Source organism: Carassius carassius, chromosome 30, assembly GCF_963082965.1.
Source record: "Carassius carassius chromosome 30, fCarCar2.1, whole genome shotgun sequence".
Classification (NCBI taxonomy): domain Eukaryota; kingdom Metazoa; phylum Chordata; class Actinopteri; order Cypriniformes; family Cyprinidae; genus Carassius; species Carassius carassius.
In genome coordinates this window covers 16,893,420-17,037,598 of record NC_081784.1, presented here as the reverse complement: position 1 = coordinate 17,037,598, position 144,179 = coordinate 16,893,420, and the positions used below count along the sequence as shown (strand labels likewise).

The 144,179-nt window shown below is 38.2% G+C and overlaps 2 protein-coding genes across 2 annotated transcripts; both read right to left on the bottom strand.

Moving 5' to 3' along the window:
- Positions 1 to 26,278: 26,278 nt before the first annotated feature.
- Positions 26,279 to 27,417, bottom strand: LOC132111168 (jeltraxin-like). Its single transcript, XM_059518328.1, has 2 exons — positions 27,263 to 27,417; positions 26,279 to 27,016 (listed from the first exon to the last, which is right to left on the bottom strand). Exons 1-2 carry the CDS (start codon positions 27,318 to 27,320, stop codon positions 26,343 to 26,345), a joined length of 732 nt encoding a protein of 243 aa, XP_059374311.1. The 5' UTR covers positions 27,321 to 27,417; the 3' UTR covers positions 26,279 to 26,342.
- Positions 27,418 to 28,070: 653 nt separating this feature from the next.
- LOC132110771 (GDNF family receptor alpha-1-like) lies at positions 28,071 to 109,105 on the bottom strand. Its single transcript, XM_059517704.1, has 9 exons — positions 108,642 to 109,105; positions 107,800 to 108,102; positions 107,167 to 107,250; positions 47,216 to 47,567; positions 44,203 to 44,312; positions 43,254 to 43,388; positions 34,828 to 35,033; positions 31,072 to 31,116; positions 28,071 to 30,223 (listed from the first exon to the last, which is right to left on the bottom strand). Exons 1-9 carry the CDS (start codon positions 108,679 to 108,681, stop codon positions 30,080 to 30,082), a joined length of 1,419 nt encoding a protein of 472 aa, XP_059373687.1. The 5' UTR covers positions 108,682 to 109,105; the 3' UTR covers positions 28,071 to 30,079.
- Positions 109,106 to 144,179: the final 35,074 nt, after the last annotated feature.

Genomic DNA, 144,179 nt, shown 5'->3' with positions numbered 1-144,179 from the left:
AGGCTTCATCAGGCCTCCCTGATGGTGAGCTCCCACATACTGTGGTTGCCAGGTAGTAGGCCTCACCAGGCCTCCCTGGAGATTTAGCTCCCACATACTGTGCGTTTCCTAAAAAGCGAGCTCCCGCAATTTGTGGTTGTCAGGTAGTAGGCCTCACCAGGCCTCCCTGGAGTCGAGTTCCATATTGCTTTCAGTTTCCACTGAGGTGGTTATCTGGTAACAGATAGTAGGCCTCTCTAGGCCTCTCTGTAGGTGAACTCCCACATTTTGTGGTTATCAGGTAGCAGGCTTCACAGGCCTCTCTGAATGTGAGCTCCCACATACTGTGGTTGTCAGGTAACCTTTCAGTACACACGCTTGCCTGTGTACTTTCTCAAATCCACATGGTGGTCAGTGTGCACGTTAACGCTTTGCGCACTGTCTGAAATCCACGTAAAGTGGTAAGTGTGCACGCAAGACTCTGCGCACTTTCTGAAATCCACGTAAAGTGGTAAGTGTGCACGCAAGACTCTGCGCACTTTCTAAAATCCTGTATGGTAAGGGTTACGCGCTCCGCTTCGTTCCCTTTCTCGGGATGATTCGCCCCGGTGTTCCTTGGGCTTCATCCAACCGGTGTGTACTTATTGTACACCCCAAGCCCCCTCAACTTGGGGGGGCTGTGTGGGCAATTCTCGGGTAGTTCAGCAGCGCTCCCCTTTTCTGAAAGGGTCACCTATGAGCATGCTGCTCGGAGCTCGGAGTCTTCCTCTCTTGGGAGACTGATTCCCGGTTCTTCAGAGCGCTCCAGTACCACATACTGTTTGAGACGCTCTGTGAGAGCAGGCATCCTGCTGAGGCAGGGGCTGAGGCCTCCAATTGCTCTGCTCCCGGGCCATTCTTCTACGAGCTGCTCTGACAGAGTCCCACGAGAACCCCTCCTTAGAACAGTATTTTAAATCCATGTTATGGTAAGTGTGCACGGGAGTCTTTGCGCACTTTCTAAAATCCACATTGTGGTAAGTTCGCACGCTAGTCTCTGCGTTCTTTCTAAAATCCCTAGATGGTAAGGGCTTCGCGCTGCTGCTTCGTGCCCTTTCTTGAGTTGGTTTAAGCCCCATTCATCTTGGGCACCACTCCACCTAGGTATCCTCGGATACCTATCTAGAACAGGGCGCCGCTACTAGAGTGCTGTGGGGACAGCCCTTTCGGCAGGTTTTTGCGAAAGCTAGCAGTAGCCCCTGTGTGACAGGCAAAGACTTGGTAGAGGAAAGTGCCAGGCTCTTAGCCGTATCCCTTTAAAGGAATCTCTGTGATTCCAAGCCTTTAGCTCTACCCCGGGCCAGGGCCCTACAGGATAAGTTGGGTATGTAGCTTAGGCCTTTGGCCGTAAGGGATAATGTCATAAGGCAGCCGTCAGACCGTCCCAGGGGCGACTCCCGGTGAAGAGAAAAGCGGTAGAGTTGGTACTTAGTGTTTGCCATGATTCTGGTCGGCACTCCCCTCAGCATGGCGGCGTGGGCATACTGTTCCCCATAGTGTCCCCTCAGAGGACGCAGTTCGAAGTTCCCTTGAAAGGGAACGTCTCAGGTTACGAATGTAACCATGGTTCCCTGAGAGGAAACGAGACACTGCGTCCTCTAGCTCCCTGCCATGCTTCGGACGCAAGCTTCACGAAGAAGATAGTGACGGGTCCTACGGGCGCATATTTATAGTCGCGCTGGTAGTGACGTCAGAGGCTGTCGCCGGCCAACGCGTTGGCGTTTTTCAAAGTATGCTTCAGACACGGGTCACGACGAGGTGTTCCCCATAGTGTCCCCTCAGAGGACGCAGTGTCTCGTTCCCTCTCAGGGAACCATGGTTACATTCGTAACCTGAGACGTTTTTCATAGCATGCATTTAAAAGTAATTTTAAAAAGTGTGTTATTTTCTTTATATATATATATATACAGTACAGACCAAAAGTTTGGAAACATTATTTTTAATGTTTTTGAAAGAAGTTTCTTCTGCTCATCAAGCCTGCATTTATTTGATCAAAAATACAGAAAAAAAATTTAATATTTGGATATATTATTACAATTTAAAATAATTGTTTTTAAATTTATTATACTTTAAATTATCATTTATTTTTGTGATGCAAAGCTGAATTTTTAGGATCATTATCACATGATCCTTTAGAAACCATTCTAATATGTTGATTCATTATCAAAGTTGGAAACAGTTCTGCTGCTTAATTATTTTTTCAGAACATGTGATACTTTTTTAGGATACTTTGATGAACAAAAAAAAAGAAGCTACGTTTTTAAAATATAAATATTTTGTAATAACAATATGAACTACTGGTCAGTAATTTTTTTTTCTTTCTTTTAAATAAAATCAATACCTTTATTCAGCAAGGATGTGTTAAATTGATAAAAAGTGATAGTAAAGAAAATATATTATTAGAATATATATTATTAGAAATTGTTTTTTATTTTGAATAAATGCAGTTCTTTTTAACCTTTTATTCATCAAATATATTAGACAGCAGAACTGTTTCCAACACACATAATAAATCAGAATATTAGAATGATTTCTAAATGATCATGTGATAGACTGGAAGTTACATGTGACACTGAAGGCTGGAGTAATGATGCTGAAAATTCAGCTTTGCATCACAGGAATAAATTATTTTTTTAAAGTATATTCAAATAGAAAACTATTATTTTAAGTTGTAATAATATTTCACAATATTACATTTTTTCTGTATTTTTGATCAAATAAATGCAGGCTTGATGAGCAGCCAGTTATAAGCAAGTATTCATCAGTGCCACAGTATAAACGCATCAAAATAATTTTGCAGGACTAACCAAAATAAAAGACAATCTATTTTCCACCTTTTTTTCTATGCAGAATCTTTCTGAGAAAAGTTATAAACCCAAGTGTTCCGCTGCCGCAGTAAACATGTTATTAGCAATGATGTATTGTAATTAGTGTCATGACAGGTGTTCAGCTGTGTACTCAAAAAATTGCTTTCAAGGTTACAGTGCATGCAAGTACACAGTCCCATTTTCTCTCTTGCTTTTTTCCAGCATGTTTTTTTATGAGATGTAAAGTAGCTAATTGTGCAGCTTGTTAGCAAGGGCATGCAGGCGCAGACCTGTCTAATCTATTTGTTGGTTGGTTGTGTTCTGTATTTTCTCTCTCTCTCTCTCTCTCTCTCTCTCTCTCTCTCTCTCTCTCTCTCTCTCTCTCTCTCTCTCTCTCTCTCTCTCTCTCTCTCTCTCTCTCTCTCTCTCTCTCTCTCTCTCTCTCTCTCTCTCTCTCTCTCTCTGTCTTTCTCTCTTCACTCAAGCTTTTGTGTTGGGAAGAACACATTTGACCTTATCAGGTAACTCAGCGGTGGTCATTGTGGCCATTCTGTGACCGACAGTGATAGCAGCACAAAGTGGAGGGTGGGCATTTTTGACCTTGAGGAGGGCAGTGGCACTCAAATGTTTGCGTTCATGCACAGGGCTGAATTAGCTCTGCAAAACCAATAGTCCGAATAAGGCTTTTTTCACACCGTTTTATTGATGGCCACTGTCCTTTTTAGGGGATGATACAGTGCAGATCAGTTCTAGGGGAAACTACTTTGAAATTACTTTGACATGCTAGAAGCTACTAATCATTTAAAAGTTAAACTACAGTAAATAATTTTTAATTAATTATTTAAGGCTGGGATACACTGCACATTGGCTTTTTCTCAAACCTGCAGTCTGGACAAGTAGACTCCAGATGCAGAAAGTCAGATCCAGTGTGCAGATTTTGTATAATATATATATATCAATAAATATATAATATATCTATAAATATATCAAAACTTAATTTTTGATTAGTAATATTCATTGCTAAGAGCTTCATTTGAGATCCGCTAGTGAGTGACGCCTCGTGGTACCATCACAGAGAGGCTCAAAATCACTTTCCAGTACATTCTCGTTCACCATTGCTGGCTGGTGGAATGATCTTCCCACCTCTATCCAGAATTTGGAATCCCTGACAATTTTCTAGCGACTGCTGAAAATTAATCTCCTTAAAGCTATTTGACTTCATCCTAAAAAAAACTCTCTTTATTTATTCCTTCTTTTTCTAGCTTGTACTTGTTTGAACAATGTCTAAAACTTGGTATTACAAGCACTTTGTGTCTGTTTGCCTCTTTCAGAAGAATCGCTTTATGTATCCCCCAATTGTAAGTCACTTTTGATAAAGGTTTCTGCAAAATTACTAAATGTAATGTAATTTAATATTCATTTGGACAGCTTTAAAGGTGATTTTTTTTCAATATTTAGTTTTATTTGCATCCTCAGATTCCAGATTTTCTCGGCCAGATATTGTCCTATCATAACAAACCACACATCAATGGAAAGCTTATTTATTCAGCTTTAATAAAAATGTACCCTTATGACTGGTTTTGTGGTCCAAATATTGTGCAAAAATTGTCCACTGGAAAATGTTTGGTATAAGATTTACTTAAAAAAATGCATGTGAAATTTCACAAATAATTACAAAGAAACAGCAAGAAACTAATTTAATAAATCATGAAATTTAGAAGTAGAATGACTTAAAGAGTATTTTAGAGTAAAAGTTACTCAAATAATATTTTTCTTCAGTCTTTTTTTTCTCCCTTTTAGGAGCTTGACAGCTCTTGATCACTATGATCTATCATACGGAAATAGATATTTACATAGCTACAAACAAAAAGGTTTGAAAAAAAAAAACATAAGGGTGAATAGATAATGGCATAACTGTCATTTTGGAGTGAACTATCCATTTCATTGCTGTGGGCCTCAGAGCAGATGGTTCGAAACCTCTGGTCTGCAGAAAACTGAAAGTCGAGATCTGAAGGTCTGCTAATGTGGAAAGTGATATCAGCTCTTTGCAAGTCTTATCATAGAAATGAGCAGTGAATATAATTATAAAATATGCCACATATAGCTCAATCATTTCAGCTAACGAAAAAAGATCAACTTTATCTCTTTCCTTGAATTCTTTTTTCTTTTTTCTAGAACTTCTAATTATCATCTGTTACTGCGCTGATGTTTGCATGCTAGGACTGTTATATGCTTTAACCTATGCTGTCAGGTCTGTGTAAGTGAGCTTATTATTGTAAGCTTAATCACACGAGTAAGATTGAAGTTAAATGATGTTGTTGAACCCCCCCAACCAGATCTCACTTTCCACCAATGGCTTGTGAAAGACAGGTGAAGTCATTTTGACTCAAGGAAATAGAAAGTCAGGTTGAGAGTGTGTTCCCTCCCAGAGTAACCTTGGCATCACACTGAGGCTGGAGTGTGGCTGATTGCTTGCGGAAAACACTCATCAGTTGAAAGAGTGACCTTGGTGTGGCATAATGACACTTTGTGAAGAGGCAGGTGGTGCGAAGAGGACTCGCTGCAGACAGCTGCTCATTCGGCTCCCGCAGAGACATTCTTCCGATTATCTCTGGAACTTGTCTCATGCGCATTGCTGAAAGAAAATGTGGGCCGGGGCGAGAAGGTATTTATGCTTCACATGGATGAGACATCGGGCGTTTCCAATAATGGAAGAGCTGTAAAGTGTTGGTTTACAGTGATGCATGCTTCAGGTCAACAAAGTCTTTCTGATTACCTTTAATGGAGTTCTCGGATTCGCACATCCTGTCTCAAAGTGCAGGATTCATCAGGGTTAATCATGCGAGCAGCTCACCTGCCAAAGATCACAATAATGAGTTTGATTTTACATTAGCCAAGAGGACTTTAGCCTTCTCCTCATGCGCACCTGATTTGATTCAGCCTTGCAATTAATTCACTTGTGATGGACAGCTCTCCTCAGCAGAAATCTCCTCAGATTTGTATCCCCGAACAATCGGGGGGTGTGGCCCGATTTGAAGCTTGTCACAAACAATTTTTTTGTTCAAAAAAATCCTCTATTGTGTGGTGTCATTATGATTATTTAACTGCTCCTGATCAAGATGCAGCATCCCCAAATACAAATTGACATGTTTGATTTGGTATTTACGACTCTTGATCGGACTGCCTCTGATGTGATACCTGCGAACAAGCACTACCTACTGGATGTTGTATGCTTCTATAGCTGTAACCCGGCAGCCACAAACATGCCATGAAAAATATTATGTTTTATATGGCTGAAACAGAACGCATGCCGGTAGAGTCAGCTGACAATGTTGATTGTCCTCTTTTTGTTTTACTTCTCTATGCACGTGAGATCTCGCGAGTGTCCGTGAGATCACGTTTCACTATAAAAACATTCCTCGTGGTCTGGTCGAATAATCTAGTGTGTGTTCAGAGGATTATAAAGCTAAAAATAAGTTGAACGGTTTTCAGGTCTGTGTTCTCCCATGGTTTTAAAATAGTTTAAGATTTTGAAATTGTCTAGTGTGGGGCCAGCCTTAGATGATGTTGTCTTTTTTTTCCTGCAGTGTGTGCTGTAAATAAATGCGGTTAATTCAAATACAGGGTTTGGTGAATTTGAACTTTGATATTTTGAAAAGGTAATTGAAAGAAATTGCACCCAACAAGCATGCTTTGGTGGAATAGGACTTTCATTGTTGTGTCAAAAACATTAGGTCCATCCATGCGAAGTTGTATATTTATATTATTTTGCTGTTTGATTTTTGTTTGTATTATTCCATTCATTCTTTTTTTTCCAGCCAGTCAGTCTACTGTTTATTTATTCCTAATATACGATACATATTTTATTACTTATTAATTATTATTATTTATTTTTTTCTCATCTCTAGCAAGCTTTATTCAGACACAACTCTAATTCTTACCACAGCTCTCATATATGCTCTGAGAATGCGTTCCATTCAGGAATAAAGATTTAAACTCATCAGGGTGGCCAGTATTCAATAATAGATTTGTGAGCATTTGTGATTATCTGATCGTGCTCCTCCCGAACTTTGTAAATAAAACCCCACAAAATGTAATTTTCTTCACTGTTATTTCCACCACATAACGAATAGAAATGAAAAGAGCCTGTTTTCAAAAACTTATCAAGGCCAAAAGTGCCTACAATTGTAAAATATGAACAAATAGTGATTTAAAATCTGCACTGCTGTCTATAAGATGAGCTTAAACTGCTGTGATATTGACAGACACTGGGGTTTTATTGTGGATGAGGTTTGTTTGGTAACTTTCGGTGTGCTCCTATCAGGATGCTGCGCCTCACCTGCTGCACTTCTGAGTCCTCGTCTTTGAAGCTCACTTCCTTCCCTTTCTCTCGTCTCTTCCTTCTCCCCACAGGCATTACCATAGCCAGTGCTCTTATTGATACATCTCAGCAGAGGGCCGGCGACTTCAAAGACAAGGGCTTGAGTCTAAATAGTCGTAAACAGCAGCACACGGTGCACCAGGGAACCTGTGTTTGAACCAGCCGACTGGCCTCACTGGAGACACTGATTCTCATCTTTTATATCTCCTTCTCTCTCTCTCTCGTTCTCTACCGCTAGAAGGAGATGGTGTTGATGAGCAGGGAGCTCTTGAAGTGTAAATGACAAAGGAGGGTTGAGACATCAGTAGTCCGTGTGTGGCTCCTCCTGAACTGCATGCTCCATGGTGGAGCTTGTATTCGTTCAGTATTACTTGAACCTCTGTGGAGGACATCTGCATTTTGATTGTGCCCACTGGGTTTCTGTTTTCAACAGCTGTTTCTCAAAAAGGGAGGGAGTGTGTAGATGAAACTCACTTGGACCCAAAATAGGAACAGGTTTGAGCCAGAGTTTAAACCTAACTCTACTTTCAGGGTTTTGTCTTGTTATTTAGTGATGTTGATGACTCTTTAACAGACTAATTATTAGCCGAGGTGATGAGTTTATGGTATATGTGGTGTTTTGTAATGGTCTGGATCTGTGGAAAGTTTATTTTCAAAGATGAGAGTAGATTTAAAATTGTATGCTATACTGAAAAGATTTGATGTTGGATTTTTCTTTTTAAAATAATTTTCACTCAGAAAATTTGTTTAGGTAAAAAGGCTGGAATAGTATTTTCTTGTCAAATATACTCCAATAATTTATGTTTTAATGTTAAAATAATTTTTTTTTGTATATGCTGGCTAAAATTCACTTTTTTAGCAGACATTTAGCAGTCAGTAAATTATTATTATTTTTATATATAAGAAATAGATTTACATACATTTACAAATACATTTTTCCTTTTCTTTCTCACTTTCTATTCATCTATCATGAAAATATATCATGGTTTCTACTAAAATATTAAACAGTATAGCTGTTTTAATTACATTTCATAATATATTCAAATCTTAGTGAGCATAACAAACTTTTCATTCCCATAATTGTTTTTTTTATTTTTTGTCAAAAACAAAATATTCCTCATTCTCAAATACAGGGTGTTTTGATAGCGCTACAGAGAGAGTGTTTACAGTTAAAGCCTTACTACGAACGGCTTACTTGTAATCGTGTGCAGAACATAAAATAACATATATTAATCTTCAAATGCACAGGGTTTTTCAGCATCATCTTCTTTATGGAACTGTACTTTAGTTAGCGGCCATAAACTAGTGCTGCAGTTATCAGAGATACAGTGGTTGTACTGAAACATTTTATTAGGGTTCTTTGGGCAAAATCATTGGTTTTTATTTTGCATTTCTGTTTATAGAGTCATCAGACTAAACTTGCCATTAGTACATACAGTATGTCTCTTAAGTGTTGTTCAAAGCCAAGAAACATTTGCCTGTATTTATATTGTGTATTGTTGTAATGTTTTGGTTTGTTCGTTTGTTTCATTATAATTCTACAAATTATAATTCTGTAATCATTTACTGTCATGCTAAACCTGTATGACTTTCTTTCTTCTTTGGAAAATAAATAATAATAATAATTATGATGATATATTATTGTTATTATTATTATTATTATTATTATTATTATTATTATTATTATTATTATCATTATTATTATTATTAAACATTCTCTTTTTTTCTCTTTTTTTGTTTTGTATTGCAATGTTGAATCAAAATTTTCTGTATCTCCCGTTTATAAATGACACCTTCTGAACTCAAATCTAACAAATGCTCATTTGCTCTACGTTCATTGTGTTGTTGGCTCATTTGCACTGTTACACAAGCCGTACAGATGTAATGCCACTGCATGTCTCAAAGGCACTTGTTTTTGTTTATTTATCCTCATTTTCATACTTGATTCATAACCTTTATAAATTGTATAAATGTTGATGAGTTTTCCGGTTTTACAGTGTTATGTAATAATTTACATTATACAAAATCAACTTTTAACAAATGAAGAGCAGCCAAAGAAAGTTTGTTCATATGCAGAAATAAAGATTTTCATTAAATCTGTTGTATGCTTTATTTTTCTTTTTGAAATTGCTCTCTGAAGAAGTCAAAAAAATGCTTAATGCACCATCAAAAGTGAAGGTCTATATCACAAGATGCAGTGACTGGGTCTTATAGGACAAATCATGTGGGATGAATGGCATTTTCCAAGAATAAGGAACAAAGGCCTGAAAAAAGGTACATTCATGCTCAGTTTTTCTACTGATGAATCATGTATTAAATCTGTCCATACCATCTATTTATGTGAAAACACTATTGCCGCTGCTTACTATAATGGCTGGCGTGCCGTATGGTTGTAAGCCCAAGTAGACGAGAACGCGCATGACGTCACATTTTGTGAATTTTCGCGCCAATTCGGGCCCGACTCCTCCACACACAATTGAGCCTACAGGCTGATAGAGGCAACCGTGGTGGACAGTCGAGATGTCATTCTTTTTTTTACATCATGGTTGGCTCATACATGTACAAATGAAAACTCTATCTTAAAGATTTTTTTTAAGTAAAAACCTCCACATAGCTCCTTTAAGTCTCAAACCCAAAGAGATAATCTAGATAAAAGTTGTTACTCATCCACACCTTCCTAAAACGGCTCATTAAAACACGCCCCCATGTGACTACGTCATGATGTGGGGAGATTTGCATAATGCCGCCCAAATGTTAATGCAAAGAAAGAATTCGCAACTTTTATTCTTGCTGTTGCTGCTAGTGCCATGTTATGGAGACGCTGTTTCATTGTGAAAGCGAAAATACTTTCTTTGGCCTTCCAAAAGAGGACACAACTACAAATCAGTGGTTAAGTTGTATTCACAACACTGTTCCAGAACAGTTCAAACCAAATATTTAGATGTGTGCAAGCATTTTATGAAGGACTGTTTCCTGATCCTGGGAGAGAAGACCACAATGACTGCACTTCTGACTCACAGTCTAAGTACGTTTACATATGTAAAGTATTTACCACTGATGATTCAAATGCAAGTTTTGAGCAATGTAGAGAGTAGCGCTTATTGTTTGTCATTTCTCCGATTACAAATGCAGACATGGTTTTATGTTTATGCGGTGCGATGCAATGTATAAAAACCCAGTATAAGTCATTATAATCAGTATGTCCCCACTGGATGCATCAAATTGCTAATTTGTAAAGGGGGCGTAACATTTCAGTAACACACATGAGGCATTCGGCCAATCACAATGCACTGGATAGCTGGATATATACACATTGGTGACCAAAATTATATTTTACTGTAGTGTGTCAGTAGGAAATATCAGTTTACATTTACAAACAGTAATTTTGCCATTAAGTGTAATAATTCAGTAACATTTTTGTTTCCACAAGGAGTCTGACAACAGTCAGTGCTCCACACAGAGATCTTATCTCATCATCATCATTATCATCAGTCTGTCTGGAATAACATGAAGAAACAGAACAAACTGAGAATAAACTAAATCCAGAAGAACAGTGGCAATGTCTCCAAAATGCTTCAAGAAACCTACCTGCAAAGATAATGATATTTTCTACTGACACACTACAGCCAAATATTTCATTTTATTCTATTGAAATGTGCATATTGCAAGGAGATGATGAATACACAAGGTTAAAATAAAAGAAAAATTAATGACCAAAAAAAAAAATATATATATATATATATATTATTTTATATAGGGGCACCCAGTGGGTAGGGCTCGAGCCGATGCTCAACGGGAGCTCACAGCGTTGGAACAGTGAGCCCTACCGATCGATGAGGAGGAGCAGTGTGGTTGTCTAGCCCGCTTTGGAAGGCCCGAGTTGCCTCGACTGGAATAGGTCATGGTGTCAGCGTACGGGCCCTACTGACTGATAAGCCCCTGCTATTCAGTGGCCAAAGAGCAATGGCTGACTGAGAGGGCCCATGATGCCTCCGACTGAAGATAAAGACTTAGGACGATGGACGTCTGGGTCCTCTCAGTTTGGCAGATAAAAAGGTTTTTGGGCTGACCGACAAGGAGACTCTTGCAACATCCAACGGGAGGTCGATACTCATGGCATCGGATGGATGAGACTTGCTTGCGGGCAGCAAGTATGGAACCCGACTGGGAGAACTCTCGCCGACGTCTGACGGGAGCACACGCATCAGACGGGTAAGGCTCGCTGGACGAGGAGAGGAAAATAAGAACCGTGCTGGGAGGCTCTCGCTGCATCTGATGGGGTATCAACTCAGAACATTGAACGGGTAAGCCACGCCAGGCGGGGGGGAAAGATGTGAGGATAGCGTAGAGAGTTTAGACAGTATTTGACGGGAGGTCGAGACTCATGGCGTCAGACAGTCGAATGGAAAGGTAAAGTTATATGGCCAGGAAACTTTCACCAACCTCCAATGGGAGCACACACGATCGGACGGGTAAGTCTCGCCAACTATAGATTGGAAAAGTAAGATTGTCTGACAAGGATGCTCTCACCGACGTCCGACGGGAGCACACACGATCGAACGGGTAAGCCTCTCTGAACATAGAAAAGGAAAAGGTAAGTTTGTCTAGCCGGGAGGCTCTCGCTGACGTCCGACAGGAGCTTGTACTCATAGCATCGAATGGGTAAGCCTCTCCAGATGTAAGACGAAAAGGTAATGTTGTGTGGCCAGGAGGCTTTCACCAGCATCCAACAGGAACTTCACGCTCGCTGTATCGGCTGGGTCAGCTTCGCAGGCCGTAGGATGGAAGAGATAGGTCAGCTTGGCTGCTGTAAAAAGGAAAGGAAAGGTTATCTGGCCTTAATGTTCGCGCCGGCATCCAATGGGAGCACATGCATCGAATGGGTAAGCTTCGCTAGCCAAAGGATGGAAAAGGTAAGTTTGTCTAGCTTGGAGGTTCTCGCCGACATCCGATGGGAGCTTCCTACTCATGGCATCAAATGGGTAAACCTCTCCGGGCATAGAAGGAAGGGTAAAGTTGTGTGTCATTTTCATTTTTCTCGTCGGCATTCGATGGGAACACACAAGTCTCGCCGGCCGTAGGAAGGAAAAGGTAAGGTTATCAAGCCTGGAGGCTCTTGCCAATGTCTGATGGGAGCACACGGCATCAAACAGGTAAGCTTTCTGGCCATAAAATATGATGGTAAAGATTTCTAGCTGGGAGGCTCTCGCCGGGATCTGGTGGGAGCTCAATACTCGCGGCACCAGATGGGTAAGTCTCAATGACCGTACAAGGGGAGGTTAATGTTGTAGCTGGGAGGCTCTCGTCGACGTACGATGGGAGCACACGGGATCGAACGAGAAAGCCTTGCTGGCCGTAAAATAGAAGATGTAAGGTTGTCTAACCGGGAGGCTCTCGCCGGCATCTGGTGGGAGCTAAATACTCGTGACACCAGATGAGTAAGTCTTGACGACCGTAAAGGGGACTTTAAGGTTGTTTAGCTGGGAGGCTCTTGTCAATGTACGATGGAAGCATGCGGCATCGAACGGGTAAGCCTATGCTGGTCGTAAAATAGAAAAGGCAAAGTTGTCTAGCCGGGAGGCTCCTGCCGGCATTCGATGGGAGCTCAATGCTTGCGGCACTTAATGGGTACACCCGTAGTTGTACGGAAAGGCCAAGAATGCTAGACCGGGAGGGCTCTAGCAGCCTTTGACAAATGTTCAATATTTGCGCACGGACAGGTAAGCGACGCTGTTAATCTGTCTGAACAGATTATTTCAGTGAATAGCTGAAACGTAATGAAAAAATGGATAGGAAGGATGGTTAGGGTGTGGCGGAACATAGAGAGGTAAAGGGGAGCATGAGAGGAGGAGGTAGCTGCTTGAGCCGCCTGCGGAGCTTGCTTCGACTGCCGTAGTTGTTGGCGGCAGGAAAAGTAGATGGGTTAGTAACATTTGATGGGGCAAGCTAAAAATGCCTGGGTAGTCTGCTGTGTTGCCAGCTTAGCAATTGGTTGCCTGATTTGACAATTCCTCAAGCTTTTTACGCATTAGTACGTTCATGTTGGAAAAGCATCTTTTCCTCTTGTTTTGGCCTTCCGGCCTTTTTAAACAGCCTCCAGAGAGGATAAATTTGGACTGGTGTTTTCACGTTGTAGTATGGACTGTGGAAACAGAGGCTTTTGAAAATGATGAAGCATGTTTAGTCTTGTAAAACATTGTACCAATAGACATGATTATAACAGTAATGTTAATTGCAGTTATGTGCTATTCACTTTCAAGTGGTTTCTAAAGATATTTACTTTGCATGCTTTTCATATTACAGTCCTAAAAAGACAACAGAAATTTTACTCACACTTGCTGTCCTGCGGCAAAACACGAGGGTAGTTGTGTTTTAGATAAAATCTGAGTGATCATGCCAGTAAATGGTGAAATATGTCCCTAAATAAATTGGTCCTGCCAGAATAATTGCTTCATGGTTAAAAATGGCATCATCATCCGACAGAATTACATCATGTCGTTTAACAAACTTTAGCCGCGGAACCTGCATTTAGCGTCTAACCCTGAAAATGTATTGATTTACAACACACAGTATGTGCCATTAGTGGAGACAGCCTCAAACTGCGCCATGGCCGGAAAAGCTGCGGTGAAAGGCTAAGCCACGGTGGGAAGCCAGAGAGGCTTGCAGCAGTGAGAACTGGGGTGTGGCCCAGGCTGGATGAATGCCTGCTGCTGCTGCGATCCAGCACTTGAGGAGAGCAGGGTCTTGAGCGAGATGGTCGCGGCTTTGCACATGGGTGCCCTTTGATCATGGGTCTGGCAAAAAGTGGCAGATCTGAAAAATCCAAGGTATAGATCTCCTCGTTGGATGGAAAATTGGGTCTGTGATAAGATGACAGACAGAGCGAACTGAATGTTGAAAAACCGTCAATGGTAGGGGTAAGTTGGCGGTATTTATACTATGGTATTGATTACTTGATTGTGGTCCACCGGTGTTGATTAAGCTAAGTATCTGACGCCCTCCTCCCGAACCTTGTTACTAAAACCTGAGGTCTTAATATATATATATATATATATATATATATATATATATATATACTAAAACCTCAGATATATATATATATTAAAACCGAAAAATAAAGTTGCTCAATTTGTAAAATTTCCCACTGTGAGTCTTGCTTGGTTTAATCTCACATGATTGTGGCATCATGTATGGAGATAGACGAGTCTCAACAAAGATAAATGCACACACTACATTCACATACGCACACACAGGATTCATAAATACACACACAGGATACACAAATGCGCACAAAATTCACAAATGCACACACAAAATGTAAAAAGCACAGAAGATTCACAAATGCATACAAAATTCATAAATGGACACAAAATTCATAAATACACACACAATTCAGAAATGCAAACAACATTTACAAATGCACTCAATATTTAGAAATGCACAGGACAAGATTCAGAAATGTATTTCTGATGCACACACAAATATACCTTGATTTACAAATTGCTTGCGGTCTGTGAACTTCACTGCATTTGTGAGTGAATTTTGAGACTCCCCTGACTTGGCTCGACACACAAATGCATTTTTTTTTAAACTGGGAATGATCAGCAACCAATCAGATATCTCCCTTGTTTTAGCCAATCACAAGAACGCACCCCACGCGGGGGATTGTTTACTTCTAAGCCAATCACATGAACGCGTTCAAACAGCGCGATATGCCTGTGTCGCGAGCGCGAGCTAGCGCGGTGGAGTTCTGTCTGTCTGTTGGTTGAGACCTCAACATGGCTTCTGGCAACGACAGGGGAGCGGTATAATTTAAAGTGTTTAGCTAGTTATCTCCTTGTTGTGAGATGTTGTTTAATTGTTAATGTTAACCGGTTTAATTGTGCAACTATCAACATAAGCTAGCTAGCTGGCTAGGGTCAGGCTAGTATCTTTCCATAAAGTTGACATTCTTGTGAATTAAGTGACTGTTTTACAGGGTCTGTCGCCCCAATCCGAGGTAGCAGCTCGGGCTTTTGTGCAGTTATTGGCCCTAATTTTGTGTTGTAATGTTAACTTATGTGAAACAGGTGTTTCTAATTCTTACTCCCCTCGCGTGCACGCGCATGGCGTCATACAATGGCGCCAGTTGCGAAAACAGACAGTCGTAAGTAATACATTGTAATTTGTGTATCGGTGTTTGATCGTGTATTTAACTAAACGTATCTGATTTACAGCTTGGACTGTCTAGCTGTGCTTTTGTTGTTTGTGTGTTTTACTGCAGTAAAACAAAAAAAACTGATCGTTTTCTCTATTGCAATATTCCTTTTCATGAAACAAAATGTGTTTGTTAGAGAGCAGAACAATTTCAGGAGATTTGTTAAATCTGCTTTAATTACTCTGCCCTTATGTTGATAACATTGAAAAGCTGTGAAGACCTTGTGCCTATACATCGAGCGTATCAATAGAATGTCATATGAATTTAGCGAATTCATACTTCCCTTTATTAAATGCTTATTATTGAATCTAAACACTTTTTTGCAGATATTCTACAGGATGAGACGTGTCTCCAGAATGAGTTTATTTGGCCCGACCCAGTAAACTTGATGCTTTTTTATTTATTTTATAGTTTTATTTGAAAATAGTATGTTTGCTTATTGTAATTTCTATTTGATTGTAAAACTGTGTAAACTGCACTTTAAAAAATGTACTGTAGAATTTACAGGATTTTACTGGCAAAACTATAAAATATGTATATAAATGCATTATCATTAGCTCTATCTTAATACATTTACAAATTAATAAAGTCAATGATGTTGCAAATAAGTATTTATTAAAACTGACAGAAAGACATTGCAAGGTTTTACTGGTAAAATAAAAATGTCAGTCTTTCAACAGTTAAAATCTTATCATAAAAATAACATAGCATCACAAATAACTACAAATACACGTTAAAAAAATAAGCCATACTCAGAGTAGAACATTAACTTTCTATAAAAATGAAGGTCAATCAACAGAATTTGTATAATTTTTGTAAAAAAAAAATGTTTTAAAGAAAATGATTAAAATAAAATGCTGGAATCAACATTAATTCACAAATTATGTTGTTTGAGCTTATGTTCTATTAAATAAGAATATTCCTGCAAAAGACAATTTAATAAATACATAATGAAAGTCCATCAACTTTCTGAGATGAGCACACACATGAGGGTTGTCCCTCTTCTCTGAGACTTTTCCACTTGTTTTGCCTCTATGTGTCCGTCTTGTATCCAGTGAGGGTTGTGATTCCAAGAAAACATCTGCACATAATAACAAGCAAAAACATCAGGATAAAGTTATGTATCAAATGAAACTAGCTCAATAAAATAAATATCAAAATGCCACTTATACAATACAATCAGCATTTACCAGTACTTAAAAGGTTACTCCACCCCAAAATGAAAATCTTGCCTTTAATCACTTACCTCCATGTCGTTCCAAACCCGTAAAAGCTTTGTTCGTCTTCGGAACACAATTTAAGATAATCTGGATGAAACCCAGGAGTTTATGTGTGCCGTTAAGCTTGTTTTGATGTTGAATGAAACGTTAATATAATCAGAATCAGTCTCACGTTTTGATGCTTCCTCAGTCTTTTTTTTTTTCTTTTTTTTAATCAGGCTAACTTGTCCAGTCGGGGATATAAAGATGTCTTTCACTTATTATAGTAAGGCATCACGTCAATATGGGACAGTTGAACACATATAAACAAATGAACACATATAAACAAATGAAATTTCACACATTTTGCTGTTCGTCAGTTATTTCGACAGATAGTAGTTACTATGACAATCGTTCGCATTGGGCTTTATGATAAAAGTTAGGTAAACACTACTTCAAATCCTCTCAATAAGAAAATGTAACTTCCAAAAATTTAACACTCTGAGTGTGGACACATATAAACACTGAAGCAGAGTTGAAGTTAATGAGATAATTAAGAAGTTAATTGAGTTATGATTGACCATTATTGAAGACACCTGATGTTAACAATCATAATCACCAACCGAGAAAATCACAATTTGTGTATCACCATTATAGTGGTCAGTGTTTGCTTTAGTTGGTATCTTGACCCTTCAGTTATTAACTTTAGATTTTGTGTGGCTGTGGTAACTGACTTGTAACATACAGACAGACCAGAGCCAAGGCAATCTTATGGACTTGATTGTGGTTTGGATTAATTGTCATGGAGTTACCTGAATGGCTGAGTTCGGGTTTCTTTACTGTGTACATAAATTAGGTGGATAAAAAAAGTGATCCAGCATTTCTGGCATAATATGACATGTTTTTAAAAGTTAGTTCTACATAAAGAAAGAGTTCTTTAGTTTAGACACACAGACATCAAGAATCAGCGTGAGCATCACAAAAACGGTGACCATCAAAAAAGCATGTTGTAGCCAATAAAAACTCATCCATGGCTCCCATCATGCATTGCGGCATGAATAAATTATGAGCTTTTTTAGTATCTAGTTTTGTGATGTTCAGAGTAGATGTGTTTATCTGAATATGCTGTTTGTCACCGTTGTTGAGATTCATATGCTGATTTTTGTTATCTGTGTGTGCCTAAAATTAAACCTCTTCAATAAAAAGAAAAAAAATCTAAATCACAGTAGATTTAGATGTCTCACAAGAGACACTTACAAAATGTATAGAAAATACAGACTATTTTGTTGTGAAATCAAAGCTGTTACAATCAATAATGAGCGATAATAAGAGAAGAGCCTGTAAATGAGTTCAGTGATTAAGGTCAAGCAACAATTACATTAAAACATAATTATCACCACCCGATGATTTTTGCTCTTGGCTTGACACACAAAAATCTGAAAATTAAAAAGTTACAAGCCAAGATCCCAACTAAAGCAAACACTGACCACTATAATGGTGATACACAAATTGTGATTTTCTCGTTCGGTGATTCTGCTTGTTAACATCAGGTGTCTTCAATAATGGTCAATCATAACTCAATTAACTTCTTAATTATCTCATTAACTTCAACTCGGCTTCAGTGTTACTTTTAACACTGCTTCAGTGTTTATATGTGTCCACACTCTGAGTGTTAAATTAACACTGGGGATTTTGCTGTGTAATTATGCTATGATAGCAATTCCCAGTTTACTGCACAGAAGTTACCAAGGCCACTTGTCTAAATGTCAGGATAGGAGGCTATTGTGACATGATATCACTTATACATTATAAGTATATACTCATATAAATATAAAAAGGATATATTTCTGAAGTATAATTAAGTGAACTTCCCAGGAATTATGAATAAAGCCTCTAATCTTCAATCATTCTCACGCTGCTCCAGTCGGCTGGATTTCAGATTTGAATGATGCGCGCGCAATCCCATAATGCCACACTACAGTAAGTTATTGTAAAAAGCAGGAACTACAGTGACAACACCTGCTTCTTGTAAATGAATTACAGTTGACAGTGGAAATATACTGTTAACAACTGTAAAACCTTATTTGACCCATAATGCATTGCGAATTACAGCTGCATCTTGTAAAATGTTTATACAGTAAAATTCTGTAAAAATTTGCTGTAGAAACGACAGCAATTATTTACAGTCTGTAAATAAAAACACTTAATGATTTTCCCATCTCATGTTATTCACAACAGAACTGTGAAATCATAATAAAAATATGATGAAAAAGTGGTAATAAAAGTACATTTATTAGGATAACTGCCAACAGAAGAGTAACATAACATGAATCGGGGTTGTGTAAATGGTTCTGTGATGGACAGTATCAGTGTTAGTAGCAAATAAAACAGCTTTTGCCTGAAAACTATTCTAAATAGTTAAATATTTTTAAAGGGTCATCAGGACACTACAGTCTATAGTCAGAGGTAGCAGAAAGACCTTTATTGCCAAATATGTTTGTAAAGATAATTAAATAATTTCTTGTAACAGAAAGCTCTTTCAAGTACACAGATACAACAACAGTACACTGAACCAATAACAGTACAGTAAAAAAAAATACACAGATATTATGTACATGGTTGTATGCACGTGTGCTTCCTACAGCATAACAATATAATTTACATGAAATACATTATTTGACATTTGTCAACTGCCAAATTCATAAATAAACTCATTCTTGAGACACATCTCATCCTCAACACCATCAAACACCAATACACAAATTGCAATGTATTACTTACGACTGTCTGTTTTCGCAACTGGCGCCATTGTATGACGTCATGTGCGTGCACGTGAGGGGAGTCAGAATTAGAAACACCTGTTTCACATAAGTTAAAGTTACAACACAAAATTAGGGCCAATTACTGCACAAAAGCCCGAGCTGCTACCTCGGATTGGGGCGGCAGACCCTGTCAAACAGTCACTTAATTCACAAGAATGTCAACTTTATGGAAAGATACTAGCCTGACCCTAGCCAGCTCGCTAGCTTATGTTGATAGTTGCACAATTAAATCGGTTAACATTAACAATTAAACAACAGCTCACAACAAGGAGATAACTAGCTAAACACTTTAAATTATACCGCTCCCCTGTCGTTGCCAGAAGCCATGTTGATGTCTCAACCAACAGACAGACAGAACTCCACCGCGCTAGCTCACGCTCGCGACACAGGCATGTCGCGCTGTGTGAACGCGTTCATGTTCATGAAGTAAACAATCCCCCGTGTGGGGTGCGTTCTTGTGATTGGCTAAAACAAGGGAGATATCTGATTGGTTGCTGATCATTCCCCGTTTAAAAAAATGCATTTGTGTGTCGAGCCAAGTCAGGGGAGCCTCAAAATTCACACACAAATGCATAAAGTTCACAGACCGCAAGCAGTTTGTAAATCAAGGTATATTTGTGTGTGCATCAGAAATAAATTTCTGAATCTTGTCCTGTGCATTTCTAAATCTTGAGTGCATTTGTAAATGTTGTTTGCATTTCTGAATTGTGTGTGTATTTATGAATTTTGTGTGCATTTATGAATTTTGTATGCATTTGTGAATCTTCTGTGCTTTTTACATTTTGTGTGTGCATTTGTGAATTTTGTGCGCATTTGTGTATCCTGTGTGTGTATTTATGAATCATGTGTGTGCATGTATGAATCTTGTGTGTGCATATGTGAATGTAGTGTGTGCATTTATCTTTTTTGAGACTCGTCTAGCTCCATATCATGAACTTGTCATTATCATCCCTTCTCTGCCTGTTTGAATAGCATCTCATCTGGAGACTGATATCTAGGCTGCACCTTAATCTTTACACCATTATGCTCCACTTTGTCTGGTAATTGTTGTCGTCTGAGGGTGAATGAGCAATCACAGTGCAGTTGGACTACAAAGCCGGTAGTTGTTTAAGGGTCACATGTACCCACATTGTGAGAAGAATGACTCTCCTGTTGGGCGGTCCGTTCACAGCAGCCCACATTAGTGCTAACAAAGACACCACTCTCTGTTCACCAGGCCACAATTACAATGTGCAATTTCGGTAAATTGATTATTGTGTCAGGGATGAAGCCACATCATTCAGAGCAATCAGGTTGCTAATGTGAGTCATGATGATCTATTTGATGTTAAGTGTTGTGATAGTTATACAGAGTGAGTAAATGAATGACAAAACTACTCAGGATAATTATCACGCATCCTCTCTGCAAATAAAGTCGGAAAAGCAAACTACTTTCCCATAACTGTTCTGCCATTAAGTTAATTATTCTTTATGGTTGTGTGTATATACTGCCCACAACTGCTCTGAGCAAGAAAAGGGTTTTGAAAATAATACTTTGCAGTCAACTCACTTCCAGATGTGTATCAGTGAGTAAAATGTAATGTAAAAAATTTTAGCTCCCATGAATGGCTTTTTTATTTGAACATAGCAGGTGGTGATAATGTTTGTGTTGTCATTCAAACTAGGCAAAGAGAAGACACACAGCTGCAGGGGTGGACGTAAAGGTGCTGTAAATGGTTTCTTTATGGAATGGTATGCAGAAAATGATCCTACTTCTTGAAATATATAGCTGGAAAAGCTGTTCTGAGATATCCTGCAATCTCCATGACAGCCATACTGTCTGTAAGCAGTAAAATGAACAGTGGCCATGAAACTGGATCAGATTCTTTGTTTAGCCAATCAGAACACTTTTGGGGCAAATTCTGTCTGTCAGTTATTTTTCTCATTCACAAAAAGCAATCCATATATGGAAAACCAGAAGTCATACGCATAGTGCATTAGTGTTTGTCCATTTTTCCTATTTCCTATATCAAAATATATATAAAAAATGGACAAAAAGACAAAGGTGCAAAGTAGTTTGGTTTGTAAGTTATCGTAAAAAAAAAAAAAAATCAATCAATTCCTTTAAGGAGAAAATAAATGGGATTTTTATTCCAGAACCGACAGTTTCACCAAAGACTTTATATACACAGGTGCACTCTATTACTTATGAATCTACTCTTTTCATTTCATCTCAACTGCTATTAATGAGCACTATTTATTCAAATAAAACATTTGAGCTAATCACTTAAAAACTTAAGAGTCTGAACTACGGTCTCCATGCTTATGGCATCCCAGACATAAATATTTCAATTTATAAAATATAAATCACTGTCTGGACATCTAAGATTTCAGTATGGAGATAAAGGTAAGAAATGTAATGTTTCAGTAGTATCACATCACATTGTATATACAATTATTGCCGTTTGTTGTTTTATTTTGGCATCTAATAGAGTGCTTATACCCGGAATACTTAAAAACTGGACCGAAACAGTCAGTGTCTTGAGACATGTGCTTTAGACTACACACGTCCATTGTTTGGTCTAGCTTGAAAATAAGCTTAATGTTATTTGATCATGAGAAACAAAATTTATGAGATAATTGGTAAGAGATTTCATTGGAGATTTTGAATATGAAATTTTGGAGATTTTGAATATGAAATTTTATCATAAGCTTACTGAACGCTTTAGAGAATTTGATGTCTCCCCTTTCAATGAAATAGGAGTCTACTTGCATGACTAAAATAGCTGCCCAAGAGGCATTTCATAGATGGCCATCAAATGGAATGACTTGCCTTAAAGGGACATCGGTTGCACTCTATGAACTTAAAGTGGTTTACATGTGTTCTAAATAAAATAGGAAGACAGAAGGACATGAAGAGGCCAAAAGTGACATGAAATAGAGGATGTCTGAACATCGGTAAAGCCTTTTTTTTTTTTTTACCGGAGGAAGCAGAGCACTTCTTAGAGGTTGAAAACTGGTGATAAGCTTTTGATTGATGGGTAAAATACCATGCTAAGCCAAAGCGGCAGAGTTGTTGAAAAATGGTTTAAGCTGGCGCAAATTCTAGAATGACTTCCATCTTTTAAAGTGAATGTTTACATATCAAAAGATTCACTTTATTATTTTAGGATCTTCAGCAAAGTATTTCCAAACTCTTCTGGTTGATTGCTAACACCTGCACACCTAAATACACAATCAACAATGTCAGTTCACTTTAAACAAACAACACACCGCATATCAAAGAAATGCACCAATCTTCTGCATACATATTGTCCTTCGCATTTCGAGACACAAACTTTGCCTCAAGACACTGATCAGACTTGCATGAGGTGGTGTGTTCATTATTGGACTGTTCTGGATGCGGTTTTGGGGGCTGCCAATGTTAGAGATATCTATTCTCCCCTACCGATGTGTTAGGACTCCGCATCCCTGAGGCTCCTGAGCCTGGCCCCTGACACCGCACAGCATGAGCCAATATGAGCCATGCTGTCAGCTCTCTGAATGCTAATGTAATAGTATTATTCTATAATTATTACAGGCCCTAAAGCTGTGTACACAGAAGGTCTTTGTAAATATCTGTTTTGTGCACGTCTGTAAGGGGTCACATTCATTCATTAGATGGATATTTCAGGAGCATAATTTTAAATCATCCGATACAATGGAAAAATCAGCTGATATTTATTTTAAGATTCAGGATGAAACCTCTTGGAGAAAGGATCTCAATGAAAAAATTGTAAAAATCATGTGTAAGTAAAGGTTGATAATGCTTTCTGCTGAATTTGACACAAATATTGTTCAGATGAGTAAAATAAATTTTACAACAATATTTATATATGCTGTTATACAGTCTTTGTGTTTAGTTAAAGTAGCAGTTTGATTATTACACGGAATTATGTAGTGTGAATTATGATGGCTAATGCACTTATTAATAGTAGCCTAATCTGCAGTCATTTACATCATATTCCACAATTGTTTTTTTTTTATTGTTTTTTTTTTATTTAAGAATAAATAGAATACATTCTAGAAAGTAATTTTACAGATAATTAAGAGCACAATTGCGCACGGTGCAGATCACACCATTCACTGTCTTATAAATAATACTGTGGCTCTGTGGTAGAGCATTGCGTTAGCAGTGCAAAAAGTTGTGGGTTCAATTCCCAGGGAACATCCATACTGACAAAAAAAAAAAAAAGGTTTAGCCTGAATGTACTGTAAGTCGCTTTGGATAAAAGCGTCTGCTAAATGCATACATGTTAACTTTACATTGACATCATGTTTCACTAAATGTCATTGAGGAGCCAAGTGCTCATTGGGTGAGGCCTCTGTAGTTTTGTTTGGTTATGAGAAGAGCGAAAATTAGATAGTGGAATGCGCTTATTATTATTGGTAACATATTCAACGTAAAGTATTATTACCTTCTACTTACACATGGAGAAGTGAGAATCATTATCTGTACAACCAAAAAAGCAGTAAAGGTATGAAGTCAGAAGACAGGAAACGAAGATAAAAAGGGGAGCGTAAAGATCGGCACACAAAAGGTGAAAAGATTTAAAGGTACAGGTTGTAGGACCTGTCACTAGAGGGCGCACTATCAAAACAATAACAATCACATGGTTTGATGACGCTAAGAAGGAGCGTGGAATGATGGGATTTGTTGTCTTCTATCCAACCGCTGATGGCCATCAAATCAAACGGAAACATAAATCATGGATTTAACACGAGTTCAACGATTTGCACGATTAGATTACATACAAAGTCAATGCAAAGACGCGTCCTAGCGTGGGTCTAGAGAAGCGATGCCCCACGTTTGGCGTGTATGCCCCATAATACTAATCTTGTTGATCATTATAATAGCATATGTTTTCTTTAAAGATACAAATCAAAACAACTCACATGTCGAGTAATACACATGTGAGATCAGCATCTCTTTCTAGTTACTTCCGCATTTGTCCACGACACTGTTGTCATTTGTTTTCTATGTCAGTAAAGGTGGTAACAAAGGGTAACTAACATCATTAGATTCATAGCCATGCTACATACTCCGATACAGTAGGTGGCGGTATGCACCTGATAAGCCATGGTTGCAATCTGCCATAAAACTAAGAAGAAGAACTAACGTCATTGACAGGGGACTGCACTGCCCCGTGTCACTGTTTAGAATGGGAATTTTCTCATGATTTACAAGTAGTTGAAAACATTAGAGATATTGTTAGTAATCAGCTTGACAAAATATATAACACTAGCCTAGTGGTTTTTGGATATTTTACTGCAAATATCTTACAAATTGTGCCTTTAACGCACAACAATAAAAACCCAGAGCAGTGAAGGTGCTTCTTTTTTTTTCTTGAAAAGGTAAGGGAAACAGTTAATTGTTATTAATAAAATATTATTGTGTAAAGCGCTCTCTAAAAACGCACTAGTATTAGTGTTGTTTACATAAACCTAAAAGACGGCACGCAGATCCAAGGCAAAAGATGGCACTGCAGCGTCTTAACAGTGATACAAACCCTAGCTAAAGAACACCCGAATAACCAAAATGACATTATTTTCTAGAATATGTCAGCTTTATTTCAATTACTGAACACATTGATTGATTGATTGATTGATTGATTGATTGATTGTAATAAATCTGGTTAACAATAACAACCATGGTGTCAAGAAGACCGTCTCTAAAGTTACATAAACATTGGTATAGGCCTAATACATGATTCTGACTTCAAAAGCATTTGAAGAGAATGACTTTTAATCATAAAACCAGCTGTAAAGCATTCATCTTGGTCTCAGATATAATGCACACCTTTTATATTTTTGATATTAAAATAAACTCTCAAATCATCTGTAAAATTTGTATTTTTCTTTACTGTAAATGGGCTCATTCTCAAAATATGCCATAAATTAATGCTCAATAACATTTGAAGAGAACAATTTACAGTTATAAAACCAACTGTAAAGTGTCCATCTAGGTGTCAGCTTTAACACACACATTTAGGATTCTTGATATTTGTTAAGATAAATTGTTAAATCATCTGTAAAATGATTACAAATTAATTTGAAAAGATTGTTATTTTTCAGATTGAATCTCACTGCTGCAAGAGGTGGTTCCATGTGGCATACATTTCAATGTCTAACAAACAGTTCAAGAGGCCTCAGAAGGATGCCCGTAAATGTTATGTAAATAATTTATTTTATTCCCACTCACAATCTGTCTTTATACAAATAAATAACTGTACATAGTTCCCCACATAGTATATTGTTTACCAAATTTGTCAAGGCACAGTTGTCTGGTGGCCATCTGACAGGAAATAAATAAACCTATTAGATATGTTAAAATGTATGTTTTAATTATTTCATAAAGGACATCATTTTTTTTTTGTTTTTTTCTTTTTTAATTCATGCAGGGATTTGGGAGTTTATTTTGATAAATATTAAAAATAGAAAAGGTGTGCCTTATAGCTGACACCTAGATGAGCACATTATAGTTGGTTTTGTGACTGTAAGTCATTCTTTTCAAATGCTATTAAAGTTAGAAACATGTATACCAATCTTTATTTAACTTTAAAGATAAAGGTACCTAAACTTGTGAATATCAATCTGTTATGCTGGATCAATGTTAGTGGTAAATGCTGTTACTCTATTGGTTATATATTACTTGCCTGATCAGGCTGTTTGGTCATTATATGGGTATTGAGCAAGTGTATGGGTGGGAATACATGCAAACCTGAGGCCACTGTGTCAAATTTACTCAAGCTATCATTAAACTACACCAAACTTTGACTCTAATTCAAGTCAGTAAGGCTTCTCTTGTTTGGTCAATACTAAAAACTCAGCACAAAGTTCACTGTCAAGATGTTTATTAATTTCTTGTGACATTACATCAATATTTCAGTACAACAGAGCACTATTGCTGCTCGTCTTTGGTATAGAAGGTTACTTGACTCTTTTCTTCCACTTGTGCAGACCCAGCAATGGTGTACATCAGATTGTGCCAGTTAATGTAATCACCAAGTTTGTATTTGCTCTTTGCCTCCATGTAGGTCTTAATCTGACGGGGGGTCAGGACTTGTCCATGCACATGCACATCTGCTATGAAACCTGTGTAGATAGAGGGTTGGAGGAACGCTCCATCATATTGGGTCTGATACTGGCCAAGTGTGATAACAGGCATTCCTTTGAAAGATACTTTAGTGCCCACCACCTTCTTAATGCTAGCTACTTCATTCACAAACATCTGAGCAAGACCACTTTTGGCATCCCAGGTCGCACACACTGAGTTCCACTGATTCATGTTGAACGTCAACCCCTTGAATGCAACCTGGGTGTTGTGAATAAACATCTGGTAATGTTTGCTGTCACCTGACCAACGTAAAGAAAAGTCTTGAGGGTGGGACGGTGTAGCCAGAGAAAAAAGACATGGGCTGGGAGTCGCTTGTTCAGTGTAAAATCGCAAACACACGGTGACTGCAGACAGACCCATGGATTCATTCGGATGGAGCTTCACCCAGTTGCTGGTGGTCAGCTCTGGGAATGTGATGACCTTCTCCCTCAAACATTTTCTGTCTTTCTTTGGCTCCACTGATGATATAATAAGTTTTCAACACTTAAGGCATTAAAGACTCTTTAATGTAAAGTGACACTGGTTGAACTTAATACTGCTGTATAAGCTGCTTAATGAACAAATGCATAGACACAAACAAAATGAAATGATGAAAGCGGTATAAATTATTATCTTATCAGTCTAAAACCTTTTCCAGTGCTATTAATTAGGTGGCTTCTGTAATTTAAAGACTATATTGTTAATATTACATTGCTGGTACTTACGGGACAATGCCAAACCAGAAAGGGCAATAAAGAAAACGTAAAAAGCAACTCTCTTCATGGTCCTCTTGGGTCGAGTCAGGCAGGAAAGAGCTACCTGAGAATTTCACCCTGCTCTTTTTATATTGCACAACTTTAGTGAGGACACCGCAGGTTAGTGATGATTCACCAGTTCAGACACATGCATAGATAAGGAGCAGGGCTGCACTATTTACCCCAAAAGTTATTTTGCAATAGCGATTTCAACTGGGAAATGATAAGCATTTAATCTCATATGAAAAAGTATGATATAACTGCTATTAAGAAATTCATGCAAAAATAATGATCTGCAGCTGCCAATGGAATAGTGTTCCATGTTCCCTGTGTGTTCTGTCCCTGTCAACATCAACAATATTGTTTTATTATTAGCTTGTTCTTGTTCTTGTTGTTATTTTCATTGTTATTATTATTAATAATAAGATAGAAAAACAGTAATAGAATTGTAAAAAAAAAAAGTGAAAATAAAGTGAATCTAGCACATTATGTGTGTTTTCAAATGTATTACAATCGACCCAGACTCAGACATGGAGCTATTCTGAAACTGGATCATGAGCTGAACGTGTGCACGTCAGAATACATATATATTTACTTAAATCACTGTATGATTGGGTAATAACAATAAGCCACTTTATTTCGATTAATTGTTCAGCCCACGAAGGAGCTATCACTGACCTATTGCTATCTCCTTCTTTAAACAAAAGTATTGCTAAAACTTTTTAGGCTAAATTCTTCTTATATATCCTCCATGTTAATCAAAACACAACAAAAGTGAATGAGTCAACATTTTTAATTGTTTTCATAGAATACTTTTTACATTTTCACAAGCTAAGAAGAAATGTGACATTGTGGAAGAGTCTTTTGTTTCATTTGTAAATTCTCTGGAGCAATAAGATGTGGATGTAGAGAAATATAGTTTTTATAATGTGGGGATCTTACTGTCCAGCTCTTATCTAAAGCACATTCACAGCAACTCCATGTTGCAACCAAAGCCAAATGCAGCAGACCACCACAGAATGCCTGTGTAAACTTCATAACACACCGCATCCATTAGCCATTATTGCATTTCCATCACTCATGCATGTTTTTTTTTTCCTTTCCTCAAGTTCCTGTACTGCTTACCAGTAGAAAAGACAATATGACAATAAATAAACTCCTAATGCGAAAAGATATAAAAATAAGATATTTTTTCTTGCTTATTGGCTTACAATAAAACAATAACATGGTGTTATAGTAAATAAATGACTGTTGTACATTTCCTTCATTTGGGATGTAGGACATGACAGATGCAAGTCTTCAATGTGTACTGTAATCTCTAAACAAAAATATATGCTGTATATAAAGTTACTGAGAAAAGCCATACATCATCATCCAATATGATCATATATCATATAACCAGATCCCTATTCAAATATAGTAGGCTCTACAAATATAGTTCATGTAGAAGTACATATATGTTTGTGTGTTTTCTTATGTAGCATTTAAAATGTCATATGAATAATGTGGAATACAACAATACATCATTTTTGTTCAAAATGCCACATGAACCAAAGCAGCATGTCATAGACTCTTTTAACTTGTTATACTGAGGTGACATAACTGCACATGCCTCATACTGCATATATAAGACCTCTGGGTATGTTTTTTTGAAAGAATTCTCACTGATTTTTAAATAATTGTGATGAAGGATCAGCTCTACTGACTCTTTCAGTAACTTTTGTATAGACATACAGAACAAAAAACTGGCTACAGTTTATAACACACATGACTAGTTTGCATGATTCGTTTGGGTTGAAGTATGGAAATCCCTGTCAAAGCAATATCAAAAAAGGCATTATAATTTGTTAGTTATGCAGATTTCTGTTGGTTTAGTCTGGTGAGTAGTGATGTGCAATTTACAGATCCGTATATATATGTAATTGTAGCATAGAACCTTGAGACTTTGTCTGATTACACAAGAATCAATGCTGCTGACTGGCCTCAGTCCATGTTTTCTCCTGTAAACTGTTGACACAGGAGTTACGAAACCCCAGTTCTACTGACATATCCATCCAGCCAAACCATGAACTCAATAACATTCAAACAAACAGATGTACAACATTACGTATGTACAACAACATTACGTATTCACATATGTAGCCACACGCAAACAAACCATGACAAACAAGAGTAAAATTGTCAAATAAGATCTGTCGTGTATTTTCAGACAAGCGGTCCTGTTGGTCATCCAAAAACTCTCGATCTCCAAACACTCTCACTTTCTACAACTAGATGTTTTGTAAATGTCTTTCGATATGTTTGATTGTTTGACCTACAGATGGGCCAGTGGCACATCTCAGGAATTATGTTCTATAGTGTTTCGGTCTCAATTTTGCTGCATCTTTGTGTACCAGTGAGCAATGGATAGTGCACATATGCACAGATAAGATTCTATGCTCTCTACGCTGTGACAGGAGTCCTTATGATTTCTGGCCCTCCAGACTTTAGACAGCACAACATCACATGACAATGCTGCAATGATTCCGAGGTTCTCTCGCATTTCTTTCACGTTTCATCTTCCGATGCAAAATCAGGAGTGAAGAGACAGAAACTTGAGTACACCAAGACCACTTTGTTTTGTTGCATTAACAACACCAACAAAAGCTCTTAAAAACAGAACAGCAAGAGAGAGGAAGGGAGGGACTAAGAAAGAGAAAGAGAGAGTACCAAATACAACAGATTGACCAGGAACAGTGATCGACTTTGTACAAATTGTGACTGTCCATGTTTTATGTTGTTAGGTGGCTACAGCATTTCTGCTGTGAGGATGCAGTACAAGGAGGTAGCCAGCAGGAGCAGCAGAGAGCTTAGGCCTGATAGAGACATCTCCCGAATGGACGAATTCCCGGAGATGGCATTGGAGGAGCTGGGGTCATTGATCTGTGGGTCCTTGGAAAAACATAACAGTGAACAGGCAAGAAAGAGGATGAGCATTTATTCTTTTCCACCAAAAGGTAGTTAGAAATGTCAGAGATTTCAGCTATTTGATTTTGAATTTTTTTCAATTATGATGTTTTACCATTTACCTTTTCTAAAAGGTAAGCATATGTGCTTAGCTTTTCAAGGCTTTTAGTACATCATAACGTGTAAAAAAATAAATAAATAAAAAACCTGGACTCATCTTCCAAACAAGTGTTAATGTCCCAAAACACTCTAAAGGTGTCAAACAAAGCAGAACACACACACACACACACACACACACACACACACACACACACACACACACACACACACACACACAGTTCATTCATTCCAAAAAAAAAAAAAATGCCATTCTGTCTGAGTTTCACCTAATGTGGGTTCAGATTTTCAGATAGATTAGAAAAGCACTTTGATTCAGAAATATATATTTGTTTTCTTTGCTGAAAAGAGGTCTTCATTTTAGGGCTGTTTGGACCTGCCGTGGCAACACTAAATGTCATTCTAGCATATAATGTTGCTTTTATTATGTACAATGACATTTAGTGAACTTTAAAAGGCAGAAGATAAGCAATGTTCACATTTTGCCATCGCCCAATGCAAAGATCATGTGCACACTGGGCAGGAAAGGCCTTCTAGTGCCAGGTCAGAGTTCCAAAAGGTGCCAGCGTGACATGAGATAATTATTGCTTTGTCTCTATTTACTTTCATTATGATTCATCCTTCATCAGTAGCACTTGACATATATCCGAGATATGACTGATTTGGGATGTGCTACCAGTTTTATTCTGACATGTAACGTATGTTAGCATACTTACCACACATAACACATCTATTGTGTTGTTTGTCTTCAGCATCTGAGCCTAAAAAGGAAAGAGAAAGATCCATTAAATCAACTGGATAGATACTGGCAAGTTTTGATTTTCTTTTCAGATAGTGTCAATATGACTAGAGAATTAAATGTGCATGCAAGCTGAAATTAAAATTAATTATGTTTATCATAGTTTGAGGTCACCTTATATTTTTCACAATCAATGTTAAAATTTTAGCATTTCAAATGCAACTCTAGTAGCATACAATTTAGTATGGATTTCACCTCCTTATGTGTGTGTACTTGTTGTATAGGTTTATGTAAGAAAATGAGAAGCAGTGGTGATATAGGAGACCTGGAGACAACATAATGAATGGATTCCTGTGTGTTGGCAGTTCGGTATCCTCTTGAAACTAGCCGACTTGAATCTAAGCCAGAGCCCAGCATGATAAAGCAATGCCTTGGCCAGCATGAAACATTATAAACAACCACATCTACAGACCAGCAAAATGAGGATTTTAGGTTTAATATCAATGATTAATTTCTCCCAGAGCGGTCCTAGCACCCTTTAATTAAACATTTTCAAGATTCAAGAAATAAACAAAATTGTAAAAAGTATAATGTTCAGGCAAAAACAACAACAACAAAAAACGGTTGGATAATTGTTCTCTGTACACATCAAGTAGTGTTTTAATTACACTGAAGCAAAAATGCTCCCAAAGTGCAATATATGGCACTTTAATAGTGAAAAAGAGAACAAACATCATGAAATTAGCCCTTAATCTCACTGCATCATTTGACAGCATACTAATCAGGGAGTTTCTTACATTTATTATATATTTAGAAAATGAGTTCACATTGAACTCAGAGATCTCTCTCATATGGCCATAAGGCCTAAGGCTGAGCGTTCAATAATTTTCAAATATGCCCAATACTTGACATGCTAAGATGAGGTATTACCATATATCTCTTTGTTTTGAGGGCAGGAATGCACATCTGGCTCTGTCATTTTACTCACACAAAAACCTACTTAGTCAAAAACCCTTTCTACTACGTAACTAAAGGGGGATGCAAACAACATGGTTGGCAGTAAATATCTCAGTTCAAAGCAAGAGTGAGAGAAAAGCAGTATGATATGCAACAGAGAATACATTAAAATTGCGTTTGTATGCAGGAGTCATCTCGCTAGTTTTCCTGGAGGTCAGTTGCGTATGCTGCGATCATTTGTAACCGATGAAGAAAGACTGACAGACATATCCAATGAGTCTGCACTCCCGGTCTCTGTTCTTCTCCTCATTTTCACATTGACAGCTGCTCCCCCTCAGAGGACTACATTTAGTGAGCCTAATACAAAAACATGTAAACTCGTTAACTTTTCTCTGAAAGCCAATTTTTCCTGCAGCTGTGCTGCTCTATGTTGGAGTGTGTAGGCGTGGATGTATGTGAAAAAGAGCAAGTCTCCCTCCACCCATCCTCACCACATTCTATAAGGGAACCATTGACAGTGTGCTGACCAGCTGCATCCCTGCCTGGTATGCAGTTGCCTCCCACTCCAAAAGAATTCTCGCGATAGGCTTGTTTTTAGTAAATTTCTAACTGCATCTAGCAGTGGTGGATCCAGGCATGTGCAGCCGCCTAGGGCCGCCTTCTTTTCCTCTTTATACTTAATTTTAGGCAGTTTCTATCATGTGATTTATGACAAATATTGAGCGAGCATAATGTTATGTGATCCATGTAATGCGCAAAAACGAATCTCTCCACTCACAAGCGGATTTCCTTCACTCACACAAAACTGGATTTGTGCTTTTAAATATACATTGTTCTTTTATGAATTGTGTCATGTGTCACTGCTGCTACGAGAGTTAATCCCGCATAAATATGCAGACATCATTCCCGAAACTTTGCAACGTGTGTGTGGCCGATATTTTTTTAAATGGATTATGAGTGTAGAGAGCTGTGAGTTTAAATTATAGACTAGAAAGATTGCTAAGAGCTGATTCCAAAAAGCTGTCACTCTTTTTTTAGTGAGTGTATATACAATGTATTATAACATGCATCGTACATCAAACCAAATAAACTTTATTTGTTTTTTGCAATTTTAAGTGTGCTACACTAAGGTCAGTGGGCCTGTACAAACCACCTGTAGTAACTTAGTTGTAGTTGATTTGACTTGATGTTTATGTGTTCGCATGCCCCAATGTCTGTGATTATATATTAGCCTTGTTTTTAAATTAAAAGACATGCTTTATATGGCCAACTCTTACAGTCATTGTAAATTGTATGTGAAGGGGTATGTGGGGCTTGTCAGATTGAGACACAAGGGCAGTATCTCAGTACATTTACATTGATGCATTTAGCAGACACTCATATCCAAAGTGAGCATTGCATTCAGTGTATACATTTTATCAGTTCATGAATTTCCTGGGAATTGAATCCATAACCGTGGTATAGCTAATGCCATGCTCTACTGTTTCAGCTACAGAAATGCTGTACCGTATTTTCCGCATTATAAGGCGCACTTAAAAGCCTTTAATTTTCTCAAAAAACAATGAAAAAATGAATAACGCAAACCCAGTCAAACGTTTGACTGCAGTATCTTCTATTCTATGCGCCTTATAATCAGGTGCACCCTATATATGAAAACAGTTCTAAAATAGGCCATTCATTGAAGGTGTGCTTTATAATCCGGTGTGCCTTATAGTGCGGAAAATACGATACTTATAAGTTATTCTGTCAAAAGTCTGTTACGCAATTAAGTTCATTTATGCCAGAGAAGAACTGTCTCTCCCCAAATGAGCTTGGTTTCTCCCAAGGTTTTTTTTTTCTCTCTCACTGAACTGACTATAGCTGCATAGCCACAGTATTGTCTTCTGTGAATTTCATAATTGATAAACTATAATAAACTAAAACATTGAACTGACTCGAACTGAATAAAGACGTTATTGTCCTTTTTTTTTTAGCTGTTTTGCAGCAGAATTTTAACTTGTTTCATATGTGAAGAAGTTTGTATCATTGATTCTGTTATTTTCCTGATTGTACTGTGAAGCTGCTTTGATATATAATCTATATTGTATAAAGTGCTATAGAAATAAAGGTGACTTAACAAATGATGCTCGAAACCATCTTAAATGAGGACAATTTTTGTGATTATTATGTGGCTTGTAAATATGATATTTATATTATAGAGGTTACAGATAAGATTCAGCTAGCGTATTAATGGTAAATATTAATTTACCCTAAATAGTAAGATAGTTCTGTAATTCCAATTTGTGTTTCCCATTTTCTGTAATTTCCTTACATTTTTTACTGTTTTACATGGCAAATGATCTTTGTGACAACTTAGATCAGCATTCCTAAACAGTGTGAAAACATACCCCAAAAGGTAATTGAAAACTGTACTGTGATTGATTGGGGGGACAATTACACCTTTTATGTTTTTTTTTTTTTTCGAAGCAAGACTTTAACGTTTGTGCCTTTACATAAATTGACTTTACTGCCCACGAAACCTACCATGCCTTGGTCTCCCCTATAATGTAGTATAGTTCTCTTATGTAAATTAAGCATATGCAACTGAACTATTTCCTTTCTTAAAAACATTATTTTCAAGATCACCAGAGGTATTTATTAACTCCTTAAACAAGAGGACCACAAACACATTGTCCGTTTTAAAACCCTGCATTGCCTGAGGCACATACACAAACAGTACACCAAACCCTCAATGCGTAAATGAATGAAGATCTATGTATGCAGTAGTTCCAATTACCTGGAGACTTCCGCAGAACTGGTAGAGGGAGTTATCAACCGGGTTGAGATGGTTAATGTTTGTGGCCGGCTCTATGGCGTTGGGTGATCTGTCTCGATCCCTGTTCCTCTGGGACGGTGTTGTAATAGAGGTGGTTGTTTGCACTGGGTGCATCGGCTGCCACATGCTCACATCTGTCCCATTTCCAAAAGCCTGGATTGCATTACCTATGTGCAAAGAGCAAATATGGTTTCCTACCTCATATTAAAAGAGAGATACAATAAGTATTTAAGAATTAATTTGAGGTCCAATACAGCACAGATAAACACTGTAGACAGGTTTTGCCTCCTGTCTGTTGTCATAATGTAAACGTATCCAGAGATGTATGACTGTTTATATTAGTGTTTCAAATATGTGTTTGTCTGTAAATCAAGGCCTACTCCTGGATTTAATGTGCATACTGTGTGTGAATGTGGCTCAAAATTCCCTAAATATATATATATATATATATATATATATCAAATTCAAACTAATTTATATATTTGCTGAACTGATGGCATGCAAAACTGTAAATTGCAGGTGGTTTCAATTTTTTTGAATACCCGAGGTCAAACCTTCATCCTACAGCTACATAATCACCAACAGATTAAGCTCTCTTTCTCTGAGATTTATAATCATTGATTTAACTGAAAGACCAGCAGTGTGTACCATACTGTATATGACCGAGTAATTGCAAGGACATTTATCACTAACTTATTAAACCTGACCTTTTAACATAGTCAATAGATAATGTGCTGTTTGCTTTAACTGCCTGTGTGATAGACTGGAAATTATGTGTATTTGCGTATTCTGTGACAATTTATTTACATTATGTTATAGATTTTTTTTTTATGTTGTATACATTATGGGATTTTAATTTAAAAAACAATAAGGTTCTATCTACACAGCTGAATGGAATGCAAAAACTTTGAAGCTCAATATCTCAAAAATACTCGGAATGCAGATAGAACCTTATAATTCCAAGGGGACGACATGTAAAATACTGGAAATGACTTCTGTTTGCCCAAATGCTCTGTCAGGTCCTCCCCCGACCCAGCTTTTTTTAGAAGTAGGATCTACTGCCTAATTATATGGACCGCTGCCATCTCCACTGAAACAGTACAGACACATGTAGTCTGTCTGTGAAGACACGGTTTTTAAGAAAAATCCAAGAAAGTGGGGTACAGTATTCGTGTAGTTGTTTTATATTGAGAAATATTTTAATCAGAAAAATCTGCCCTCTCTCATAGTGCTTAGGTCTGTCTGTTGCTACGCTACGTCTTAATGTTTCTTTTTCGTCTCCTTCTCTAATTTTATCATACTCACATGTAAATTGTTTGAACAAACACATGATGAATGTGTTGTTTGCTATTTTAATAAACTTCCTCTCCATCTCTCTAGGAAATACTGGAAAAGACCCGCAGGCTCTGAACAATTTGATCGTTGTTTTGAGTCTATGAGCCCTGACACACTTTCTTCAGCAGATGAATTGTGTAGTTTCCTCTCATGTGCATGTCATGTTCTCTGAATCCACTATACACTCCACCAGCTGATGTCTGGAGACCTTCATATCCACATGGTTTTATGTTTCAAAAAAAGAAACAAAAAATTTACTGCACTATCAGGCTACTGTTTGCTTTTTGTTTTTTATGATGAAATACAGAGCAGCTTAAAATAAGCAGGCTTTTCTGATGCAAATTACATTTGCATTTGTTTTTTCAGCAACACACATTTATATGAAGGTAAAACAGTAGCAAAACTTGAGAGCTTGTTTATCTGAATGTGAGAACTTGTCAAATTAAAATTTGTAATTGTAAGTTGAAATTTTTACTCACAGCTCTAATGTGAAAAGCTGAATCTTTCAATTTGGACACTCTGACAATGATCAAATTGGAAGTTGCAGATTAATAGCTACAAATGTGTAGAATGGCATTCACATAAAGAAAATGACACACAAATGTTTACAACGTACAACCCGAATTCCGGAAAAGTTGGGACGTTTTTTAAATTTTAATAAAATGAAAACTAAAGGAATTTCAAATCACATGAGCCAATATTTTATTCACAATAGAACATAGATAACGTAGCAAATGTTTAAACTGAGACATTTTACACTTTTATCCACTTAATTAGCTCATTTAAAATTTAATGCCTGCTACAGGTCTCAAAAAAGTTGGCACGGGGGCAACAAATGGCTAAAAAAGCAAGCAGTTTTGAAAAGATTCAGCTGGGAGAACATCTAGTGATTAATTAAGTTAATTGATATCAGGTCTGTAACATGATTAGCTATAAAAGCTTTGTCTTAGAGAAGCAGAGTCTCTCAGAAGTAAAGATGGGCAGAGGCTCTCCAATCTGTGAAAGACTGCGTAAAAAAATTGTGGAAAACTTTAAAAACAATGTTCCTCAACGTCAAATTGCAAAGGCTTTGCAAATCTCATCATCTACAGTGCATAACATCATCAAAAGATTCAGAGAAACTGGAGAAATCTCTGTGCGTAAGGGACAAGGCCGGAGACCTTTATTGGATGCCCGTGGTCTTCGGGCTCTCAGACGACACTGCATCACTCATCGGCATGATTGTGTCAATGACATTACTAAATGGGCCCAGGAATACTTTCAGAAACCACTGTCGGTAAACACAATCCGCCGTGCCATCAGCAGATGCCAACTAAAGCTCTATCATGCAAAAAGGAAGCCATATGTGAACATGGTCCAGAAGCGCCGTCGTGTCCTGTGGGCCAAGGCTCATTTAAAATGGACTATTTCAAAGTGGAATAGTGTTTTATGGTCAGACAAGTCCAAATTTGACATTCTTGTTGGAAATCACGGACGCCGTGTCCTCCGGGCTAAAGAGGAGGGAGACCTTCCAGCATGTTATCAGCGTTCAGTTCAAAAGCCAGCATCTCTGATGGTATGGGGGTGCATAAGTGCATACGGTATGGGCAGCTTGCATGTTTTGGAAGGCTCTGTGAATGCTGAAAGGTTTATAAAGGTTTTAGAGCAACATATGCTTCCCTTCAAACAACGTCTATTTCAGGGAAGGCCTTGTTTATTTCAGCAGGACAATGCAAAACCACATACTGCAGCTATAACAACAGCATGGCTTCGTCGTAGAAGAGTCCGGGTGCTAACCTGGCCTGCCTGCAGTCCAGATCTTTCACCTATAGAGAACATTTGGCGCATCATTAAACGAAAAATACGTCAAAGACGACCACAAACTCTTCAGCAGCTGGAAATCTATATAAGGCAAGAATGGGACCAAATTCCAACAGCAAAACTCCAGCAACTCATAGCCTCAATGCCCAGACGTCTTCAAATTGTTTTGAAAAGAAAAGGAGATGCTACACCATGGTAAACATGCCCCGTCCCAACTATTTTGAGACCTGTAACAGAAATCAAAATTGAAATGAGCTCATTTTGTGCATAAAATTGTAAACTTTCTCAGTTTAAACATTTGCTATGTTATCTACAACCCGAATTCCGGAAAAGTTGGGACGTTTTTTAAATTTTAATAAAATGAAAACTAAAAGACTTTCAAATCACATGAGCCAATATTTTATTCACAATAGAACATAGATAACATAGCAAATGTTTAAACTGAGAAAGTTTACAATTTTATGCACAAAATGAGCTCATTTCAATTTTGATTTCTGCTACAGGTCTCAAAATAGTTGGGACGGGGCATGTTTACCATGGTGTAGCATCTCTTTTTCTTTTCAAAACAGTTTGAAGACGTCTGGGCATTGAGGCTATGAGTTGCTGGAGTTTTGCTGTTGGAATGTGGTCCCATTCTTGCCTTATATAGATTTCCAGCTGCTGAAGAGTTCGTGGTCGTCTTTGACGTATTTTTCGTTTAATGATGCGCCAAATGTTCTCTATAGGTGAAAGATCTGGACTGCAGGCAGGCCAGGTTAGCACCCGGACTCTTCTACGACGAAGCCATGCTGTTGTTATAGCTGCAGCATGTGGTTTTGCATTGTCCTGCTGAAATAAACAAGGCCTTCCCTGAAATAGACGTTGTTTGGAGGGAAGCATATGTTGCTCTAAAACCTTTATATACCTTTCAGCATTCACAGAGCCTTCCAAAACATGCAAGCTGCCCATACCGTATGCACTTATGCACCCCCATACCATCAGAGATGCTGGCTTTTGAACTGAACGCTGATAACATGCTGGAAGGTCTCCCTCCTTTTTAGCCCGGAGGACACGGCGTCCGTGATTTCCAACAAGAATGTCAAATTTGGACTCGTCTGACCATAAAACACTACTCCACTTTGAATTAGTCCATTTTAAATGAGCCTTGGCCCACAGGACACGACGGCGCTTCTGGACCATGTTCACATATGGCTTCCTTTTTGCATGATAGAGCTTTAGTTGGCATCTGCTGATGGCACGGCGGATTGTGTTTACCGACAGTGGTTTCTGAAAGTATTCCTGGGCCCATTTAGTAATGTCATTGACACAATCATGCCGATGAGTGATGCAGTGTCGTCTGAGAGCCCGAAGACCACGGGCATCCAATAAAGGTCTCCGGCCTTGTCCCTTACGCACAGAGATTTCTCCAGTTTCTCTGAATCTTTTGATGATGTTATGCACTGTAGATGATGAGATTTGCAAAGCCTTTGCAATTTGACGTTGAGGAACATTGTTTTTAAAGTTTTCCACAATTTTTTTACGCAGTCTTTCACAGATTGGAGAGCCTCTGCCCATCTTTACTTCTGAGAGACTCTGCTTCTCTAAGACAAAGCTTTTATGGCTAACCATGTTACAGACCTGATATCAATTAACTTAATTAATCACTAGATGTTCTCCCAGCTGAATCTTTTCAAAACTGCTTGCTTTTTTAGCCATTTGTTGCCCCACTTTTTTGAGACCTGTAGCAGGCATTACATTTTAAATGAGCTAATTAAGTGGATAAAAGTGTAAAATTTCTCAGTTTAAACATTTGCTACGTTATCTATGTTCTATTGTGAATAAAATATTGGCTCATGTGATTTGAAATTCCTTTAGTTTTCATTTGATTAAAATTCAAAAAACGTCCCAACTTTTCCGCAATTCGGGTTGTATGTTCTATTGTGAATAAAATATTGGCTCATGTGATTTGAAAGTCTTTTAGTTTTCATTTTATTAAAAGTTAAAAAACGTCCCAACTTTTCCGGAATTCGGGTTGTATTTACTTTTGCACTTTAATTGCATTTACTTTTGCACTTTAACACGGGTGTTTTGATTATTGTCTGTGTATGCAAATTGAAAGATTCAGCTTTTCACATCCGAGTTGTGAGAGTAAATTTCAACTTACAAATACAAATATTAATATGAAAAGTTCTCACATTCAGATAAACAAGCTTTTTTTGGGAAATCTCCTATTACTGTACAATTCTGTACGGCAGCTTGAGTGTTGCCACCAAACTCAAGAATGCAAAGGTGTAAAGCTGATGTTAAGTATTTGGGGTCGGGTGGGGGTATTCTCAACTTAATATTTCAGTAACGTTTTCACTATTTCAATCTCACTATTTTACTTTATGCCATCTGTTTTGCTGAAGCTCAGCTTTGCTCTACACTAGCCTGTGTTGAGGACGCAGTGTTTCAAGGGCAGACAGACATAATACCCAGGGGCTAGTGTAGGGTGTGAGGCCAAAGCGCTTCGTCATAGCCTCCTAAACACCCAGATACTGACGGCGCTGGGAACGAACCCCCAGAACTGTCAGGATGCCTTAACACTGAATTCCCATAATGAGACACGAGAGAATGAGGTAATGAGAAGGAGAGAGAGAAAGTGAGAGGGAGAAAGAAAGAAAGATAGAACGATAAAGAAGTTTAACCCAGTTTAACCTCCTGAAGAGTCTCCTTCAACATCCCCTCAAAGCCCTCGGCACTAAAAGAAACAAATCAAATTAAGCTCAGACTGTTCACAGATATACTCATCCTACAGTGAATCCACCCTGCCCTTTCTTTTGAAGATCTGAACATTCAAATCTATTTCTTTTACTGCAGTAATTTAGAGAAAGATTATTGACAGGGCATTATTCGCTTACATTTATCTTTTTAATTTTATTTTTAAATCAAATTTTTGCCTTCACTATTTCACTGTAAATGTTCTTGACGTTAAAGTTTGTTGTCTGAATAAAAGTCCAAATATTCCATGTAGAAGTTTAAGGTGGAAAATTAACAGCCACAGTGTCTGATTGCAAAATTTTACCAGCCACTCACAATTTTAAACAGCCATTTTTAAGTAACAAGTAACAACTGCAGCACATATACAGTAGGAAATATGAAAATTTAGTTTAAGATGATATTTAGATTTTTGTTGTTGTTGTTGCAGCTTAGTGCGATTATCAAATCACAAAAGCTGTGATTTATTTAAATACGTTATGCGTGAAGGTTTCTCAGTTTTTTCTTAATTTTTATATTTCCATTTAATAATTATTCTCTTTTTCTTTTTCTTCATCATCATAGCCATATTGATATATAAGCAGCCCTTACAAACAAGCACAATTTCAAAATGCAGTTTTTCTTAAAATAAATATAATCATATTTTTTCTCCAAATTGTGCATTCCTACTGTTAGCAGGTCTGACTGTTAGCAGTGAACTGAGGACTGGACTGTTACAAATGAGGCATGATGATCGACATGACCTTCTTCTTCTGTGAACTATATCACCGCAAGAAACTTAATTCAAGTGCTGTGTATTGAGGTTTGAGTAGTGGCATTCATCTTGATCCTGCTTTCTAAACTGCCTCCTGCATGGATCTCTGTCAGTACTATACTTTTCTTTTCTTTCTGTAGCACTCCTAGACCTTTCACAAGCTTTCCTGAAAGCTCACTTTTTGCTTTTTCCACTTAGTCTGCTTTCATGCCATTCTACGAGTACACAGGTACAAAACGTAACACTTGGTGCAGTCAAGGAAGTGTAGCAAGCAAATGATATACAGGGAAAAGGGTAAGAGAAAGAAGTGTACATAAAAGGAAGATGGAAGAGGCTGAGGTAAAAACAGGCTGACAGTTGGACAGCTAAAAGCCTCAGAAAACAACTTGCTGGAGTCTGAAGAGATGGACAGAGCAAACCAGATTATAGGGAGAATGAGAGAAAATGGACAGGGAAATGGGACGGATGGAGGCACAGAGTTTAAAGAAAGAGAAAACAACAGAAAAAAAAGGTAACAACGTGTGTTTGATTGACATATTATGTAATTTACTAGTGGGTGAAATGAAGCTGGTTCTTTTTAAATTGCCATGATTTTCCCAAAGAGTTTTCATAAGACTACAGCTCTCAACTAGGAAACCATTAAATCAGCAAAATTAGAAAAACATCAGTTGGAAAATGCCATTAGAGCTGGGAAGTTTGATTCATTTTTGTGAAACACTTCAGATGGTACATTTTAATGAATTGATTCCAGGCTTAAAAATTTGACATCATCATGTTCACAAAGTACTCCGATATTGGCATTTTACATGCTTTAAAATGTAAAAAAAATTGTATGTGAATTTTATTGTTTATAACGATATATTATTATGAATAAATTCATAAATATAAATATAATGTACATACATGTAGGGCTGGGTATCGAGTTTGATACTTTTTAGGCACCGAATTTTTAGGATTCTGCCCAGAGACGTGGCTCACATGTGAGGCTGTAGTGTATAAGCATCCGAGCCCATATTTGCAAGGCTAAGCTTACACTAGTGCGTTTGCATTTTAAAAATGAAATGTTGTTTATGTTATAATGTTGCTGACATATGCTATTTGTAGCCTTACATTTCAAGCCTTTTTGCAACACCTGCTTAGCATTTCTCATGTAAACCATGTATTGTAAAAAAAAAAAAAACCCGGCAGAATCTCATAAAATCACATACAAATTATATCATATAATAATCGCTTGTTTATTACCTTTATGCTTCATCAGTGGAAATGTTTTCCTGGGTTTCTTTTGTACGGAATTTAAGTGTAATTGACGTTCATCATCAGAGACAGGGCGGGGGTTATAAACATGTAATATGAGTGATATATGAGCAAAGAATGAGCTTCCTCTGGGTCTGAACATCATGGAAGAGAAAACACAGGCATACAGTGCTGGAAGCAGCTAATGCTCATCAGTAAATAGTAGAAATTGAATAGAAATGATGATTCAGTCTAAGCTACGTATATGTTTTAAAACAAAAATACACTAATGTAAATGTAGCATAAAAGATGTTGAAGATTAAAAGATTAAAAACAAGCTGGGAAAAAAAAGGAATTTTTTTTTGAGGTAATGTAATCTTGTTAAAATAGATTTCATATAATTTGTAGCGAAAAAAAAAATTATCATTCAGGAACCGGTATCGAAGTCAAGGTATCGGTTTCGATATAGAAAAAACTAAATCAGCAAGTCTGTCTCTAGTGAACGAGTCAGGCCAGAACAGTAACTCACGCAGGCAGGCGTTGTCAGTGAAGAACTCTGTGAATCTGTCACATTCCTCTTTGCTGTTGCCACTGCTGCTGCAGTCACAGAATGGTGACACGCTGATCTTGGGTGAACGCAGATAATTTGGGGTCATCACCGTGCCTGGGAAAAAAAAAAATCATGGTTTGACATGCTCCTACACTCTAATAAAAAATAAAGTACCGATTTCATATTTAAAAGGAATTTGACTAAATTTGTGTGTTTAAAACCCTGATTGTGATCACACATCATCTTCAGATATCTTGCTCTCACTGAGCTCTCTGAAAAATACTAATTTTGGTGCAATGTGCCTCATAAAAGCTGTACTGTGGAGATGTGACAGTGTTAGCCCACAGAGAAACAGTCTCCCACTGGTAGAACAACAACAAGAGCTAATCACAGATTAATAGCTCCGCTGCTGTATTCATGTGTGTCCAGCTGCTTTTTCCGTGTGTGCACACACGAGCAAAACGCAAAGAAAGAACTAGAGAACAAACATGTTTTCCCAAAGGCTTTCTCTCTCTCTCTCTCTCTCTCTCTCTCTCTCTCTCTCTCTCTCTCTCTCTCTCTCTCTCTCTCTATATATATATATATATATATATATATATATATATATATATATATATATAAAAGTGGACTGTATAGAGAGTAGTAGCAGTCACTCAGTGCTAGTTAATGAAACACTAAACTCTATCAGTGTATCCAGATTGAACAGATCAGCTCACATCACCAGTACAGAACTGGTTGATGTTGATATATATATATCATCTTTCGCCATCACTAGTTATTTTAAATGGTTGTGACAAATTATATTGTAGTGCATATATATTAATAAATAAATAGTTTTTAAAAGTGCAACGATCTCTAATTAATATAAAATTGACCATATTAATAATAATAATAATAAAAAATAATATATGTTACAGTGTAGCCTCACCAATGAGGCCAGAGTACGACAGCAAGCAGTCAGCGTAGTTCTCCTTCAGACAGCCAGAGAGAGAGCGGTGCTCAGGTTGACAGTTAGTGAAGAAATCAGCCAGACGAGACCTAAAACACCACACACACACACACGCACACACACTTTATTACATAATTCTCACCTCTTCATGACATCACTTTACAATTAAATAGATTTCATTATAAATGAAAGAAGACATATGTTGCCAAATCTGTGTTTGTGAAGCAAACTTCATACGCAGTTTTTGGCTGTTAAAAGTGTTGGACATTTCTCCACAGCAGTCTGTCACAGTGTTAAGGATGAAGAAGAAACATTGTAATGTATGTGTTGTGCCGTGTCTCCTAAGACACATGGTGTGGGACTAGTCTGGGGTTTCTGCACAACTACACCAAAACCTTGCTACAGCTAGGGGCTACACCTGGCTTCAAAATGATTATGGGTACAAGAGCAGGATGGATACAGAAAGAAGGACAAATAATAAGGGAAAAATGGCTGGAATGGAGCATATGAACTGTACAGACCTGGAGCGTAAGTGCAAATATATTTCATTTATTTATATGAGTGTCTAAGTTTGCCCCCAGAATGCTGAGCGGCAGCTCTTCTGACTGAGCAGGGTCATTAGCTGTCGCTCTCTCTGTGCCCAAAGACGTTTACTTGGCAAAACTACATTCATGTTGTGCTAATGAATCCTTAACCAGCCACTTAACGGACTCTGTTGTTGCCTCCTTCCTGCACAAACCAGATTTAAGGCTGCAGTTTTTATTGCTAGACTTCAATAATCACCACAATTGTCCTCACAATGTGTTCTCCTGCCTCACCTTAATAAACGCTTTATTTCCCAGTAGATGCAGCTTAGCTGCTTATGGCCATGTCTGTCCCTATTGGTAAACACATGTTATAACAGATGGCATGTTGTGATCTTGCCTCTCAGATTCAGTGAGGCATTTTTTTTTTTCGTCATTAATCACTTACCCCCATGTCGTTCCAAACCCGTAAAAAGCTTCGTTCCTCTTCGGAAAACAATTTAAAATATTTTGAATGAAAACTGGGAGGCTTGTGACTCTCCCACTGACTGCCAAGTATATTAGACTGTCAAGGTCCAGAGAAGTATGAACTACATCATCAGAATAGTCAATCTGCCATCAGTGATTCAGCTGTAACAAAGAGAGGGGAATGCTTTTTGTATACGAAGAAAACCGAAATAACGATTTTATCCAACAATTTGTCTCCTCTGTGTCTCTCCGCTTCACCGTTGGGCCCTTTTGGAGAATGTCCACTGGACGCAAACAGTGTACGCTCTTCTGCGTCAGCCGTGTCGCACGGATGTGTTTTTCGTTCAAATCAAAGCACAAATACATGTAGAAAATGTATCCTTGTGTCGCAGCTGACACAGAATAGTGTACACAGTTTGTCTTCAGTGGATATTCTACAAAATGTCACTAAGGTGATGCAGGGAGACACAGAGACAATTTGTTGAATAAAGTTAATTTTGTTTTCTTCTCATATAAAAACTATTCTTGTCACTTCATAATGTTACAGTGGAGTATCCCTTTAACACCTCTAAATAGCTCATTTTTCACTGCCATGTGTTAATGCACACAAGATAAGTGTTGCCATGAAGTGTGGGTGTATTTGCATGTGTGTATATGAGGGAGAGAGAAGCACAGCCAACTTTTCTTAACTTTGTGCATGCACTTTATTTACTTGCTTTACTACTATATAATGGAGTGTAAATGTGTCAATAGAATGTTTATTATTATTAGATCATTAGAAATAATAATAATGAAAATAATAATAATTTTAAATTGTCTCTTTAAAACCGGTTCTTAATTATATTAGTTTATATTAATATTATGTGTTATAATATTTATAATATAATATTAAAATAATTTTTATTGTTTATTATTTTATAAAATTTTAAGTATACTTTGAATCTAAATATATGAAAAAGTATTTTAAAATATATTTATAATAAGGTTTATTTATTATTATTTAGGGTCAATTAATTAATTTATTATATTTATATAGATTTTTTGTTGACAACTTTACAGTAGGGTCCCATTAGTTAATGCTAATTGATTCATTAACAATAAGCAATACATTTCTCACTGATTTTATTAAGTTAGCTTGAGAAAGCCAACTTACTGAAGTGCTATTCTTCTTCTGAGACTAAAATGTGTGACTCCTCCTGCAGCTTTAACTCTACAACCACCGAACTCCCAGATCTTCAGACCGTTCTGACTTGTAATTGGAATACACTAAACAACTTTTAATATCTGAACAGGTTTTAAAATGCTGGACATCATACACTCACTGACTTTGTAAACAGTCACAAAGGAAAAACTGGCCATCATACACTAAACGACTGAGGATCATACACTGACAGACTTTAAGTCATTCAGATAACAACATACTCACACAGAGAGGTGCTCCCAGAGCTGCCAGATCAGATAACGATTTCTAAGCTCACCAAAACCTACCAAATCCAGCATAAAACTGCCCCAAACTAGTAACTGTCATAATGGGTCGCTGTCTATCACATAACACCCTCCCAGAACAATCTGTTAACATTAGTTAATAAAAATATAAATGTTCACTCTGTTAGTTCATGTTAGCTTGGGTTCATTAAATAATACGAACTGATACGCCTTTTGTTTTTAATAATGTTATAATTAATAAATGTTGAAATTAACCAAGATTAATAAATGCTTTAGAGCTTTCCTGGACGACCGGATTCTTTGTTCCAACCCTGCTCCACCACACATACCATGTAGTTTTCAAATAAGCCTGAAGAACTTGATTAGTTGAATCAGGTGTGTTTAATTAAGGTTAAATCTAAACTCTGCAGGGCTCTGGACTTCCAGGAATTGACTTTGAGACCCCTTCAATAGAGGTATTTTTTATTTGTTAGCTCATGCTAAATAATGTAATAATAATAGTAAAAATAACATTTTAAGATGCCTGTTTTAAACAAGTTTTTTGTGGTTCAGACCTGCAGATGTAGTTGGTCTTGCAGGACGCTTGCAGCGTCAGGCAGTTGGGCTTCTCCTTGTCCTCATATGAACAGGCCGGTACGATGGTCTGGCGTCTGCGCTCAGAACAGGCCATCTGATCCCCCAGAGGACAGGAGCAGAAGAGCATGCCGTAGCTGTGTTTGGGCGGTACTTTGTCGAAGAACTGCCGCAGGGCCTTGTGGCACTTCCGTTTGTTGCAGACTTCAGCTGTTGATACTCGGCTCGTGCAGGGACTTATGTAAGCCGAACGGTATTTCTTACAGGTGTCGTTTAGGTTACAAGCCTTTGCTGCATTCAGGCAGTTGTTCTCCTTTGCAAGTGCTGGCTCACCTGCAAAGACAAAGATGCATGGTATAAAAGACAATATAACTAATATGAACATAGCTACTCTGTCTGTCAATTATTTTTTTTTTGTTTTGGTTTTTTTGGAGAGAGGGTGTTTGGTTGAAATTAAACGTGCAGCTAAAACCAGATAAAATTGCTTTAAATCTTAAGGAAAAAATGAATACATTGATAATAATAAAAAAAAAATTAACAAAAAGTTAAAAACCAGATAAAATTTTTTTTTTTTTAAAACAAAGGTAAAAAAAGACACAAAGACAGGAAAACAACGAGTCTGATACTATGCACAGCTCTGAAACCCTTGCTCCATGAAAAAAAAAAATTGAATACCCTACAGCACTGTGACAGTCATGTCAATTAATCATCCCTGTTTCTGCAGGTCTGCCAAAACACAAAGGCTGTTTATAAGAAACCTGTTCTTTGTTTTAGGCTGTTTTTTATGTTAAATGAAACAGTGCTTATCCCTTTGGATCCCTGCAGCCTTAACAAACAGTCATCTTGGCCGAACAGGGGAGTCATCAAAACGGCCGGCACGGCTCTGCTCTCGCCTGTCAGCTGCGGCTAATTGCTGGCTTTCTAACACATTCAACAATTAACTAACATATCTGGAGACTTGCTGAGCTACAGCAGCAGTTTGGCTTTTAATGAGAGCCAATTAAAAACAAGAGATGGGTTGTATTAGAGTGAGGGTGGAGCATACATGTGCATGTGGTTTTCTGTGTGCGTTTGTGTATGTGTGTTTAAGGACAGTGCTAATAAGATGGTTGTTTTCAACGAAGCCTGAGAGGAGACTGTATTCTCAGAGCCTCTAGTTGTGGGAAATAATGTAATTTGTGTATGTAAGTCGAGTTAAATCAGACTGAGGCTACAACAGGTATATGAAACACCTTGAGCCGCCTTTCCACTATCCCTGACATTTGCGTAAGATTGTTGCATTTTGCTGGCTAGTGAGGAGTTATTATTCATAACAACCCACTTTACTGGAATAATAATTGGAATACTGGAATAATAATTAATAATTCCCTGTGTTCATAGTTTTTATTAGAAAAAATCACATTGGGTCGTAAAGTTGCATACAATCTAGCTGCAAAAATTCTAATATTCTGCACCCAAATTTAAATTGATTCCGAAACTTCTGCATTCCCATATGACTGGAACTCCTGTAGTGCTCTCTATTAGAAATGAATGACTTCCGGACTGTCGTTGCTCATACAGTGAAAAGGAGAAGTCATCATGAAATCAACCCTATTTACTTCCATAATGTGTTTTTGCTCAATTCAAAGCAAAATGTCTTTTAACTAAATGTATAAAAACTTCAGTTTAAGAAGTGCCACAGCTATTATCACAAATCCATATAACTTTTTTAATCCTTCTTCTTCAACCACCTTGTTGTGGTACAGTACATAGCTTTTCAATGCAGTAATGATAATGCTGCATAATGATATGTAGGAAAACTGAATTCAGTGCTCAGTGATAACCGTATCTCTACCAAGTAAAAGTCAGGTTGTGCTGAAGACTGTAGCAGATACACTACCATTAGCTACCATTAACACTAGCAGATACACTTACATTATTTTTGCGAGCCGGTCCAAAACTGTGGAATGACCTCCCTCATACTATTAGATCCATTAACTCACTACTGGTTTTCAAAGCTCATGTTAAAAGCACATCTTTTAAAGACTAATGAGGGGTTGTTGTGATGTTGTTTTAAATGGTGCCTATGTTGTTACTGTATGTGATGTGTGTTGTTATTTGTGACTATGTTTGTTTTTATGTTATTTTATTGTGTCATTCAAAGGTTTGGGGTCAGTAACATTTTATTAGAATAAAAATTAATACATTTTACATTAATAAAAAATTCTGACGACAAAAAACTTTTTCAACATTGATAGTAAGAAATATTTATTGTGCACAAAATCGGCTTATAAGAATAATTCCGCTTTTCCATCACAGCAATAAGTATATACTGTATTTTTGATCAAATAAATGCAGCCTTGGTGAGCATATGAAATAACAACCCCAAACCTTTTGAACAGCAGAGATGCACTATGACCCCTTGACCTTTTATACAACAATGTAAAACAACACCTCTCCACTCCATCTGTTAGCTGTCTCGACGGTAGTTCAACACACACACACACACACACACAAACACACACACACAAGCATGTACACACATTGAGAGTCCATCTGCTCAGACAACATCTGCCCATTCAAGCTCTCTGGCACAGAAAAGTCTCAGACTCTCTCTCTCTCTGACTGAGAGTGGGTGCTTATCTATGTGTGGAAGAAAAAGTGGAATTTTGCCTATTCATAAACAGTATGATGTTCTCAGTCAGAGCATCAGACGTGTACACACACATACACACACACACACACACACATACACATTCACACAGGCACTCAAAGCAAGAAAAAAAGACATCTCTGCTGAGTTCCACTACTGTCAGATGACATCATCAAAAAACATTGTTTGTGTGTGAGTGTGTGCAATGTGCTCTTCTGATCTGATGCCCTGAGGCTGACAATAATACAATACCTATTCTGTGGCCTGGCACAAAGGGCTTCAGGTTGAAACGATCCTCTACAGCTGTCCAAGTCCTTCACCTTTCATATACCCTTAGTACCAGATGTCACACCGAAGACACTGACCATGACACATGAACACACACAGACACACAATCCACATAACAAGTATCTTACTTAACACTCATCGCGCACTAGATACAAGTAAAAAGATGTTTTCTGGTAGCATCTGCTGTTCTTTTCTTGAGCTAGTATGATCCAACTGTGGGTAAGTAAAGACTTGGCTTATATTTTAAAGGAAGGTTTAATGATTATAAATAAACTATTATAATGCAGCAGATAATATCTATAAAAAAAAACAGTTCTGCCTTGATTTATTTTATTTTTTTAGATGGAAAAATAAATAAATAAAATATACAAACAGTTAAGTTAGGGTCATGATGCAGTTTTCAAAATGTGTTTTCTTAAAGGGGTCCTATGACATTGCTAAAAGGAACATTTTTTTGTGTATTTGGTATAATGCAATGTGTTTTTATAAAGAATATCTCTTTGGATTTGAGACTTTAGTCTTTTCAACTTTACAGATCTTCTTCATGTACCAAGAGCTTGTAACACTCCAAATAGAAAGGAAAAATTTAAATTGCATCATATGACCCCTTTAACAAGTTGGAGCTCACATAATAACATGGGTTTGTTTTCCTGTAGTAGATCATCCTGCAAAGTACATGTAAGGTGCTAACAACACCATAGTCATGATGACTCATGAGTTTGATTCTCAGGCATATTCGGATACAATTTTCAAATCCTCCCTTTTTCCCCATACTGTTCTATCTAACAAAAAGGCAAAAAAAAAAAAAAAAAAAAAAAAACCCTACAAAGTAAAATTTTAACAATTAACTTTTAGTATCAGCTTTTAGAAATGCAAAGAATATAGATGTTCCCATTCAATAAAACGAAAGCAAATTCCCCATAGTCTCACTTTTAATTTTCTCTCTCATCTGTGCTGTTTTTGCATACTTTCTCTCCAGGATCAGACAACTGAGGCCTGATTAAATCCTAATAAAAGTCTCACCTGAGGGTTAATGGGAAATGTGCAGTGAAACGAGGAAGGGAGGCCAGCACACATACTTTATCTGGAACTGTAATGCCACCAGCGATTAGCAGAGAGGTCGAGGATTTGATTAAAACACCACCATGATTAGAACCTCATGTCATCTTGCATCTCTCTCTCTCTCTCTCTCTCTCTCTCTCTCTCTAACTATCTATCTGTCGTTCAGGTGATTGTTTTCAGTCACTGGACTGCAGAGAAAGTAAACGAAGAGACAATTGTAGCAAAAAGATTGTAATAAGACTAAAAGGATGGGAAGCATTAACAAATACTTTGACAGAGACTGTTGTGTCCAGGTTTATCTCTCCCTGCAGTCACACAGATGTAGTGTTTGATAATATAAGGTAAGGATTGTGTTTGATAATGAGCTGTAATTAGCCCACTCTAAAGGGGTTTTGACAAAAAAAAAGCCTCTTGCCCCTTGCCCTGTGCAGTCCTTATGCACACTGTAACTGCCTGTTTATTTGATGTAATATAAATACACAAGCATATAATTACATAAATACAACTGAAGCACCATGTACTAAGAGTGACAAATAACAGGACATTTTATTGATGGCTTGGTTTCTATTCATAGTGTTGTTTAGTAGCCCCGCCCACAGTGAAAAAATCTAATCTGTCCAAAATATTTAAACATAAAAATAAACATAAATAATCATCTGACACAATTTCATGTTGAATGACAGATTATGAAATGAACATGAATGTCTAGGTTTAGACTAAGGCTGGCTGATCAAAATCGTTTCTGAACAATATCCATCCTCCATCCTCTGACCCGGAAACCGATCGACGCACAAAATACAAACACACATAAATTTGAGTATTAAGCATGACGTTATTGTAAATGTGGGTTATGTTTTGATAGTGACTGTAATTTTGATGTATAACGTGTACTTTTCAGCACAGTCGTAATTATATTTATTTACGTCTCTTGATTTTAATGGCTTATTGCTTTTAATTTTTAAAATGAATGCATCTTATATTGGTTAATACAGATGCCTGCAGGGGTTAATATGCAACACATTAACATTTCGAACTGCTTCGCTGTGTTAAGTAATTAATTGTTAATAACAACTGGTAATAATAACTGGTAATAATAATAATAATAATAATAAATACAAAAATACAGACAAATGTGGTATTTTGTGAAGCTTGAAACTGTTGCAATATAAATATTTATCTCTAATGTTCAAGAATCCTGACTTGTAAGCTCAATCCAGTGGTGTAGAGTCATCACTAATTGATGACACTTTGAGTGAGAATATATCATTTTACTTGATTCAGTTCCTCCATACTCGCCTCTTTTCCTTGCGTCCTTCCCCTTGCATTTTGAAGGGGTGGAGCTAAGACGTGAGGAAAGGAAATGAGGATGCACAAATAAGAATTGAGAAGCCCCCAAAGCCATTTGAGTTTCAGCTGTGGTCATAAATAAATAAATTGGATAAAGATGTGGACCGTCAGAAAACAGTTACAAATATTTATTTCTTTTATCAATGCTTAGAAGCACAGTGAAGTGTATTAAGAAGTGGAAGATATTTGGTAAATAACAGACCCTCTCTGGATCAGGACGTCACTCCAAACTGGATGAAAGAGTCAGAAGGAAACTGGTCAGAGAGGCGACCAAGAGGCCTACAGCAACTCTGAAGAAGTTGCAGAAATGTATGACAAAGTGTGTACATTGTGTGTACGTATATTAGAGTCTGACATTTTTGGGGGGAATCCCGCAGCAATCCCACAGGATTGGATACAAAATCACTATTAATCATGTAATTAGAATGGGAGTCATGGGACAGGTAAAAATGTCAGCTGGAGTGGCTGGGACCGGGAATCGTAATATCACTTTATACACAACTTTATACACAAATATACCTTTTAAATAAATAAACTAGAAACTGTATATTTTAATACAGTCATTATTTTAATATTTTACCTCAATTCTAGTTGCCCTGTCTCTGTGTGTTCTCTTCCTGTTTGCTTGCAGCTGGTTAAGTGAATGACGTATGCAGTCTGTGATGGTCTTATCGTTAACAGCTGGGATATGTGGTAGATTGGGCAGGACATCCAAAAGCCCACCTATCATTCATCGACCTCAAATATAGATTTTCATCTGAAAGATATGTAGTAAAAACTTTACATCGTGGCTCAATCTTATGTTAACCTACAGAAATATGCTCTAATGAAGTTTGTGTGGAAGCTGAACAGCAGCGCTCACAGCAGGACAGATGAAGGCATCGGTGCGCTCACTTACTCTTAAAATGCGCTGTAATTATTGGTCATACAGATACAAGTAATACATCTTTCGAATCTGTAAAAACTCAACGTTTATTTGTGTTCACTCAGAATGACAACTAAATGTTAAGCTTCTGTAAAATAATTCAGGCAAACAGGATGCACTTTCTGTCATCTCAGTCATGTGAACTTGAGCAAGAAACTGTGTATGAAAAATTTTATTTATTTATTGATTTATTTTTTGCGGGGGTGGGACAGGAAAGGTTTGAAGATCCACTCCCGTGTCACCCTCTAGTGCACATGACAGCATCACAAATTCTCCACAAATGTGGCTTGTATAGGAGGGTTGCAAGAAAAAAGCCACTCCTCAAGAAATCTCAAATGCATTCACAATGAAGATTCTTATGCTTATGAGAATAAAACTGAATATATCTGGCAGAAATAAGTCTAGATGTTAGTAGAGCAAAGCTAGTAGAGACATATTCCAATAGACTAAAGGCAGTAATTAAACCAAAAGGTAGTTCAACAATATACTGACACAAGGGAGTGATCCTTTTTCCAACTCAGATTCTGTTTTTTCTTTTCTTTTTCTTTTTCTTTTTTTGACATGTAATGTCATAACTTTCACAAAAATGTTATACGTTCAACTGAATAAATATATGCACCTGGATAAAACAAAAACTGTGTCCATCTTCATTTTAGGCAGATTATTTTGATAATTTTAAAGGGGGGGGGGGCGATTCTTTTCTATACTTACTGTACACTATGTACAGTATAGGTATATTACCTCTATTTTTGCGGACCATAACACTCCATGTGTACAGGTGGAATCATAGAGAGCCATCTTTCCTTGGTGACCATGAGTGAACCAGAAAAGCCAAATGTTTGGAAAGAAGTCCCTGCTCTTAATAAACTCTCTCTTTCCGCAAACAATCCTCCAGTGTAATAACGACAAATGAAACTATAACTCAAGACCTCTGTAATTAATCCCTGAAGCTCTCTGGCTGTCTCTCGTCACTCATTTGATCAAGGTGGCATGCTCTCGGAAAGGACATTCCTCTAATTTCATAAGAATGCATTGGGTTTCAGAAGTGACTGTTTAAATCCTGGGGTAATGGAGAGTTTGGAAAGGAAGCTGGTGTTTACAAGGAGATGTTGGCTCAGAAAATATGCTACTTTGAATAATTCCGAGTAAACTAGCATTTAATGCCTTGGCTATGTGATTAGCCTGCAGAACTTATAAGCCGTGACTATTTTATTTTGGCTATGTCAGATACCTCCTCTCCTACCAAAATGGGAGGTTGCTTGAGAAGTTAACATCACTCACACACATACACGCTCCCTCCAGCATTAGTATCCCCATCCTGCTAGAACCCTCGACTGATGAGGATTCATGGCCCAGACTGCCTGTTTGATCCTGGCCCTGTACACAAACATTATCTGTGAGGCATTAATATGCACAACCCCCCTCCCTAGGCTGTCAGAGAGATATACCGTCCTAGCCTCAGAGTACCAGCACAATGAGAGACATCGGTTTCAGAGAAGTTATACTAGGGAGAATCATTACACCTGCTGCTGTATTGCATGAATGCAGGGGAAAAGATAGCTGTGATCTTTTTCCCATGATTGGATGTGATGAAATAGAGCATGTAAACAAAATGTTGCTGAATCATTGTTAAAACAAGTAGCTCTTTACCATGTACACATAAGAAATTGAAAGAATATAGAGAATCAAATATTTTTTAATCATTGTTTAAAGAGTAAAGTGTTTAGAATGTGTGGTCAATGTAAGACCACACTGGTAAAGTCCAAAGATATGCCATTGGAAATTATTTTTTTTATAAAAATGGAAACACTGTGAAATATTTGTACAATTTAAAATAACTGTTTTCTATTTTAATATGTTTAAACATTTTATTTTATTCCAGAGATGGCAAAGCTGAATTTTCAACAGTCATTACTCCGGTTTTCAAGATTCTTCAGAAACTATTTTAATATGCTGATTTGGTGCTCAAGAAACATTTTGTATTATTAATGATGAAAACAGATGTACTGCATTATATATATATATATATATATATATATATATATATATATATATATATATACACAGTACAGACCAAAAGTTTAGACACACAGAGTTTTCTTTATTTTCATCAGAGGTGGAAAGAGTACAAAAATATTCTACTCAAGTAAAAGTACCATTACATTAATGAAATTTTACTTAAGTACAAGTAAAAGTACCAGTCTAAAAAATCCACTCAAGTAAAAGTAAAAAGTAGCTCATTTAAAATTTACTCAGAGTAAAAATTACTTAGTTACATTTTAACAGTGGGAGGGAGTCAAAAATGGGACAGACCAAGGGTGTCAAACTCAGTTCCTGGAGGGCCACAGTCCTGCACAGTTTAGATATAACCCTAATTAAACACACCTGATCCAGCTAATCTAATCATTTAGGTTTATTTGAAAACTACATGATATATGTGCTGGAGCAGGGTTAGAACTAAACTCTGCAGGGCTACGGCCCTCCAGGAACTGAGTCTGACACCCCTGGGATAGGTCTATTAATCTCAAACTAGTTGTTTTTAATTAAAGGAATCAGTTATTTAGAATAATAAAACATTTGGGCTGTTACCAGGCAAATCAGTGTCAACAAACTCATCTTTTAATGCAGAGGAAATGCAGAAGATTCATTGGAAGTGGCATTTAGATGTATTACACTGTTTAGTGCAGGACAAGAATGCATTTAACCTGCAGTTACAAATGCATGAATAATGTTTTGATATGCCAGACATAAAATGTTGAATACTCATTTGAAATTATAAAAACTTAATTATATAAAAAAAAAAAATCAAAAGATACTTTAAATGTGAAATTAAAATGGCCAGTATGTGTCAGCAAGTCACTGTTAATAAGTGAGTCATTGCGATTGAACCGAATCATTTAAACAGTTGATTCATTCAGAAACGAAACACTGTCATGTTGCTCAGAGATGCAAAATTTTGCTTTGGTGGCTGTGTTTGGAATTATTTTCTGTTGTAGAAATAGAGCAAAAACAATGGCAATATGGTGTCTAAAACGCAAGTCTCTTAGTTTACTGTCCTGTTGTAAAAAAAAAAAAAAAAAAAAATAATATATATATATATATCAGTGGCGGCTGCTGGTCTTTCAAAGAGGGGAAGCTCATTTTCGGCCTACATTATAACCCTCTGATGGTCTTCATTTGTAGTGACACTCGGGGTCTTTTTGACCCCAGACAATAACATTTCATTTTGTAATAGTAAAATATTTAAATTTTTTACAAATATAATTTTACTCTGTTCATTTATGTTTTTACTAAACTTTGTACTGTTTTTGGAGGATTTAAATCTTTTACATTTCTATAAATAAATAAATATTTATTTAAATAGGCTTTTTTTTTTTACAAAAAAAGAAAAAAGCATTTCAGGTAAAATTCACTTCATAAAAGACCCAGATTTCTAACTTTCATACATGGGGATACCATGGATAATTTTATAAGGTTTAATGTAAGATTTTTGCCCATTTTTGGGGAAATTCAGTTTAAAAATTGTAATAAATCACTTTAACCACTAGATGGCTATAGTGTGTGTGTGTGTGCGCGCGCACATTTTCAATCTGTCTTAGTTACCAATTTAATTTTGTGGTGGTTCTGCATTTTACAAATATCAAGAAATATTGCCGCAGTTTGTCTTTCGAATACAACTGAGAAATCCGCGATCATGGGACTGAGCGTGAAACAGCCTTGCCGACTTCTTATGGTGCAGACCGCTGTCAGTCAAAAGGAGATCGACAGATCCTCCAATCATCACGCGGAAGCCCAGTCCTCATTCACCTCCAGAGACGCTGAGCGTCCGTGGGCGGGACATAATCGCAGCATTTATCCAATGACCGCCTAGCTTCGGAGCACTGAAAAAAACTGTTCAAAGCAGCCCCATCGAAGTCAATGGACGCTCGGCTTCAACAGGGAAATGCACTGTGACGCTACGGGAATGTATGAGAAGAAAATCGAGTCAGCCGACATGTAGCTGATTAACACAATACATAATACACAATAGTACATATTTGACCGTTGGGTTTTTTTTACATTAGAGGGGAAGCTGAGCTTCCCTTGCAGTCTTAAAGAAATCCCCACTGATCTATATATATATATATATATATATATATATATATATATATATATATGTGTGTGTGTGTGTGTGTGTGTGATTATGATTTTTAGAGGAAAAGACAGCATTCTTTGTGTGATTTTGATTCTAAATGATTTTGATTGATTTCATTCTAAATGCATTTCAACAGACTGAATCACACAGTGAAAGAACACTCTAAATGCGCGCGTACATCATTAAAACAACAATTATGATATTATCGCAGACAATATATATCGCACACTCCGCACCAGTCTTTTTGGCTAATTTGTGCAAAACCTCTTGCTAAAATGTCAAAGCATCATTTTAACCACCAATGCAATGACGCAATTATTTAGCTCACCTCTATATGCTTACGTGGGGTTGATGTCTTGTCGAGATTTTATAAACTGCTAGTTTGGTCTCCCTAGGCAAGCACAGCATACACAGCATAATAGAGCATACATATGGCCAGGGGTTCACTTAATTTCCTTCGAGTTAAACTTCAGAATATGACGGGGTTTCGTTTTCAGCGGTGTCTGCACCACTAACGCCTGTTTTGTCCGTCTGCATCTTTCTTGTGATTTTTGCGCCAGTTTGCCATACCTTCCAGGGAGCGATTTTTTTTTTTTACTCAGTAATTAATGTGTTTTAAAATGTAGCGAAGTACAATACTTCAAACTAAATATACTTAAGTAAAAGTAAAATAACAGATTAAAAAAAATACTTAAAAAAGTAGAAGTACACAAAAAAGCTACTCAATTACAGTAACGCGAGTAAATGTAATTCGTTACTTTCCACCTCTGATTTTCATGACTATGAAAATTGTAGAGTCACACTGAAGGCATCGAGGGCTATTTGACCAAGAAGGAGAGTGATGGGGTGCTGCGCCAGATGACCTGGCCTCCACAGTCACCGGACCTGAACCCAATCGAGATGGTTTAGGGGTGAGCTGGACCGCAGACTGAAGGCAAAAGGGCCAACAAGTGCTAAGCAACTCTCGGGGAACTCCTTCAAGACTGTTGGAAGACCATTTCAGGTGACTACCTCTTGAAGCTCATCAAGAGAATGCCAAGAGTGTGCAAAGCAGTAATCAAAGCAAAAGGTGGCTACTTTGAAGAACCTAGAATATGACATTTTCAGTTATTTCACACTTTTTTGTTATGTATATAATTCCATATATAATTCCACATGTGTTAATTCATAGTTTTGATGCCTTCAGTGTGAATCTACAATTTTAGTAGTCATGAAAATAAAGAAAACTCTTTAAATGAGAAGGTGTGTCCAAACCTTTGGTCTTTACTGTATATATAGGATTCTTTGATGAATTGAAAGTTCAAAAGGAAAGTATTTAAATGAATTGGAAATCTTTTGTAACAAAAGTATTTTCTGTCACTTTTGATAAATTTAATGCATGCATGAAGACTGAAAGTATTAATATCTTTATTCATGACCCCAAACTTTTGAATGCTAATGTTAACTTATTTACTTTAAAACAATTTTTAAAGTTTAAAAATGCAAAAAAGTTTAATAAAATATACATATATTAATATGAATAATACATGAATGAATAATTTTATAAATTAAATGTAAAAACACATATTATATATTTCAATAATATTGTAATATTTTCTGTCAATTTGAATGACCTCAACTTAAAAAGGTCACACAGTGTCAACAGACAGAGACTATGGACCATCTACAGCTCAACCAATCAGGAGATGCATCAAGACTGGCAGCAGAGATAGAGGCCATCTGCTTTGGAGCTCAGAGGATGGCATGGCTTACCATGCACCCTTAAAATGACAGCTAAAACTACTATTGAGACATGTGAGGCATAGGAAAGCACCAGTCATATGACATTTGTCATTCATCACAGCCATCACTGCCGTCTTTATCACACCGCATACTGAGTCAGAGGTCACACTCCGTCAGGTAGTGCTACTCGTGTGTGAATTTTCTAAGAGAGTGCGAACAATGTGGGAGGGAAAATACTTTAACGGCAGTCATGTTCAAAAGGCGCCCACTGACTGAACTGCTCATGAAAGACCGGAAGAGTAAGAGATCGTTCTGAGCTAATGTGGAAACCCAGTGGGAGTTGAATATCAGTGCGGCTATCTAAACTGGCATTCAGCTGTGTCTGCTGCACTTCTAAATCATACAAGTACTGTGATATTTCTCTCTGCTTGCATTCACTAACAAAAATACAGAAATTAGATCCAAGGGCTTTGCAATGAGAAAGCAAAATGTGGCTGTGAGATGCAACAAATGGTATGTTTTAAAGGGTTTAAGGGTTTAAACCCTTTAACATGCTTTCTCACTTCATCTCACACATACTAACACCTCTTAACATGTCTTATTGCAGTATGAATACAAATCAGATGAATTTTTTTTTAAGAAATCTGCTTAATAGTGATTGAACAGGATGGCTGATCTACCAACTGAATAATTTGACTAGTTGCTGCATTAGAGTCAGTGTTTTTAATGTCAACTTCTTAGCATGCTATGAGACGACCAACTGTGAGAGACTTGGCGATTGCAATGTGTCTCATTGCATTGTTTTTTTTTTTTTTTTTTATAATTTTTTTATAAAAAAATTTTAACACTATGAATTTTGTGTCAAGTTGCTGTGTGACGTTAAAAATAGCTGCAATTAACATAAATAGTGACAGATATTCCAGAGTGTGATTGATCCAGAGTACATTTGAGTGAGACAGATGCAAATGCATTTAAAAAATAGTTAGGGTTGACTTTATTTATATAATTATGTCGACTTTAAAAGCACATCTCTGGACCTCAAGAATTTGGTTACATTTGAATGTGGACCATCTAACTGTTCATTAACACATGAATTTGCTGTGTGGAGGACCCTAAATCATCCCAATTATCCAGGGCTAAAACAGTCTAGTCAACTACCCGTTCAGACAACCCACTGACTAGTTTATTATAAAAAAAAATATGCAGTTCTACGCATCCCTACTTTCTTTGCCAAAATCTTTTATTTGCAAATGAAACAAAATAAATAAGAAATTGTCTCTTGTTTTATATGTGATGATAATTATACATACTATATATAAATCAGTGTCCCACCACTTTAAATAACTATATAAAACACAAGTAGTTGCTTGCGCTGTGTGTTCAGCAGTGCAAAAGTCATCAGAGAGTATAATCTTGCTTGTTTTGCTGAAACCTACCACTTTTAGTTATTTAAGAGGTTACGACAGGGATTTATACATCTAAAGGTATTTTCAGACACCTGAAATAAAGAACTCTCAAAGTGGGAATTGTTTTGATATATAAACTCACAAGAGATGGCTGCATATAACTTAAAAAAATAAAATAATAAAATGATACCTAGAATGTTAATGAGAAAGATAAGAATAGTATTTCAGCTGAATTGTCACAGAAAACAGGTAAATGACAGCTGAAGGACTACACACATCTACACAAACTTATTAAGTGATTTACATAATGTGATTTAATAGCAGACGTTTAATCTACACAGTTCCTGGTTATAGTTTAAAAGTTTTCATTTTGCTGAAAAACAAGCATTGTCTCCAGTGTATCTACCTTCATAATTGGGCTGTAGTGATACTGAATTCACAGAGCATTGCAGACTCTCAGTCTTGATTGATGATGCTTATTTTCTAAGCACTGTCTTCAACACTTAAAGTGCATATGACCCAGTTCTCTAAGCTATATGTTTTTAATTTAACATCCACTGTGCCAAAGTATGCCCAGAAGATGGATGACTACTGCTCTCCCATTTCTGGCAGGGAAAGTTGAAGATCACGCAGCAAAAACAGTGGGGCTTGGCAGAGACAAGGAGACAAATATACAGAGAATAATGGAGAAACTGGTAGAGAAATAACAAACAGAACATTTGTTATTAATTACTGTAATAATGATTGTCATTATTACAGTAGTCCATAAGTTCAATACAATCCCTATAGAAAAAGAAAGAAAGAAGAAAAGGAGCGCTTTTCCTATCTAATTGATGGAGATGTGGGGTCTCTGGAGAATCTGTCTCTCTGCTCTCAAAGAAACAGAACTGCTGCAAAGATATTTTTTCACCAAACCAAACACACCAGTAAGTTCCTCTCTCCTGCATTTTGTTGCTTCTTTGAATGCTAAAACTACTGGTGTTTCATTCAATGTCACAGTTACAGGAGTTTGAATATCTTGTCTTTGACTTAAAAATCCCAAGTACTGTATAACAGAAATGGAAGGAGGGAGGAAACTGAAAACAATGCAGACATGCACAACATCTTGATTCTGATGATTCCCAAACTGCTCGCTTCCACTAGTTGGGAGGTTAAAGGACCAGCCAATGAGATCATTATTACCTAATGTGAGTATCCTTAATGATTTCGCAGGGGTTTCAGAGCCAATAACTGCCAGATAACTTCCCCTGTAATTATTTGGAAACAACAGTGTGCACTTCCTCAACATTAAGCCAACATTTTAATCACATTGTCTGAGTGCTTTATAGAGCACAGCAAGGCTGGTTTGTTGAAAACACTCTTTGATTAGCTGGATTAGAAATGGACATGTTTTAAGCCACAAAACCATTACCATGCACAGGTACCACAGTGTTTTTTGTCTTGCAAAACTAGAAACACTAGTCTAGGTGCATATAATCATTCAAATGTGTTATCCAAACATAAACTGATATTGTTTTCCGATTGTAATCAGCTGATGAAAGTTTGTAGAAGCAACAAAGGGACATTTGAGAATGTGTGCCAAGCAATTACAGTTGAATTAGACTGTGCACACAAATCATATACTATCAAGTTTGTATAGTGACACATGATTGTACAAGATAACTTCACGCTCACGTTTATCTTGACAATAACCACTTTGTAGAGCCCTGCACGGGCCTCAGATTTAGGCCCTAGCCCGGCCCTGGCCCGAGACGCTCAAGCCCTAGCCCGGCCCATGTCCGACAGCTTATCAGAATTACTGGCCTGAGCCTGACCCGAGCCCGTCTTTTATGTCCCTTCTTCCAAATCTTACTGTTTCAGCTATTAAAATAGTTAAATTTTGTATGAAATAGCAAAGTGATTTTTTTTTTTAACTACTGTAATTTAATTTAGAAAAACATTTGGAGCATTTTTTGTTCGTGATATATATATACACACACATGCGAATACATGCCTCACAGACATGATAAACATATATAAAGCTTTAAATTACTACTAAACGAAATAAAACAAATCAAAAACAAAAATTATTTCATTATAATCATAATCCATAAAGATGCACTTATCTCTAAAGGCGCATCAAAAGTGGAGATGACGAGTCTGGCTCGGTAACTGCATCCTTCGGACACTGACTCAGAAAAAAAACTAGTTTATTAGTAAATAATTCAAATATCTCCTTACTATTTCTCCCTGTCACATTTATGGTAATTACTTTTGCCGGTGCTTTGCGGCAAGCTTAAGCCTATTGTGTGCATTTGAACGCAGAACTGTTCAGCTGCACCGATGGCACGCACCATACATGCTACTGCTGGCGGGACACTAAACACTTTCGAGCCGCTCTTGAAAGTTGAGGTAGCGCGGTCTCATGTTGTTTCCAGCAATGCAGCAATTTTTTTCATTGCTAATTGACGGATGTCTAAAATATAAAAATAAGGAGAAGCCCTACTATGACATGAAAATTGGCTCGAAGCCCAGCCCAAGGGATAAACAAAGTCGGGCTCGTCGGGCCCCGGGCTGAAATGCAGGGCTCTACCGCTTTGCAATTTTCCATAGCATTCTTCTCATCATCTCCATGAACACATGGCACATAATTAATGGAGCTACATGGGAAGTGAGAGGATGACTGTGGCCTGTCTGGGTTTGTCAGGCTTCTGGCAGCATACTTTTCTTTGGTCAGACCAGATATGCTTTATGACCTCTCATTAATACCCATTACTATGGAGGTCAGTCAGGACACACTGGTGGTTTATCTACAGGACAAAAAAACCACAACACAATGAGAATGACTACATCCATCACTCATCCAGCTCGGACTAGAAATGAAAGAGATAAAGAGATGGTAAAGGGGCAGAGCAGGAAAAAAAGAAACAGAAGACATTCATAATAAACGGGACGGGACGGGTCAATATGGCCATGGAATATGTGATGATGAAATCTTTCAGTGTGAGTGTAAATGATGAAACCCAGACTGCCGTAAATAAAGAACTAACAGTCTTGAGGAAAAACTGAATCGCAATACTTCCTTTTACCCTTGCATTAATAAATGAGGAAGTGAACAATTGTATAATATTAAGTGCTGTAAAATATCAATCAATCATGATAAATGTTTATGAATAGAATTGCTGTGGCAGAAATCCACTTAGAATTAACAGATTTAAATTATCATATGTATTGGGCAAAAGGATTGATTGATTGATTGATTGATTGATAAATTGATTGATTGATTGATTGATTGATTGATTCATTGATTGATTCATTGATTGATGCATGCATGCTTTGGCTTTCTGAGCCTCCATGCCCACTTTCATAATTATCCATCTATTAGCTAGTACGGTTTGCTTCCCAAAGAATCACAAAGGCTAGCAAGTCATAAAGACCGGCCAATAACATTACAAAAGAGCAACATCTGTTCAATGAACTTTTATGACCTTTCAATGTAATTCATTTCCATGATTTAAAACATTTTTGTATACTTTTCAAAAGTTTGAAATCAAATTTTTTTATGTTTGAAATAAGTATTTAATGCTTAACAAGGCTGCATTTAGTTGATCAAAAATATAGTAAAAACAGTAAAATTGTGAATTTTTTTTTTTTTTAAATAGCTGCAAGCAGCAATTAAGGAGATAAGCATGACAGCAAGCAATGCAGTAAGCATCAAACCAGCTGTAGCAATGAGTAACTGAAGCAATTTTAATATGACTTTAGTCAAAATGGCAGAAAAATCATGAATACATCCACTAGTAATATGATTTAATGGCTCATCACTTTTGACCACTAGGTAGCGCTGTTATCAGATCGATGTGGTGTGTTTTGTGTGTGGTGACAATGGCATACACAAAGTTTGGTGTCAACATGTCAAGGCTTTGCAGAGATACAGCATCAGATGCCTTCAGTGCTTGGTCCCTGAAAACTGAATATTCAGCAGCCATTATTTCAGTCTTTAATATCACACAATTCTTGAGAAAAATCACACTGTGCTAATCTGGTACTTATTATTATTAACAATGCTGAAATCAGTTGTGCTGCTTGAAATGTTTTTGGAAACCTTAATATTTTTTCACGAATATTTGATGAGTAGAAAGTTCAAAAGAACAGCATTTATTTGAAATATAAATATTTTGTTGCATTACACTGTACTTTTATCAATTTAATGCATTCTTGCCAAATTAATTAATTAATTTCTTTCAAAAATAAATACAAAAATAAATAAATCACACGGACTCCAAATTTTTGAACAATCTGTATCCAGATGCCACATGCATCTCTTATTAGAGGCCATGCATACAGAATCAAAACATACAGCACTATACTATACGGTACACTATACCGACTATACAGCACAAGGCTGACTGCACTGCTCTGGTTATAATTGAAAGAAAGTAGTTTTCAAAAGGGAAAACATGCCAGGGATCACTGCTCATAGCTCAGATTGAGTCAGAGCACCCTTTGTGTTTGCCTGCTACTTCAAGAACCAGCTAAATGGACACTTAAGAAGTTAGAAAACTAAATAAACACAATGTCTTGCAAAGTTCTGTTGAAGAGCCATTGGCTATGGCATCACTTATCAGCCAGCCCAGATGGAATATAGAATAAATTATAAAGTTAAATATAACGCATTATATAAAGCATTTTTTCTGCTGAATATTTGGTTGAAATCGATTTAAACATGGTAAAATGTGTTAAATGAAGCTGAGATTACCACACTCTTGCTAAGCATAATCAAATAAACCAGAATATCTCAAACACACACACAATGGTAGAATTCTGGGAATTATTTCAGTGCTGTGGAAATATGTAAACGCTAATTCTGCATGCTCCTGCTCATCAGATCACCTATCAGTTTAGACTTTGTATCAGAAAGATAGTGAGTTTTTAATCAAAAGAAACCAGTATTTTCCCTTAGGAAAAATGACTGTCATTTGTCCTTTGATAGAGAAGAGGGAGGAGATTAGATATTTTAGTATAAATTATGAGTTTAGTATGAGCTTGTCTGACAGGACGAACTTCAGTCTAAAGGAAACTAGTTGACAGGAGATTAAAGTCACAGTCTGGAGTTTCTAAAGCATTACAAGACAAGTGCCAGGACTTTGATTTGTACTTAGAATTGAACCTGACTGAACCCTGTGATATATATTTAAAGATCAGCACATAACTTAGAAGTAAAAAGGGTACATTTTATAAAGGGGGAAGTTTATAAAGAGTGAAATCAGGGGCCTTGAGTCTTGTTCTGTGTCTATGATTTTGCATTAGTGCTGAGCCCTGACCTGCTGTAATAGATGGAAGAAACGTCTAGTTCAGCAATCGCTTTTAGCCAGATTGTGAGAAATTGACTGATCAATAGTCTGGTAGTGCGCCGCTAAATGAACATACCACAGGACACGTTCAAAGATTTCTGTTCATCAAAGAATAAGTCGATTACTGAGCTTCATGTAATAACTAATAACAGAATTATTAGGCAGAACTTAACGTGTCACCCAACTCCCTTTCCAACTGACTGAAAATGCCAACACATTGACATATGAGCCATTCGCAGAGCTTTCAGCAATAATTGATGCCAGAGCACCACTGATGACTTGGAACATGGGTGCTCATCTCATCAGGGGTTTGATGTCCTATGGGTTTTTGTTCCAGCTGTGTTCTACAACACCTCATTTGACTAATTAGCCAATTTTCAACTACAGGGGATGGTTTATTAATAATGACAGTGAGGGCTGTGGAAAATCGACTTAAACTCTATCAGGTGTAATACTCTATCAGCTAATCACCAAAAGCCATTTGACACACAAAGCCATTTGACTTTCGACTGTGATCAGCTGTGGTGATTTTGATTATCTCAAAAATACAAGAGCTTACCTGGAACATTTCAGTCCTTGGTAGCTCAGCTGAAGCAAACAATCAACTATGGGTGGTAAGACACTGTCAGAGGATTTCTGGGGGAAGTTGTGGACAGGTACAAATCAGGAGATGGATACAAAAACATTTCTAAGGCTTTATCAATACATAGAAGCACAGTGAAGTACATATTATCAAGAAGTGGAAGGTATTTGGTAAAAGATACAAAAAAACCTCCCTGGATCAGGTCGTCGGTCCAAACTGGATGAAAGAGTCAGGAGGAAACTGGTAACAGAGGCTACCAAGAGGCCTACAGCAACAATGAAGCAGATACAGGAATTTATAACAAAGCGTGGATATTGTGTGCATGTGACAACAATATCACAAATTCTCCACAAATGTGGCTTGTATGGGAGGATTGCAAGAAAAAGCCACTCCTCAAGAAAGGTCATATGCAGTCACAGCTGGGTCAATACAGCTCGCCAGCCAAATATCTTGTTATGGGGTGTTACTCTGCAGCAGGGACTGGAGCACTTTTCAGGATAGAAGCAAAAATCGATGAATTCTTGAGGAAAAAGTTTGAGGGTGTGAGTCTCTATACCGTCAGGGGTTGTAGGTGGGGGGAGTGAGTGTGCAGCTCCCTGGGCATTGCAGTAAAAATGGTTGCCCACTGCTCCGGGTGTATGTTCACTGTTTGTGTGTGTGTGTGTGTTTGTGCGCGTGCGTGTGTGTGTGTGTCTTCACTACTCACTGCTGTTTGTGTGCACTTGGTTGGGTTAAATGCAGAGCACAAATTCTGAGTATGGGACACCATACTTGGCTACACGTCATGTCATGCCATTCAAAAATAAATAGTGACTAAAATAAACTTTGACTAACATTATAGGTGGACCTCAGGGAGAGAAACAATAAAACATAAATAACGTGTTACTTGTTTTAAATACTCATAACAGCTGGCTGATGCTCTTTGAGTTATTGGGAGAAAAGTGAGCGCCAGGTTGATGACGGACTTTACTGGAGCTGCCTTCATAACAGGTGTTTAACCGTTGCTCTGAGATGTGTGTTTGCATGTGTTTTTCTAGAATCCTGCCCAGGTCTGTACTAAGCAGTGCTAGGCTCTCTCTCTCTCTCTCTCTCTCTCTCTCTATATATATATATATATATATATATATATATATATATATATATATATATATATATATATATTTGTTATTGTGCTGTAATTGGCTTTATTCTGGTGTGTGGAATGACGAGGAAACACTCTGGTAAGCATCAGTGTGATGCTCTTAGTTTAAATTTGCTCATGAATGATGCGCTCTGCCATTACATGAGGTCAAAGGTCATACACTCTGCCTTCATGCTTCACATCTCTATCTGTCTTGATGTCATCTGTGTGTCAAAGAAAATCTCAGTTTTTCTTTGTGCTCTTAATTAGAGGAATTAAAACCTGAAAATCTTCTGGTACACTTGCAAAATCCATTTGGCAGGCTGCAGCTCTGCTGTGGTTATTTTAAAACCCATAATTTATCTTAAGGCTTAATCAGTCCACTCTGCTTGTTACAAACAATTTAGTTTTTCATGATTCAGGATTTGTTTGTTAAAGTTATATAATGAAATAGAGGACTAGGGAGAAATGGTCTCTTTTGATTTGTGCTTATTGGCAGATATGTGAGTACAATGTGCACATACCCTGCAGAAAAACAGAGACCACCTGTTTCCAGTTTACATCCCATGAGCCCAAACTGTGCCTGTGTGACATTTTAAGAACATATTGAAACGAACATCCCCATTCTAATCTCTCTTTCAAGCTGTTGTGGCATTCAATACATCTACGAAATATATATTAGGAATTACTGGATACAACGTTTGGTGTTTAATGCTAAGATTTGGTTAATTTACTAGCCTTTCTTTTTCCAGTGTCTTTTTCCCCCCTCTCTGGAGTCGTACAAGGGCGCGCCTGCAGTGCATCTTTTGTTGAAAGCTTCTTGGTTAGCTGATGCAGCATGCTGAGCTATGGCTGCTGATGATGAGCAGATGCGTAAAGTGTTTGAAATGTGGAGTATGGTGATGGAACGTTTACAGGCCCGGAAAGAAATGTGTCTTTCAGCACAACCCTACTCCTGACATGGTGTTTGGAAAGAAGAGCTAAACTGCAAGTTTCAACAGGTCAAAAAACCCAAGGAAGCAATCATCCATTGACACCGCTGACCTGTAGATGATGGAAAGGGTGGCCAGACGCAGGGAAATTACGTGTTATCTAAATGTTATACATTCTTTCAACTGATAAGGTGAAGTGGTTTTAGTTATGGGATTCCCCCGCAGTTGTAAAGATGTAGATTAGATGACAACACAGTCAAACATGTTCATTGGTTCAATAGTGTAAATGTTAATGCACACTATATTATATATATATATATATATATATATATATATATATATATATATATATATATATATGTAATCTTTCCAATACATGCAGTTATTTTTTACTTTCTATTCATTAAATAATACTGTAACAAAGTATCATGGTTTCCACTAAAATATAAACAGCGCAGCAGTTTTTAGCATTAATATTATGTTTAGCACCAAATCAGGATATTAGAATGATTCATAAACAATCAAGTGCCACTGAAGTATGGCGTAATGGCTGATGAAAATTAAATAAATGAATCATCTAATAAAATATATTAAATATAATATATATATTATAATTTAAAATAATATTGTACATTATCACTGTTTTTACTGTATTTTTGATCAAATAAATGTAGCATTGGTAAGACATTTTAAAACTATTAAAAATATCTTACCGACCCCAAACTTTTGAATGGTAGTGTATTTGTCATGCAAATTAACTGTAATACATACACTTTATTGTCTGAAAAAGGAAGAAAATTGGTTAGTGTGAATAACATTATTTGCACATTACTGACAATGGATTAATGAATATATCAACTGTTCTAGTTTAATTTAATCACTGATGCTGTTAATCAGTTATTTATTGCCTAAAACATTGATTTAACATTACTTTTGAGGTTCAAGATGCTATATTTGTTTTTGGAATTTTGGAATCCATCTGATCCTAATGTGGTAACGTGGATTCTAAAAAAAACTAGTTAGAACAAAACAGCAGCCTTTTTTAATTTCTTCACCCTCAGTTAATTTGCTCTCACACTGAAGCCAAATTTGATATTATGAGAGATCCCTACAGAGGGACTGGACACACTCGACCTGCACATGGCATTGTGGGATATCTATTCTGAGTAATCAGGATAAGCTCACAGCTATGAAACAAATGGAGTGTGTGTTCCCATTACTCTTCAGTGTGTCCAGGGAGACAGAGGAAAAAAGTACAGGGGAGGTGCACGGGAGAGGTAAAGAGAGCACAAGAGACTGTACTCAAGTGAATTAAATATCTCTTAATCTGTTTGTGTTCCACCTGAGCTCAGATACATTAGCTTCAACTTAAAAAAAAAAAAAAAAAAAAAAAAACGATGGAAAGGAAAAGGGATAATGGGAAACAAAGAAGAAGAGAGTGCATGATTACATAGATTACATGGATACTAAACGTACGGGTAAATTAGATGAAACGTGATAATTGTCTTCATGTAGAATATGACAATATGCTCTTTCAAGAGAGATTTCTCCAATTTAAACATATCTAATTTGCAGAGCATCAAAGGAGGGTTTGTAGAACCCAGTTTAAAATACCAAACACCCACAAAGAAAAAAATACTTAAAAAAAAAAAACAGCACAAAAGAGTACAAGTATGTTAGTCACACCTCTCTGACAAAACAGTGAATTTATACTTTCTTAAGAACCTGGTGACACAAAAGTGTCATTATTGTTTTCACTGCATCGACTGATGCAGGATGTTGTGTCTAAGTTTCTTTGCAATTGGTCTTGATATTGCTTCCTATTTTAAGTGACTGAATGCATATCCATAAACTTTTTTTTTTTTTTTTTTTTTTTTTAATGCTTCTTGCAAATGATTTCAATTTTTTTTTTTTTTTCTAGTGTTCATATGCCTACTTTGTTCGTAAAGAAGTACAAAATTAATCATTTCACTCTATAAATGGCAATTTTTAAAGGGGGTAGTTCACTCAAAAAAAAATAACATTCTGTTATTTACTCACTCTCATGTTGTTCCAAACCTGCCTGACTTTCTTCTTCAGAAAATAAGAAGATAGATTTTTGATAAATATATCATGGCCGCACAACACAAATGAGGACTGGGGCTGTTCAGGCTCCAAAATCTAAACAAACAAAACATGGTCCATATGATTCAATTTTTTAAATTATTAATTATTAAATCAATGATTTGTGAACCATTTTAACCAGTTAATTAAAAAGAACCTCAAGAATTTCATCAAAGATTTTCGGTGAATAATGACGTAAATGTCAGTCTGGTCCTCACTATACACTATCATATGACTCCATGAAAAAAGAGCAAACAATGCATTATCAGAATAAATCTTCCCAAAAGAAAAAAGAGGTGAGTAAATGATGGCAGAATTAAAAATTTGGGCCAAACTATCCCTTTATGTTTAGTTTTGTAATCCACTGGCAGCTACAAACCCTATTGTGATTGAAAAATCTGGAAGTGGAGCTGTGACCTAACTAAATTGGTATAAGGTCAAGATGTATTATGCTTGGATTACTTTGTTTTTGCTTTGTGGAATAAATGTTCAACTTTGTTTACAGATTTGCTGACTCGTTCGTTTGGATGACAACAAGCTGGAACTCTGCTGCTGTTGTTAATGCATCTGTGAGAACATATACGTCCTGTTAGCAGGGGCTATGAAAAGTGGGTTGTGCCACTACATGTCTATCTGTAGCATGGAAAATCCAGTAGATTTTCTCTCTTCTAAGTCACAGATACACATACACGTGTGCACACAGACAAAAATGATTGACCTAATAAACACAAGGATGAGGGTTTGGGGCAGAGCTGCATAATGTCTAAAGATTTATGAGGATGCACAGCATTTTGTTGCCATAGTAACTTACAATAAAAGGTACTCTAAAATGCCCTATTCATTTTGAAAATTCACCAAACATCTCCAAGGTAAGTGATTATAATACATTATAAATCTAATCTCCTTTTTCCCCCTCATAAAACCATATTTTAAAATGCATTACATGAGTCAAACGGCACATTATTAAAATATCTCACAGCAAAACCTTTGCTGGGAAAACTACGATGCCTCAATAAATGGCATTTTTTGGAAAGAGGTCATAGACAGTCTACAGTGAGTCCTTATAAGAAATCTGTAAATTGCATGCAGTGTTAAAATTGTAATTTATTTCTATATACAATTTTTGATAAATTATAATCTCAAATGCTTGCGCATTTGAAACTGTTTGTCAACTTATAGCCATAAATCGCTTTCAGCTGTCTGTCCAGTCCCATTTATTAGTGTAAAAACATGGATGGACACACATTATTATTCAAATCCCTACCCTACTATCCACCCTCATTTCATTCCTCACCAAAATCTGCCCTTGCTAAACTGATTTGTGAACAGTGGATAGAATGAGAAAATATATTCTTCATTATCTATCCAAGTACACTATATAGTGAATTTAAAACTCTGGACTAACTTTCTCCACTGTTTATTATATATTTAAATAATCAGTATTCTCCTTACTACATAAATGCATGTGAATCCATGTAATTATCATAATAAAATGCCGATCTGAATAATTCCATTTCATGATTTAAAATAGCAAATATCCCAGAACCTGTATTTCATTATCATTCTCAGTCCAGCCAAAGCTGTAACAATGACACTGTTAAAAGCAAAGCGCTCACTGTCATTTTTACTTGTTAAATATGATAGACAGAGAGAGAGAGAGCAACAATAAATGGATTCGCTTTAAACTGCTCCTGATGTGCACAATGACTTCATGTGCGTAAACATTAAAAGGAAGCACACATTAATTAAACACGCAAAATCCACAGAGAATGGGAGGCTTTCAATGCCCTACAAAACTAATGAAGTGTTAGTGCAGTGCTGTGTTTGAACCTGATATCAGATTTCCTTTCATTTATTCATCCTCTGTTTTTTCAACTTGCCGTTTTTCTAGGAAAACACACTTCATTATTTACTAGTGCTGATACTGTTCAGTCACTGAAGGACCAACCTTCATACAGAGTTCAAGTATTAGATCATGTACATCCAGACAGTCATTATAATGAACTCAGACAGGGTGACCAGGAAACTGGCATGTGACTAAACTGCTACCAAATAAATAAGCACATGGATATAAAATACTGGGTTAAGCTGAAATTATATATATATACACTTAATGCTTCAGGCACATTTTAGAGAGAGGGAGAGAAAGTAAAGTTTTGTCTGGTTATAAAAGATTTGGGTTGAGGATGAGTGGGTCTGGGAACACATAATTAATCTCTTATGTCACCTCTCCCCCTTTACCCCCACAAAGTACCATCAGTCCAATGTCCCCAACGTTTATTCTAATAACAAAGTCAGTGTTTTGCTTAGGGTGACCACCTGCCAATAGATCTGTTGTGGGACAGTAGATGTGATTTTGATGGACAGTACATTTACTACTGTTATGCTATGTAAATACTGATGCAGGGCTGCAAACTCTCACACATTCAGCTCGAGGCTTATGAAATTGACACTTTTCTCACACTCTTACGCCACACCTAATTTTTTTTCACTCAGTGAAAAGCACCTTCAGTTAAAACTGTGATATTAGGATATTGCCGAAACTGAAACTGAAATTTGGTAAGTGCGCATTTGTGTTTGCGTTCTGGAAAGCATCAAAAGATTGTATTTATGACGTGTTTTCGTAGCGCTGAGCAATGTTGGCAACCACAGACATTCAACCAGGTACAGTATATGTCCTAGCCCAGTTATTTTACTAAAAGATAATTTTCTCTTCTTTTTTTTGCCATTATGATGCCTTGTAAAATAGCTTTTACTTTTCTGAATTATATGAACATGGGCAAGTTTGTTTTCTGACAGGGAACACAACAGGGAATCACCTGCTTGACATTTTGATTGACAGCCGCCAAAGCCTCTTAATGACAGTGTTTACTCTTTTCTTTACCACCATTGGATAGGATTAAAAAAATGACTGTTGTATTTGTGTGAAGTATGTTGCTACTTGACGAGGCACTGTTAAATATAGGTAAAACTATGCCACAAAAATAATAAATAAAAGCTTTTTAAAAAGGCAAATTAACACATGCACATTTTCTTAATATGACAATTAAAATAAAAATGTTCTCAATATGCGATGTGCGGTACAAGGGGTGAAAATGCTATGCTGTACAACGCATAAGTGCACTGTAATATTAATAATACATGCATTTTTTTTAAATACATTTTTGTTTACATTATACATGTAAAACTATTTTTTACTGTTTGGGGTCACAAGATGATGTCCGGTGTACGATCGGAACAGCAAAACTAATAGAATTTTTTCATTGATCTTGATTAACAGTGTTCCCCTTCAAGAGATCATCTCACCCCTGTCAACACTGAGCTTGTAATTGGTTACAAGCCATTGATGAAAGGTAGAGCCATGCAGAGAACATTTAGGGCTTTGATACTGGACTGAGGAGCTCTTGAGGGAAATGTTAACAGACTGACTCTACAGCATGATGTCAACTAGATTTTATATGGCTCATTCATGAGAGCTCATCACATATCGTGATAAGGTTGGGAGCAGGCTTCACTATGTTTTTTTAGATTTTCAGAGTGCTGGCCTTATATAACACATATGAAACAAAGTAAAGAGGCCGCACTATGCATATAAAACGTTTATTTTGCTAAATAAATTGCTTCATATTAGCTCATCACATATCCCCATCACATCCAGACAACCATCTGTCTTGCTGCTATCTGGTGGTCAAACATTCTCCTTGCGTTGGGGGAGGTGGTGAGAGAAAAGTAGAAAGCTAAGAAAAGTGATTGATGCCCACTGACCTTGACTTCTAACCTGCAGGGCCAAACTGATGAAAAGAGAAATACAATTTAAGAAGACTTTTAAAAGTTGCACATCACCAATGGGCATTTCTGACACTGCATATGTCTGTGTTTTAGCAACTGTAATAGCTGTGGTAGCATATTCAGCTGTGCTACCAAAGTCTCTGGCAGTGAAAAAGTTTTTGCAGATTTGCAGTTTTTAGTGTTATGGCAGCTCCTGTTCACTTTCATCATTTATTCATGCTGTTGTTTTGCTCTCCTCTTGAGGCACAGCATGGGTAAATCAAACACTCTGACTGGTAACAGCATGAAAAACCAATTGCACTTAATTGTAAATGTGTTTCATCTAATGTTATTTTACGTTAAATGGGTTTGTGCATGTGTGTACATGTGTGCATCAGTGTTATTTAGTATTATTTTTATTCTATTATGGTATTTATTTATTAACATTAGAATTAGTTTTTATTTTTGTTTAGTTCATTTTAACTTTAGTTTAACTTGTAACATTTTTATTTTTATTATAATTTTATTCAGTTTAGTTGTAATACTTTTTTTCTTTCAATTAGTTGCCAAAGCAACATTACTATTTGTTTTTGTTTTTTAATTTAAAGCTTTAATATTTACATTAATACAATTAATACAATTTTATTGGAGTTTAATTTAAATTAACAATTTTTTATATTTTTAATTTTAGTTTGTTTAGTTAACAGAAATAAGTGAAAGTGAAGTGACATGTGGCCATTTTTTCCATGGAACTAAAGAGGTGTCGTACACTATATCCCAAGTGTTTCAAAAGTTTTTATATGAATCATTCAGGCAATTTTCTGAACTAAATAAAATGTTTTTTTTTTTTTAGAACTGATTCAAATGAATCATACATTAACTGTTCAAGTTCTCCAGTTCAACTCTCCAACTTAAACTATATGGGACACTTCTCTATTTAATAGCTCTCTGGAAGGAAAGATTATCTGTAAATTAAAAAATACTTTCAGTCTTTTCCTCAAGCAAAGTCGCAAAGTTTTTGTATGGCTTTAGAGGTCCTAGAATATAGTGCACAAATTTACTTACTGAAAGTATTTTCATTTTTATTTTTTTTACATTTTGGAGAATTTTTTCACATATATATTATTATTACTATTATTATTAATATTAATATTATTATTCTATACATGTTTAAAACAACATGAGAGTGAGCAAATAATGACAGGATTTAAAATTTTGGGTGAACTATCCTGTTGATTTGTAAAACATAAAAGCATTTGTCTTAATACTTGTACATCTTAGCAGGGGTTGTTTGTTCCTGCCTTCATAGTAGACCCTACATGTTCTGGACTGTTACCCTCATATGACACTCAAGCTTTACAATACAGTACATGTCATTCAACTAGAATGATTCAGAACAATTGTGGATTATTTACCAAATACCCATGTGTACCACAAGTAAAAACAAGCCTTGGCTCACAGCACCAGAGCGAATTAAAATTAAAAAAATTAAAATTGGTTGATGCCACTGTGAATTGTATATAGAACAATACAGATGGTTTGATTTAACAGATGAAAACAAGAATCAACTGACCTTGACGTGCCAGTCTAGTCTGGCAATATTAACAACTCAAAAAAAAAAAAAAAAAAGAGAGTGTGTACTGGATAAAGACAATGGCCTTTGGGGCATTTACAGTTTAGCCTTGGAGCATGGGATAATAGAAAGGCAAATTGGGGGAGAATTTCAACTACAGACTGCCATAGTAGAGAGTAGAAGAGAGTAAAAATGAAAAGGACTAAATGTGCACAGAGTGGCTTAATCGAATACATATGAGAAAAGTGAATGAGTAAAGAACAGAAGTATATGCACGTCTGTGATGCATGCTCTGTTGAGCTGATAACAGCATTACAGCATGCATTTTAAATTCATAGTGCTTAAAGTTACGAGACCGCTTAATCCACAGAAAATCAATGCCTAATAATCTATGAAAATGTACATTTGCTCTTTTACTATCGCCAGAGGCACAGTCATGCACCCCAGGGGCCCTTTTTTCAATTCCCCCGCATTAGCAGTAAAAACCATAAACCACCATTAACGATAGAGGATTTGTGTGCAGCAGTGAGGCGGCTGGTCTGCACTCATGCCATTTGGGACAGAGATCAGCTCAAGGAATGATGTTTACATGATAGAGACAGGCAGGGAGGGTCTTGAATAGGTCTCATGGATATTTCAAAACAAGATGAGAGGACCTGGAAGAAAGTGGTTTTACCACGTGAACTGAAAGGAAACAGTTAGTCTTTTAAAACTCTGATATATCATGTTAGATGAAGTTGGTAATATATATGTAGCTTGATTTATTCACTCTCAGAAAAAAGAGAAAAAAAAACATATCTGTTACTGGGACCATACTCTTTCAAAAGGTTCTAATATATGCTTTAGGATATTTTAGGCACAAATATGTAATTTTAAGTACAAATATGTACCTTTAAGGTATAAATAAAATAAAATAAAAATAATTAAAATTATAAATAAAGATACAATAAAGAAGAAAAAAAAACATGTATACATATATAGTGACACTTTGAATTTGTCAGATAAAGAACATGTCCACAATTATTGTGAAAGAATCACACCAGTTAAAAGTAATTGTACAAATCTTCATCGAATAACCTTGCACATCAGATGATTAATTATAAGCTTATTAATAGGGCATTACTCCAAGCATACTGTATAAAATGAAGGTTAGTTTAGATCCTTATTGTCATCTCTGAAATAAGTCTGTAGTAGGTTTCGTACATGTTCTGGGAATGCCCTGCTATAGTACCATTCTGGACATTTGTATGTAATGTACTTTCTAATATTTTACACCTAAATATACCACAGGACCCCATGCTCTTCCAGCTATTGGACGAGTCTACACTTCAACTAAATCCACAACAAAAACAGAGCTTACTAGCAGCTGGATGGCTGCCAAAAAGACTGTTCCAAAGCTCAGAATCGAAACATCTCTCTCTACAACCTTCATTTGGCCATCCTACTTTAGAGATATCACTTTACTAGAGGGCAAAGGACAGAACTATTCAGAACTGCGCAGAAATTGCTGAGGTGTTGTTGGACACACTAAGGCCCTGAACTCTCATCTTGTTTATTTGACACATCCTTTTTTGTTTTCTTTTATGGCATTTTATGTTGTATAGTGTTCATTTGATTTTTTTAACTGTTTAGTATATATGTGACCCTGGACCACAAAACCAGTCTTAAGTCGCTGGGGTATATTTTTAGCAATAGCCAAAAAAACATTGGATCAAAATAATTTATTTTTCTTTTATGCCAAAAATCATTAGGATATTAAGTAAAGGTCATGTTCCATGAAGATATTTTGTAAATTTCCTACTATAAATATATCAAAACTTAATTTTTGATTAGTAATATGCATTTCTAAGAATTCATTTGGACAACTTTAAAGGCGAATATTGTCCGATCCTAATAAACCATACATCAATGGAAATCATATTTATTCAGCCTCCAGATGTTTTATAAATCTCAATTTCGAAAAATTGACACATAAGACTGGTTATGTGGTCCAGGGTTACATATGTTGTAAAAAAAATAAAATAAAAAAAAAATAATATGTAATGGTGTAATGTAATGGTGTTGATTGGATGGAAGCAGATCTAAATGCAAACTCAATAAAAAGTCAAGATGTCTAGGATACGTTTACAAAATAGATAACGTGAATTTTATTTCATGCCTTTAAGTGACATTTTAGGTGTCCTACTGTGTTTTGCGATCACTGTATTATGAAGGACTGTGGCATTGTTGCCACAGTACATTTTGTCTGCATGTGTCTGTAGAGAGTGTTTTTAATCAAACTGTAGGTGCGGGCTTGTTTGTTGGTGTGCTTGCGTGACCGTAAATGTTTTTTTTGGCTAAGCCTGTGTGTATGAGCTTGTGTAATTGTGTTGTCTTCGACTGTCAGCTCCACTAAGCCCCAAACCCCCATACCCACCCCCCAGCACACGTCTGACCTGCTTCCATATAAACAGAGGATTCTGGAGGCAGAATGCCGAACGGCGGGTTAAAGCTTAAGTATCCTGAGGATGGACGCCTCCAAGGCTCAGGGTCCCTCATCTCTCAGCGACTGAGCTACCAGACCTAGCCGAGCATCCTCCCTGCCACCCTACTATAATTACCAGAAAGAAATGCATGTGCGTGCTTACCGCCTGCAGGGCTGATCTCCAGCTGCCGTGATATTAACTCCATCAGGTCTTGTGCTGAAAAGAGCTTTATCCCTCAGCTCTCAGGAGAAGCTTGGCACAGACATCCCCTTAATAACATACATAACTTCTCTCAAGCACAATATCTTCTCCATGTCCCTGAAACACTGCTCATAGGGGGGAAAAAAATCAATGTCCCTATCTTCTGGTGCCTGTGTATAAAGAATGGAGAAGTTATTAAGAATGTGTGGAAGGAGAATAGATTCCTTCACCGCCAACACATGATATGTTCAATCAGTATTTTTGTCTCAATTTTTAAAGGTCAAATTATCCTTTAAACAAGATAAGTTTACTTGGGGAAACAAAATTTTTAAGATATTACAATTTGTATATTTTGAATAAAGTATATTTTTTAAGCTCTTAATCAATGTAAAAAGTATTTGCCAATGAGCTAAGAAAAATGAACTTTTTTAATTCACAAATAACAAGTCTTAATATCTTCTGCAATTTTTTATACTGTAAATGTATCTTGTTTCAAGTATATACTGTAGATATTCTTATTGGAGACAGATATTCCTTCCATTTTATTTTATTTTCCAACACTATGTAACTTTAAGGGCACCGTAAAAAAATTGCATTTACATTTACATAAGTAAAATAATATACTGTAAAATTAAATAAATAAATAAACAATGTGTTTACTTACAAAAATAATGATAATGATAAATAATGATGCAACTGCTAAAATATATCCAGGTACATTATCATTAAAAGCCAAAAAAACAAACAAACAAAGCCTTAATATGACCTACAAACATAACATCTTCAAATGATTGATGAGGGAGCCGTCATATAATGATGCAGCTAGGCTATAAAGATTTCTGTTTCGGGTTAATGACATGTTATTAATCTTCCCCCTTGCTGAGCAGATATCACAAGGTTATTAGCAGAGTGCCCTTTCATGGACAGTCACCAAAAAGATGCACATGAACAGTTATGAACCTAAAGTCGGTCCCTATAGCATCATACAACATCCCTTAAACATATCAAGTATACCACAATATCCAAATGTGCAATTACTCTGGAGTATTTGTGAGCAACACTGGACATCAAAATTTCATAACTCTGATTCTGTTGCTCGTGTAAAGCTCTCGTTAAAGACATACCCGCTGGGACATCAATCTCTGTTGCCCTATTGATCTGCATCTAGATGCAAGACAGCTGAAAGCCATTGAGGGATTTCTGTGACTTATACTGTAAACCTTACGATGTGCAAAGTGTGTGTGAGTGCATGTCTGGAGAGAGACGGAAAAAGAAAACTGCAGGACAGAATGCAAACCGATTTGATGAAATGTTCCCCTGAACAGATTACACACCAGTGGACTGAATCGACTGGCTCAACATCCACATTTAAAGTCATTCTCTCAATAACTCATCTCCTTCTAATTTCAAACAACAAACCTCTCAGCAGACTGATGGTTATCAGTCCCTGCAGACTTAACACTCACCTCAAAACTGATTCTTCGCCGTTCACAATCTCCCAGCTGCTAATGGGCTCTCAACATCTATCTCACCAGCTAAGGCTGTGAGGGAAAGAGATCCAGATGACATTTTTCCACCAGTTATCCACAGTGTACTCGCAATAGTCCTGAATTTTTCCTCCAAATCAGCAGGAGGATTGTGATGTTGCCAGTGTCTCGTAAAGTGAAAACTGAAGTGTGTTGAAGTGCAGCAACATACATAGCAGGCAGACATACAAAAATAGTATAATGCACAAGAATGGTCAGATTACACACAACGTTCAAATGTGTATTGATTTTAAAAAAAGAAGTCTCTTATACTCACCAAGGCTGTAATTATTTGATTAAAATGTCAATAAAAATATAGATTGTGAAATATTATTGCATAGATTTATAACTTTTTAGATTTATTCCTGTGATGGCAACGCTGCCTTTTCAGCAGTATTTGCTTCAGTCTTCAGTGTCTCCTGATCCTTCAGAAATCATTATTTGATGCTTAAGAAACATTTCTTATTATCAGTATTGAAAACTGCTGTGCTGCTTTATATCGGATGATATTGAATATGAATTATTCATGTTCCTTTCATCTATTTTTATATTTAGATTACCTTTGCCTTCATCACTTCACTTCAACACTCACTTAAAATGATTCTTTCAAAACACTAACGATATAAGAACCGTGCTAATCTGCAAATCTCTAAATGCATATTTATTCTTTATACTGTATTTCATACAGCACTCTTGTCATTTATGAATTCTGTATGTATCTGGCAGTGAACTGTGGGTGGAATGTGGGCACATTGTCTGAGACTGAGATTAAGATTAAATACACTCACAATCAAATCTGAGATAAATCATCAAACTGATTTTAATATTTGTATAAAGCATTTAATTATACTATTTTGTAGTTATAGCACAGCATTTTTGATGGCACAGAGAGGGCTATGCACCAGTCTGAGTTTAGCCAACAGCAGATGGTGAATGGACACATGACCCGCCCTCCACATTCAACTAGCACTGGTTCAGAGGGGAGAACAGGTGCATCGTCTGATACAGTACGCCCTGAAACTTGAACTCACTCTTTCATTACCCTTCTCACATTCACATGGCCTGTCTGCTGCTTTGCTTAACAGCATAACCTTTCCAATTAGTTTCACTCATATAACACTGCTGGTGTCACATGAGACTGCATGGGCCATTATACTTGTGCAAAACTCAATCTGACATGAGACACTCCATTCAATCAAATTCTACTTGTAGCCAAATTATTTAAGCCCTGAATATATGAAAAAAAAAAAAAAAAAAAACCTTAAGCATAGTCTCAATCAATTAGTGACCAATTCCCAAAGTAAATCCAGTTATTGTATGCACACACACACACACACACACACACACACTGTACAATTCAAAATTTTGTTTCAGTGACTGTGTGTTATTGAGCAAGGATGCATTATATTAATCAAAAGTAACATTAATGACATTTATAATGGTAAAAAAAACATTTATATTTTAAATAAATGCTGTTCCTTTGGAACATTCTATTATTGAAAGAATTCTGAAAAAAGTATCACTGTTTCATCACCAAAATATTAAGTAACACAACATTTTAACACTGATAATAAGAATTCTAATATAATAATAACAATAATAATAATCATAATAATCATAATAATAATAATGTCATGTGACACTGAAGATTAATAATTCTGTCTGAAATCTGTCATTTCTAATTGGTAATCTGTAATTTCCTGTTTTAATTTTAATTTTTCTCAGCAACAGTGATTGAATAAGCGTTCAAAAACCAGACAATGACTATAAATAAATGAATGAATAAATAAATGAATACATACATACATAAATACATACGTGTTTTTGTGGAGTGTTTTTGCAACCTGTGGTGCAGTCACATTAGCTATTAGCTATTTGGGCATTTTATAGTTGGAAGTGTGAACTCCACTAGCAATGGTTTTATAGTGCCAAAGAACCAATGTTTTTTTTTTTTTTTTGCTTTTTTTTTTTTTGCCAGATGCATGCAAATGAAGCAGTTTAAAGGGGTAATAGTTTTTGGGTAATAGTATTCTAAAACTTTTATATAATATTAGCGAGGATATCTTACCTGTTACACACGCTCACTTCCAGTTTCCAAAAACTTTCAAAGAAATTGCCATGCAAAACACAAAAGAAAATCCACAGAGATGTTCTCATAAAAAGTAAGCAAAGGGTAAAATCAGTAACAACAGAGTTATTAAGCCACCAGGCTGGCATTTCCCATTATTTGAGTATTAAACTGTGTCTCTTTTGCACTTAACCTGCTAGGGCATTTCTAAGTCATCACTACTATTTCAGACCCGCTGTTTCTTGTGCACTCCATTCTTTGTATGTAAATCTGAAACTCAAGCACAGAGTCTGGTGCGTCTCTCTCATAAGCAGCCCAGTAAATCCCTCCTCATCACACTGTGGGGATTTGGCCTGCAATAATGCTGCCATGACTCACCTACCGCAAGGAGGGAAGGAGAATTAAAGGAGGAACCCAAGCAAAGGCTAGGCTTTCAAGTTTGTTCTTTCCTTCACTCTCTGCTACAGCCCTGAGTCAACAGCGTGTTTTTGGGTGGTCAAAAGAGGGGTAAGTGGACGCAGGTATGGGGCAGTTCTGTCAGTTCTACAGTACTGGGTTTGCGACTACAAGCCAAAAGCTGCTGCCTGGGGCAATCATTGTCCACAGGGAACCGTTTGAAGAAAATTGCTCTGCCCGTCATTTAGTCAGCAGAGCGGCACGACGGAGAGGCAGTCACGCAGTCTATTCAAGACTGGTGTGTGTGTAGTCATGAATGACTGAAATGAAGAGACTATGTTACAGGCTATGGAACACACAGACAGATGCACAGGAAGCTTTAGGACCCAAAACACACCACAGGAGCACCAAGTCTGACATCCCAGTGTGCATACTACCCATCCTGATTAGTAGTGTGAGAATAAAATAAATGACCCAGAGCATAATATACTGAAGAACGTATGCCAGAAGTCCCAGGATGGTCAACAGTAAGTAGTAGGTTTCTGAAGTATGGATATGTGCACACTTTTCATTGTCAACAACCTGATTGAAATTACTTATTTAATGTTATGTGGGTGTTTCATCTGAAACATCATGTGGACCTTTATAAAGATACATTTGGAAATTAACTAACTGCAAGAAAACACATGAAAGATAATGCCATGACAGGCAGATTTTTTTATTTATTAAGTTACTTATTTTTAATATTTTAGTTAAACTAAAATGACTAAAAGTACAAATGAAATAATAATAATAATAATAATAAATACAAATGACAAAATCACATAACAAAATTACTAAAACTACAGTAAATTAAAATGAAATTATAAAAATATATTTATATTTATAAATAAAAAATATAATATTATTAAATACTATAAGTGTAAAAATACTACAAATACTAATATTTCCCATAGGGTAGGATTGAGTAGTGAAACTGAAATGTGAGGATATGAGCATGTCACATGTTAAATGATTGACAAGCTGGTTTATAGTGACAGGATGCACATAACAGTACAACAAAAATGTCCCATGGTTTTAAGACGCAATTGTATGATGTGGTAGCATTTCCCAAAGCTTGCCTACTCTTCTGCTATACACACAAAAGTGTGTATAGCAGTGTAAATTTTCTTCACAAAAAAAGATTTGAGAAAAAGAATTGAGGCCCAGCAAGAGATACTTAAAGGGGTAGTTCACACACACACACAAAAAAAACATATACAAGTAAATACAGTGGTGTCCGGTGTGGTTATGGACCCCACTGACTGAAAAATACAGTTGAAATGTTCTTCTGAATAGTGTTGCTATCATCAATGTAAATTATGACTAAATATCGTGGTAAACGAACCTTTATCACATGACAAAAATAAGACAAGACGCAATTTAAATGCTGGTCATGTGACAGTGACTATAATTAAATGTATAATGCAATATTGTTGATGAATAAAATGAAACTAAATGTGATTTACAAAATAAAAACTATGCTAAAATGTCTCTTCATTTCCGTTGACCAAAACGAGATGAAACTAAATGTTATAACGTTATTCTGTCTCGTTCAGTTGCGTTATTATTATTATTTTGCAGTATTTATGTTTCCTGTGTCTCGCTTCAGGAGCTGCATCAGGACGCAATGTGCAGACGCAGGCAATGTCACTTCCTCAAGCCCACTCGCGGCATTATTTAGAAGACGGCAACAAACAAAGTTAAGGCTGACACAGAGAAAGGGAGCGATGTGTACTTCTAACATGTTTGGTAAAATAAATGTTGTAAATTCAAATCAGAGAATCTTTCATGTCTGGAATGGATGTATTCTTGAGTCTGTAAGGTAACAATAATACAATAAGATAACCTTGTTTGATATGGATTTGGCAATAAGAAAATTTTGGTTTCGTCTATACTACTAGGTACTTATAGTATATTGACTGGGTTAAATAAAATTGAATTACTAAAAAGAGACTAAAATTTAATTTTAATTGACAAACTAGACTAAATGTCATCTGTTTTAGTCGACTAAAACTAGATGAAAATAGTCATGGATAATTCTTACTAAAATTATAATAAAATGCTAAGACTTTTGTTGACTGAAACTGGACTAGACTAAAAAAAAAAGAGTATTAATGTGACTAAAACTAATAAAGACTAAAATGACAGCTTCACACAAAGACTAGAACTAAAATTAAAACAGGCTGCCAAAAACAACACTACTTCTAAACATCTTTTTTGTGTGTGTGTGTTCCACAGTAGACAGCCATACAAGTTTGGAACGGCATGAGGCTGAGTAAATTTAGAATCTTTTTATTTGATGGTGAGCTATCTCTTTAAACCAAATCTTCAGTTAGTGAGTGTTGGATTTGGTGATAATAAGAAAAAGAAACACACATCATGCCTGCTGCATCTCAGATATATTTGCATGAATTCACACACCACTGGCTTTCTATATGCATGCTTAAGGTGAAAAAAACACAAACATATGTATAGATGTACCCACACAGGTCCTATTACCACCCACTTCCTCTATACACACTCTATCACTTTTCCTTTTTCTTTTGCTACGTCTGTCATGCGCCTGGCTTATCAGGTTTCGGTGAATCAGACCTGGTGAATAATGTATAAGGTACAAGCTGTGAAAACCTGGACAGCACTGAAGGCAGCAGCAGTGACTAAATTAAAGTTTAGTGCATTTAGACAGACGGTATTCACTAGTGCTGTGTCGTATCCACCCACAGACAGTGGTATCTTTATCAGCTCTGCGTGGTTTAAAGGGGCCTGTCAAAAAAAACAACAACATTTAAATAGTGAAATGGATTGCTCAGTGCCTGTTTGGAGAAATTATGCTATTTAGGGCAACAGAACGCCACTGAAGGAAACTGTTATGGAAAAAAACTGTGTTTTACAAATTTGAAGACATTTTCTTGTGCTGAAAGTCAAGGAAATTGCCAAATCACTAGTTAGCAGGGTGGGAGAAAGAAAAAAGGTAAAACATTATGACTTCTTTCACATTAGGACAATGGAGGGGTTGGCACAAGCACTTCACCGTTAAAAGCTCTCCTAGAGGTCTGCCACAAAACCAATATTGAGTGGTTTAGTGGTTGGAGATTTGATTCATCCCAATGACTTGAATGTTTTAAATCTGTTTACTAAAAAGTATGTGGCGACAAAGTCTTTGTGAGTAAATCCCTTTTTGTTTGAAAACACAGAGTTGACAGTCTTATTAGCCTTTGCTAAAATGTTGTTGTCTAAGAGACTTTATGAAGAATGTTTAAGTATCATTTTATAAACCTTCATTATTCTTTCAGCCGATTTCATTCATTGTTGTGAACGAGATTGACTCACATGCCGAAATGAATGAAGTGCATGCAGGAGATGCTCATAATGTGATGTTTTGTTCATTCAGTTTGTTCACGAATGAAATTCATGCAGTTAGTTCAGACTCAAAATATCATGTCAAAATTGCACCTATTTGTAGAGTTGACTGAAACCATAGTGGACATTTTTGAGTACACTCATTCAGTCCTATAACGAGTGTATAACTGATGTACACTCAGCAGCTAGCCACTAGAGAAAGTGAGTTGATTTCAGATACAGCCATTGATTTGTTACATGCACTTGAAGTCTATTGGTTTGTGTGATAGTCTTTGAAGCCAGGAAAGAAGTTGAGCAATTCTAAAGGAAGATCCTTCAATGAATTAACAATTTAAGTCAGTGCATGCAAAGAAATTAAAAATTATTTGTAAGCGTTTGTAAAAACAGCACTAGATAAAATCATATCTCCTTCCCCACACAGATGAAAATCTAAATTTGTATAAAAGGTGCATCTCAATAAATTAGAATGTTGTGGAAAAGTTCATTTATTTCAGTAATTCAACTCAAATTGTGAAACTTTGGTATTAAATAAATTCACTGCACACAGACTGAAATAGTTTAAGTCTAAGCTTAAGTCTTTGGTTCTTTTAATTGTGATTATTTTGGCTTACATTTAACAAAACCTCACCAATTCACTATCTCAACAAATTAGAATACTTCATAAGACCAATAAAAAATAGTGAATTGTTGGCCTTCTGGAAAGTATGTTCATTTACCGTACATGTACTCAGTACTTGGTAGGGGCTCCTTTTGCTTTAATTACTGCATCAATTCAGCATGGCATGGAGGTGATCAGTTTGTGCACTGCTGAGGTGGTATGGAAGCCCAGGTTTCTTTGACAGTGGCCTTCAGCTCATCTGCATTTTTTGGTCTCGTTTCTCATTTTCCTCTTGCTCCAAAATGTATTGCTAAACGGGTGCAGTGACTTAAAAAAAAACACAATGAACCAACACCAGCAGAAGACATTGCACCCCAAATCATCTCAGACTGTGGAAACTTAACACTGGACATCAAGCAACTTGGGCTATAAGCTTCTCCACCCTTCCTCCAGACTCTAGGACCTTGGTTTCCAAATGAAATACAAAACTTGCTCTCATCTGAAAAGAGGACTTTGGACAACTGGGCAACAGTCCAGTTCTTCTTCTCCATTGCCGGTAAGAAGCCTCTGACATTGTCTGTGGTACAGGAGTGGCTTAACAAAAGGAATACAACAACTGTAGCCGAATTCCTTGACATGTCTGTATGCCTTGACCACAGCCTTAGTCCATTTCTTGTGAAGTTCACTCAAATTCTTGGATCGATTTTGCTTGACAGTCCTCATGAGGCTGTGGTTCTCTCGGTTGGTTGTGCATCTTTTTCTTCTACACTTTTTCCTTCCACTCAACTTTCTGTTAACATGCTTGGATATAGCACTCTGTGAACAGCTAGCTTCTTTAGCAATGAATGTTTGTGGCTTACCCTCCTTGTGAAGAGTGTCAATGATTGTCTTCTGGACAACTGTCTGAACCAAACTGAGAGACTATTTTAAAGGTTCAGGAAACCTTTGCAGGTGTTTTCAGTTGATTAGCTGATTGGCATGTCACCATATCCTAATTTGTTGAAATTGTGAAATGGTGGGTTTTTGTTAAATGTGAGCCAAAATCATCACAATTAAAAGAACCAAAGACTTAAACTATTTCAGTCTGTGTGCATTGAATTTATTTAATACACAAGTTTCACAATTTAAATTAAATTACACAAATAAATAAACTTTTCCACGACATTCTAATTTATTGAGATGCACCTGTAGTATGATCATATCTAATCATATATAAACAAAATTTACATTTTCTGTGAAAACATGCCTATGAACTTTATCCAGACATCACTCATTTAAAGAGTAATGGCTTTAATTCAGTTTCTCAGTCCTGCTGTGCAAACAGTAATTTCATTTGAAAGAAAAGATGTGATAAATTTGTCTCTGTCTGTTGTGATAACTGACCACTAATAAATAATAAAAAATAAAAAAATAAAATAATAATTATAGTAAACTGGTCATTTCTTGGATGAAAAACTAGCAATTCGGAGCGAACGGTGGTGAGAGGGCTCTCCAAAGCTCACGCCATACTTTCATTACCCCTCGTCTATTTCCCTGAAGGCCAGCTGCCATGCCAGCTTGGATCCTGTTAATGCTCTAAAACTGGAACATAATTTCAAGGTCCAAGGGAATAGCCTGCTCTTTCCGGCCTTTTTATATTTATTTATTTAATCAAGAGTCACCTGTCGAGCGGCTGTGATTATGCATGCATGACTGGGCCTGGGCCATGCAAATCCTCCGGGCTCTTTCACAGAGGGCTCACTGACCTGCTTCCTGGTTTCATCCCGCCTCCAAGTACTGATCACAAACGGCCAGGAACTAAATCAACAGCACATGAAAGGCACCGAGCATGGAGGAGAGGGGCCACATGGCTAAACAATCCCCTCCCTACCCTGTCGTAAACAACTTTGAATGTTCACGCAAAGCTGAGCACATTCACCAATGCCTCTACAGCACTGTCTGTTATGCAAATGAGAAGGATTTAATATCTATTCCACTGTTCTCAATAAAAATATTCATATTACCCAGCCTGGTCTGTGTGTTTACTTGGCCCCTGACTGAAGGCTCTGAATGCTAGCTATATTTTAAATATTGCTTATAGCCACTTCAAACAAATAATAATAAAACAATACTACAGTGAGGATTATACAGCTGTCCGAGAAAGAACATTTTAAAAGCAAATGGGGAAGGACAGGTATACTAGATTAATATTAATAAAAATGCTTAATAAAGAGAACATTTTGAATTACAGGTACACTGTGTGTTGCAGCAAATTGTAAGGGTATTTTTATTAAACAGGTCCCTGGAGGACCCCCAACACTGCACATTTTGTATATCTCCCTTATCAGACATACCCAATTCAGGTCTTGCAGTCTATGCTAATGAGATGATGAGCTGAATCAGGTGTGTTAGATGAAGGAGACATATAAAATGCGCAGGGCTGGGGTCCTCCAGGAAAGTGTTTAAAACCCCTGTATTAAGCCTTATTTGGACAGTAATTGTTTCTCAGGGGGACATAAGTGATTTTCACCATTTACAGGGGGTAGTTTTTATAAAAATCCCCGGCAGAATTACCTACTGTTTTCTGACAAACACAGAGGTTGTGTGGTAATTTAATTGGCATCCGAATCCACATCTCTCATCACAAGTTTACAAGAAGAAGTCAATTCAAAATTCAGTGCGGAACACCTTTTGGAGCACTCCCGAACACCTTAAGGTAAGTTAACTTTGAACTTCAGTGTAATTTGCTTACATATTTATTTCTGAAATGCTGAAAAGTATTTAAAAGAACAATACTTCATAACTGTTCACACAACTACTGGGAGCAGAAAGAGAAGAAAAGCACGTAAACATTGAAATGGGTCTTTATTATGGCAGCAGCAAGTATGCAATACAGTTTTAAAATGTGTATTATAAATGGATATAAAAGTTCTTGGGTTCATCATAGGATCACAGATCTCACTCCTCCTCTGTGAATAGATCGGCATTTGAATCCATAAGTTTTATCACTGAGGTGATATGTAAATTTATTTTTACAGACATCCACATGAGAAACAATTACCATCCGAATCGGGCTTTAGAAAACATTTTGATTAAGCAGACAAAATCCGAAGATCCAAAGATTATCATAGGCTGTCCTACCAGCCTGTCAACGTATGTATTTTCATACCTCTGCACACACTGTTCACACAGACACGATACTTCATCAGCATGTTCCATTTCGCTATTGCTGACTGAGTGAAAATGGAAAGCATTGTTATTGTAATGTTATAATTTTTGTACTGTAATGTTTTCTCACCAATAAAAGAGACATAAGGTGATCTGACAGCATTGCATTCAACCCTCAACCAACGCCATCCCTAATCATGTCACTGATTAGGCTCTGGTCTGCTGTGCGCATTCATGTATTTTGGAGGAGGCGTGGCTTTGCAGAGTGTTATGCAGGGAGGGTGGGATCTTTCAAAGCTAGCATGTTATTGCTAGCCTTTCCAAAATTGCATATCTTTGAATAAAGTTTTAATTAATATATGGGTTATTTGTTAATGACAATGTTTTTTTATTTTTATTTATTTTTTTATATTTTTGTTATTTATTTTTATAAATAGTTATTTATTTATTTTCCAACAAATAAAGTATAAAAAAAAAATTAACAAAACACAAAATCAAAATCAAACAAAATCATTACACATTAAATAAAAACATACATTTATATATAAAAATGTAAATGATTTAATTACATTTTTAAATTATATGTACACACACACACACACACACACACACATATATATATATATATATATATTAGTGTTGCTTTAACGCATGTGATTCATTTTTTTTTTCAGTTTAACATGTTACAAATCTTTAACACAATTAATCCAGGGCTGGAGCTAGACTTGGCCACCCCACTCTCATTTGTTTTAGAATTTAATGTCTAATAACTTTATTCAATTTCAGGCAGCTAAATATGGCATTTATTATAATGGATTTATGTGAAGATTCTTTTAAGTTAACTTAAACTTAAATTAGAAGTTGGGTTACCATACTTGGCCACATCACAATCACTGAGTTTCAGTATAGTGACAGAAAGATTACAGCAATAGATGCTATGTACCAGTGTGTGTAATTATACTGTGGTTACATACTACAATGTCAAGGGACCAGACTGACAAAATTGGTGGTTTTTGAAGAAGATTTAAAGGTGCAATAGAGGGATCTATCTCTGACAGGGTTTTATCATTCAAACTGAAGCACATCAAAACAGGCACTAAAATATATATATTTTTACTCACTAATACATTTAAACGACTAGCGGACCACCATGATTCAATTATGAAATGGTTAGATATCTGACCTATTTCTGTCTGCGCCCTGGCAATTACAGTGTAGCAAAGATTTGAGGGCAAAAGCTGATATATGTATGAATGTGCGTGTGCATTCCTGTATGCATTATTGTTTCCCTAAGGTGTTCCCTGTCAAATACGGCAAAGTATTTGAATCTTCCATTAATATTCATTGTACAGAAAATAGCTATTCAAGACAAAATCTGAATAATGCTTCCATATTCAAGCTCTCTTGTCACTGTTATTTTGGGTTAAAATCAAACTTATGCAATTACATTTCCATATAATCTAGAGTTCACAGCAAGCCATTAACACACCCACCTTTCTAGCTTTTGAAAAGAGATCATACAATTTAAATCAGGGCCTTAGTTTTCCAACTGTTTTGATTCAACAGGTAAAAGGCAGCCAGAGCCTCTACAGATAACATTTATATTTAAAATGACAATAATGATGATACAAATCAGTCCACTGTGGCACTCAGAAAACAGCATCTGAGGCCAAGGGAATGAGCGCCACTTGTTCAGTAGTATAAGAGGGAAATTGTCCCCCTCTGCAGCACATACAATATTGTAGGTGCTTAAATTATTCATCCTGTACGAATGCTGGGGTCTCACTCAGAGCCAAAACTCCAGCCTCTTAATCTCTACTTTATATTCCATTTTATATTTTACAGCTTTGTTTACTCCAAAAGGGAGATAAAGAGTTTTTTTTTTCTTCTAAAGGCATAAAGATCTAGCTTTGTTCTTACTACTGAGAACAAAGAAAACAGTTGTGTGCAATTTTCATAAATCACCATGCAACATTTTCTGTCAGCTGCCTTCATCTTCCTGGCAAAAAGGCATAAGAATTGCATACATTTGGTTCTTCAGTAATTGTGATCCAAATAATGCAAAATTAATGATTTACCCATGTCTTGTACCACTACTCATTTTTAATAGTAAACTAGTCGTAAAAAAAGAAAAAAAAGAACGCAATAAAAAATACCCTACCTGTTTAGTTATTTACTTATTTTTCCCTTCCATGGGTACATCTGTTTGTTGTCAATTATCAATTATGGTGTTCATTAGCTTACATTATATTTTTAATTCTGTTAAAAAAAAAAAGTATGGCAAAAGGGACTGCTTGCCTTATTTGCAAGACCTTGCAAAATTGAAACAGTCTCTTTACAAATTTTGCTTTGCTTTGATCTGTATTCATAATTCTTGTATCACTTTACTTTTAATCTGTTCACCTTATTTTTTTATTCCCTCAACCACCTGCAACAAAGTGAGAACGCAGCCACTTCAGGATAACAAAATTCATGCCAAGTGTGCATACATGAGAAACCAACGTCACTATAAAATCATGGCACACAATGGAAAATGCTTCGCTTTGTTAAAGGCATGCATGGCCATGCATTTACTCCAGTCATTTTCATGTACTTTATATTAGTGATGTATTTACCAAGAATAGCCCAGTTTGGGTGTGCCCTTCTGTTTCTACTGGGGTCTTGAGGCTCAAGCAGTCTTGACCTGCCCCGGGACCCACTCCCTGGGGACAAGGGGATGGGACTGCTCCAGGGACCACCACTTGTCCCTCCCTCTGCAAAGAGACTCACTGGACTCGGTAACTTTCACTTAGTGGACACTAATTAAGATTAGGAAGAACATATGATGGGCTATATTAATTGATTCTGTTAAATGATTTAACAATGGAAGAACGAACTAGTTGTTTTTGCAGATCTTCAGATGCTACTGTGATACATATAATTTGCTAATAGAAAGTTTTTGCTTTTGTAGTAATCAAGGTAATTTCAAACAGACAATGCTCAGCTAAACACAAAGACGAAGAGCTGTACATTGGGGAAGAACAGAGACAAAAAAAAATTAAAGCCAAATAATACTAAAATGGAAAAGACACAAATGTATTTGACAACCAAGAACACCTAACAAAAAGAATAAGCAAGCTAGTTCGACCAAAGGACCCAAAGTCATTCACAGGCACAGAAAAGGAGATAGCAAAGTTAAAACGGGGAAACAACATAAAGCAAAGATGACACAAAAGAGAATTATGGGAGTATAATTCTAACCAAAACAAGAGCAAGGAAGTCCAAACCCAGCATCTGAATATGTGTACTTCCATAATAAAGTACACAGAATTTCAAAAGCAGCATGTCCGAATGTGCAGTGTTCATGAAACAGTATGTGGAGAAGTTGAAATTGATGGACATTTACTTAACCTATGAGACCATGGTAGAAGAGTTGGAATAGTCAAATAGCACAAAACACTGATGCAACTGATGTTGTAAGTCACAGATGTACTGTATAATTGGGGGGAAAATTTATATGGTAGTGAATATTTAATATTATTAAATAGTGAACATTTATTACCAACGTTGAAAACAGCTGTGCTGCTTAATATTTTTGTGGAAACATCTTAAGGTAACAACTGAAGATTTTTACATTGTTTGTCCAGAGATTTGGATGCAGTGCAACAAAGACAATAACAGAAAGTCCAAGATCCTCTTGAGTAATGTATAGTACTTCAAGTTGTGATACTCCCTTGCATAAAGACCCCTGGCAATCTGTTCCATGAGAAAGGCAAAAAATAATCCATATACCAAAAACTATTACTGTAAATATTAAAAATATCTAATAAAAATAAATACATATGAAGAGTTCATTTGCAAAAACAGATATTCTGTTTTTATTCATTTCCATAAATCATGTTTTTATTGTGCATTGCAAGTAATATCAAACCACAGTTGGGTTGTTTTGATTAAGTAATTTGATTAAAAAAAAAAAAAAAAAAAACCTAATACAGGTGACTTACAAAACGTCTCAGGTTACGAATGTAACCATGGTTCCCTGAGAGGGAACGAGACACTGCGTCCTCTAGGGGTCGCTTTGGGGAACACCTCGTCGTGACTGAAGCATACTTTGAAAAACGCCAACGTGTTGGCCGGCGACAGCCTCTGACGTCACTACCAGCGGGACAATAAATACGCACACGTAGGACCATGTCACTTATCTTATTCGTGAAGCTTGCGTCCGAAGCATGGCAGGGAGCTAGAGGACGCAATGTCTCATTCCCTCTCAGGGAACCATGGTTACATTCGTAACCTGAGACGTTCCCTGTCAAGGGAACTTCGAACTGCGTCCTCTAGGGGTTGCTTTGGGGAACAGTATACCCACGCTGCCATGCTGAGGGGAGTGCAGGCCAGAATCATGGCAAACACTAAGTACCAACTCTACTATTTCACTGCGAGTAACCCCTGGGACGGTTAGATGGCTGTCCATGACATTATCCCTTACAGCCAAAGGCCTAAGCAACATACCCAACTTACCTGTAGGGCCTCGGCCTGGGGTAGAGCTGAAGGCTTGGGATCACGAAAGATTCCTTTAAAGGGATACGGCTAAGAACCTAGCATGTTCTTTACCAAGTCTTGCCTGTCACACAGCGGCTACCGCTAGCTTTTGCAAAAACTTGCCGAAAGAGCTGTCTCAACAGTTCTCTAGTAGCAACGCCCTGTTCTAGATAGGCATCAGAGGATACCTGGGTGGAGTGGCGCCCAAGATGAACGGGGCTTTAACCGACTCAAGAAAGGGCACGAAGCACCCGCACGAAGCCCTCACCATATAGGATTTTAGAAAGAGCGCAGAGTACTAGCGTGCGAACTTACCACAATGAGGATTTCAGAAAGTGTGCAAAGACTTCACGTGCACACTTACCATAGCATGGATTTACAAATACTGTTCTAAGGAGGGGCTCTCGTGGCACTCTGATAGAGCAGCTCATAGATGGAATGGCCCGGAAGCAGAGCAATTGGAGGAAGAAATGTACAGATGAAGCCTCGGCCATGCCTGTACCATGGTGTCCAGCCCCAGTGGAGCTGGATGAGTCAGAGGAAGCCAGAGGGGATAGTGCGATGCTCTCTCGAGTCGCAAACCGATCCACCCAAGTCTAGCCAACCTCTCCAACTCTGCTTCATCACCTTGGTGCGAAGGCGCCATTCCCCGAGCCTCAGCCCCTGCCTCAACATGATGTCTGCTCTCACAGTGCATCTCAAAAACAGTATGTAGTACTGGAGCGCTCTGGTGAAAAAAACGAGAATTCAGTCTCATATGAGAGGAGGACTCCGGGCTCAGAGTAGCACGCTCATAGGCGACCCTTTTTCTTTTGGAAAAGGGGAGCGCTGCTAAACTACCACGAGAATTGCCCAAACAGACCCTCATGTTGAGGGAAGCGATGCTTGAGGTGTATAACAAATACACATTGGCTGAATGAAGCCCAAGGAACCCAGGGCTAATCATCTTAAGAAAGGGAACGAAGCGGAGCGCGTAACCCCTACCGTACAGGATTTCAGAAAGTGCGCAGAGTCTTGCGTGCACACTTACCACTTACGTGGATTTCGGACAGTGCGCAAAGTGTTCACGTGCACACTGACCACCATGTGGTTTTGAGAAAGTACACAGGCTTAGCGTGTGTACTGAAAGGTTCCTAAGCATCGCAGAGGCGCTGGATCGCACGGGAGAGGCCAGCTCCAATTTTCCAAACCTCAAGCGAGGGGAGAATCACCTGAGGCAGTACAAACAGAAAGACTTCCGTAACTACCACCTCCACCTTCCCATTGGACGTCGCTAAGCGGCCAGGAGGCCCCTCAGGGTGACCTGGCCGGACATCCTGCCGGATGCGCCAAGCGGCCAGGCAGCCCCTCAGGGTGACCTGGCCGGACATCCATGAAATTCCCTGCAGTGCTGCAAGGAAACTCACAGAGTTTGTTAGTACACATATAACCACCAGCAATATAACCCCCCATAAGCAGATAAAGAAAGGGTTACATACTCACCCCCCCTACTGTACCGGAGTCCCGCTTACGGGGCGCCCCCTTTTGGTCCGGACCATCAGTAAGGTGGTTACTATGAATATAGGACCAACCAAAAACATCGTAGGTCCAGCATAGGAGACTGTTATGTGAGAAATTTTCCACCTAACCTCGATCAACAAACCCCCTTTCTTCCCTCCCGATGTCTGCCAGGTTCACCCACAGATGTCTCTCCGTAACCACCATGGCCGCCAGAGACCCACCCATGGCGGAGATGGCCTGCTTGGTAGCATGGAGAGAGAGGTCTGTGGTGCGGCGCAGCTCGGCTACCTGGTCTGCTGAAAGGCCCTCGTCTGTATCCAGGTCCTTCAGCAGGTCAGCCTGGTAAGCCTGAAGCACTGCCGTCGTGTGCAACGAAGCCACAGCCTGACCTGCTGCTGCGTATGCTTTACCATTTAAGCGGGATGTATCCTGGAGGGGCTTAGATGGCAAAGAGGGAGATTTAAGAGAGGATGTTTCCACCACAGAGAGATAGCTAGCCAGGGTCTCTTCTACAGGGGACATCCTCTCATAGCCGTTTTCGTGCATGCCCTCGATATTAGCATAACTCGTATGCTGAAACCGATGGATGAGAGAGGAAAATGGCCTCTTCTGCATGTAAGTCAGGCAAGAATGGAAGGCTCACCTGGGCTGGAGGGCTATGGTCAGACAAATAACGCTCATCGAGGCGACCTCGCGGCATCACTTTTCTGGCACGCTTCCATGGCAAGTCTAATTTTGCCGTGGCGTGATCCACAACCTCTAACAGCTCCCCATACGCAGGGCAGGAGGATTGAGAAGGCTCAGCCTCAGCTTCTTCGCCACTCTCAGATATCTCCTGCTCTTTCTGGGTAGAACCCAGCAGAGCACTAACTTCAGTATCAGAATGGGTTAATGACAACGCATCTTCCTCCTGAAGTTCACTCTCGTCTGCCGCCGAAGACTGTGAAAGGAAAAGTTCCCCTCTACACTCCTCAGCGAGATCCACCTGTGATCCCCACGAGTTCATTCTCCTCTGTGCCTCGGCAATGGCAGGTCCTGAGCCGCGGGAAACCAGATGGCTGTACCTCTTTCTTCGAAAAGAGAGACAAACGAGAGCGGAGCTTTTTCACAGAAAAACGCTCGCAGTGCACGCAGATTGCCCCCTCAAGGACATCGCGTGCGTGCTCTTCGCCCAAACAAGAGACGCAAAGACTGTGTGTGTCATCAGGTGTCAAATAACGCTGACATGGATGCACACACTGTTTAAACGCCTTGCTAGTGGATGCCATGATAACAATGATAGATCGCTCTTACCGTTTTGGTCGTTTCTCAGATACACGCTTCAAACAAAACAGTCAATGAAGACGAAGAACGGGTCCTATGGGCGCATATTTATATTCGCGCCGGTAGTGACGTCAGAGGCTGTCGCCGGCCAACACATTGGCGTTTTTCAAAGTATGCTTCAGACACGGGTCACGACGAGGTGTTCCCCAAAGCGACCCCTAGAGGACGCAGTTCGAAGTTCCCTTGACAGGGAACTGAAGTTCATTGAAAGTATGATTATATATATATATATATATATATATATATATATATATATATATATATATATAATATATAGGTTTTGTTTAATCTTTGTAATCTCCTCAACTCACAATATAGACGTCTGACAAACTTTATGCTGTGATTAAACACTGTTCCATAGCAAGGTTCCATGGAAAAGTTCCAGCTTTATTTTATATCACGGGTTCATCAAGCTTGTGGAAATTATACATCCTTTATCAATTTTAGACAGTTGATGATACTCCTCTCAGCTAGCATGTCTTTTCGAAGTGACTACCAGGCTTATCATCTGACATGAATACTACATTCTGATTCGCTAAAAGGACTTATCAGGCTGTGTTCACAAACAACAAGATCGCTTGTCGGTTTCTGCTGTAAAAAGCGAACTCGCGATGCCTTGACAGTGAACAATACTGGCTTTTGTGACAAAACATGTTCAGAACGTGCTATATGTGGAGAATAACACAAGGCAGTCAGCTCATATTTTATTTTATTTTTTTAATAAATGTGGGGTTTATCGGGTTTTACAAATGAACTGTTCATAAATAAACAATAAATAATGAAAGTTGATTTTCTAGGAATTACAATTCAACAACGAGAATATATTAACTCTGTAGTTTAAACTTTACTTTACATTTCTAGCACAAAAAGGAGTGAAATGACAGCACAACAGAGAATTTGAGTGGGGGGTAAGAGGTTGACAATTTGTAAGACATGGACACAGCAGGAACAGCTGAATACCCGGGCAGCTTTTTTATTTTATTTATTTATTTATTGTAGGCCCTGCATATGTGTGGAGAGCATCTGTGATTAGACAAACAGAATAAAACAGAGAGATGCTCTGAGAGGAAGTGCGATGCTGCAAGTCTGGTCCAATTGTAGGTCTTAAAGCAAAGACATGATTAGAGGAGTTGGAGGCATGCTGAGAAGAAAATCATGTATTAAATGTTTCTTTCCCCTGGCTTTCAACTTTCATTTATTTGCAACTTTTCTCATCCTTTCTATTGTTTGTTCTTTCATGCTCTGCCAGCCTCTCTTTTCCTCTCCTACCAAGTGTTTGCCAAATCCTCTGTGAACCAGAGGTCTAGGTGAGATTGTGCTAACCGATTCCACGTTATATTGAAAGGTTTCAAACTCTGAGCGACTGACAAAATTTTCCAAGTATTTCCAGACAATGCCAACATTTCTCAACTGTCTGGATAACACCACAGACATCCAAAAGTCACAGTCCAAAAATCAGAGACCACTTATGAAATACTTCTAATTTGCATTTTTTCTTTTGTTACATTTAATGTTTTATTTGTTAGAAATTGTAGGATAACATGGAGAAGCTGATGATAATGACTTCCAGTATGATTTGAGAATAAACCGAAGTGCATCTTGAGTTTAAATGGAAGAACATTTGACTGTACAAATGATCACATGATCAATGACACATTTACTTATTTGATTAGTGACCTATATATATATATATATTTTTTTTAATATTATATATATATATATATATATATATATATATATATATATATATATATATATATATATATATATAATTTTTTTTTTTTTTTTTTACCATAAAACTTTTGATTAATGACCCAATTTTATTTATTTATGAATTATTAATGAATGAACCACAAAACTATTGATTGAGATTTTAAATGCTTGATTTTCAATGTGGTCTCAGACTTTTGGACCCCACTGTATATTACACTATACTGATTGAGTGTACTCTTCTGTCAAAAGTGAGTTATGCCTGGCAATCAGTCAAAAACAAAAACAAATTATATATATATATATATATATATATATATATATATATATATATATATATATCCAACATTTTATAATGAATATTATTAAGAAGATTTACAGAACAAAGAAGTCTAAAATGTTGTTATAGTTGTATAGCAGCTGTTTATAAATCCTCACTGAGTGATTTATAGGATTCCGATTTCCTAAAAGTCCATTTATTTCTGTATCCTGTGTGCATCCCTTCCACCTGTTTAAAAACAGAGTAATTATGTGGTTACCCCATCTATCTGCTCCCTTCCTTGCACTTGTTGCTGTGGTAATTGTGTAAATTTTGCATGCATCTGTGGTGACTGGCCACGGCTGGAGTTGGCACAGACATCGCCCCTACTGATTCCAGCTGTCAGCAGTGTCTATTAACAATGATAAATCATTCCCCCACTTCTCAATCCAATCATATAAACCACAGCAGGCCTTAGATTTGGTCACCTCTGACTAAATAATTTTTGGACAGCATGTGGCGGCATGCCAGAGCACCTTGTGTTAGATTACGCTATTAAACTGCAGCCTGACTTGTAACTGTGGTACCTGTTACTCAAATGACAAAGCAAGACACACAACAACCAAGACATGTAGAGCTCTCTGTAACATAACAAGCACAGTAACATAACATGTAGTCATAACTAAACTATGATTAAACTGTGTCTGTTAGAAACTGATCTATAACCTATGACTGACAGGTTTAACTCAACTATGCTCAGAAAAAAAAAAAAAAAAAACTATTAATTTTTTTTCAGTGTTGGTGTAGTTACTGCAGTTTGTCTTTGTATGGCAGTATTGACATTAACGCCATTGAACTCATATACACACTAATGTTATTTTGTTGGGCAGCTGTGGCCTAATGGTTAGAGAGTCTGACTTGTAGCCAGAGGGTTGTGGGTTTGAGTCTCAGGTCTGGCAGGAATCAGTGGGGGGAGTGAATAACCAGCACGCTCTTCCACCCTTGATACTAGAACTGAGGTGAGACTTTTGATCAAGGCACCAAACCCCCAACTACTTATTTATGAATATGGCTGCCCACTGCTCCGGGTGTGTGTACACTTGAATGGGTTAAATGCAGAGCACTAATTCCGAGTATGGGTCACCATACTTGGCCATGTCACTCCACTTTCACTTAGTTCTGTTAACTAAACAAAAAAAAAAATAAAAATAAAAATATTAATATCTGTAAAAAAAAAAAAAAAAAAAAAAAAAAAACCTGAAACAAATATAGTAACGTTGCTTTGGCAACTAACTTAAAAAAAAAAAATTGTATTACTAGTAAACTGAAATAAAATTATAATAATAATAAAAAAATAAATAAATAAATATATATATATATATATATATATATATATATATATATATATATATATATATATATATATATATATATATATATAAAACAAGTTAAACTAAAGTTAAAATAAAAACTTAATGTTAAATAAATACCGCAATAGAATAAAAATAAAAATAAATAACACTGACATACATGTACACATATGGACAAACCCATTTAACATAAAATAACAATAGACGAAACACATTTACAATTAAGTGCAATTGGTTTTTCATGCTGTTATCAGTGAGAGTGTTTGATTTACCCATGCTGTGCCTCAAGAGGAGAGCAAAACAACAGCATGAATAAATGATGAAAGTGAACAGGAGCTGCCATAACACTAAAAACTGCAAATCTGCAAAAACTTTTTCACTGCCAGAGACTTTGGTAGCACAGCTGAATATGCTACCACAGCTATTACAGTTGCTAAAACACAGACATATGCAGTATCAGAAATGCCCATTGGTGATGTGCAACTTTTAAAAGTCTTCTTAAATTGTATTTCTCTTTTCATCAGTTTGGCCCTGCAGGTTAGAAGTCAAGGTCAGTGGGCATCAATCACTTTTCTTAGCTTTCCACTTTTCTCTCACCACCTCCCCCACCGCAAGGAGAATATTTGACCACCAGATAGCAGCAAGACAGATGGTTGTCTGGATGTGATGGGGATATGTGATGAGCTCTTTGCCACATAAAGTCTAGTTGACATCATGCTGTAGAGTCAGTCTGTTAACATTTCCCTCAAGAGCTCCTCAGTCCAGCATCAAAGACCTAAATGTTCTCTGCATGGCTCTACCCTTCATCAATGGCATGTAGCCAATTACAAGCTCAGTGTTGACAGGGGTGAGATGATCTCTTGAAGGGGAATATTACCTTTTGTTTACTGTCTGACAGCTGTCATTTTTTATTTAAAATGTTTAAATTGTGTATGTGTAATATACAGAATAGGGATGGGACGATAACCGGTTTGATCGATAACCGTGATAAAATGTGCTGAAGGTTAGTAATATCGTTTAAAAATGAATTATCATTAAAACCGTGTTTGGTTATCGCACAATGTTTTTTTGTTTTTTTTTCGAGAAGGAACGGTGAAAGTCAGTGACTTTTCTATGCTTTTCTATGCTTCTACACTTTTTATTGTAAGGAAGGAAATGCCACAGAATTTAATCTTTCTTTAAATTAAGTGCATAGAGTTGCTTGTTTTATTAGTTGTTTGTTGATTATTAAATATAAAACTTGCTGAAATGTTTTCAGTGTGAGCATCAACTATTTTTGAACACTTTCATCTCGTTTCAACAAAACCGTGATAATATTGATAATCGTGATAATTTTAGTCTCTATAATCGTGATATTAAATTTTCATACCATCCCATCCCTAATACAGAAATCCATAATATTAAGTAAAATAATAAGTAGGCACTACTAGTGCCTAAAGCGAAATCTAAATAATAATAAAAAATAAAAATAAAATAAATAGCTGATGCCATTTCAGATTTAATCAGAAAATGGAACAACTTTGTATTTCACTTGAGTTTTAAAATGTCCTATACTGTACTGCAACTGTATACCTGAGCTTTAGCAACAGACAGATATTCATCTGATCCATCTAAATGGAAGACCTTAGGCGACAGGAAAAAGAGAGAAGCAAAAAAAATCGATGGTTTCTTGTACTCACAGCTTCAAGTTTCTATTTTAACATGGCTTGCTATTGATTAGCTTTCATTGCTGAAGTCTCTCTGAGCAGCAGCTTGCTCCAGGAGGATAGAAGAGAGTTTAGCAGAACAAAACCCACAAAATAGAGAGAGGGGAGTTGGGAAATGATGGCCTGATGCTTCCTTGGCCTGCTTGATCTGCTCTAACAGTTCCTGCTAAAGCACGGTCAATGTACAGTTGCCAACATGAAAGGCTTTGTATTGTGTGATGGACTTTCCCAGAACAGCACTGCGGTGTACTGAGCTTTATAGTGGGAAATGGAGGCTGACTTCGAAGGGTGAATCGTTTAAGGAGAGCTTGCCAAGTGCTGTGCTCCCACTTCCCCCGAAATGAAGGGAGTTCCGGTGTTTTGTGTTAAGAGAAGCGTCAAACACCAGTGCAGTGGAGAGCAATGCTGGATTGGCAGTGTGGGGAAACAGCAGAACTCTGAGTGGCATGTCATTGTCGACATTAAATTCTGGCTAATTGAAAAAAAACTGCAGAATTTTATGCTACACAATACTTCATTACTGCTATTGTACTATAATCATATATAAATTTTGTCCATGTTCTGCTGTCATGGGGAGCTTGTGGTGACCAGTGTACTCTGTGAAACAATGTGTTCTCTGCCTGGAACTGATTAACCGAGTGCTGCTCCGGCACTAGCTAGGTGTTGACGGCTTCACAGCGTCATGTCAGTATAGGGATTTTGATAAGTGTTCCACAGCAAGTCTGGAAGGTCATTACACTCACACTGTCTAAAGTTACACCACAGGGAAAGGGAATGCTAGAACCTTTTGCTAACCACAAAAAAAAAAAAAAAAAAAAAAAAAACATCCAAATTGCAAAGAAAAAAAACATGATTACCCCTTACCAAAAAGTAGTAAAGTTCAAGTATATTTTAAGTATACTTTATGAAGCAAGTATACAAATATCAGTATCATAAGTCAAGTGTACCTAAATGTCATTAAGTATATTTCTGAGGAGTAAATAAAGCCCATTTCTGAGAAGTACATAAAAAGTAAACTAAAAGCATACTTTCCTATTTTTAGTTTAAAAGAATTATACTAATAGCACACTTGAATAAACTTATTTTTCATAATGGTAGCCCAGAAACATACTAAATATTGAATGTAAACATTAATTACTAGTTTTACAATTTTATTTATTTATTTATTTTGTGTGTGTGTTGTATTCTGAAATGTGTTGCAGTTTTGTGCAGCATTCAGAGCTGAATGAAGAATCTTTTAAAATCCTGAATTTGAACTGAGAAAAAAAAAATTCTAAACTGTAATCTAGAACTAGATGAACAAGAAAAGCATAGTAAGTAAAAGCAAAAAGAAAATGTTTTAAAGATGTCCTGTTGCTTTTCTCATGTCTACCCTTTCATTTAAGCTATTTCAGACCAGCCAACTCAAGCAGACTGGCTATTACACTTTGTGTCACATTCTCCCCTGGCCCCATTTATTTCACAGGGCCACTAAATGCTAAATGACAATTGGCTGATATTGTTAAGGACTTTATCAAAAAACTCCCAATTTTACACCATGCATCTCCATGACAATAATAGCTTTTGTTTTCCAAACCCACAACAAGATTGAATTACCAATGCTGAAGCCAAGTTCAGAAATTCTGCAACAGAACATGGTAGAAACAGATACTGCTGAGATACAAAAATAAAGTGTTTCAGCATGGGAGAGTAAAGGCTGCTCTGATTGTTCGGTGCTTAGTTTCTTTAGGTTCTCCTCCTGCATAAAGCCTAATGATGTGGAGGTAATACAAAGTCAACTCAGATCAGAGGACAAGAGAGTGCCAAATAAGTGTGAATAAACTAGCTGTGAAACGTGGTGCTTTCCTTACTTCTTTAAACATGCTGCCTTCCACATTACTTCTCTCTTACTAATTCCCTCTATTTACAACATTTCCTTGCAGTTCTGTATTATAGTGAGAAATCCCACCCAATTATGGTGTCCCTTTTCCAAGCTTTTGAATAATCACACCTAAAACCTGCTATCGCCATTGAAAAGACCAGCATAAGTGTCCCCGCTTGACTTCTTATAGGGTTAGTTCACCCAAAAATGAAAATTCTGTCATCATTTACTCAGCCTTGTTGTTACAAACCTGTATGATTTGATTTCATCTGTAGAACATAAAAGAAGATCTTTTGAAGAATGTTGTTAGTAAAACCATTTTGGTTCCCGTTGAATTCCATTTTATTTTTTGTCCATACAATGGAAATAAATGGAACTGTTTGGTTACCAACAGTTTTAAAAATATGTTCTTTGTGTTCCGCATACAGATTTGGAACAACATGAGAGTGAGTAAACGATGATAGAATTTTCCATTTTGGGTGGATTATTCCTTTAAATAGTCTAACCAGCGAAACTTGGAAAAAGAAAAATGTAAAAACAACCGAAACTTCATTCAGGCCAGGTGAACGGGATCTCAGTCAACTCTCCATCTAAACAGTTTACATTTCCCTGCCCTCACCTATTTGCTGATATTTCAGGCCATTTTGAAGCAAGACATCTGCATTTATGAGCAGAGGGAGATGCAAACCCAATCCATCTGCAGCAGCTCTACTATAGAAACTTTGACCCCTGCATCACCCTGTCTTTGGATTTATTTTATTGGCACTGAGGAATATGAGGGCACTTCCGGCAAATAAGGGCCAATAGTCCCAAGAGTGAGAAAGCCCTGCAGCATTCAATAAGCCATTTAATCGAGTGGAGAACAGACATCAATACAGGTAAAACCCAGCAGGATACTCCGCAGGAAAACAGACAGAGGGAGAGGTAGTTTTTATGAGGACCCAGTATGTTTCACACAGGCAACACAGAACTCTCAACACCACAATAGAGCACAGCGGTGTTTAATAAAGGGAGACTATAACATACCAAAAAACGTTTTTTTTAAAATAAGCTGTCAATGATGTCATGAACAATATATAATTTTAATTCTTTAAAGTGTGGTACAAATGGCTGGTCAAAAAAGAAATTTTGGTAAAAAATGCAGACATGTTCCAGTTCTGAGGGGACAGATTTAAAGCTGGAAATCTGATCATCTAAGGTGACATAAATTAATTATGCAGCACACAGCAGATCTAACAATCCATACCTCCTCCTCCTAAACTACAGTATAAATGTACAGTTTTAATCATCATTTAAGATAGGTATTAAAATTTATATTCAATATAAAAAAGGCCTGAAATTTCAAAAGCTTAACTATTTTGATGAGACATTTAGACTTCTTTATTGTTCCCATATCACCACCACATTAAAACAAACACATGTAAATAATGTAATTAATTTGGTCCTAACAAATTAAAAAATGCAAATTAAATTAAAACAAAAGTTAATCTTTAATCTTTTAGCTGTTAAGAAGTGCTATTAAAACTGTGACCTATTACTCCCAGACACCAAGACTGTAGAGTCTGCCTTGTCTCAGTGTCTGTGTCATAAATCTCGATGTAGGTGGGGAACTGATTCCCCGCTTGGCCTGTTTCTTAGCCATGGAACTCAGCCGTCAATCAATGTAAAAAGCTTTACAATGGGGGATAAAGAGCACCCTCAGATTCAGAGCACTCCATAACTTTCTGCTCGCACAGCCACAAAGAGAGAGAGAGTGAGGGGAAAGTAGCAAGGTACATGTTATTTTAATTACTGTGGTGTTTACCACCTTATTTTGGTTCCTTAAGGGAAGCCCTATCCAGGCTTTTGTGGTTCTTCGCTTTCGTTATTTTGATTGACATGACTTACCAAAGAGATTGAATTTAGAAGGTTTAAGTTTCCTCTCAAGTTTATTTTTTATTTTTATTTTACTAAAAATCTGTAAAAGCTTGGAGTCAATTAACTTACTTACTTTCATACTGTAACCATCATCTAAGAGTAAATGTAACCAAAATATTAATTTATTATATTCATAAACATTATTTATTGATAATAATGATAATAATAATTATTTATTGATTCATATTATATATATATATATATATATATATATATATATATATATATATATATATATATATATATAATTCAGTGGTAATTCATGCACTTGAAAAAGCATATATAAATATTTTAATTTAACTTGTTAATTAAATTAAGCCTGCTCTTCCTTTACCCTCTCTCTATCTAATGTAAAGTAAATTAGATGTTTCAGAAAATAAAAACTTTCAATCTGACTTCATTTGCTGCTGTTAAACCTTTGCTGTTACCATCTGTTGTGCACACCTTTGACAGCGAACCTCTCTCTCTCTCTCTCTCTCTCTTTAAATATGGCTCTTTTCAAGCTGAAGTAGGGACCAATATTGCCACCTAGAGGATGATCCAAGTCAGCATCTCGACCAGATTGACACAATAGATGGGAGATTCACACAACCCCTGCTACCACAAACATTTTGCCTCAATAACCCAAGGCACATTTAAAAAGTAATTTCATCGCAGTCCCTCCCCCAAATAAAACACATTCAAATGCAACTGTTACATAAGCAACACCTCACGCCAGTTGCATCCCTGGACCGAGCTATTACATTGACCCTACAGTCAGCTGAAGTTTACAGCACTTATAATGGTTCACTGGGCACTAAGCATGAACATTCAGAACGATATCTCCCCATGCAAAATCCAAGGGATCAGATACTGGAAGATAGCATGCATCCACAAGAGGATATAAAGGATAAAGAGGGAGGAAAACAAGTAGGACATGAGAGGAAATACCATTCCCACTGGTTGAACTACACCAATTCAAAGTCTTTTTTCATTGTAGCAATTTGATCCACTTGTTATTAAAACAAATTGAGTGGATTAAAAAAGCACATCCTACCTGAAAAGATGGGAGCCAGTCGAAATATATCAGAAAGCCGGCTGTTCACAGGTTCATATGGAGAATCCTCAAGTAAATCATTCCCTGTAATATGAACAAATGACATGTGACTAAATAATCAAATGCTACATAAATTATGAAGTATTTTAATTGATGAAAATGCATCTCTGATCTCGTTATTTAATGTGTGCATTAAACTACAAGGCTGGAAACTGTACATTACGTATTTGGGTCATTGATTCATGGGACTGGTTTACAATTCCAGACCCAGTTTCTGTTTGATTAGCTCTACTGATCAGTTGATCAGCCTACACCAAAATAAAGTATCAGCTCACCTCAAACTCCATAAACTCCATAAACATAATTGACACAGTTCAGAGAGGCATTTGAAGACTTCACAGTGAACCTATCTGATAACAGAACCCAGTAAAGCAACTTCCTTGGCATAGTATCATTGGTTGCTAAGTATATATATATATATATATATATATATATATATATATATATATATATATATATATATATATATATATATACACACACACACACACACACACACTGCAATGTGAAGCTAAATATTGTTACAGCTTCAAATATTTACAGTGCACTACATGAGAAGACAAGTCCGCGCACCCTGTAAATTCTGATAGATCCCCCAGTAGACGCGCAGGCAGTTCTTTTCTTTCTTCATGCCTCTTTTACAGCGGCAGTTATACAAAGGACTCCGCTTTAAAGCGTCCAGTGCAAGCCGGCATTCATCCTTCGCCTCCACTCCAGTCACCATACTGAAGTTGCTCTCCCTCCCCGCCAAGCACTGCCTCATAGTTCGGTACTTTGTGCTGCATCCCGGCTCCTTCAAACACAGCTCGTTCGCCTTCACACAGTCCAACCGGTTTGAGCTAGTCAAGTAAGACTCCTCGGCAGATAGCAGCACATCTATAAAGGACGACAACAGAAATAATCATATCACGTTTATAGGATTGCGTTTTATTGAAATGCTTCAACAACTAGGCTACTCAAGACTGTTACCAAAGACATCGATGACGACAACAACAATAAACTTATTAATATATGAGTATTTCATTCGTACAATAATTTATTATTTTGTTTTTGGACTTTTTATATTTAGTGTATTATATAAGTTAATAATGTTCAATATTATAAGGATTTAATAAACTCAAGGTGCTTTAGTGATTAAAATATTAGCGCAAGAAGATTTAAGCAGACTGAAACAGCGCTGATCCTCAGAAGCTATAGGCTAAAATATGCCCTAGTTATGAGACAACTGTAACATCGTATCAATAGCTATTAGACAGAATCAAAAAGACTACAATGAGAAAAAAACTATTTTTGATGGACTTGTGATGAAATCTCATCTTAAATGCTACTGCGTGTCTGTGCACCAATCGATCTCTACGAAGCCTATATCATTTACCAATCAATCAGTGAATGTGTAAAACCGCTTTCAAACTCACCCAGCAGCGGTAAAACGAGGTAAATCACGGCGATGATCATTGCGCTTTTTGTCCTTTGGTAAGTTCGTTCAAACACGCAATTTATTGTTTTGACGATGAAAAGGATAATCCTTCCTCATTCAGGTCCATTGAAACATCGTTGGTCACAGTGCAGGCTACATCCAGAGTGGGCTATAACATAAAAACAAAAACAAACAAACAAAATTTCCGTAACCTGGTCCAAAACTGTCACTAACAGATATGGATTGGTTTCTTGGATTTAGACTCATAGACAGTTTAACAATTAGGCAGAAAATAAGTCGCAAGACAGCAGAATTAAACTCCAGCTCTCAAGATCTGCTGGTGCGACTGAGCGCGCGACAGCACTGAGGCATCCAGTTGCGCTGTAACCCAAACCAAACACCACGCGCGACTCCGTGCACGCTCAGCGCTTCTGCTTGAAGCACGGCAACAGGACAAATACATCCCGTTTTGCCGCTCCAAAACTTATCATCCTAACTGTTCTTTGTTATTGTGTAACTGTATAGGTTGTTATGCACGCTGCTTGCGTTTTAATTTCTCGTCATTTGTTGAGTGTGTCTAAGAAACCGCATGCACTGCTTACTCTGAAAGGCAATCGCTTTTGTTTGCCTGACCTCTAGATGTTGGACAGTTTGGTCTGAATGGTAGCCTATTATATGTGTAGATTAGTCTGGTGTGGCACTGATGTTGCTAACCATTGGAATCAAGTAAATGATTTACGCGTATCAAATTAGATGCGTGTATCGCTCTATTTCTATTTCTGCAACATTTCTGATTTAGGCTACTCAGAAAATCCCACGAAAGTACGAAGAAATACGTTAAAAAGATCAGTCAAAATATAGTTTTGTTTTATGCATGATGATCACATAGACATCATGATTAAGAACGTACCTTGGACGATTTAAAAAAAATATTTAATTTTTTTTCATCAAATAAAAATAAACACACAAAATAAATAGGCCTAATGCACTTTTTAAGAACGTTAACATACTTGCTTGTTTTTCCATGAAACATTTAAAATGTGACCATTTTCTTTACAGAATGACAATATATCTAAAATCTAATGTTATGTATTTCATTCTCTAACAAAGTTAAGGATGCTATCTCGTTCACAGTAGTTCATTGCTTAAAAGGCTGGTGGTGGTCGCCATCTGTTGGTAGCATCTTACTAGTGAAATGACTAGAACAGTGGTTCTCAGCCTTTCCAACCCTGAGTCTTCCATTGTCGAAATCAATAGATGGTGCCAGGTTATGATTTTTATCCCCTTTTGTACCTCTCCAGAAAAAGGTGCCTGTTTTTGTAGGCTACCTTTTAATAAACACAAATCAGAGCCAATTATACCCAACTAAAAAAATTATTATTGAATTAAAATAAATTCTAAATTAAATTAGATGTATTTATTTGTTAACTGTAAAAGTTAATGCTCCTAAAAATAATGCTCCAAATGGAAAATGCGTTTCTGTGAACATTATAAAACACTATGCTCTAGCCTGTAGCTGAACATGAGCACCTAACCGTCTCTGAAGAGTGAAAAACACACAGAAGTTGCCGAAAACCGCATTTTATATCTACTAATTGCGGAAGGAAAACTGAAAGTTTGTTTACCAAGGTTAAGCACTTAATTGAAAAATTGTTTGGGTTATCAGTGGTGAGTGTAAAATTACAGATTTTTCTCCAAATTAAGAAATATGACGTGTTGAGTCCAGAGTGTTCAGAGTGACAGTGATTAAAGTCACCAAGCTGCTGTTTCTGGTTCATGTTTCTACCACATATTTTAACAGATTTAGTATTTTAATTATTATTCAAATATACGTGGTTTAAAATAATAATAATACAAATTTTAGGACATCACTTCCTGAGAACCACTGGAATATCCTTGTGTTGAGGCTGGTGGATTACATTCGACTTGTTCTGTCTTATTATTGTGTTTTACAGCTTAATGACTTTATAGTTAACTATGGCTAAAAATAAATAAATTTCTCTTCATCAATGAGATCAATGAGAACTTTTACATGAGGAAAAAATCTAAACCGTTTGACGCTTATCCTTATGTCCATAGTTAAGGATCAATTACTCTGACCAAATCAATATTGACAGCTGTTCAATCAAGAGTCATGCTTCCCGACTGATTTAAATGCATCTCTCAATTAACCTGAGCTCATTTCATTCTAATAACCGTAAGTGGGGAATACAGTAATTTCTTTGTTTCCCCCTCAAGTAGGTGTTAATTTTAAATTGCTATTTTTTGTTTCCATTGAAAATTATTTTGATGACATTTCTTCTGCACTAATGGCAGAAAGAGGAGAGAGTGCACTTAAAGCTCATCAGGTGATCGCATAATTTGGTTGAACATTAATACAGTAGGCAAATATAGATTCATCCTCTGTAAAGAAATGAGGTGTAAACATTTGAGAATGTATCATTATCTTTCTAAATGTGCCCTCTTTGGGGCTAAAAGCTTGATGGAGCTGTTTAATGTAGCCATGTGATAACAAACCAATCGGTGCAATTCAATACATATGTCCTTCTATGTGAAATAATCATAAATACCAGTTTATGCTGTTCGAATGTGGCCTCGAAGATCGTAGTTGTATAAGATGTAGCTCCGGCTGGCCAGTTTAGATCTTGCACGCTCAGTGGAAATGCGGCTAATAATTTCTGAATTCTGACTGGCATATAACGAACAAATAAAACACATGTAAACGGGCAAAGGCGAGGTCCCCTACAAGGCGGAGCCCATGGGCTGCAGCCCACTCAAGCCCATTGGTAAAACCGACCATGAATAGAGGGGTAGCACATCCTGATAAGCTCAGCCTAAACAATTAGGTCAAATTCATATTTAAGGTAGGGAAATAATGACAACAGAATGTCAGGAGGCCAGTTTAACACCTCATCTGAAGGATGGTCCTTTTCACAATATAAAGTCTGTGTCATTACTCCAGGACTTTTGCACCCATTCAAGTCATGGAATGATCACCCCCTGCTGGCTGGAATAAAACTAGCTGGAGCAGCAAGCTACATTTTCACAAATGTTCTCCAACCAGTGTACAGAACAGGCTCTGACGTGCTTAGCTTTAGTGAGGAACCAGACTGCCCACTGCATGCAACTGCTGCATTCGTAGTCTGCACCTTAATGAAGATGCTCTAACAGAGGGATAGCGCATCCTGATAAGCTCAATACAGCCATCAGCATGTGCTGCTACCTGCCTAAAGGTTGGGAATTAATGACAACAGAATGTCAGGAGGACAGTTTAATGCCTCATGTGAAAAATGGTCCTTTTACAGGTGCCAGTCTAGTGCTTTATCAAAAGATTGCTTCTTTTACATTCTGAAGTTATACCAAGACTTTTGTGTCCATACAAGTCAGGGAATGAGCACCCCCTGCTGGACAGAGTAAAACTAGCTCCAGCAGCAATTCTAGTTGTTCACAACGGCCTACCAGCCATTAGAATGTGATACCAGCTTCAAAAAGAAAACAGAGTCAAAGTCGTAATTGAGGTGGGGAATTCATGACAACAGAATGTCAGAAGGCCAGTTTAATGCCTCATCCTCAAAGATGCTCCTTTTCACAATCTAAAGCAATTGTATCTACATACACCTCAGGTCCCCTTACACTGAAGTCGCCACTATGTTTTTACAGTAGCCCTAAACGGACAAACTGCTCTACAGAGCACGTTTCATCACTTTGTTGTTCTTGCGAATAAAACACTGACACAGTGATGAACAAGTACTACATTAACATTCGCAATAACATAAATTTATTGAATAATTAAGTAAAAATAATTCCTTGATTTACCTTTGTAAATAAATCTCTTTGCTCTCTGCTGTCTTTACTGACGACATCTTTACCTGTGGCGGCCACCGTAGCTTCTCTAAAGGGAGGGGTGAGCGGGGGACTAAGCCGTTGGTTGCAATTTCACAACCTCACCGCTAGTTGCCGCTAAAATCTACACACTGCACCTTTAAGATCAAGTCAAGTCAAGTTTCCCTTTTTGTCAAGTTTTCCACATGTACAGTACATACATACAGAGAATAGAAATTACGTTACTCTCAGACCCCCGGTGCATACAGATAATACTAACAGTAGAACCACAAAAATCTAGATCAAATATAAAATATAAGTTACCACTATACAATAAGGGAATGTAAAAAAAAGACATAAATAAATATTATATAAATAAAGCATAAATAAATAACATAACATAAATACATAAATAAATAACATGAAATAAATAAAGCAGCGCAAGGCACATGGCAGATAGAGTGCAAACCAGTGAAGTGAACAAACAGTGCAGATAAAAAGATTTTTAGTGCAAAAAAGCTTATTCAGTCTGATTAAAGTGACAAAGGGCTCAAGAGCAGTTATTTTATTTAAACTGACTGATAAGGGTGGTAGAATGGCATCAGTTCCATGGTGAATGAGGTAGTGAGCAGACCAGTGCTGCACAAAGTGACTGGTGCATGTCATCGTATGTTAGTGTGAGTAAGGGGGGTGGAAGAATCTGGAAATGTGGGATCTGGGGGTGGGCGGTTTCATAGTTCTGTGGTGCCTGGGGCATAATGCCTGGGGGGGCGGGGGGGTGGAGGCAAGTTCGAGAGTGAGTTTAGCTTCCTGACAGCCTGATGGATGAAGCTGTCCTTCAGTCTGCTGGTCCTGGCCTGGAGACTCCGCAGTCTCCTCCCTGATGGCATCAGACTGAAGAAGCTGTGTGACGGGTGGGTGGGATCACCTGCAATGCAGAGAGCTTTGTGGATGAGACGGGTTCTAGAAATTTCCTGGAAGGAGGGGAGAGAGGCACCAATGATCTTCTCAGCTGCTCTCACTATGCGTTGTAGAGTCTTCTGGCAGGACAATTTGCAGGCGCCATAACACACAGTGATGCAGCTTGTCAGGATGCTCTCGATGGTGCTTCTGTAGAAGGTATACATGATGGGGGCTCTCCTCAGTTTGCGGAGTAAGTAGAGACGCTGTTGTGATTTCTTGGCCAGTGCTGCGGTGTTTTCGGTCCAGGAGAGGTCCTCTGTGAAGTGCACACCCAGGAGCTTGGTGCTGCTCACTCTCTCCACAGTCGCACCGTTGATGGTCAGAGGAACATGCTGAGTTTGTGATCTCCTTCATCTTCTCCACGTTCAGAGAGAGATTGTTGTCACTGCACCAACTGGCCAGGCGGCTCGCCTTGCTCCTGCAGATTGTCTTATCCTTGTTGCTAATGAGACCCACCAGAGTCGTGTCATCCGCAAACTTAATGAAGAGGTTGGAGTTGTGTGACGGTGTGCAGTCGTGGGTCAGCAGAGTGAAGAGGAAGGGGCTCAGCACACATCCTTGGGGGGCCCCAGTGTTCAGTGTGATGGTGCTGGATGTGTTGCTGCTGACCCGTACTGCCTCAGGTCTTCCAGTCTCTATATGTGTGAGTGCTGAGTGGACGGCAGTGGCGATGGCATCATTGGTCGACCGGTTGGACCGATATGTAAACTGGAAGGGGTCCAGGGAGGGGGGGAGGGAAGACTTGATGTCGTGTATGACTAGCCATTCAAAGCACTTCATGAGGATGGGAGTAAGTGCAACAGGACGGTAGTCATTGAAGCAGGACAGAGATGGGTTCTTCAAAACTGGAATGATGGTGGTAGTTTTGAAACGTGGGAACAACAGCCTGACTAAGTGAGATGTTGAAAATGTCTGTGAAGACATCAGTGAGTTCTGCTGCACAGTCTCTCAGTACACGCACAGGAATGTTATCAGGACCCGGAGCTTTGCATGCATTGATCCTACACGCTGTCTGAGGTCAGCGTCATCACCTGGTCACCGGGAGGAGGTGGAGTATTCTGTGCAGTGGAGCTGTTTTGTTTCTTAAAGCGAGCAAAGAAGGTGTTCAGCACGTACAGAAGAGAGATGTTGCTGTCACAGGTCCGCGGTGGGAGCTTGTAGTCCGTAATGGTCTGTATCCCCTGGCTCAGGCTCCGAGTGTCTCTGCTATCGGTGAATTGATGGGCTATACTCCCGGAGTGCTGTCTCTTAGCCTCTATGATGCCGCGGGATAGGTTGGCCCTGGCTGTTCTCAGGCCCACCTCATCTCCAGCTCTGAATGCAGCGTTTCACGTCTCCAGGAATCTGTAGACCTCCCCTGTCATCCACAGCTTCTGGTTGGCCCGGACAGTGATAGTTTTTGTGACTGTTACATCATCAATACACTTGTTGATGTAGGCAGTGACAGTCTCTGAGTACTCCTGGAGGTCAGTGGTGTTATTGTATGTGACAGCCTGCTTAAACATATTCCAGTCAGTTGTGTCAAAGCAGTCTTGAAGAGCCTCTGACGATCCTTCCGGCCACACTTGAAACAGTTTTAAAAATGCCCCGAACAGGGCTGTGCAAACGATGTGTTATCATCACAGCGAAACCGGATATTTTATATTGTGAGTTGTGGTGTCTGGAAACTTTTTCAAACTTTTGATTGGCCAACATGGCTTTACAGTTGAGTTTATATCGCTACCTGTTCGCTTGGCATGTTCCTGACAGTGCTTCATAGCATGCTTTTGCATTTTCATTTGGACTGAGATTAAAAAAAAAATAAAAATAGAAGAAGGAAAAACTCTCTTCATAAACATACCTGTGTACGTATAGACAAACTGAGGTCACGGAAACCTTTCCAATGTAAGTTTAATATTAATATAATAATTCGATTTTACAAATAATTTGGTAGAAAAACAGTGTTTTTACGTTTTATAGGTGCAAAGATGAGTAGTTGCAGCTGCTTTTTATCACTTAATTAGAAGCTAAACAAATTGAAATTAGCCTATGTAATGTTATAAGGACTACTGAACATCCTATTTAGTTGATTTTAAAATGAAAAGTATTTAAAATTTAAATTAACATTTGCATTTTTACAACAGTGTGTTATGAGTATGTTTCATCAGGTAATGAAAAATTCTACACACACTTGTGATCTTCATGCTCCCTTGGGCCAAATACGGGAAAGATGTCATACAAGTAGTTAAGTGATCAAGTGCAAAGACCGCAAGTGTTTCGAAACATCTGCGCTTTGGGATCTCGACACCGGGTCGAAACGTCAATTTCGCATCAGCCTTGCCTAGTCATTACCCAGTGTTTAAAAAGAGATCTATAATGACAGAAAATTAGAAAAAATTAATTTCCCTTTCCATTTTTTCTTAAGTGTTATGTGAATGTATAGGCCTACTTCAGACAGAAATATTGCCACGCACACAGGAAAGGATGTGCACTGTCACTCATCTTAAGGTTTATCTGTGCAGAAAGGCACTGTGAAAAGGCATTCTGTTTCATGATTAAAACACTTCATCTAATGGACAGGATACATTAAAATGTAGTGGATCAATTCAAAGCGGCACTGCAAAATCAATCTAATTTCTTTCAGATTACATTAGTATTATTGTTGAACCTTTAAAAATACAATTAACCTTGCAAACACATGGCATGCAGTTTGTTTGATACCAATGTCAGACATAGTAAGTCAATGAGCAATTGAATCATTGATTAAATTCATAAGTCATTACATGAATATTGAGGTCAATACAGAGGTGGAGACATCAGAGACATCTTCCTGATGTCTTTCATTCACATAAACTGACAATCACGCAGTGAATATTTCATATTTTAAAATATATGTTTAGCATTTTCACAATTCATTCATTCTGCATTGTGGCAAGTTTAGAACATTTAGTACTGACTCCTTGAATGACTTCAGTGATCCTGAGATAATGAATGGCACAGAAGATGTGTCTAATTTGCTGCATAATATGTTTGGTCAGACTAACGTGTCCCGTGTAATTAAGAGACACAATTTGCTTGCATTCTTTGCAGCCAGGTAAAGAATAATTACCTGAAGGATCCTTGATGTCTTTCACACTTGACTGAGCCAGTGAAAGTAGAGAAGCAGTGACTCGCATTTAAAAGGCAATGCTATGACAATTACATAATGACCTACAAACAAAATGACATAAGCTTACCTCAACAAACAGCATTGAAGCCACTGATCCAGCAGATGAGCAGCATGCTCTGCTGCCGCAATGTGTTTATGAAGCCAGTTAGAAAACTTCGGTTGTGAATGCAAAGTTCATTTTGGGACAGTTTTGTGGACCATCTGAATATAACACTGGTCAAATTCATGATTCATTTGTGACTATAGGCTCAGCTCCTTGCTGTAACCATACTGCAGCTTGTTTTAATGACGAAGTGACAAGATCAACTGGAAAGGCAGAACGAGGGACTCCTGGGACTGCAGAGAGATCTCGAAAACCTGGTACCACCTTTCACATTCATTCCTTCTTTGTGGAAAGACCGCCGTCTCTTCATTACACACTCCATTAAAACACAACAAAGTTAAGTTTGAAACAATATTATTATAATTATGAAAACAGTCCCCATCATGTGGACTGAAAAAGAAAGTGAATGAAGTTTTCATCAATTTTAATTATCCATCATCCAATACAATGCAAATGCTGAAGTGTCAAAAATGCTTTGTAATCTGCATAATGGCTTTTCTATTATTTAAAAATGTAGGACAGACTCGAAAGAGAAACCTGTGAAGAAAGAGTGAAATTTTCGATGGATATGATAACTTTCAACAACGAGTTTAACCTAATCAGCAACAGAAATGATTTTTTCACACCCAAACCCTATTTATCTCGATCCAGAGTTTGGAGCTGGAAGCTGAAACTCTACACAAAGGTAACATTTTATTTGTATAAAAATCAGACCAAAGTATTTAAAGAGCAGGTCATATGGTATTTTAAAGTGTCCCCCTTTTGTTGACATGCTTTAATGTGTCAGATAGGCCTGTAACATTCAGCTTGCTGAAAATGCACACTTGTTTCTCGGGTTTAGATAAGAACATATCTAAAGGTGTAAAGAAGGTATAACAAGGTAAAAACAGAGCATTCACAAAGTTATCATTGAAGTGGTTCTTGTTCTTCAAAGGACTGTTTGTTGTAGCTCTAACCACCTTGCCAGCAGGTAACTTAAGTTGTTGCCTTTGCTGTTCCTCAGAGATGGACTTGCTGAAGCTAAAGAACACTTTGCTGAGCTCCATGGAGGCAGAGAAGAGATCACTGGTAGCTGAGCTCCAGGATATACAATCACAACTTACAGGTGAAATAAGGCTCTGCTCACTTAAGAACTTCCTCTGACATAGTTTAGAAATATTAATGTGTCAGTATAGGAACCTCACTTTTTTTTCTTCTGTTTGTAGAAAGAGATCTGAAAGAAGAAGTTGCTCTGAAAGAGAGTCTGTATACAGAGAAGCTCATGATCCATCAGAAGCCCTTGACAGACAGCACCTGTATCAGGTAAGAATGTTATCACCTACCGTAATGTAAGTTTGTGTCTTCATCTTCCCAGAGAAGCATGATCCATGAGTAGCGTGAGTAAAGATGCTGAATTTCACTTCACCCACCTCTCTATCTTCCTCCTCATGACACTTGCATTTGTAAATAATTCAGCATTAGTTCCATTCTATTAATTAGGTCATTGATGTTGCTTCCTATGTCCAGTCCAGAGTTAGATAAAGAGAACCCTTTCAGATCAGCACCCCACTAGAAAGTGATGATGGAAAAAGGATTGACTGATGGCCTGTCTCAGGAAAAAAGTTCCTCCACTGAAGTGTGTAAATCATATGTGGGGGTAGTGTGTGGAGCATAGCACAAATCTTCCTCATTAATAGGACAGATTGTATAAGCTCACAGGATGTGCTGAGGATGAGGCTTTTGGGACAGCGATGCTAAGCTCAGGATGTGTTCATTTCTCTTCTGTGTAATCATGAATCACACTTAAACACATGCCCCCATCATGCATATGGCAGTTTTTCCCTTATTTCACTAGTTCACGCTTACATATAATTAGCTGAGGTATGGTATGCGTATTTGGCGTGCTGTCCGGGTAAGGACTCCGAGCTCGGGAATGGCCCGAACCTAGAGTACCCCCCCTTCCCCGTCTATATATAAAGTGAACTCGAAGTGAGGAGATGGGGTGGAGGAGGGATGCTGATAAACCGTCAATGGATAGAGGTAAGTCAGCGATATTTATACTATGGGATTGATTACTTGATTATGGTCCACCTGTGTTGATTAGGCTAAGTATCTGACGCGCTCCTCCCGAATCTTATTAATAAAATTACATTTCACTAGTTCACGCTTACATATAATTAGCTGAGGTATGGTATGCGTATTTGGCGTGCTGTCCGGGGAAGGGCTCCGAGCTCGGGAATGGCCCGAACCTAGAGTACCCCCCCAAAAAGCAAATATACAAGAGGACAGCCGCCAGTTTAGAGAATGCCCCCCCAAAAGCATAGAGTACTGGCGGGGGCTGATTTGGTTTCTGAGAAGTCGTCTCGTTGGCAGGTTGGAAGGGCCTATGTACTCCGGAGGGAGCGACTTGGGCGTTGGGAGAGTAGGCCCTACCGGCTGCAGCTAGTGAACTACGTCGTTGTTGCCGCCCGGTCGGTAGGGCTCGAGCCGATGCTCAACTGGAGCTTTTTGGCGTTGGAACGGTGAGCCCTACTGGCCGATGAGGAGGAGCAGCGTGGTTGTGGTGCCCGACCGGGAGGACCCGAGTTGCCTCGACCGGAATAGGTCACGGTGTCGGCGTACAGGCCCTACTGGCTGATAGCCCCTGCTATTCAGTGGGTAAAGGGCCTAATGCTGACCGAGAGGGCGCTTGAAGCCTCCGACAGGAGATTGAGACTCAGAATGACGGACGTCTGGGTCCTCTCGGTTTGGCAGATAAAAAGCTTTGGGCTGGCCGACAAGGAGGACTCTGGCGAAATCCGATGGGAGATCCCGACTCACGGCATTAGATGGATGAGACTCACTTGCGGCCGGCAAGCATAGGCCCACCCGGGAGAACTCTCGCCAGACGTCTGAAGGGAGCGCACGCATCAGACGGGTAAGCCTCGCCGGACGGGGAGAGTGGAAAGGAAAACCCGACTGGGAGGACTCTCGCGGCATCCGATGGGGCATTAAACTCAGAACACCGAACGGGTAAGCCTCGCCAGGTGGGGTTAAAAGATGTGAGGGTAGCTGAGTTTTTTTTTTTTTTTTTTTTTTGCAGGATTTGGCAAGAGGACGAGACTCGTAGCGTCGGACGGTTAAGCCTTGCCTACCGTCAAATGGAAAGGTAAGCTGCGTGGCCGAGAGACTGTTACGACGTCCGAAGGGAGCACACGCATCGAACGGGTAAGCCTCGCTGACCATAGAAAAGGAAAAGGTAAGGTTGTCTAACCGGGAAGCTCTCGCCGGCGTCCGAAGGGAGCACACGCATCGAACGGGTAAGCCTCTCCGGATGTGGGACAGAAAAGGTAACGATAGGTGGCCAGGAGGCTTTTGCCAGCATCCAATGGGGACTTCCTGTTCCCCAAAAACGACTGGGTGAGCCTCGCAGGCCGTAGTATGGAAAAGGTAAGTTTGTGTGGTCGTTAGGCTGTCGTCAGCGTCTTATGGGAGTTTGCTACTCACGGCAAGAGACGGGTAAGCCTTGACGACCGTAGGAAGGAGGGAGGGTTGGTTTGTGTGTTTGGTACCTGCGGCGTCGAACGGCTTGCTTGTAGGTTTTGTAACCTAGACCACGTGGAATGGTCGTGGTTGGCTGGCCAGGAGGCTCTCGCCAGCGTCCGATGGGAGCGCTCGCATCGAACGGGTGAGCCTCGCTGGCCAAGGATGGAAAAGGTCAGGTTGTCTAGCCGGGAGGCTCTGACCGACGTCCGATAGGAGCTTAGCTCCAGGAATCGAACGGGGAAACCTCTCTGGCTGAAGGACGGAAAAGGTTGTCCAGCCGGCAGGCTCTTACCTTCGGCCGACAGGAGCTTAGCTCCCGGAATCGAACGGTTAAGCCTCGCTGGCCAAAGGACGGAAAAGGTAAGGTTGTCTAGCCGGGAAGCTCTCACCTACATTCAATGGGAGCCCTGACTCCATGCATTGGATGGGTAAACCTCTCCGTACATAAGACAGAATGGCAAAACAGGTAGCCGGGGGCTTTTACCTACGTCCGAAGGGAGTGTGAGCTTCTGGCAGTGAACGGGTAAGCCTTGTTGGCCGCAGAATGGAAAAGGTGAGGTTGTCTGGCCGGGAGGCTCTCGTCAGCATCCGATGTGAGCTCGAGCTCCTGTCATCGAAGAGAGAAGCCTCGCTGGTCATAGGATAGAAAAGGTAAGGTTGTCTGGCCGGCAGTCTGCGGCTGGCATCGGCGGTATTGATTATAAATGATAGTAAAGAATTAAAAATTGTATTTATTTTATTTTTTTATTTTTTTTTTTGCGCGATGTACTCGTTGGTATTCAATAAGAATGTGTTGCTGGCTGGGATATTTATATATAATTATTATTATTATTTTTTTTTTTTACATGTGGCCGATGAGGGTTTGGTGGGCTTTCTTTATGTGGAACTGGTTTATTCTGATGTAACTTTGGTATGCTTCTGAGGACCATCTTCCAAGAGTTTGGATCTGCTGCTTAGAGAGGCCTTTTTGTGCTGCTGAAGTTGCTGCCCCGATGCGAAAGGAATGGGTGGAGAAATTGTTTGCTGGGATGCCTGATAATTGCAGGACGCATTTGAGGTGTTTTTGGAACCAGAAACGAGTGACTGGTTTTTTAGACTCGTCGATAAATAGAGGTTCGTGCGGGGACTTTGCCTGGGAATTCCTACGATGTAAAAATGCGAGGATGGATTGATAAGGCTGGATTGGGGAGGGGAGATTGAAAATGTATATAAAATGGCCTTTGTTGGCTTGGTCTGTTTTGCTTTGTTTGATTAAATAAGCAATTGTTTCGTCATCTAGGATGGTTAGGTCTGATACGGTGGGGTTGATTTTTGGATTGAATTTAGAAGAGATCGTAAGCTCCGAGCACCTAAGAAAACCGAAAAAGGCTAGGATGAACATGGCGTCGAGCGTGTGGGCGATGCTGAGGGGTTGGTAATTTGTGCGGAGGGTGTGGATACATTTTGTGAGGATATCTAGCGTTATGGGTTTCCTGGTGTCTGGATGGGTGGGCTGGCATCGCTGGATCCCTTTAATAAGGAGGGAGGTTTGTGAATTGTTTATTTCGGGTGAGGGAGCGCCGGTCATCAGTTTGTGAAAAAACTGGACTCCGCTTAGGTAGCTTTTAATGGATCCGACTTGAAGACCCTTGGCGCCGTTGAGGAACGAAAGAGGTGATGGAGAGTAGGGAAAAATCAGGGAAAGGGATGTTATGAGTGAGGTGAAATGACTAAAAGCATCTCCACGCATTCACGTATGACTGGAGGGTTCTGGGAGAGTCTGCTTGGAGAATAGAGTCGAGCGATGCTTCGAGGAGTGGTTTTAGAGGGTGGGTTACGGGAATATTAATTCTGAATAGTGAGGAACCGGAGTGGGGAATTGGTCTGCCTCTGGAGCCAGCATCTTGAATTTCTGAAACAGAAAACGAGACAGGGAGTCAGCAATTTGGTTTTCTGTACCTGGAACGTGCTTTGCGATAATTATAAATTGGTCGCATGCTGCGATCCACATTAGACGTCTAAGGAGAGGCATGAGGGCGGGGGAGTGAGAACGGCCTTTGTTTATGCACTGAACTACGGCTTCGTTGTCGCAGTGCACTAAGATGCTTTTAGATGTCCATTCGTTTCCCCACAGGAAGGCTGCTACTACGAGGGGATAGAGCTCGAAAAGAGCTGAGGACTGGGTCGAGTCCTGCATCTGGGGGGGCCATGTGGACGCGAACCAACGGCCTTGGTAGAAACCTCCGAAACTGATTGAGGGAGCTGCGTCTGTAAAAAGCTGTAAGTCGATGGGAGACGAAATTAAATTGTTATAAAAAAAAGAAAGCCCGTTCCATTGTCTAAGGAACAGGATCCATAATTTAAGTTCGTCGCGGCATGCGTGGGTTAGGGGGATGAGGCCCTCGAGCGCGTTGACTGATGATGCGAGTGTTAGGAGATGCGCGATGAATGGGATTCCTTGGGGAATTATGCGCATGGCGAAATTTAGATGCCCGAGCAGAGAAAGAAGTTCGCGTTTAGAACAACATGAGCTGTCGAGGAGGGTGGAGGAGACGAGGATTATTCTATCAATCTTTTCCTTTGGCAGGGAGAGCTGAAATTTAGCTGAGTCGAGGTTGATGCCGAGGAACTCTAGGGTTGTGGCGGGACCCATGGTTTTTTCCTGAGCGATGGGAATCCCGAGCTTGGAAAAAACTTTTTGGACAGTGAGGATATGGGCGGCTGGGATTGCCTTGGGCGATGAAATGACCAGAAAGTCATCTAAAAGGTGGATAATATGTGGGATTGCGTAATTGTTGGAAAGGATCCAGCAAACAAAAAAAAAGAAAATTTTGGGGCTGCTTTTGCATCCGAAGGTTAACCGGACGGCGAATTAGTATTTCTCGAGCCATCGTATCCCGAACAGGTGCCAGAAGTCCGGATGGATAGGCATCACTTTGAAAGCAGAAGTGATGTCTATTTTTGCTAGCCAGGCTCCTCGGCCCGCGATTTTTATCAGTTCGACTGCCTGATCTATGTCTTGGTATTTGAGTGAAAATTCGTCAAGAGGTATCAAACTATTGATGCTCGGGACTGTGGATTTATGCGGAGATGACAGGTCTACTATTAAGCGTTTCTTACCTGAAAATTTCCTAGTAGCCACTCCGATTGGGCTGACTCTGAACGTTTTGAAGGGGGGTTTATTGAAGGGGCCGATCATAAAGCCTGACTCGACTTCTTTTTTGATAAGGTTAACTACTATGTCGGGCTCTGCGAGGGCCGATTGGAGATTATGGCAGACCGTGTTTTGGGAAAGCTCGCAAACGACGCCCAGGTTAAAACCGTGTCTGAGGCCAGACAGGAGATAATTTGTAAATTCTTTGTCGGGATGGTGTGCTAGTTCGATGGTCATGCGAAAGATATTCACAGGAGTCGATAGGTAATTTTTAGATTTTTTATTTACGGCTTTAGACGCGGGGCAAACTATGCGTGCGTGAGCACCGCCACAGAACTTGCAGGAGTGTAGGTAGCGGCAGTGCTGTCTGATGCATTTCCCGCTGTTGAAAGCGATGCATAGCTGTGTGCTTTCTGCTCCTGGTTGGGCTAGACGTGAGTTTGCTGAGGTTGCTGATCTTGGGACGTAGCTGGTGGATTTTGCCGGGGGAGTATCAGAGTGTTGGGTTGCGTCCGGATTTATTTGTGGGCAGGATGTGGTTGAGTGAGCCACGGACCTGCAGACTGCGCACGAAATGCTCCTACAGCCTAGGAATACGCGGCTGTGCAAGTCGGAGTTGATCGCTCCCCAATAAGGGAACTGGTTCCACTGAGCGATTTGGATAGCGCATTTAGTGGAAAAAAGCTTGTGGTTGGTGTAAAAGTGCCCCCCTCCATAGGACAACGCGAGTTCGGCTATTATCGACAAATAGTCGTTGAGTTCGCGTTGCCTGTGGGGGAAGGCTGAGCAGATTATCTCGGTGAAACGGTTAAATGCAATGGTGAATTCGGGGCAGGAGAGTAATCGAGATGAAAGGGGATTTGGGTTTTTTAGCGTGACTGAGAAATCCCCGCAGTCTATTTGGCGGTTTGAATCTGTAGTGGGCAGGAGAGAAAGGAGAGACAAGAGATCTACATCCGCACCTGCTAATATCTGTGCTCGGATGCTGTGAGTCACTTGGGGAGGTTCGAGGGCGACGGCGTTTGATGGGACGGGCATAGGTGTAGCCGCGAAGAGTGAATGGGGGGATTTCGCTTGGAGGAGGGTGGTGGCGACAGCTGGGGGCGGGGCTGTGTTTGACAGCGATTGGACCTTAATCAAGTAATCAATCCCATAGCATAAATATCGCTGACTTACCTCTGTCCATTGACGGTTTATCAGCATTTTGGTCTGCACGCATAGCACCATGTCCCAAAACCGAGATTCCTCGTCCGAAGACTCATCCAGCTCTTCTCTTGCCCCATCACCGCAGCCAGGGCCAACACTGGGCCTACTCCGCGGGCCCGGAGTTGAAAAACGCGGGTTGCGGGGCTGTGTTGGGCGGCCAGTATGGCCAGGCGTTAGCTTGGGCCGTGGGCCCGAAGCTGGGATGGACGAGAGTCGGAGATCGGAGAGAGACCGGCCAAACGTTAGCGTGAGCGGCGGGCTCGGAGCTCGGAGGAGCGGGAGGCGGGGCATTATGTGACAGCCAGTTCGACCAAGCGCTAGCTTGAGCCTCGGGCCCGAAGCTGGAAGAAGCGAGAGGCGGCGCTGTATTTGGCAAACTGTTCGGTCAAGCGCTTGCCTGGGCTGCGGGGACAGTATTAAAAGTTCCGTACGATGGGGCTGAGATGGGTGGAGGAGGCGGCCAGGAGCCTCCTTGAGCTTCAGCGCCCAGTGCTGTTGGGATTGAAGCCGCGGTGGGAGGCTGGGCTCCAGCCGACATAGCGGGCACCCCGGCGGTCGGGATCGGGGCGCGGCCCAGGCTTGCTGAAGGCCTCTTGCCGCGGCTTGATAGCCGCTGGGAGCTAGGCCTTGCGGCGGAGGATGGTGGAGTGCTTTGAGGCGTATTTTGAGGTACTCCTTTCTTTTTTCCTTTCTTTGGTATTGGGGTTGACTGAGGAGAAATGTTATTATTTAGAGAGTTTGCGTACAAGTCGTAAAGTTCGGATTTATTCAACTTGCTTGAAGGTATGACGTCAGCTTTGGACAGGGCCTGCCTCAGACTCGACACCGTCCATTTATTGATTGGCGGAATCGTAGGCCTGGCCGAGCGATAGGAGGACGCGGGGGAGACGGCCGCGGTTCTCGCCGGAGGCAGCGAAGGTAGGCCTAGGCGTCTTGGGAAGCGAGTGGCTGCTCGCGCCGTACCGCGCCCGCGGGTTGGAGCCTGGGGCTCGATTTGGTTGCAACGCCGGGAAGGGGTGGCCTTGGAGCCGGCTGGCTGCGGTGATGGGGCTAGAGAAGAGCTGGATGAGTCTTCGGACGAGGAATCTCGGTTTTGGGACATGGTGCTATGCGTGCAGACCAAAATGCTGATAAACCGTCAATGGATAGAGGTAAGTCAGTGATATTTATACTATGGGATTGATTACTTGATTATGGTCCACCTGTGTTGATTAGGCTAAGTATCTGACGTGCTCCTCCCGAATCTTATTAATAAAATTACATATTGATCATCTCCTATTGATCACATGTCAGCTGAAATTAAAAGTGTCTATGTAAGTAGAAGTTATGAGAACTTTGGTTCCCAGTATTATTTAGTGAGTTTATTCAAGTTCCTCATTTTGGGATTAGTGTCACATCAAATAAATAAAAACACTGTGTTGTTTTGAGTGAGTGTAAATGTATACATCATAATTGTTTCAAACTGTACTAGTAAATGCTAAAATAACTTGCTAAAATGCTAAAATGTACGTTCAAACAAAACATGTTCTTTGTTGATTTGCATTAATTGGTTACATCCTGGAAACCCATTAAACTGCAGATGTGTAAAAAGTACTCAAAAATTGTACTCAAGTGAAAGTACAAGTATCTGGTCAAAATCATACTTGAGTAAAAGTAAAAAAGTACAACTTTAAATTGTACTCAAGTATTAAAAAAGTAGAAGTACTTTTTTTTCTGACAGACAATACAGAAGAATGGTTAAAGGGAGAGAACGAAAAAAAAATGCAATGGCACAGGTCAAACATGTATATGTAGTTCCACAACAAGAATTAAAACGAAACAGCGGAACACCAAAAAAATAAATAAAAAAATAAATAATTAAAAAAATATATACAGGAAAAGGGATTAAAAGGAAACTCCATAATTTCCACCCTCAAGCCATCCTATATGACTTTCATTTATTAGATGAATACAAACTAAGAGTTTTAGAGAAAAAAAAAAACATCTTCTTAAGTGATGTAAGAAAAATACAAATACCATTATTTTAATCTTGGCCGTCATGTTCACTTTGTGTGGTTTCTGAAGTGGTCCTGTCCCCTTGCATTATATGGACTAAAAATCTTTGCTTGTGTTCATGTGAAGAAAAGAAAGTCATAAAAATCTGGGACCACAGAGGTTCAGTAAATATTGAGAGAATTTTCATTTTTGGGTGAACTATGAAACTAACTTTGAATAGCAAGATGTGATGGAGAGGCTAAATATATTCCAGACAGAATACAAGAGTGTGTTGAATTGATGTGTTGAGTTGAATTGAACTGAATGAGGAGAGTCATAGAATTAAAACATACAACGTTAATGTTTTTAAAGGCCACTTTATTTGTGTTGTCTATTCAACATCACTGTCTAAAAGGACAATTAATCTTTTAAATGTTTATTCGGGGCATTTAGAGTTTTTTTTTTTTTTTTTTTTTTTAGCAAATATTGATAATTATTCGTGACTAATTAGATTAATTAATGAGTAAAGCATGTAATTATTAAGATTAAATAAATATTCACTGACAGTCCTAATTCCTATACTTAATGATTCATATAATGACATATTGTAAATACGACTTATCCACCACCTGGTAAGAACATCACTGAACATGAATTACAATTAATTTAGCATATAATGTTTATTTAAACACTTTTTTGGAGATTTATAACATTAAAAAATAAAATCCCGCAAAAAATATTAATTGTATTTAAATTCTCATCACCTATTTTATTTGCACTCAATTTTGTGCATTTAGCTTATATATTACATAGCTAATGGCTCGATCAAAACTTACATAGCTAATGGCTCGATCAAAAGCTGGGAAAACGCAACTTTGCTACCTCAATATGCTTCCTCAGATTTGATGGTGAACTTTTGAAGCCACACATTTACCTGATGAAAGTCATAATTTAAGTAGAAATGTGTGTGTTTGATGCATGAAAACAATGATCATTAGTTCTCATGTCAAGCACACAAGTCTGAGCTTCTGTTTACCATATTTAATGTGCAAAGATAAAATAAAAATATAATGTACTTTTCAAGATGAAATAAAATTGGAAGGATTAAAAACTGTACAATATTTTTCTTACGAAATGCAATCAAGTAAAAGGACAAGTAGTCAGTTTAAATTGTAGTTGAATAAAGTACAAATCCCCCAAAATACAGTAATCAAGTAAAATTACTCAAGTGTTTTACACCTCTGTTAAGCTGGAACAAAGAAACATCTCATTTCAGAGTTTTGCTTACTCATGTTCTGTTGACAGCTCTGTGCTTTGAACTGTCTTTTTTTAAAAGCAGTTTTTTCAGTCTCATTTAATTATGTCTTTAAATGAAAAGTTAAGCATCAGTGTACAGTATACATTCACTTATAAGTCACACAAGTCATTCCTTTACAATAGAAACAAAATTGTGGCTTTCCAAGGCTGTGGTGTGTGTCACATACGGTGTGGCCATTCTATGACCTTAAGGTTTGTTTTTCTCCCAAAGTAGCTTTAACCTGATAAAGGAAGAATGTATACCATTCATGACATTGTGTGGTTATATTCTGTACTCAGTGAATATGTGCTTATTCAAGATTGTGCTTCTCTTGTAGTATGCTAAGGATTCTATTGTGCTTGCTTTTGCAGAGACACCCCTCAGGCTCTGCTGAAAATGTGCAAAATTCCTGCAATAATTTCCCTAAATATGAATTGATGTATGAATATATGAACCATTTATATGTAATGTAATGACAGTAATTATCATTAAAGCCAGACTTCTTTTTATTTATTTATTTTTTATTTTTTAGCATTAGTGACCTTTAATTTGGAGCAAGATAAACTGGGGGAGTGACTTTGTGTCAGACATGTGTTACTTCTCTCACATCTGATTGGTCCAACTTCAGTTTGAGATCTCTAACCCAGAACATAACCTGCCCTGGAGCAGGTTAGCCGTGGAGTGTAAGTTACTATGGCATTGAATTCCGCTAAAAGCCAAGCCATTTACGTGGTACCTAAAACTCAGGATTGGTGCAAACTAACCTGAAATTTACCGGGCTAGCAAGCTAATCTAGCTTCATGGTACAGGCCCCTGGAGTTATATAAAGAAGAAGACTTTGAGCTTCAGCTCTGAGATTCACTTGCTGCAACTGCTACTGTAACTATGTACTTTTCAAACACACACACACAACAAAGTTATTTCTCATTGATATTACTACTACAATACTTAATACCCAAAGCTAAGGCACTGAGGAAGTATTTGAAGCACTTTAATCTGAGAAATGGATGAAAACTGCTATTGAGGTTTACTTTTTAGGTATAGGTATATATATATATTTGCAGAAGTTGTCACAGAATATTGTGTTGAGAGTGCTTCAGTAAGACTTCAGTGTGTGCTTCAAAAACCCTGAGTTTTGTAGTCTTATAATTTCTTATATTACTTTCAATTATGTTTTACCTTTAAATTATTTAATTTTGTTGGTCATAGACTCGTTGATAGACTCTATGACTTGTTATTAGATACCGGTCTTCATCTCACACAAGGCACTGATTTTGTGATATGGATTTTACATTTAAGTACCAGTTTTATCCAAAATGCTGACAACACTGCCATCTAGTGCTCCTGTTACAATAGTTCATCCCAAAGAGAACTTTTGAATTAGCTTTTTTTATCCATGTATGCAAATAGACTTATTTGTGTCCATGTTATTCCCAAAAATAGGCTGCTGCTTTTGGACACAGGTTGAAATGGGCTGACTTTGCCTCTCTAAAGAAAATCACACATGATTTCTCAGCATGGTGAAAATGTTACACACCCAGCAAATGGGTTAAAAATGGGGGCAAATTCATTGACATCAGGTTATGATGGGTTAGATTGGATGACTGGTGCACATATGCCATATCTGTCTGATTATTAGACAGCAAATGGAAAGATTATTCCACCAACAGAAATTAAATTGTCTGGAGACTCCATAGTAATGAAAATTGCTAAAAAGAAACATGACTAATGTCTAAAGATTTTGTAAGACTCTCCTCACCAGTTAGAACTGTTAATACTAAGAACTAAAAAAGAACTTTGAACTTTGCACTTTATGTTTTACCCTTGTCATCTGTAAGGGAAACAGGTCAATTTAGCTCAAAGGGAATCATTTAAGATTTTAAAGGGAATTTGAACAGAATGACTGTTTCAGGGCTGATCACTGAGATGCCCTGCGATTCACTGAACGAGCCGTTTAACATCAAATCTGCGCTGGATATTAATATCCAAACTATAGTGAAAACACTATCAATTAGCACAGTAACAAGATCGGCAGTTTAAGACATTAACTTGTAAGCACAAAACACAAGATACTTCTCTTTTCAATATTAATAAGAGTTAGATAAGATAAATCTATTAGATAAATCTAAGACATATAAACTAATCTAACACATAAACGCACGCACACATTCATACAAGTTGCAGGAAGATCGAAAGTTAGGGAAAGATGAGTTTAAGAGAATGAAAATGTGGAATCCCAAGTTCACAGCAATACGTTAAATTGCATAGACATGAACAACCATCAATCACTTAATTAACCATCGCATTGAGTTCCTCAATGAGGTTAAAATTATATTAGATACACCAGTACAAATGTCTGAAGGTACATTGCCTGTGTAAAGTTGTCGTTGAAATGGGGTTCCCCCGATGTCGCTGATTGGCTGGAAGTTCAGTAGTCATTGAAGTGACGTCTTGGGAAGCCCATGGTTGGGCGTTGGCTGAAGATGCAGAGTTGTGTGGCTGGTTGAAGTTGAACGGGCAGTCGAGGTCAGACGGCGTTACAAAACTTAACTCAGAACACGAAACTCTCAAACGGAAAAGAAAAGAAATAAAGTTTGACGAGACTAGGTGGTGTTTCTTCTCATTGTGGCTAAGTAGCAGCAGGCGTGCAGGCCGAAGCACGCGGGAACCGCGCTCAAAGTGATGACTAAAAGCATGGCTAAAAGCTAAAGCTAGGAAGCAAAGCTGCAAGCTAAAAGCTAAAAGCAGGCATGACTAATAGCAGAAGCATAGCTGAACACTAAAAGCAGGCATGACTAGTAGCAGAAGCAAAGCTAACAACTAAAAGCAAGATTTTATGGTGTCCTAAGTATTTAAAGTGGCCTTTTGGCCACACCTCAAATGTTGTCTTGACCAATCAGATATTGTCTTGGCTCGGGCGTATCATAAATCATATGTTATCTTACCAAGCATGTGGTCCGAATTTTCCCGCTCTTGCAGGGTCTAATTTTGGACATGATTCCTATAACAAGAATATGATACATTTGACAAATAACTGATGGTCAGGACTATTTCAAGCAAGCAGATTCGATTACATAGATACTAGACATGAATATGTATTCTTAAGCTATCCCATAGTTATTAAAAGACATACAACCCGAATTCCGGAAAAGTTGGGACGTTTTTTAAATTTTAATAAAATGAAAACTAAAAGAGTTTCAAATCACATGAGCCAATATTTTATTCACAATAGAACATAGATAACATAGCAAATGTTTAAAGTGAGAAAGTTTACAATTTTATGCACAAAATGAGCTCATTTCAATTTTGATTTCTGCTACAGGTCTCAAAATAGTTGGGACGGGGCATGTTTACCATGGTGTAGCATCTCCTTTTCTTTTCAAAACAGTTTGAAGACGTCTGGGCATTGAGGCTATGAGTTGCTGGAGTTTTGCTGTTGGAATTTGGTCCCATTCTTGCCTTATATAGATTTCCAGCTGCTGAAGAGTTCGTGGTCGTTTTTGATGTATTTTTCGTTTAATGATGCGCCAAATGTTCTCTATAGGTGAAAGATCTGGACTGCAGGCAGGCCAGGTTAGCACCCGGACTCTTCTACGACGAAGCCATGCTGTTGTTATAGCTGCAGTATGTGGTTTTGCATTGTCCTGCTGAAATAAACAAGGCCTTCCCTGAAATAGACGTTGTTTGGAGGGAAGCATATGTTGCTCTAAAACCTTTATATACCTTTCAGCATTCACAGAGCCTTCCAAAACAAGCAAGCTGCCCATACCGTATGCACTTATGCACCCCCATACCATCAGAGATGCTGGCTTTTTGCTGATAACATGCTGGAAGGTCTCCCTCCTCTTTAGCCCGGAGGACACGGCGTCCGTGATTTCCAACAAGAATGTCAAATTTGGACTCGTCTGACCATAAAACACTATTCCACTTTGAAATAGTCCATTTTAAATGAGCCTTGGCCCACAGGACACGACGGCGCTTCTGGACCATGTTCACATATGGCTTCCTTTTTGTACGATAGAGCTTTAGTTGGCATCTGCTGATGGCACGGCGGATTGTGTTTACCGACAGTGGTTTCTGAAAGTATTCCTGGGCCCATTTAGTAATGTAATTGACACAATCACGCCGATGAGTGATGCAGTGTCGTCTGAGAGCCCGAAGACCACGGCATCCAATAAAGGTCTCCGGCCTTGTCCCTTACGCACAGAGATTTCTCCAGTTTCTCTGAATCTTTTGATGATGTTATGCACTGTAGATGATGAGATTTGCAAAGCCATTGCAATTTGACGTTGAGGAACATTGTTTTTAAAGTTTTCCACAATTTTTTTTCCACAGCCTTTTCACAGATTGGAGAGCCTCTGCCCATCTTTACTTCTGAGAGACTCTGCTTCTCTAAGACAAAGCTTTTATAGCTAATCATGTTACAGACCTGATATCAATTAACTTAATTAATCACTAGATGTTCTCCCAGCTGAATCTTTTCAAAACTGCTTGCTTTTTTAGCCATTTGTTGCCCCCGTGCCAACTTTTTTGAGACCTGTAGCAGGCATTAAATTTTAAATGAGCTAATTAAGTAGATAAAAGTGTAAAATTTCTCAGTTTAAACATTTGCTACGTTATCTATGTTCTATTGTGAATAAAATATTGGCTCATGTGATTTGAAATTCCTTTAGTTTTCATTTTATTAAAATTTAAAAAACGTCCCAACTTTTCCGGAATTCGGGTTGTACACAATAAGTGATCTTAACATGATAGTCAAATGTGTGGGTTACATATAAATGAATATGGAGTTAAGCGATGGACTGATATTCATTTAGAAGTCATTTTGGATTTCATTTTGGTCCATATATATGTACAAAAGACAGTTATCTTACAAAGATTTCTGTGGAGACCAGAGGTTCAAAGGCCCACCCTCTTAGGAATTTCAGTCTGGTTCTGCTAGGTGGGGGAAGTGTTTAAGGAAGTGTTTAACTCTCATGGGTTTACATGTGATGTCCGACGTTGCATCTCACTTACGAACAACAAATTTGACAATCTCTTCTGCGAATTAAAATTGTCAATAATTGTTCTGGTGGTGTTAATGTTGAAAGCTGTTCTGTGAAAGCGTTGGTTGGTTGGTTATCTTGCTTGGGACTTGTGGCACAGAATGTTTTATGACTTCCTGTTGCCTTACTGTGGAATTTGGCTCATGTTTCAGCCACAGCCCGGATCGACTCTTTAATTTGTCTGGTTCGAGTCATTTCTGCTACACATCTATATTTAGATGTGTAGGCTATTTCTGTTCTGGGCCTTGTCATTATAAAGATATTTATATTTTGTCATCACACCACTATACATTAAATTCCTTAAGTGTGACATTTTCCAGTTCCTCTTTAGGAACTCGAGCTGCGTCGAGCGCTTTGGGAAACACCTTTGGCAAGATCAACTCTGAATATCGTGTGCAATCTGTCCAATGGAAGAGCGTGACATCACAGGCGGGGTGACGTAGCGACCAGGAAGCTATAAAGGCACGTGCCACGCAGCTGGCTTCAGCTTCGCGTCTTTCAGCAAGCGCTCTGTGTGTGCATGTCAAAAAGTCTGCCTTGTGAGTCTTATTTATTGTTGTCTGTCCCAATAAAGCAACAAAGCAAAGCTAAGACCAGACATATGAAGGGCTAATCCAGATTGCGCTATAAATTGTGTGTTCCTCTCTGCCCACGCTACATCACGGGTGGGAATACACACGATTTATGCGTGGTTTGCCTGGGATCAAAGCACGCTGAGTCCGCAATGACTGTCCGCGTTGTGAACGATTGCCGATGCGGACGCTTCGATCCCGGAGGGCTCTCTTCGAGGAGGGAGCCTTCACCAGCGTTCCCCGCGGTGCTGGCCCCGCTTCTGCCGAGGCAGAGCTGCTGCACTTGTGGCGTTCGCAGGTGGATCTGGCGGAGGGTATGGAGACGGGCCAGTCCTTATCTCCTTCCTCATCTGCCAGATCCGGCGCCCAAACCCTGATCGGACCGCTGATCTCTCCCTCCGCGCCACCAAAGAGACCGCTCGCGTGATTGGGCGGTCTATGGCAGCCTTGGTGGCCGCAGAGAGGCATTTATGGCTGACCCTGTCTCAGATAAGAGAGCGTGACAGGGTCTGCCTCCTGGACCCCCCGCTTCAAGCCTCGGGCCTGTTCGGCGACACAGTCAATACTGTCGTTGACAGGTTCCAGGAGGCACGCAAACAAGCGGCGGCATTCCAGAGTTTCCTCCCTCGTCGCTCTCGTGGGTTATCTGGGCGGGAGATACCCACGCCACAGGCAAGCTCCTCATACCGCGAGGCTCAAAAGCAGAGCGTCGCCACTTGTGAGTCGGGACTTCCAAAGCGAAATCAGATCTTCTTACAATTATCGAAGCTAGGAAGTCCTCGACAAAGAGGTCATGACGCCAGAGGCGCAGTGACCCTGAGGGTAGCCCCTACTGGAGTAGAGCGGTGTCCACCTCATTATACGGTGCCCGTCTCACCCCAGTGCCCTCTGGAGGCTGGTCTGCCAACCCTGCCAGTCTTTCAGGGCACAGTGGTCTCCCGTGAGTGTCACTCCCAGTTATGTCCGCCCGCGAGCGTAGCGGAGCTGGGAAGCTCGCCACCCCTTCGGGGGACTATTACACCAGAGATCAGTCTCGAGACACTGATTCCCTTAGTACATTATTTAGCAGCATGGAAACTACTGCCAAATGTATCTCAATGGGTCCTGCACACAGTAGAAAGAGGCTATTGTATTCAGTTTGGCCGTCCACCACCGAGGTTCAATGGGGTTACACCGACAGTCGTCGGCCCCCAGCAGGCTCTGGTGATGGAACAAGAAGTGAATACCCTATTAAGGAAGGAGGCCATCGAGGTGGTCCCTCCTCTAGACAGGGAGTCCGGGTTTTACAGCCGGTATTTCATAGTTCCAAAGAAGGCTGGGGGGTTGCGTCCTATCTTAGACTTACGTCAATTAAACCTCTCAGTAATGTCACTGAAGTTCAAAATGCTCACTGTCAAACAGGTTGTATCCTGTTAGTTTCGAGGACTGGTTTGTCATAATAGATCTCAAAGATGCATACTTCCACATATCCATCCTTCCACAACACAGGAAGTTTCTGAGGTTCGCTTTCGGGGGCAAAGCCTACCAATATCGAGTACTTCCCTTCGGCCTTGCACTCTCACCCCGCACGTTCACGAAATGTGTAGATGCGGCTCTGGTACCCCTCCGAATGCAGGGCATCCACATTCTGAACTATATTGACGATTGGTTGATTGTAGCTCAATCAGAGCAGATGGCGGTTCGACATCGAGGTGTCGTTGTCGCCCATATGGGGGAGCTGGGTTTGAGACTGAACGCCAAGAAGAGTGTACTTTCTCCAGTTCAGAGAACCACCTATCTAGGCGTAGTGTGGGATTCGACCACGATGCAGGCACGTATGTCTCCTGCTCGGATCGAGTCAATCCTTTCCTCAGTCAAGAGAGTCAGAGAAGGCCAGTCACTCACTGTCAAGCAGTTTCAGAGACTGTTAGGGCTCATGGCAGCTGCGTCCAACGTGATACCTTTTAGCCTCCTGCACATGAGGCCCCTGCAGTGGTGGCTCAAGACCAAGGGGTTTTCCCCGAGGGGAAATCCATTACGAACTATCAAGGTCACGCGGCAATGCCTTCGTGCCTTAGACATATGGAAGAAACCTTGGTTCTTGAATCAGGGCCCGGTGTTGGGAGCTCTTAGTCGTCGCGTAACGCTAGCGACAGACGCGTCCCTTACCAGTTGGGGTGCGGTCATGAATGGCCACCCTGCCCGCGTTCTGTGGAGTGGTCGCCATCTGACATGGCACATCAATTGTCTAGAAATGCTAGCAGTGTATTGAGCATTGAAATATTTCCTCCCAGACCTGAGAGGCCGTGATGTGTTGGTGCGCACCGACAACACATCGGTGGTCTCTTATATCAATCACCAGGTAGGTCTGCGTTCACGCCCCTTATTCAAGCTGGTATACCAGATCCTCCTGTGGTCCCAGGGCAAACTCCTCTCGTTAAGAGCAGTATATATTCTTGGGAGATTGAATGTGGGAGCAGACATGCTGTCGAGACAGGGGTCGAGGCCCTGGGAATGGATGCTTCACCCCGAGGTGGTGAAGCAGATATAGCAGATATTTGGCAAAGCTCAGGTGGACCTCGCAGAGACATCGCAATGTCCCCTCTGGTTCTCTCTAGTTCACCCAGCTCCACTGGGACTAGATGCCATGACACAGACCTGGCCGACGCTTTGTCTGTAGGCCTTTCCCCCCATCGCTCTGCTCCCGGGAGTTCGGGCGAGAGTACGCCAGGACGGGGTTCGTCAGTTGCTAGTAGCCCCGTTCTGGCTGGGCCGAGTATGGTTAGCAGATCTGGTCTCTCTCCTCGACGGCTCTCCATGGGAGATTCCGATCAGGACAGATCTACTCTCTCAGGCGCAGGGCAAAATAATCCACCCTCACCAGGAGCTGTGGAAGTTGTGGGTGTGGCCCCTGAGGGGGCACAGTTCATAGCTTCCGGTCTCTCAACTGAGGTTGTTGAGACCCTCCTCCAATCCAGAGCTCCCTCTACGAGGAAACTGTACGCCCTGAGGTGGAAACTCTTCACCTCATGGTGCAGAGACCGCCAGCTTGACCCTGATAACTGCCCAGTTGGTACAGTTCTTGAGTTTCTACAAGCTAGGCTCTCTGCAGGGTTAACTCACTTTTACGCATACGTCCACAGAGCTGCCCTGTGGAGAAAATCTGACCAATTGCTTGTTTGCTACGGTCCTTCTAAAAAGGGAGGCCTTCCCCTGCCTCTAAGCAGACCCTTAGTCGTTGGATAGTCGAAGCTATCAACGTCTCCTATGAGTCCTCTGGTCTTCCCCTTCCTTTGGGAGCCAAGGCTCTCTAAGGCCTTTCTAGCAGGTGTGTCCCTCTTGGACATCTGCAACGCTGCGGGATGGGCCACGCCCTCTACATTTGCCAGATTTTACAATCTCGACATGCGAGCTGCTCCTGGCTCTTCTGTCCTCTTGCCTTAGCTGTGCTCTTCGGATACACACTAGGCAAGGGATTGGTAGTCTGGCAGCATTGGCACATCGTTCCCCAAAGTGCTCAACGCAGCTCGAGTTCCTGAAGAGGAACGTCTCTAGGTTACGAATGTAACCCTAGTTCCTCGAAGGAACGAGACGCTGCATCGCAGAGCCGTACTCCCGGCACCCCTGTCGGTGCTTGCTTCCCTACTCGAAGCTGAAGCCAGCTGCGTGGCACGTGCCTTTATAGCTTCCTGGTCGCTACGTCACCCCGCCTGTGATGTCACACTCTTCCATTGGACAGATTGCACATGATATTCAGAGTAGATCTTGACCAAGGCGTTTCCCAAAGCGCTCGACGCAGCGTCTCGTTCCTTCGAGGAACTAGGGTTACATTCGTAACCTAGAGACATTTCCATTTTACTACATTTTACAAGTAAAATGGACTTTGCACAAAATATGCACAGTTCTGAACACTTTCTATTGGATCTAGTTCTTGTTTTGGCCACAGAGAAGGCTGAAAGACTCAAATAATTGTGTAATCCCTGCAATAACCAGCTCTGATTGGAAGATGTTTGTGACTATCCCCATTAATTGTTCATCGCTCTTTATTTTCTGACGGTCCTGGCTCTCAGGGAAGTAAGCATAAGGGGCACCTAACACCACAATGTGGTACTCTGCAGAGAGTTATGGGAGATATGTGAAATCACCTTCAGAACACCTTAGCATGCAGTACTGCAGTATTCAGAATTTACATTGGAGAATGTTACCAGTAAACCTAAGAGATTTCTCAATTTGTAAATATAATACTAAATTTTAAACAAATGTGCTTGTGTAATGTTTTCAGAACTTACTGATGCATATTGCCAGTCTGTTGCCACAAATGAACTGTGTTGTGTGGCAGCACTACATTCCTTCAACAGTCTGGATCTTCTTATAAATTTGGAATCAAAACCCTGTTTGCATGGAAAGATTAAATATATAAGAATAAATGTTTTGTTTGTTAGGGTAGTGGTACACTATAAGACTACCATGGATTTTTGTTCATATCTTGTGTTGTCCACTGGGAGGTGCTGATGAATCAGTGGGTTCTGTCTGTTAGGGTAGAGCTTGCATACTTGTACAACTCTTTGGGCCTGTCCCAGTAGTCACACTTGCAAACCTTGCACTTGATTGCTTGAATATGGCATTTGGCTCAAGTGTTCAAGTGAACACATGTTTGAAGAACATTTTGATTAGCTTTATTTACACTTGCATCACTGTACAACACTCACTCACTGTTGCTCAATGTGGTTCTGAAGATATGCTGCCTTCACATGCGATTGAAAATTTCCTATTTCCCACTAATGAAGTCGTGATTACGTACTTGTTGTATTTAAATGCTTTAATCTTGGAAAGAAAAAAAATTTAGCATCCCATTGGTTGACTATCATAAACATTCACCGCACTATACAGTTTGCTGACAATTCTGCTTAAAGATTAAGATCTACCCAACAAGGAAACTTTAGTATCAAAATGAATTACGAATTTTGAAGTAGTAAAAACTTAAGAGGAGTTCACATCTAATTTCCAATTAAGATTACGATTTCGATTACGATAATTTCAATAGCATCTGAGGGCAGCATTAACAGCTTTATCCTAGCATAGACTTTAGCACCTTGCTCCTCTGATGCTCAGCTAGGCTGTCTTGAGAGTAACAAGCTGTGCCAATATTTATAACGTTCACTTAAAGGCATAGTTCACCCAAACTGACACCATTCACTCAGCTGCAATTTGTTCCAAACCTGTGTGAATTTCTTTCTTCTGCTGAACATAAAAGTTATTCTGAATAATATGGGTAACCAAACAGTTGTTAATCCTCATTGACCATACAAGTCGATGGATACAAGAAATTTGTATCTTTTAACGTTCCATTCATTATAGAATTTTGGAGTCTTGTGACTTTGTCGACTGCAGTAATGGCTGCTGAAAATTCAACTTCAAAAGAAAAAATAACATTTTAAAACATATTAAAAAAAAAAAAGTTATTTTATATATGATACATTGTTACACTGTAAAAGAAAAGAAAAAAAATGCAACTGCATATTTTCCAGTATACGAAACGTTTTGAGTTTAAAATACCAATATATATATATACAGTGTTGGGAAGGTTACTTTGGAAATGTAATAGGTTACAGATTACAAGTTACCCTGTTTAAAATGTAATAGTAGTGTAACTTTTTCAATTACTTTATTAAAGTAATGTAACTAATTACTTTTGAGTACTTTTTGATTACTTTTCTCAATTTGTGAAAATTAAAGAATAATAAATAAAAGCATATACATCAACTTAAATACAGTTATCTAATAAGCATGTGACATATTCTGTGTAATAAACTCCTGAAACATTGGTGTTTTTTTTAAACTGCTGTCTCTTTGTATATGATGATAGTTTTCTCAAAATAAGTAAAAAGCACATTAAGTGACACAAAGCAGTTCTAGAAATTATGTGCTCGTGTACTCCTATATTGAGATGGCAGAGGTTGAAAACACTGCAAGCTTCAGTCCTATGTGTAGTAAATGAAACCATGTCTTTGCCATTAATTTACAGGAGGGGCGGACTGGGAAAAAAATTCAGACTGGAAAATTCAAACTCATACAAACAAATTCATGGACAAAACTATTTTTTTTGTATGGACCTGACATAAAAAAGGTTTAAATCTTTAATTTGGGGACATGCAAAATAATTAAAAGTTCTCTCCTGAACTGCACCTTCACTTCCATTTTTCTCTTCAGTCTCTTTATTTTGCACTGTTATCCATCTCTCTCATGACTTTAATACTCAAGATTGAACAAAACTATACTTTACAATACTCTACAATACTACAATATCTTTATAGAAAAATCCTAATACTGTACATGAGTCATGTTTTTCCCTTACAAAAATTAACCTTGCTTTTATTAGCCTATATAAAAGTAAAATAACCTTGTTTTGTTTTAGTTTTTTTGCAAATGGATTTGTATTTATTTTTAAATAAATACATTTGTAAAATAATTTTACATTTTTGGTTACCACATTTAAACAATAGTAACCATTTTCTCTGGATTTATAGTTAAATATTAAAATGTAAATTTTCGTAAGGGTTGTGTTGTGGTCTGTCGTAGCTCCCCCTAAACCTATAAAAAAATCGGAATTTTTTTCAGATAAATTCCTACTGTAACATTACAACTGATAATAATGATGTCCTTTATATAGTATTTTGAGTGATGACTGATGAGCAACGTGCTGCTGCTTGATTAAATAAATAAAAAAACAAAGACAAAAAAGCATCTTTACAGATGAAACTGACCTGAAACCCTGAACAGGAGTTCTGCTTCTCTGCTCCAGCTGTCCACTCTATTCTCTCTCTCTCTCTCTCTCTCTCTCTCTCTCTCTCTCTCTCTCTCTCTCTCTCTCGCATTGATTACTCGGAGTCTGATCCAAACCGTTTTGCGGAGGCGCGGAGAGCCTTAAACACTTAATGACTTATTAGATATTTAATTATCAAATGGCGGATTCGCAAATGATCGCTTTAGTACATTCGGCAGGCAATTATACAATAATGATATTAAATAGTGGGGCAAAATCGGCTGCCAGGCCAGCGGGAATTGTCCCGGTTCTCCCGGTGTCCAGTCCGCGCCTGATTTCCACAGACACGCAGAATGTGCAAGTCCTATAGGCTATTGCATTTTTGGGGCTTAATATTCACAGACACTAGTCCATGTCATGTTTTGATTCAAGTGTACTGACCTACTTTTGATTTAGTCATCCAAAATGTGGGATTTTCCGTCCGCGTTAGGCATTTCGTTTTTATGACTGGATTCTACAAACCAGACTGTGTTTCTGCATCCCGGATATTATTAGGGCGGTATGTCTCAGAATAGTCAGCGCAATTTGGGAAAGAAATCAGTTAAATCTGTATGTGGATGTGTATAAATATTCAAATGTAATCCCCTTTGTAATTGTTAAAAATTTCATAAGTAACTGTAATTTAATTACTCATTTTTTTCGTAGTAACTGTAACTAATTACAGTTACAATAATTTTGTAATTAAATTACGTAACTGCGTTACATGTAACTAGTTACTCCCCAACACTGTATATATACCAGAAATGTAAGAGTGTTTTTTTTTTCAGATTAATTGGAAAAACCCCTATTTTCTATTTCACTGACAAAAACACACTATTCCACATTCTGCCCTTAAAACAAATGTCCCAACTGAATGCTGTAAAAACATACAGTGCTTAACAATTTATTAGACCACCTGTCATAAGACACAACACAAATATTTTAGTTGGTTAGTTTTAGTTGGTTATGCATCTTTTTCTTCCACACTTTTTTCTTTAAAAAAAAAAAAAAGATCGGTATGTAAAACTCTCAGATGTATTTTAAAGATTCTATGCCGTGAACTTTAACTATTTCACATACTTTTGAGAATCCAGCATTTAGCTGATCCTGATTAGCGCTCCTCGTCACAGCTGTAAAGTCAACAGCTTTTTTCTTCCAAGAGGGGGTTTGGCACCACTGCATTTTAGTTTCCAGGCAGACCGTTAAAGAATGTGACACACGTCTCCTGGAAATCCTGCAGTTCAACGAATCCGATGATGACTTCGAGACTCCTGAAGTGTTTCCATTTTTGTGTCCCAGACGTTTAGCCAGCGGTCCATGGGCATGATGTCTGAGGCTGAGACAAGTGTGTTTCAGGCAGTAAAGAAATGTAAGAGTGTTGTCAAACAATTCACTAGAGGGAGCACTACGTTTGGGCTAATGAATATTTACTCTGCATGAAAACCTAGACCTAAATCATGCCTAAAAAAAATTAATCATAATAATTACTTTCTCCTCTAATTGCTTGTTTGTTTAATTTGAGGATTAATTACTGCAGTACACAACGATGTAAAGGCTTTAAGTAAACTCATTTAAATTGATTGTCGAGTCTTTAGTTTATGGTGTCTTTGAGGGTGGACACTGTTTCAATAAGAGCTTTCCTGTTGTGGTGTAAGAGGTTTGGAAGTGATGAATATACAGCTGTGCTGTCCTAACCTATTCTTTAAGTATCTCCACACAAAAGCAGCTTAAACACAGCTTTACATGATTAAACATTTAATGCTTAGCCAGTGGCCTACCAGCCAAAAGAGTGGTTCTTTTCTGTTGTTTGTGGAATATGCACATCTCATTGATTGTACATTTGATGAGTAGTTAATGCTACTTATTGAAGTGGAATTTCTTTTTCATCCAAATAATTGAGGTTATATTTTGCATTTTAGTAATGACTTTCAAACTAAAGGATTTATGGATAACAAATAAGTGAAAATTAAGACATACTTAACCTTGAGAACTTGGCATAAATGGTACATTTTTCAGATTTTAATTACTGAGCATAAAACTTTTTTTTTTCTTTCTTTTTTTTTTTTTTAGTCTAAGGCAATTAACTGTGTGAGCCTGGCAGACAGACAAATGTGAATATTTTACATTTTTTGTGTAAATAGAACCGCTGCCTAAACTGCTTTATACACAAATTAGTAGATAATGTTTCTGAAACAATGAGTATATCACTGTGCTTGGGTGTTTTTGTTTGACTCTCATTTCAGTGACATCTTTATATTAAACGGAAGTTGGTAATACAATGAAATCACTGTGAGAAAGAAAAGTAGATATTTGAGGTGTTGGTTGTGTTCAGACGCTTATACAAAATGTATACTACATATACAACATGTTCTCTACTAGTGTCTGAATTTGGAGGTATATACATGTGAGATAGTGTGTTTATATATATATAAATAGCTACCAATAGCTTCTTGTATTCATTGATGCTTGCCTACAAAACCACCACCCCTTTACTTAATTCACTACACTCTTAAAAATAAAGATGCTTCACGATGCCATATAGAAGAACCTTTTTGTCTATAAGCTTGTGTTGGCGAGTCCTTAGCCATTGTTAGAAAAATACACTCTTCAAGAAATGGCTCTTCTATCTTCATCCGACACTCTAACTCTAGCACTCTCTATTCTAATTACCGTATTTTCCGGACAATAAGTCGCACTTCTTTTCATAGTTTGGCTGGTCCTGCGACTTATAGTCAGGTGCGACTTATTTATCAAAATTGATTTAACATGAACCAAGAGAAATGAACCAAGAGAAAACATTACCGTCTACAGCCATGAGAGGGCACTCTATACCGCCAGAGATGCTGCTCAGTGCTCCTGTAGTCTACACTGAGCAGCATAGAGCGATGAGTGATGTGAGTGCAATTAAAGAGCACGTGCTATGAGCTGAGTATAACGGCTGACCGGACAGCAAAATTGTTTTCTACTGACATATGGCCTGACATCATCTCATCTTACCACAGTTCATTGTTGTTCTACTGAAGCTCCCTTGTCACCTGTACCTTCTCCAAGCTTGTTTGAATAGTGCCTGACACTGAGGTGAAATTGGAGTGCGAGTCTGAAAAGTGTGAACCTCCCCTTTGATGAGGTCATAAAGACGTTCTGAGTCTAAATAAACACAATTATTGTTGTTAAGGAATAATAATAGTTACGGGGCGTAACAATGCATTAACGTGTTAATTTTGTACATAATAATGTACATGTCATTTCATATTTTCTGAAGTTTAGAAGTGAAGACAGGTCTTACTTCAGAGGAGCTTTGCTGCTGCATGTGTATGCCAACATCTATTGTAATATCATCCGTATGACATTCTGCCCTTAAGTTATAGTTTAAATTTCCTTCTTTACACAGCTGTAAATAGGACAATTCGAAAAACTATAACAGCTCATAAAAGTGTCAGAGATCCCTATTAGATTTCTGTCCTTTTAATGCCATAAGTAAGCACTTGATTGACCTGTTTGTGACAGGGCATTAAAAAAAAGGTACAGCTGTGATCTTTTTTCTTTCTATTTTGTGAAAATTACATTCTCGACAGATGCATTCATAATTACACCCCCAATTTCATTTGCTTAGCTGTAGTTAGCTAGTTAGCTACCCTAAAAGTTGTGATGTTAATATTATTATTCTGAAGATATATGAATAATGAAATTGATGCTGTAAATGTAAATGGAGGGTTTGTCACCATTTTTTATCTACCCAGACTAATTGTGATGTTCATAATTGAGAATTAGTGTTGGGTAGAAAAACTGACTTATTCAGAAGGGTTCCGGCATTATAGACATAGATTGAATGGAGAATGTAAAAAGGGTGAGAAAGCGTAAACTTGTGCCAAGTGTATTTTTAACAGGGGTTTCATAGGGCATTAAAGGTAAAATATGGATTGGCAGCAAGAAGACATGGCTTTGGGGTAATTCAGGAATAAAGTGCACCTATCTTATTTCATTTTCT

Excerpts from the sequence above, each read along its gene's own strand:
- LOC132111168 (XM_059518328.1), bottom strand. The coding sequence starts at position 27,320 with ATGAAGAGAGTTGCTTTTTACGTTTTCTTTATTGCCCTTTCTGGTTTG. Across the intron at positions 27,017-27,262 it reads TTCTGGTTTGGCATTGTCCC|TGGAGCCAAAGAAAGACAGA; the intron begins GTAAGTACCAGC and ends TTATATCATCAG.
- LOC132110771 (XM_059517704.1), bottom strand. The coding sequence starts at position 108,681 with ATGATCATCGCCGTGATTTACCTCGTTTTACCGCTGCTGG. Across the intron at positions 44,313-47,215 it reads AAGACCAACTACATCTGCAG|GTCTCGTCTGGCTGATTTCT; the intron begins GTCTGAACCACA and ends GTGGTGTTTTAG. Across the intron at positions 35,034-43,253 it reads CACTGACAACGCCTGCCTGC|GTAATGCAATCCAGGCTTTT; the intron begins GTGAGTTACTGT and ends CTTTGCACATAG.